The following is a 144,179-nucleotide window of genomic DNA, read 5'->3' on the forward strand; positions in this document are numbered from 1 at the left end:
ATAGAAAGAGGCAGAAGCCACAACGTTTTGCAGATGAACATTTTAATACTGTGTATGCCAATAAGGCGGTTTTTGAGCCAAAAAGCTACAATGATATTCAGAATTTACCAAAGCACCATGCTGAAAATTGGTATAAAGCTATGAACTCTGAGATAGCTTCTTTAAAAGAGCATAACACTTGGTCTCTTGTACCACAAACCCCAGATATGAGACTTATTGATTCAAAATGGGTTTATAGAGTTAAAATGAATGACAAAAATGAAGTTGTAAGGTACAAGGCGAGATTAGTTGCTAGGGGTTTTCAACAAATTCCAGGCGAAGATTATGATTTGTGCTATTCACCAAGTGTAAAATATGAAACAGTTAAGCTTTTGTTAAAAGATGCATCACAACGTGGACATTCTGTTTATCACCTAGATATAAAAACTGCATATTTGTTTGCAGATTTAAAAGAACAAATTTTTATGCGTGTCCCTGAAGGCATAGATGCTGCTGAAGGTTTGGTATGCAAATTAAATAAATCCCTTTATGGTCTGCACCAAAGTGGGAGGAATTGGCACCAAACTTTAGCAAAAGAATTGCTAGATATTGGTTTTTCACAAGGAAAGGCAGACAATTGTGTGTTTATAAAGGAAAGGGCAAACTCTGTAACAAAAATATGTGTGTATGTAGATGATGTGTTAATTTCTACAAAATCTAAACAGGAATAGGAACAGGTAGTTTCACAGTTACAGAAGAAATTTGATGTGGTGGAATTAGGTATAGCTAAAAATTACTTATCCATGCAAATTGAGAAAGGCAAAAATGGATCTTTTCTGGTTCATCAAACTGCAAAAATTGATGATCTAGTTGAAATGCTACGTTTAGAAAATGCAAATGGGAAGGAAACACCTATGGTGTGTGGTTTCACCTTTACAGGTGAAGATAAGCCATTTCCTAACAAAACTTTGTATCGTTCTGCTATAGGCAAGCTAAATTTCATTCAAAGAATCTCAAGACCAGATATAACTTATGCTTTTCACTTTCTGGCAAAATTTGTGGAAAAGCCCACTACGCAATGTTTCTCTGCCCTTAAGAGAGTGGTAATGTACCTTAAACATACCAAACATTATAGGTTGCAGTTTACATCAAGTATTGACAAAGGTTTTGAAATTTTCTGTGATGCATCTCATGCAGTAGAACAAAATAATTGCAGGGGTGTGTCTGGTATGGTGTTTTGTTACAACGGTTGTCCATTTGAATGGAAGTCCCAGACACAAACCATTATTTGTCTCTCCACAACAGAGAGTGAATTATGTGCATGCGTTCAGGCCACTCGTGATGTAGAATGGTATCTGCAAGTATTTGCAGACCTACAGATGCAAGTAACACTACCAGTAAAAGTTTACCTTGATTCCCAGAGTGGACTTGCTATCCTGTGTTCAGAGACCAATACGCAGCGCACTAGAGTCTTAAGATTACGTTTAGAATTTGAAAAGAAACTAATTGCTGATGAAATGGTTGTATTTAAATATGTTCCAGGTGACAATCAAATTGCGGACATTTTTACTAAAGCTCTTCCAAAGGTTACACATGAAAAACATGTACAAAGTATGCTTTATGTTTTTGTTCCACAATGATGAACCGCAGGGGAAATGTTGAATGGTTTCTTTAAATGTAAAGGTTCATCATTGTTCCACTCCATGTGTATGTCTTTAAGGGGCCGGAGCAAGGGCCAGAGCAAGATAACGAGACCCAGCTTTACAGCTGTGAAACATAGCAGGTGCTGCTGAGTTGTATTTGATTAAGGCGTGTCAGCATCTGGGTGTAGTATATAAGGAGCAGCACCTAGCTCTCCCATTACCCTGGGGGATGGGTTGGTGGTTGGGTCATGTTTGTTTGTTAATATATTTAGTGTAAATGGAGTTTTTGTTTTTCTTATTAAAACCTTCTTTAAGTTATTTTTTAGTCCTTTCTTTTTAATGCATGATCTCCCCAGCAAGCTCTCTGCAGCGTTACTATACTGCAAAAAGCCAACATAATGATGACTGACTCTAAGACAATTAAGCTCACAAGAAGTGTTGAGTACAATGCCAAGTGGGGGGAGAATGTGGGAATTTTCCAATGTTATCCTGATGACAGTGATGAGACTGAGGATAAGCAACAGCAAAAGCAGCCGCAACAACCCACACCCACTGATGAAGGTTCTGAGTCTGAAACTGAATCGGATGATTCAGAGGATTTCAAGAGTGCGAAAGCCTCTATGCGACCCTCTGAAAGCTCTGATCAAGAATTGGAAGAACCATTGTTCACAATAGGCCACTTTTCTCCTAAGAAGGAAGAGGAAAGTGTTGAGGACTTAAGGCTGATTCGTAGGTCACAAAGAGCCACAAAAGGCAGACCTCCAAAGAGATTTGCTGATGAATATGCTAAGACAGCAGTAGCAGCTGTTAAAAGCTCCAAGAAGGTATTTGAACCTTCAAGTTTCCAAGAAATCCAGCATTTGGATTCTAAGGAAGCTGAGCCATGGTTAAATGCCATGAAGGCTGAGCTTGATTCCTTAGAAAGGAACAAAACATGGGAGCTAGTACTGCTTGAGAGCAGTACATGTGAAAAGGATCTAGGAGTCTTGGTTGACCACAAACTTGACATGAGCCAACAGTGTGACGCGGCAGCTAAAAAAGCCAATGCAATTCTGGGCTGCATCAATCGGAGTATAGCATCTAGATCTTTTTTTTTTTTTTTATAAAATTTTTATTGGTTTTACAACATTTTTAAGAAAAACAAACAAACACAAAAAGTGACAGACATACATGAATAGTTTCAAACATATTTTCATAAACCTCTTTTCTTAAACTTCCCCATACCCCCCCTCTCTGCATCCCAATGTCCATAATTCAACTAGCAACTCCCAGTTGTTACTTTCTAATCTCTGTCATCTTAGTCCTCTTTTATAGTCTAGCCTTGTATCCCTGTACCCTTTTGCTTCTGAAAACCACAACACTTTAGCATTCATTAAGTTTATAGTAGTCCTTAAGATAGCTTTTAAATTTTCTCCATTCTTCTTCCACCGTCTCTTTTCGTTGATCACGGATTCTGCCTGTCATCTCGGCCAGTGTCATATAGTCCATCACTTTCATCTGCCATTCTTCCAAAGTGGGTAAATCTTGTGTCTTCCAATACTTTGCGATGAGTATTCTTGCTGCTGTTGTAGCATACATGAAGAAAGTTCTATCTTTCTTTGTCACCAATTGGCCGACAATGCCCAAGAGGAAGGCCTCTGGTTTTTTAGAAAAGGTACATTTAAGTACCTTTTTCATTTCATTATAGATCATTTCCCAGAAGGCCTTTATCTTCGGGCATGTCCACCAAAGGTGATAGAAAGTACCTTCAGTCTCTTTACACTTCCAACATTTATTGTCGGGCAAATGATAGATTTTTGCCAGTTTGACTGGGGTCATGTACCACCTGTAAACCATTTTCATAATGTTTTCCTTTAAGGCATTACATGCCGTAAATTTAATACCGGTGTTCCATAACCATTCCCAGTCAGCTGACATAATGTTATGTCCAACATCCTGAGCCCACTTAATCATAGCCGATTTAACTGTTTCATCCTGTGTGTTCCATTTCAACAACAAGTTATACATTCTAGATAAATTCTTAGTATCGGGTTCTAACAATTCGGTCTCTAGTTTTGATTTTTCCACCTGGAAACCAATTTTCCTATCCTGTTTAAAAAATTCCATTATTTGGCGATATTGGAACCAATTTTCTACTTTATGCTTCAATTTCTCCTGACTTTGTAGTTTGAATTTATCTCCATCCTGTTCTAAGATTTCCCAATACTTCGGCCATCCGACCTCCATATTGAGTTTCTTCACAGCTTTAGCCTCCACTGGTGACACCCATCTAGGGGTTTTATTTTCCAATAGATCTTTATATCTTATCCAAACATTAAATAATGCTTTTCTAACAATGTGATTTTTAAAGGCACTGTTAACTTTATCATACCAAAGATATGCATGCCAACCGAAAGCATTATTAAAACCTTCCAGATCCAAGATGTCCGTGTTCTCGAGGAGCATCCATTCTTTCAGCCAGCAAAAAGCTGCTGCCTCATAATACAATTTTAGGTCCGGCAGGGCAAAACCCCCTCTTTCTTTAGCGTCAGTCAATATTTTAAATTTAATTCGGGGCTTTTTGCCCTGCCAGACAAATTTCGAAATGTCTTTGTGCCACCTCTTAAAACATTCCATCTTGTCAAGAATCTGCAAGGTCTGAAACAAAAACAACATTCTAGGCAATACATTCATTTTAATTACTGCAATTCGGCCTAACATTGACAGTTTCAAATTTGACCATATTTCTAGATCTTTTTTAATTTCTGACCAACATTTTTCATAGTTGTCCTTATACAAATTCACATTCCTAGATGTTAAATAAACCCCTAGGTATTTCACCTTCTTGACCACAGTCAAACCTGTTTCCTCTTGAAATTTCTCCTTTTCCATATCTGTTAGGTTTTTCCCTAAAACTTTAGTTTTTTGCTTATTCAACTTAAATCCAGCTACCTGGCCAAATTGTTGTATTATTTCTAGGACCTTTTTCGTACTAGTGTTTGGCTCTTGCAAAGTCAATACTAGGTCATCTGCATACGCTCTTAACTTATACTGTTTAGCTCCGACCTGCACACCTTTGACCTGCTGGTCATTTCTTATCATGTTCAGCAACACCTCCAGAACTGAAATAAAAAGTGATGGGGAAATTGGACACCCCTGTCGTGTTCCTTTTTCTATCTTAAGTTCCTCAGTCACGACATTATTTACAATCAGTTTAGCTTTTTGTTCAGAATATATTGCAGCCATACCATTCTCAAAACCCTGACCTACCCCCATCCCATGAAGATTCTTCCTCATAAAACTCCAAGAAATATTATCGAAGGCTTTCTCCGCATCCACAAAGATCAATACTGCTTTAGTGTTTATATTCACCTCTAGCTTTTCCAAAATGTCTATTACATTCCTTACATTATCTGCTAGGTGTCTCTTAGGGAGAAAGCCTGCTTGGTCTCTATGAATCTTCTCCATCAAGACTCTTTTAAATCTTTTTGCCAAAATGTCTGCAAAAATTTTGTAATCCACATTAAGCAGTGATATTGGGCGGTAGTTCTTAAGTTGGGTCTTTTCAGTCTCTGACTTTGGTATGAGTGAAATATATGCCTCTTTCCACGATTCAGGTGCCCTTTTTCCCTCAAGGATCTCATTACAAACTTCTCTTAGTGGTTGAGTCAGCCATTCCTTCAGCGATTTGTAGTATCTGGAAGTCAGTCCATCTGGTCCCGGAGATTTGCCCAATTGCATATTCTGAATGGCAGCCTCTATCTCTTGTTCTGAGATTCTCTGGTTCAAATCCATCTTACTTTGATGAGAGATGTTTCGTAGTCCATATCTTCCAAGGAATTTATCTATATCTTCTTCATTTTGCGGGCCTTGAGTGTAAAGTTTTTTGAAATAACTTAAAAAGCAATTTCTTATTTCATTGGGTTTAGATATGTTCTTTCCATCCACCTCTAGGCTTGTAACTGTATTTAATTTCTGCCTTTTCTTCAGTTGCCATGCCAAAAGTTTGCCACATTTATTTGCTGATTCAAAAGTCTTTTGCTTCATTTGCTTTATCTTCCATTCAATCTCTTGGTTCATCAATTCCATATATTGTGTTTGATATAACTTGATCTCTCTTAAAATGTCCTGAGACTTTGGTTTTGTTCTTAATTTCCTCTCTCCTTCCTTTATCATTTCCAAAATCTTCTCTTTTTTCTCAGTTTGTTTTTTCCTCTTTATTGAATTTTGTTGAATCAGAAATCCTCTCATAACCGCTTTACTTGCATCCCAGATCACTCTTTTCTCCACGTCGGTCCTCAAATTTATTTCAAAATAGTCTTTCAGGGTCTTTTGGGCCTTCGTGAGAATCTCCTTATCTCGAAAGAGGGTGTCATTCATTCTCCATCTAAATTGACCAGTTATTGTGAGTTTCATCTCCATCTTCACGGCGTTATGGTCGGAGCAAGTTTTTGGGCAGATTTCCACTTTCTTAATCTTTGGAGCCAGTCCACTAGTAACCCAGATTTGGTCAATTCTGGTCCAGGTCATCATTGCCTGGGAGAAAAAGGTTCCCTCTCTCTCCAGAGGGTTCCTTGTTCTCCAAATGTCTATCAAGTCTTTGTGCCTTGTCCATATTAGTGGAGACCACGCCATTCATGTCTCCCATGATTATCATATTGTAATCCAGATAGTCCGTCAAAACTTCATGAAGTCTCTTAAAGAAGTCAGATTTGCCTTCATTTGGTGCATAAATTCCAACAACTAGAAATTTTTCTCCTTGTACTTGTATCTCCACAGCCAGATATCTCCCTTGTTCATCTTTGAATATCATTTTTGGAGCCCATTTCTCCTTCACATATATTACCACTCCTCTCTTCTTAACTTTGTCTGATGAAATAAATTCTTGTCCTAGCCTTTTATTTGTGAGTAATCTCCTGTGGGCTCTGGTTATGTGAGTTTCTTGTAAACATATCATAATCATGCAGTTGTTGGTCAGATTCACCTCCCCTCTGCCCTGCTTGCTAGAGGGGAGATCAAAGGTCTGAATGTCCGGTTTGTATGATCAAAGAGCAGGTTTAAACGGATGCAAGTTTAGAGTTCCGTTGCTTTCACTTTCATGCAGTCGGGGGGAGGCAGACTTCCTTTGCTTAAATCACCCCGTTTTTAGCCCAATTTCTAAAATTTAAAGGGTCCCGATTATTTTCCAGCTCTTACTCACGGGAATTCAGTCCAAATTTTCTTTTCAGGAAGGAATCGGCGCTCTCCGCTTATGGCGACGCGGCTTCACTTCGCAGGCTGGGTAGCGACTCTCAGCACCGCGCTCTCTCCCGATGTCGATCCGTAGCCTTTAAAAAGGCTCTTTCACGGTACCGGGGGGGCGCGAAGGTGCCCACCGAGTCTCCTTGCTCTCAGGCTTCAGCGCCTGGGATTTTAGGGGTCCCCCGCTCGCCGTAGCGGGTAAGACCCGAACTTGCGAAGCAGTCCTTCTCCGGAGCTCGGAGGTAGGACCGCCATTAAGCGCTGGCACCGACCGGAAGTCACCCGGAGTATAGCATCTAGATCAAGGGAAGTAATAGTGCCACTGTATTCTGCTCTGGTCAGACCACACCTGGAGTACTGTGTCCAGTTCTGGGCACCACAATTCAAGAAGGACACTGACAAACTGGAACGTGTCCAGAGGAGGGCAACCAAAATGGTCAAAGGCCTGGAAATGATGCCTTATGAGGAACGGCTAAGGGAGCTGGGCATGTTTAGCCTGGAGAAGAGGAGGTTAAGGGGTGATATGATAGCCATGTTCAAATATATAAAAGGATGTCACATAGAGGAGGGAGAAAGGTTGTTTTCTGCTGCTCCAGAGAAGCGGACACAGAGTAATGGATCCAAACTACAAGAAAGAAGATTCCACCTAAACATTAGGAAGAACTTCCTGACAGTAAGAGCTGTTCGACAGTGGAATTTGCTGCCAAGGAGTGTGGTGGAGTCTCCTACTTTGGAGGTCTTTAAGCAGAGGCTTGACAACCTTATGTCAGGAGTGCTCTGATGGTGTTTCCTGCTTGGCAGGGGGTTGGACTCGATGGCCCTTGTGGTCTCTTCCAACTCTATGATTCTATGATTCTATGATTCTAGTTCCAGGAATGAAACTGCTTGGAAGCAAATGGGTCTTCAAAGTGAAGACTGATCAAAATGGCAAGATAGTCAGACACAAAGCCAGATTGGTAGCCAGAGGTTTTGCACAGGTACCAGGTGAAGACTATCACCAGACCTACTCACCCACAGTGAGATATGAGAGCATTAGGCTTATGCTCAAGCTAGCTGCAGAGGAGAATCTACACGTTAGTCACCACGATGTGAATACAGCATTTTTGTACGGATCTCTAGGTGAATCACTTTATATGCTTCCACCTGATGGCGTACAGGTAAAACAGGGATTTGTTTGTGCTCTAAAGAAGTCCCTTTATGGTCTCAAACAAAGTGCACGGTGTTGGCACACAAAACTCACTGAGACATTGTTTTCTCTAGGTTTTCAGCAAGGGAAAGCTGATCCATGTGTATTTGTCAAAGAGGAGGGGCAAAAGAAGCTGTATTGTTTGTTTTATGTTGATGATATTTTATTCTTTTGGAAAGATGTCACAATGTACAATAACGCCCTAGCTCAACTGAAAGAGCACTTTGACATGAAAGATCTTGGTGAGGTAAACAACTACCTATCTCTGGAAATAGAGAGAGATCAAAGTGGTAACATTCTAGTACACCAGTCACGAAAAATTGCTGATGTGTTAAGCAAACTGAACCTGATGGATGCTAACCCTGTAGACACACCGATGACAACAGGTTATCAGGTAGAAGACACTGAAGAAGCATTTTCTGACACTACACTGTACAGAAGTGTGCTAGGCAAGCTAAACTTCATTGCCAGATGTTCAAGACCTGACATTGCTGTTAGCTGTAATTTGCTAAGCAGACAAGTTAACAATCCCACCGTTAAGGATTGGAAAGCTCTGAAACGCATAGCACGCTATTTGAAAGGCACTATGCATTACAGACTGAGATTTAACAATCAGAAGTCTGGTGGTCTTGAGATTTTTGCAGATGCAAGTTTGGGAAGTGACACAACAGACAGGAAAAGTACGTCTGGAGTTTGCTACATGTACAATCAGGGTCTATTTGATTGGTCATGCAAGAAGCAAACAACAATTAGCTTAAGTACTTGTGAAGCTGAACTGAATGCACTGTCTTATTCACTTAAGGATTGTGAATGGTTGTTACAATTGTGCAAAGACATGAGAATTCCTGTTAAATGTCCAATCCAGGTTTACCAGGACAACAAAGCATGTTTGGCTTTGCTGAATTCGGAAGGTTGTAAGCAAAGCACGAAGCACTTGCAATTGAAGTTGCAACATGCTAGGGAACATATTCAGAAGGGACTCGTAACGGTGTCCTATATGCCAGGTAATGAAATTCCTGCTGATGTATTGTCCAAGATTGTATCAAGGGATCAACACTGTACCTATGTACAGAAGTTGGGTTTGTACTGATATTGTACGAACACGCTGCCCAGTGATGTTCACAGAAAGGGGGAGGATGTTGGTTTCTGCTTTCTTCACTGTGCAGCGAAGTGCTAGTCACGGGACAATGTTTTGCATTCCACGGTCAGAGTACTGTTGGGTTTCCCACGGGAATGGGAGACTGGATGTGATGTACACTGGTTTCCTGTTTTTCACTGTTTCTCTCGGTGTTCTTTGTTCCGAGGAAAAGGATGATTGCATGTTTGTAATCTCTCAACATTGAAATGAAAATAAAGCAAAGTTAAGCATGTGGCACGTACTGCTCATCATTCCGCTGTGTACAGGACTCTGCAATTACAACACCGGAGTCCTCTACCGGACTACCCATTTTCATTGGGGGAAGGTGATGGCGCTCCCTCCCCCCCCCATTCATTTGCCTAACAATAACCCCTGCCAATGCCTAACCGCCAAAACCGAGAAGTTGTGACGTTTGCTATGAGGTAGGCGAAAAAACCAAAAGGCTGGAAGTGCACCAAGTTGGAAAAATTCCTACCAGGCCCCTTGCGGCGACCAACCGAAGTCCATAGCAAGGTCAAACCTACCTAAACCTAAAGGGTGGGTGGGATGGGAAAACCGGTCAGCTGAACGGGGCAAAAGAGGGCGGTCCCCGGACGTGCCTGGCCTTAAATGGGCTAGGCCACGCCCCCCGGCCCCGCCGATTGGCGGGCAGGGTTGCCGGCACGCCCGGGGATTCCCCTGCTCTCGCGGGGGCAGAAGGCCAGCCCCCGCGAGTGGAGTGTGTGGGAGGGGTTAGCCCGCAACCCCCTCTCCTCTCTAGCTTGGAAATGGCTTTGCGTGGCAAGTCCCCTCCCCCAATTGAAATAAAGACACGTGACACATTATTTAAGGTTAATGGGCATAAAAAGGCCACAACTGTATTGATTACAGAATTGGAAGGTATTGGCCTTAGGCATTGGCTCCTATCGACTACCCGGCATGGAGACCGGGAAGGGTTAACCACAAGCCGTGGGGGGGGGTCCTGTTGGAGTACGCCAACTAGGATCCCACGGGTGTCACCGCTCGGGGTCGTGCCGGAGGCCCTTACCTCCCTAGGTTTCGGACAAGGCAATGCCCCCCGGAGTCCTCTACCGGACTACCCATTTTCATTGGGGGAAGGTGATGGCGCTCCCTTCCCCCCCATTCATTTGCCTAACAATAACCCCTGCCAATGCCTAACCGCCACTCGAGCAAAGCTCGCCGCCAATACCTTCAGCTGAATGGGGCAAAAGAGGGCGGTCCCCGGATGTGCCTGGCCTTAAATGGGCTAGGCCATGCCCCCCCCAGCCCCGCCGATTGGCGGGCAGGGTTGCCGGCACGCCCGGGGATTCCCCTGCTCTCGTGGGGGCAGAAGGCCAGCCCCCGCGAGTGGAGTGTGTGGGAGGGGTTAGCCCGCAACCCCCTCTCCTCTCTAGCTCGGAAATGGCTTTCCAGAAGACTTGGGCCAAAGCTTGGATCTTCAGTGGGTGGGTCTGCGGCCACAGCTGACAGAAGGTGGCTCACAACAACTGTCCTGGGACCAGCTAAGAGGAGAGTCCACAAATTCATGTTTGAATGGAAGCTATACCACATCAATTTCTAAAAATGAGTTGGTAGTTTAAAAATATTCTTATAAAGAAATAAGCATGGGTTCCAGGTCTGAAAAAGTTTAAGGTGTTGTTTTCTGCATTTGAAGTTTGTGAGCTTGGGGAAAATGGATTGCAGATGGGTTTCATGTAAGGTCCAACATACAGTGGTGCCCCGCAAGACGAATGCCTCGCAAGACGAAAAACCCGCTAGACGAAAAGGTTTTCCGTTTTTCAATGCGCTTCGCAAGACGAATTTCCCTATGGGCTTGCTTCGCAAGACGAAAACGTCTTGCGAGTCTTGCAATTTTTTTCACTCCCCCCCCTTTTTCTAAGCCGCTAAGCCGCTAATAGCCTTTTAGCCGCTAAGCCGCTAAGCCTTTAATAGCCGCTAAACCGCTAATAGCGCTAATCCGCTAAGCCGCTAATAGGGTTGCTTCGCAAGACGAAAAAACCGCTAGACGAAGAGACTCGCAGAACGGATTATTTTCGTCTTGCGAGGCACCACTGTATTCCTCCATTATCTAGCTGACAATTTCATTTCCCAGAAGTTGGAAGAAGCAACAAGGGAATCATCTATCTTGGACCTGGTCCTCACCCACAGTGAGTGGCGGAGCAACCTGCTGCAGCCCCCAGACAGCATCAAAAGGAATGACAGTAAGAGCTGTTCAACAGTGGAATTTGCTGCCAAGGAGTGTGGTGGAGTCTCCTTCTTTGGAGGTCTTTAAGCAGAGGCTTGACAACCATATGTCAGGAGTGCTCTGATGGTGTTTCCTGCTTGGCAGGGGGTTGGACTCGATGGCCTTTGTGGTCTCTTCTAACTCTATGATTCTATGATTCTATGAATGGCCAGCTGAGATTTAGAACAAGAAGCACATTGGGAAACTATATCCCTTGCTTGGGCCAAGGGAATAGAAAACTGCTTTGCCAATGCTTTCGCAGGAAGGTGAAAGGTGTTATGACATAGTATAGGATCAGAAAAGAGAGAAAAGGCAGAAATGTCCCCCAAAGCCGCATCTGCTCTTGCATTGCCCTCTGCTAAATACCATGGGTGCGATGTGTCGGAGCGAAGATGTGCAACATAATAAGGGAACTCTCTGTGCTGAAGTAAGGCCTGCAGGGCAAGAAACAAGGAAAACAAGTCAGAATCCAAGGAAGGAGTTATATAAGATATTGGTAAAATAGCAAAAAGGTGATATACATACTGAGTATCCACAATAAGATTGAAAGGTTGAGTAGGAAAGGATTGAAATGCAAGAATCACAGCCGCTAGCTCAGCTTGCTGAGCAGAAGACTGTGGGGGGGGGGTAAATAAACATTTCCATTGTCCTCCCTCCTCCCATGTCACTACCCCCTCTACTTCTTGTTCCATCTGCGAAAAGGGTCAATGCAGAGGGGAGAGGTGTGAGAGACAAGGGGGTAGCCAAAACATAGGTGACCTGTGTCAGAAATGTCAAACCGTCATCCTTTGGAGCGTTAAAAATGATGACACCTATAGACTTCCGGGTTGTCGCCATCGCCGCATGGCGGACTCCCTCCGAGCTCCGGAGGGGGTCTGCTCGGCAGGGGCTGGGTCCTACCGCGCCGGCGACGCGGGGACCCTTAAAAACCACGGGCACGGAGCCCGTGGACATGGGTGACTCGGCTGGCACCGTTAGCGCCCTCCCGACTCGTGAAGGAGCCTTTTTAAAGGCTTCGGATCGGGTGCCGGGGAGCGGCGTGGTGCTTTGAGTCCTCTGCTTTCCCTGCCGAGCGAAGCCGCATGCCATTCGATGGAGAGCGCTGACTTCTTCCATTGGAAATTCGGACTATTAACAACAACCCGTGAGTAATTGGGAAACCGGGTTCAAAAGGAGAAAAAAAGAATTTTTTTTCGGATTCGGCACGAGCGGGGGTGATCTAAAAAGGAAGTCAGTCCCCCCCCCCTACTGTAAACATTCTAAAACAAGGACTGGGTAACCAAGGTCGAAAGAGAAGCATACTCTTGACAAAAATCATTAATTCCACGATGGGAAATTACAAGAACTGTGCTGGAGGAGAAGAGTGGAGGGTGAGAAGGAAAATGTAACCCCCCCTGGGAACCGGAGCGATTCGCAGAGCCTGGCGAAGAGAGACGGAGACTTTGACAGCTGTCAAAGTAGCTGTCAAAGTTGGAGAATATAAAGAGGACTTTGTTAGGAGGACTTTGCTGGTTAATTTTGTTACAATTTGATACAATATGGATATAAACTGTCGGAAAATAAGGAACAACAATTTGACTTTTGGATTAGAGGATACAAAGTTATTACAATTCCCCTAGAGGGGTTTCGGGACATTACAAGAACGGTCGTAAGTGGAAAAATACTCTTGGATTCGTACAGGACTTGTTATCTTCTGGGAAAGCTGCAAAACTGAAATAGTATTTTGTCTACAGAGGTGTTTACATTAAAGGAGACAATAGAATTTTCTATTGAAGAAAGGAAGGGACGCGCTAGCAATGATACAGATGCAGATTAAAGAGAAGACTTTGAGATTCAGAAATGTTCCAGAAGAGGAGAAGGAGGATATTTGGAAGAAGATGATTGAAACTTTAGCAAAGTGGCTACATTTACAGGAAAAAGACATAATAGAACAGACAGAGAAAATCTTCAGAGTGAACTCAAGAAAAGCAAAAATGAACAAATGGCCGGCAGACTGCATCATTGTATTCACATCGAATTTGATGAAAGATAAGATCCTCCAAGTAGAGAGTAAGAACAAATTAACCATAGATGGAAAGGAAATAATAATTTTACGAGAAGTCCCACCTAGGCTGATAAAAAAGAGACAGCAATTCCAATTTCTAACAAAAGCATTAAAGGCCAAAGCAATATCTTTCAGATGGGAATACCCAGTGGGGATTTCCTTCAACTTCAAAGGAAAAAGAAGACGATTTGAGACATTTGAGGAAGCAGATATGTTTTGGAGGAAGTATCGAGGAGAATTAGGAGGTGGGAAAAGTGAAGTAAGAAATGAGGAAGGGAGAAAGGGAGAGCTATCGGATGAGGCGGAAGAAGAAGAAAAAGCTCAGCAAAGGGTGGAAGGATAAAGAACTACGCCAGTGGTAAATAATCAGACCAATAACTATTACAAAACCCCTCTCCTTTACCACTGCAGATAACGTAAACTCTTTCCATTAACTTTAGAATTTTTTAACTAATAAATAATGAAATTTAAATTGTCATCATGGAACGTGAATGGTCTAAATAATAGGAGGAAGAGGCAGAAAATAGAACGTATCTTAGAGAGGCAGAAGTGGGACCTTGCTTGCTTACAAGAAACCCACATCAATACTAAGCATAAAAGACTATTGGTAAAACCAAAGTTAGGGGAAGAATTCATCGCATCTGATGTAAGAAAAAAGAGGGGGGTTGTAATGTATGTTAAAAGCAAATACGAACCGGAATTGATATATGAAGACAAAGAGGGGAGGATTATAATAGTCAAAATATCAATAGAGGGGGAACCAATTGTAGTAGCGGGAGTCTATGGACCAAATAGAAGAAAATCAGAATTCTATGTTAAAGTAAGATCATTATTAATGGAATATATAGATATGAGAATTATTGTGTTAGGGGATTTAAATGGAGTAATGGAACCAGAATTGGATAGATCACAGAAGAAGAGGGGGGAAATGAAGGGAAGCTGCCAAAAAGCTTTATGGAAATGGTAAAGATTTTTGATTTAGTGGATATATGGAGATATAAACATCCTGTTGAAAAGGAGTTCACATATTTCTCAGAACCAAAAAACTCGTATAGTCGAATCGACAGTATATGGATTACTAAGGGTATGACAATTGAAGCAGAGAATGCCGAAATATTGCCAAAAACACTTACAGATCACAATCCAGTATCATTAACTCTTAAAGGAAAAGAGGAGAAAGGGGAAAAAATGTGGAGAATGAATGTTTTCTTATTAAAAAACGAAAAAGTAATACAAGGAGCCAGGAAGTTGATGAAGGAATATTTTGAAAACAATTGGAGGAAAGGGACAAATGTTAAAACAGTGTGGGATGCTGGGAAGGTGGTTGTTAGGGGATATTTCATACAACCAAACTCAATAGCATATAAGAATAAAGAAAAAAAGAAAAGGGGGCTTTTAGAAGAAATTAAAAGGAAGGAAAAATTGGCCTATGCAAGCAAAAATAAAGAGACATTAAATCAAGAAATTAAATTACTGAGAGTAGAATATAATAAAATTATAGAACAGGAGGTAGAACAAGAAATCAAATTTTGGAAATATAAAAATTTTGAATGGGCAAATAAGCCAGGCAAGATCCTTGCCTGGCAGCTAAAGAAACAAAGAAATGAAAAATTAATAAATAAAATAAAAGTAGAAGAGAGGACAATAAGGGATATGACAGAAATTAAAAAAGAATTTGAAAAATATTACAAAAAATTATATCAAAAAGATGAAGTGCCAATAGAAGAAATAGAGGAATATATAAAGAAAAATAAATTAATAGAGATAGCAGAAGAAGACCATAAATTATTAAATGAACCAATATCAACCGTAGAAATTAAGGAATCAATTCAAAAATTAAAAACAGGGAAATCCCCAGGTCCAGATGGCATACCAGCAGAATATTACAAAGAAATGTTAAATGAATTAATTGACCCACTAAAAGAAGTAATAGAGGAAGCAGTAGAGAAGGGGAATATTCCAGACTCTTGGACTCAAGGGTATATAACGCTCCTGCCAAAACAAGGTACGGATTTGGAATCGGTCTCAAATTATAGACCCATTTCATTGTTAAATTCCGATTATAAAATTTACGCAGGATTATTGGCTAATAGGTTGAAAAAAATTATAGGAAAAATAGTACATAAAAATCAGGCTGGATTTGTGGAAGGTAGACAAATAAAGGATAATATCAGAAATATAATAGACATAATGGAATATCTACAAGTAAGAAGAGACAAACAAGCAGCCCTGATTTCAATCGATGCGGAGAAGTCTTTCGACAAAATCTCATGGGAATTTATGAAAAAACTATTAAAAGAATTGTGTCTAGGTGAAAAATTCCAAAAAGGTATAAATGCAATATATAACCAACAGAAAGCAAAAATTATTATTAATGGAGAGTTTGGAGAAGAAATCAACATCTTTAAAGGTACAAGACAAGGATGCCCCCTATCCCCAATGTTATTTATAATAGTATTAGAGGTTCTATTAAAGAAAATAAGGCAGGACAACCAAATAAGAGGAATAGCAGTTGGTGAAAAAAGATATAAGTTAAGAGCCTTTGCAGACGATGTTATGATCACAACAGAAAATCCCCTACAATGTACACCTAGAATATTGGAATGCATAAACGAATATGGCAGATTAGCAGGATTCAAATTAAACTATGGGAAAACCAAAATACTAGTGAAAAATATGGAAGAAAAGGATAAAGTGAAATTACAAGAAAGTACAGGATTGGAAATTAAAAAGAAAATAAGGTATCTTGGAATAAATTTAACAACAAATACTATAGACTTAAGTAATGAGAACTATGGGAAAACATGGAATGAAATAAAAAATGACTTGCAAGTATGGGGAAAATTAAATCTTTCCTTACTAGGGAAAATATCGGTAATGAAGATGAACATATTACCAAGGATGATGTTTTTATTTCAAAGTATCCCAATACTAGGAGGAGATAAATGTTTTAATAACTGGAAAAGAGATTTGGCTAAATTCATATGGTCAGGGAAAAAGCCAAGAATAAAACACAAAATAATGATAGATAAGAAGGAGAGAGGAGGATTTGGTCTCCCAGATATGGAGTTATATCACGATGCGGTGGGTCTGACCTGGCTAAAGGAATGGATCAAATTAGATGACTCGGATGTATTGGATTTAGAGGGAGTAGAGACAAGATTTGGATGGCATGCCTATTTAATAGATGGAAAAGTGAGAGTACATAAAGGCTTCCTAGGGCATATAATCAGAAAATCTATATATAAAATATGGGAGAAATGTAAGAGACTCTTAGAACCGAAAACTCCCTGGTGGGCATCGCCAGCAGAAATTGTCGCAGTGAAAAAATTAAATATGAAAGAAAATTGGGCTACCTATAAAACTGTATTAAAGGAAGAAAACGGAGAATTGGAATTAAAGGACTACACAGAGATTAAAGCTCATATTAGTGATTGGTTCCAATATATTCAAATTAAGTATAGATTAGCAAAAGACAAAAAGTTAGGATTTGAAAAAGAAATATCAAAATTCGATAAATATTTAATACAAGAAAAATCAAAAAATATATCTAAATTGTATAATCTGATTTTAGAGTGGGAAACAAAGGATGAATTGGTTAAAGCATCAATGATTAAATGGGCGCAAGATATTGGGAAAAATATTATGTTTGAACAATGGGAAAAATTGTGGAAAGAAGATATGAAATTCACCATGTGTTATATACTGAAAGAAAATTACCTTAAAATGCAACATAGATGGTATTTAACACCTGAAAGAATAGCAAAAATGAATAAAAACTATAGCGATATCTGCTGGCGATGTAACACGGGAAAAGGTACCATGATACATATATGGTGGAATTGTTTAAACATCAAACAATTTTGGGAAATAATATATAATGAAATGAAAAAAATGTTTAGATACTCATTTAGGAAAACGCCAGAAGGTTTTCTATTGGGAATTGTACCAGGAAGCCTAAGGGAAGAAGATAAGACCTTATATTTATACGCAACAGTAGCAGCAAGGCTATTGATTGCGAAAAACTGGAAAAGTGGTATAATACCGACAAAAACAGAGTGGCTTGCCAAATTATTGGAGTATTACAATATATCCAAAACAAAGGAAGAAACTGGAAGGATTTCAAAAGAAAAGATAGATAGGGACTGGAAGGTGTTTAAAAGATACTTGCAAAATCATATCGAAAAATCAGAACTCCTATTAGAATAAACAAGTTCCGTTTCAAATACTGATATATCAAATAAGATGGAAAACAATGTGTAATAGAAAAAGAAGTATGAAATTAGGGTAAAGGTGTGTGAAAGAAAGTAATAGAAGTGGAAAGAAATTGTAATTGAGTAGATTGGAAGTCAAACACAAAGGTGGGGTGAAGGGTTGGTGGATGGTGATGGGGAAAGGAACTATTTGTGGGATTGAGTGTAAGTATGTTTGAACATTTTTAAGGATTGTAAGAAATGTATGTTTGTATGCTTGTATATGTGTATTAATGATGAATTTAAATTTTTTAAAAAAAGGAAGGGACTGGACGTAAGTTTTTGTTCCTGAACAACAAACCTCTGTAGAGATACCCAGCGGCGTAGCGTGAGTTGTCAGCACCCGGGGCAACGCAAGTAATTTGCGCCCCCTAACCCGGGGCAAGGCAAGTAATTTGCGCCCCCCAACCCCTAACCTGCGAGTTGCCGCTGGCGCTGCCACGCAAACAACGCTGCTTGCCCGGAGGAGGATGGAGGCAGAAGCAGCCGCCGCCTGTGGCTGGGCCGAGGGGATGGCGGCGGCGGCAGGGTGCAGAGGCTGCCCGTGCCCGGCCAGGCGTCGGTGGCGGCGTCGGCGCTGCTGCAGCGGCTGCTCCTCCTGCGAGCAGTGAGCGGAGCGCAGCCACAGCGACGGCGGGGGGCGCGCGCGCTAGGGCGCAAGGCTGGCGGTGGCGGCAGGGAGCCCGGCGGAGGAAGGAACTTGTCCCTTCCCTCTGGACTCGCGCCCCCCCAGATGTTGCGCCCGGTGCGGTCGGCACCCCTGGCACCCCCCACGCTACGCCACTGGAGATACCAGATTTCCGAATTAGAACGTTTTCGCAGCTGAACAGGACAAGAAACCTGAGAAAGTGAGGAATAAAAAGAACAAAGGACTGATTACGACATGGAAAGAAAAAAGGGAGGAGCGGTAAAGACCAAGGAAATTAAAGGCCTTTTTTAGATTGGACGTTTGAAGTTAAACATTATTAAAATAAATAAATTAAAAGAAAACCGGCAAGGTGGAACTGGGGAGAAATCTGGCCATGGATTTGAGACCTCCAGGCTGACAACATACAGACTGATGGACATAGGGAATCTAAACCGGGGAAGGGGGGGGGGGAGATTTGGAATCCAAAGGCTGTGCAACTATTTTTTGAATCTTTTTATATCTTTTATCTTTTATATCTTTATATAACTCTTGTATATCATTTCATTTTGATTGGACATGTTTTTTTTAAAAAAAGGGAATTCGTGGAAGGAAACTGTTGATTTATTAGTGTGTGACCTGCTAATTGATTTACGGTCCAATTAGCTCTTTACAGCGGTCCGGCACGCTTCCCACTCAGCGGCGCAATCTGCTTCGTTCCGTCACGCCTAGCAGAGTAAAACACAGCGGCAAACTGTCACGTAGCTTCCGACAAATACACAGAGCACCAGATTGTCCATTTACAGCTCTTTATTGCATCGTTTCTCAGAAAACTCCAGGACTTCTCGCAGCCATGACAAACTGCGTCTTTCTCTCTCAAAGACCGAGAGGAACAGTCAGAAAACTCCTCCCAGCTTCCAAAGCTGACGTCAGAATGTTGAGGCATCATGGGAACAACTTAACCTCTTAAGTTCCGACTCCCATACCCCCTCTGCATCACATTCTGACAATACCTGTGGAACATCCACATACCTATCAGACTTACACTGTGCGAAACTTACCCACGCACCTGTGGCCTGATATCTTTCAGGTGGAATACCCTTCGTTGTGCGACTGGATCGCCTGGGCACAAATTCAGATGCTTCCCCTGACTCACCATCACCAGCAGGTGTGTCCTCAGCATCACGGGATTCCCCCTCTGACTTAACACGTTTTCGAATCCCCTCCATCACACTCACTGGAGAACTAGGCTCACTCCTGGCCTCTCTTTTAACAACTTGTGGAGATGCCCCACCCTGCTCCAGACCTTGGTCAGTGACCTGATCGTCATCAGCAGACTCAGCCTCTCCTTCCTCCCCCTCAGAACCTTCCTGCTCTGAATCAGAAAGACATTCTGATAGAACATCACGCTTGACAGGAGTCTTTAACCTTTCATCCTGTTCGTAGAACTCAGCGTGTTTGCTGATCAGCATTTTACTCTGATCACCTGATGGGAACGCAAACCTCCATGCACGCGCTGCTGGCTCATACCCACAGAAGATCATTTTCCGGAACTTGGATCCATCTGGCCCTTGCAAAGCTTTAGGCACTGGCACAGATGCGTCCGAACCAAACTTGCGCAGAAAATGAATCTGGGGTTTCCTGCCATGCAACAAACCAAAGGGTGTGTCACCTATCATTGAATTGTAGGTATGATTCCAGGTGAAGCTCACATACCTGATTGCCTCCAGCCAAAACTTTGGTGGCAACCCAGAATCTGCCAGCAACACCTTTGCAGCCTGGACCAGAGCCTCACATCGGAGCTCTGCCACCCCCCTCTGATTGGGTGAAGTCACTGTGTGACGTATCCCTTTCATGCGAAAGAACTTCTGCAAAGCAAATCCTGTAAACTCAGCACCTCTGTCACTTGTGACTGCTTGCACTTTGGTGGAGAACCTTAGTTCCACCTCCTCAATCCAACTTCTGATCAGCTGAGCTGCATCTTCCTTGGATTTGAGCCCAAGAGTCCAGGTATTCTGTGTAAAGCTATCCTGCATCGTCAGCAGAAACCTGGCCCCTCCCAGACTTGGCTCCTTTACGGGACCCAACAGATCTATGTGAACCAATTCAAAGGGTTTGGTGTGTACCCTCTCCACCTTTGGGTAACTGCACCCTTTTACCTTTGCCTGTCTGCATGCTTCACATTTTATCACACATCCACATTCTACGATGTGACAGCCTTTGGCGACCTCAGGCAGCGTCTGTAGTTCTTCTAAAGAACCATGAGCTGTCCTAGCATGCCAAACATGAGCACATGACACATGAGCGGGAACTGTAGCACACAGGGCTTGTGCTTTCTCAACCTTCCCCTCACCCTCCAGAGGCGTTTTAAGAATGAAGAGATCATTCTGCCCCTTTTTAACCTTGGCAAGTATCCTCCCTCCTTTGGAGATTGTGCAGACATCATCTTCGAAACAAACCTTAAACCCCTTTTTTAACAAATAAGGCACAGACAAAAGACAGTGGTGTATCCCTGGGACAATACAGCACTCCAACTGCTCCTGTAGAATAGACATAAAGACAGTTGCAACGTTAGTTACATTTCTTTTCTGTCCATTTGCAAAAAGTACAGTTTTTCCAGCAGAAATTGCTCTGCAATTCCACATCTCGACAGCAGGGGTCTCACTGGCTGTTATTTGATAAGTCTCCTCCTGGTGTTTGTCATGTCCACCTGCCTCAGTCCCACGCCTGGCTGCTCTCCCAGGCTGGTTGCCATGGAAACCCGACTGGTTCCCATGGGAGTTGACCTTGACAACATCCTGCCTTGCCTCCTTGCTCCGGTGGGGGCAATTACGCCGCAGATGTTCCGTAGAATTACACACGTAGCACCGACGAACAGAAAAACACTGGGGTGAGCTCTCAGCTAGCAAAGCTTCTGGGACACCAGCTCCGCCCCCTCTGAAACGGCACTTCCCCTCGGCATACACAGTGGAAACTTTTCCAAACTGGCTTTTGGGCTCCTCTGCCCCCCCAACACTTCCAACAGCACTCTGTAAGGCTGTAAAATCAGGGCTTCTGGCTGAACACTCGGCATCATCCTGCTCCTGGCCTCCTGCTGAGCTTTGACACAAACCCCTCAGCACATTCCAGGCTTCACAGGCCGACTCAATGCCTTCCAAATACGGCAACAGCTTAGCGTGTACGCTTGCTCTCAACATGCAGATCTCAGCTCTCTCAGCTTTCTCTCTCTGCATCTTCTCCTCCAGAAAAGCAGACTTCAGCTTTCCTGCATCTCTGTCCACCAGCCCCGCAATTTCAGCAGCAGCCGGTTCGCTTGGGGACGGCTGTTTCTTGCTTATGTCCCACAAGCCAGTTGCCCAAAACCAGGCTCTCACCCTTCTAACCCAGGTTTCCCACGACTGGGTGGTGAGCTCTTCAAGCTTCTCAAGCGGAACTTCAAACACCTCTAGGTCATCTGCCATCTTTCTCCCGTTCTCCCCAGGCGCCCCAAGCTGTACTCACAGATCACCAGCTCTTCCGGCTCCTGTCCGTGGAGAGACGATTCCTTGCTGCTCTTGGCACTGTTGCATTCAGCACAGGCAAACCTTTGCGTCTTTCAGCTAGCTGCTTGCCTCAGATACAGGCCTCCGCTTCCGGTCAGCTTCACTGCCTCCGAACGCAGACTTCAAACATTCCGGCAGCCTCCAGTGACAGCTTTACAAGCGGTAATTACGGCCCATAACCTGTTGATTTATTAGTGTGTGACCTGCTAATTGATTTACGGTCCAATTAGCTCTTTACAGCGGTCCGGCATGCTTCCCACTCAGCGGCGCAATCTGCTTCATTCCGGCACGCCTAGCAGAGTAAAACACAGCGGCAAACTGTCACGTAGCTTCCGACAAATACACAGAGCACCAGATTGTCCATTTACAGCTCTTTATTGCATCGTTTCTCAGAAAACTCCAGGACTTCTCGCAGCCATGACAAACTGCGTCTTTCTCTCTCAAAGACCGAGAGGAACAGTCAGAAAACTCCTCCCAGCTTCCAAAGCTGACGTCAGAATGTTGAGGCATCATGGGAACAACTTAACCTCTTTTTTAAAAAAAGGGAATTCGTGGAAGGAAACTGGGGTGGATCTGGGGGGAAAATCTTTTTTTTCTATTTTTGTAAATGATATGGGAGGGAGGTAAGATTGTGTAATTTAAATTGGATAGTGGGTTAAACAAATTAAGTTTTAAATGGGGAGTGAGAGATTGTAGAACTAAATTCATGAAAGGGGAATACAGCTGGGAGGGGGAAGGGGGAGTCCCAGAAAGTTGGTATTGAAAGTAAGGCTTTAAGTGTATTTTATCTTTGTATTTCTATATTTTTTGGAAACTTTAATAAATATGATTTTTTTGAAAAAATGATGACACCTATAAAATCAGCCAAGGCAATTTGCACGGCAGCATTTGTTATGAATAAATGCTGCTGTTCAGTCTGTGAGAAGGGCAGATATATTGATGCAACATCAGAACCGCTCAAAGCTATAGCACGTGAACGTCCTTTGATAACAATGTCTGATGTGGATTCAACAACGGAATAAATGTTTTTAGGTGGGGTGTGTGGTAAATGTAGCCATTCTATAATGCAGATTGTCTTCTTCTTTTCTGTCTGAGCATATAAATTCCTGTTGGCAACAATGGTGTAGCAAACACTGCCAGATGCAGCTTGTGTGCAGCACCTCTAGGTGGTGCATGCGGAAAGGTTTCAATGCTTCACCCACAAAATGTTGACAAAGTGTAGGGGAGTTCCGCATGCCTTGAGGCAGGACAACCCACTGATATCACTGGGTGGGCTGCGAATTGTTATATACTGGCAATGTAAAAGCAAACCGTTCCCTGTCTGCTGGAGCCAGTGGGATGAAGATGGTTCAATGTGGCCGAAAGTCAATTGTTCAGAAATAAGCTGTTCAGAAATAGCTGGTGCCGCTGCTGCTGATTTTTCTTTTGGTAGAGGCCACTGTTCTACCCCCACTGGGGTATCAGTGATCCTGGTTTGCCACACTGGAAACAAGTTGTATCGGTGGCTACAGGCTGGTTTTCATTTAGCGCTGCTGCCAGCAGATGAGCCTTGTGGGTGGCTGTACCAACAGACTGACAAATGCGAAGCATGGCTGCTGTGTCTGTGGCAGGATTGTGTATCATCGGTTGTAACGCAACCTTACAATCCTCATTGGCATTTTCAAAGGCCAATTGTTTGATAATTATTTGTTTGGCTTCAGGATTTTCAATTTGACGACTCACTGCTGTAAGCAGCCTGTCCATAAAGGAAGAATATGATTCTCTTGCCTCTTGCCTGATTGAACCCCACCTTGATTGAATACTGGTGGGTTCTGGGATTTTTCTCATTGCTTGTTTAGCAGCAAGAGCAGTGTCCCTCAATAAGATTTGCAGCAGTGTGGCTTGCACTGAAGCTTGAGTGAAAGGACCACGCCCCATCATGGCATCTATGACGTCTGCAAGGGTAATATTTGGATTATTTCCCCTGATTTGTTGAAACAAAGCTGGAGCATAAGCACGGCAGGCAATTTCCCATTCGTGGGCAAACAAAACACCTGCTGATGGGGGTAACACTGTACGTGCCAAAAGCTTGATGTCATCTGGAACCAAAAGCTGGGCTAATGTGGCTTCCAAAAGAGCCTGTGTAAATGGGGCTTGAAGTCCATTTGTCCTTACTGACAATTGCAGCTCTTTCAAGATTTTAAAGTCAAAAGGTTGGTGTGTCACTGAAAGTAGCTGGAGTGAGTGCCAAGCCAGGAATCATGCTTCTTTTCAAACCATGTTCTGAAGTTTGTTTCATGATCAGAACAATCCTCTCAAGTGATTGTTTTCACCCTGCTTTAAAAGCAACACTTCAAAGAACGGCTCAAAAAAATAAATACACAAAAAAAACCCTTAGCAAAACAGGATTCCCAATGAAATGGTCTGCCTCACAGCCAGAGGCTCTACTCCAAGGAAGCACTGAGGAGGACTGTGACAGTTTGGAGCTTTGCTGTGTGTTCTCTGATCTGGTGACACATGCTGTCTGTTGAAGTTGAATGGGGAGGGGCCCTTAGATGTCTGAAAGAGTTCTGGGACTTGCTGGTTAATGGGATTTTCTGCCGTCCTCAGCGGATGCTCAGCCCTTCTGTCTATTCCAGCTGTAGTGTTTCAGAAAGTTGCTTTGAGCCAAACACACTCCCCTTTGAAAGTTTCAAGATCTCAAGTCTCAAATGTTTGGTAGCCAAGAGCATGGCTTAATTAGAATTGGAAACACTATTGAAAAGGTTTACTTTTCAAATACATTTAAGTAGGAATTACTCAGCCTTGGAGAAGCCCCTTCCTTGGGTCTCTGTCACTCACCTGTCAGTCACTCATCCATTCTGAATGGGTAGAAAGAAGCACAGAGCTATGACATACAGAGAGGCGTCAGGCAACCTCACTGGAGGAGGACTGGTGATTCTGGCCATGTATCTGAGTCAGTAATCACAACGCAGAGAATTGCCAGAGTTAGAATTAATCATCCTAGCAGAGACTGCTTAGAAGTATGGAATTCAACAACAATCAATCATGCAGAGATGCAACGGAGAACATTTTCTGAAATTAGAAAAAGCTGCCCAGTGCTGGGGAATGACCCCAGTCATGTCCAGTGTGGGAGAGACATGGCAGGATTAACCACCCTGTGCTCTTTCAGCAACTTTCTCTGTGGTCAAGAGCTGTAGGTGCTCATCAAATGGAAGCCCTACTTCCATCTACTGCTCTGAAGTAGGGTCATCTCTGCCTCCAGGTTTTCAACTTTTATGTACATCTTCTGAAAATGCACAAACCTTTTCTCTTGTATGAATGATGCCAGGTTTTAGCTCACTGGTTCCTTTATTTTATCCAGTTTTCTGTTTGGAATCTTAATGGCTCCCCCTTTGTATTTTTTTTAAAATAATTTTTATTAACTGGCTAATCACATCAAATTAAATCACATCATATAAATTCCAAATTACAAAGCCAAATTTTTAAATTTTGTTGGGGGAACCCATACTTCAAGATCCAAAGGGGGATTCAGATCATCTTCTTTACTGCGTTAATGTCCAAATCAGTCCCAATCAGTCCAAACAAAGTTCATAATTCTATCCAGTCTTATCTTGGTGTTTCCACATCATATCTTATTCATATAATTTCTCTTTTTCCTTTACGATCTCTTCTGTTGGTCTCCTTAAGCCGATAGCAAGTATAATAATCCTGTGTGGATTTCCCGTTCCTCCACTAAGTCCAGATGGTTTCCATATATCTCCTTAGTAGATAACCTCGTTCTTTCCATCGTAAATTTTGGCATTTGTCGCTCTTAAGTCCCACCGAGGAGTTGATCCACGATATGTAAACAACTCTATTTCTCTCTTTCTCCTCCCAGACCCAAGAGCTCCAACAATGCCTCCCAAAATGGCGACGGCATTTTTAACTGCGTCATTCCAGAACTCTTAGCTTTCCAGCTTCATCTTGAAACATTGCTTTGGATCGAAAGTTTATCTCCACACAGCCTTAAATCCACAGCTTAAGTCCTTAGTTTCTGACTCATTAGGGGAGGGGATTCTTGTTAAATCACATAAAAAAAGGAAGGCAGGTTTTCTCCCCCCTCCCCCATTTGTCATACCATATCTTGACGTATCTTCTCATATTTTATTCTTGTCTTGTTATCAGAGATCTCTTCTGTCAGCAGTCTTTACTCCCCTTTTTCCTTGAAGCATGTGCAATTAATCTTGTCCAAATTGTTTCTTTTAAAGATCATTTGCAACTAGCGGCGCGAATCAGGAACGGCGTCCAGGAGAGCCGGAAATCCCACAGGAGGGCTTTGTGCCTAGTGCCCCCACCCCCATAAATTCGGGGGTGGTATAGGGCACAGCAGGCAAGGGCCGTCCCCCCCCCACAATCCTGGGGGGGGGGTTAGGGAGGCTAATTACCCCCATCATAGCCTCCAAATTACCTCGTGTGGGTCGGAGAGATGTTATTGTCAGCCATCTTCCGATGCGCCACCTAGTGGCCCCCAATGGCTCCCCCTTTGTAAAAGCCTTTCCTCAGGAAAGTGGATAAGGCAAAAGAGGAGACCCATATATTGTAGGTGCCTTGGAGGGGTCATGTTTGCCTCCACACAACCATGTGCAGAAGAGTCATGGTTGCTCCTGACAGGAGCAGCCTTTGACACCACCACCACCTCCCCAGGAGAACACAAAGCTAGCGTATTTAGTAATGAGAATATTTTGTCTCCCCAAATACCGGTAGTCTTGCCACTTGTAATGTTTTTATTGGGAGGAGGAATAAGGAATTGCACCTCCTCCCAATTGCTTAGCCCAGCCATACTGAATTCTGTCTGTTGATCACACTCAAACACAACAAGGGACTAGGGATGGAGGAGAAATGTGATTCAATTTGCATTTAAAGGCAAACCTACTTAATTTGCACTTCCCAAAACAAAATGAGTACTGAAGTGCAGCCATTGTTTGAAATCCACACTTGCTGAATTTTGCAAGGTTGTCCTCCAGTCAAGCCATGTGTCCAGAAATGCATGTATTAGGGAAATAACATACAGAAATGTATTACATTAATTTAAATTGTTTTACAAAAATACATTAGGCAAGTTATACATACAAACTATGTGCATGTTATGAGAAATTTGCACTAAAACTGCTGGTGATTTTTTCTTTTAATTGCAAACTGATGTGGGAATGTGGCAAAATATTTTTAAGGTGACATGGAAATGAGGAGAGCTAAACTTAAGACATGGGTATAGCCAAGGAGGGGCAGATCCAAAAATATTATTGAAAAGCATTGAAAGTACTCAATTATCTGAGGTTCTGCTCCCCCTCAGCAGAAGCCTGGCCCCCACAATGTCTTATTTATGGTGTATTTTTGCCTGTGACTTAAGAAACTGAAACTGAAAGATTCTACCGTCCTTACAAGGGAAGTAACCTAGGCACTATCTCTCATTCAGTTCTGTAGCTTGGGGGTTCCTTCTACTGGAACCTTCGCCAACCTGGGGCTGGAAGCTGCAGGAGGGGAGGAGAGGGCTCTTGAGCTTGGGTCCTGCTTATGGGTTTCCCTTTGGGGCATTCACTGTGGGAGCAGGATCCTGAATTAGATGGGTCATTGGCCTGACCCAGCAGGTTTTTCTTAGTTTCCTATGTTCACATGCTGGTTTAAGAATAATCAATGTAGGTGATGTATTTTGGAGAGGTTCTGGCCCTATCGGGTTCTTTATAAGGGTGCTTTGTATGCTGCCATTCTTTCTGAAGGCACCTTGGTATCTCTGGTCCCAACCCATGCCCTCATGCCATAGACCTGGCTGTTCCTTTCTCTCCTTGCAGGCTGAAGAGAAGCAGAAGGCCTCAGCTGCATTTGCTCAGCTCCACACTGCCATGGAGATCCTGGGAATTGTGGTGGAGGAGCAGAAGGCCATCTGGCGAGTTTTGGCCGCCATCTGCCACCTGGGTGCTGCAGGGGCTTGCAAAGGTAAGACTAACGGCTGGCAAAGGTGGCATTTTGGGCTGGGTGGTTCTACAAGGAGACTGCTGTGCTGGATCCATCTGCTGCAGCCTGAGAAAGGAGATGATGGAGATGTCCCTGCTTTGCAGGCTGCATGGTGCAGCATTTCAGAAAATCAAGCCATCTGCTTGGGCTCATTTGTCTGAATTCCCTGCCCCCTTTTAGCCTATCCTTCTAGGAGCATTACAGAAAGTCAATGGATCTCAGTTCAGCCTCTCTGCTTGAGAGGCTGCTGTTTTCATATAATGCTGGTCTTGCACAAGGCCTGCTCTTGGAGATCCCTGGAGTGGGAGGAGAGCCAGAGAAAGTGCAAGACCCTCCAATATGTGTTCTGTCTGAGCCAGCAAGCAGAGTGTGCCACCCACTGCAGAGTTGGCAAAATGTTAAGCCACTTGCTATCTTACATAGAACCATAGAATTGTAGAGGGCTGCCTCATGGAAACAAGCCTGTTTTTTGCTGCTCCAGAGAGTGGTACCCAAACCAACAGATTCAAATAACAAAAGAGGAGATTCTGATTAAACTGGGAAGAACGTTCTGAAGATAAGAGCCATTTAATGGTGGAACAGACTCCTTTGAGGCTATTAAGCAGAGGTTGGATGGCCATCTGGCATGGATACTTCAGTTGAGATTCCTGCATTGCAGGGGGTTGGACTAGATGACCCTTGGGGAGGCCCTTCCAACTTTACAATGCTATGATTTCCTCAACACCCCTCAGCCTCCCAGGCTGCTCACACGTCCTGATCTGAATATGCCTCCTAGTAGGAGTTGCCTTATTGTGGCGTTCCCTGGGCTTTGAAGAGTGGTTGCCTAGGAAAGCTGCAGAATGCAAATCCCTGGGGTGATAATTTTAGAATGAGAGAAGGGACTCTCACAGCCACCCCTTGGCTCCCTTAAAATTAAAATGTGGGCTAAATGTTCAGCACAACAGTAGTCCAAGAGGATAGCAAAATCATACAAGGATCATGAAAGTGTATTATCAGAGATGGCTACAAGCAATGCTTCTGTTCCAGAGTCATAGAATCATAGAATCATAGAATCATAGAGTTGTTATAGACCACAAGGGCCATCGAGTCCAACCCCCTGCCAAGCAGGAAACACCATCAGAGCACTCCTGACATATGGTTGTCAAGCCTCTGCTTAAAGACCTCCAAAGTAGGAGACTCCACCACACTCCCTGGCAGCAAATTCCACTGTCAAACAGCTCTTACTGTCAGGAAGTTCTTCCTAATGTTTAGGTGGAATCTTCTTTCTTGTAGTTTGGATCCATTGCTCCGTGTCCGCTTCTCTGGAGCAGCAGAAAACAACCTTTCTCCCTCCTCTATGTGACATCCTTTTATATATTTGAACATGGGTATCATATCACCCCTTAACCTCCTCTTCTCCAGGCTAAACATGCCCAGCTCCCTTAACCGTTCCTCATAAGGCATCGTTTCCAGGCCTTTGACCATTTTGGTTGCCCTCCTCTGGACACGTTCCAGTTTGTCAGTGTCCTTCTTGAACTGACATGTGCTGCCTATGCACTGGTGGAGGAAGAGGGGACGGGCGGAGCGCACCACCCCCGGCAGAGCAATCCCAGTGGGGTTCCATCGTGGTTGCCCCCCCCGCCCACACTGGGCGCCCCACCCCCACAGGCGGCATACCGCGCCCCCAGGACGCGTGCCAGCCCTGCCCCCGCCTGCTCTCTGCCCTCAGTGCCGGAGCATGAAGCTCTGCCACTGTGCCTATGCACTTGTTTATCCATCTGGCTCCATTTTGAATTTGCACCCTCAGCCTTCATTACCATTTTATTATGGTAATGAACAGAGTTGAGTCTGATACTGCTGGCTCCTCTATCAGCTCCTACCCATCAGTCTCCCAGGTGCCATCAACACTGCCTGGCTTTGCAACTGTATTTTATTTTCTTCTGATTATGATTTGGTGTTGCTGTGTCTGAATTATAGCAAGAAGAATCTTCATCTCTGTAGCATGTCACAGCACCATTAATCAACTATAATTATTTTAAAATTTGGAAAGTTCACTGCTTAGGATGATGTCCTTCACCTGCCAAATGCTTAATACCAGAGTTTCCTGTAGATAGTATGAAATATCCAGGAATTTTAGTGAGGCTCTGGGTTCAGTTCTGGAATCAAGCCTTTGATACCCTGTCTAAGGCAACATCCCTCCCTTTTGACAGCAGTGGCTTGTTGATTTCTAAACAGCGGATCACTTCATTGCCCTGTAATGCTTCATTCCAGATTTTTGAAGATTACTTGGGAATTGCAAAGAGTGTGATTGCATCCCCATGTTCCTGCTTTTTTATTGCTGCAATTGTCACATGATAGTTTGGTGATTATGGGTGACACACTGCATGGAGATTTCCCTTGCATTTTGAATAGTTGGAGCTTGGTTTCCAATAGTAAAATTACCACTAAAGTTCATGGGTTATTACTAAGGTGGTGGTTGCTACTGCGGCTTCTGCTTCTTCTCCAGCTCATTGCACACAGCTCTTTACAACAAAAGTCTTATCAGTGGCAACCTGCCCATTCTGTCCATGGCCAATGCTTAGGCCACATTCAAGTCATACCTTTAAAGCACTATGATACCTCTTTAAACAGTCATGTTTTCCCCAAAGGATTATGGGAGCTGTAGTCTGTTAAGGGTGCTGAGCATTGTTAGGAGCCCCCTATACCCCTCCCAGAACTACAGTTCTCAGAGTTTCCTGGGAAGAGGGATTGATTGTATAGCTACTCTGGGAACTGTAGCTCTGGGAGGGTAGGGGAGGAAGTTTCAGACATACGTAGGTGAGTTCATCTCTGTTATAATCTTTTCCAGCAAGGTCACATCAGGAAAAGTTTGGTTCTCACGAAAGTAGCTTGACTAGGCCAGATACTTCCTAGTTTATATCTTCACCATATTGCGGGCAACGGAAGGGTGTTGTCTCTGCAAACTAATGAAGTTCTGTGAGGGGGCTACGAATCTCCTGACAGCTCTCAGCATCCTCAACAAACTACAGCTCCCAGGAAGCCATGACTGTCTGGAGTGGTGTCATAGTGCTTTATAAGTGTATGCCGTGGGCACAGGAGCTGAGTAGACCTTTGCTCCCCAAAAGATTCCTTGTGATTGTGCCTTCTGGCAGCCAAGCAAGTACCTGTGTTGCAGCTCTGAGCTTCCCATCAGGGTCCACTGCCATCTCCTGAGGTCCGGAGAGGGAGCATCAGGGATCAAAAGAGGGCTCAGAATGTGGTCAGGGTGGTTTTCGGTGGTGGTAAGAACAGCCAAGGCGGTTCAGGTTGCCTTGTGGGGCTTCTGAAGGTTCTTCCAGGTCCTCATTTGTTCTCTGTGGGGTTTCTTGCCTCTTTCATATAGGAGGTCTCCATGAGATCTGGGCTAGGCAAAATTTTGGCCTGTTTGGAAGAACTGAATACCAGGCTGCTTCAAGACCAGCTATTTAGTGAGGCACATCCTGCTTCATTCAATCACTTTACAGGGCATCCACATGTCTGCACAAAATCTGACATTTTTCAGGGGTTTGGGAGTGGAAAAATAAATAGCTCTCCTTTCAGCAGCTCACCCTTTGCTCCAAAAATCGATTCTGTTGCCAAAGGGAATCAAAGGACTCACAGATTTAAAAATGGATCAAAGTAAAATAGAAGTGGACTAAGAGAGAAAAAGATGAATTAGTTCCTATAACTCCAGTCCTCTGCTCTTCCTGCATTCAGTGGTATTCTTGTCAGGGACTTTTTTTATTAATGTATTTGTTTGTTTGGTTGGTTTTTTTTTGTTTATTAAACTTCTATCCCAAAGTTGCCCAAGGCAGCAAACGTGATAAAATGATAAAAACCTCTTAAAAACATACCATTCCAGTAGAGATGCAGACTGGGAAATATTTAATCTTAAAAGGCTTGTTGGAAGAGGAAGGTCTTCAACTGGTACCAAAAAGAGGTGGCACCTCTCCAGTCATAGAATCACAAAATTGTAGAGTCGTCTAGTCCAAGCTCCTGCTAAATGTAATATTCAAGGGAAGGGCATTCCAAAGGCCAGGTGCCACAAAACTAAAGGTGCGACTCCTGTATTTTGCAGAACACACCTCTTAATAAGAGGGTATCTGCAGGAGGCCTTTTCCTGCAGAGCACAGTGATTGACAGTTGGGGGGGGGGTCTAAAACCCTAGGTGCCTAGGGTCAAAACGATCCCTTTGAGTAGTTGTCGAAGCCAGCCTTCGACAATCTTTGGGGTTGGCTAATTTGAGTAGCCAACCCCAAAGATCAAAGTCTGACAGTCCTTCATGTTGAATGTGAACAGCTGGCTTCGCAGATGGTGTAAACAGGAACGGTTTGGATTCTTAGATCACGGACTACAGTTTCTTGAAGATGGACTTCTGGCAAGCGATGGGCTGCACCTCACAACGGTTGGGAGAAATGTTTTTGCCAAAAATCTCAGAAACCTCATCAGGAGGGCTTTAAACTGACTAATGTGGGGGAGGGAGACAGTGCTCCTGAAGGCAGGAGCCTATCAATTGATGAAGATGATCATCCAAATGTCATAGACCAAATGGAGCAAACAGCACGCGGACCTAGTGGTGGGAGGAAAAAATCCTTAAATAAGAGATACGGGGGAATGATTAATGGACTTCAATGTCTGTACACTAATGCGCAAAGCATGGGAAATAAACAAGATGAGCTTGAGCTCTTGGTACAGCAAACTAAATATGACATAATAGGCATCACTGAAACCTGGTGGGATAAGTCCCACAATTGGAATGTAATAATGGGGGGATACAATCTATTTCAGAGAAACAGACCAGACAAGAAAGGAGGAGGAGTGGTGTTATATGTCAGGGATGTATATACCTGTGAAGAGATCCAAGATTTAGAACCTCAATGCCAAAGTGAGAGCATTTGGGTCAAAATTAAGGGAGAGAAGAATAACAGGGACCTCATTGTGGGAGTTTACTATAGATCCCCAAGCCAAACTGAGGACATAGATGATGCCTTCCTGGAACAGATGGCCAAGCATGCAAAAGGAAGGGAGATAGTAGTAATGGGGGACTTCAATTACCCGGATATTTGTTGGATGTCAAACTCAGCCAAGAGCATAAGGTCAAACAGATTCCTCACTGGCCTTGCAGACAACTTCATTGTCCAGAAAGTGGGAGAAGCAACAAGAGGAACAGCCATTTTAGATCTGGTCCTAACCAATGTTGATGATCTGGTTAGTGGGGTAGAAGTGGAAGGATCATTAGGCGCGAGTGATCATGCTCTTCTGAAGTTTACTATACAGCGGAAAGGAGCAGCCAAGCATACTAGGACTCAATTTCTTGACTTTAAGAAAGCCGACTTCATAAAACTTAGGGAAGTGCTGGGTGAGATCCCATGGACAGTAATACTAAAAGGAAAGGGAGTTCATGATGGCTGGGAGTTTGTTAAGAGGGAGATACTAAAAGCACAACGTCAGGCAATACCAATGAGACGGAAACATGGAAGGTGCCTAAAGAAGCCAGGGTGGCTATCTAAAGAACTTTTAACTGAGTTAAGATTAAAAAAGGATGTGTACAAAAAATGGAAAAGGGGGGAAACCACCAAAGAGGAATTCAAACAAATAGCCAGCACGTGTAGACACAAAGTCAGAAAAGCTAAAGCACAGAATGAACTCAGGCTTGCTAGAGAGGTTAAAAGCAACAAAAAAGGCTTTTATGGGTATGTTCGTAGCAAAAGGAAGAACAAAGAAACAGTGGGGTCACTCAGAGGAGAAGATGGTGAAATGCAAACAGGGGACACAGAAAGCGCTGAACTCCTCAATGCCTTCTTTGCCTCAGTCTTCTCCGATAAAGAAAACAATGCCCAACCTGAAGAATTTGAAGCAAATGATTCAGCAAAGGAAACACAGCCCAGAATAACTAAGGAGATAATACAAGAATACTTGGCTAGTTTAGATGTATTCAAGTCTCCAGGGCCAGATGAACTGCATCCAAGAGTATTAAAAGAACTGGCAGATGTGATCTCAGAACCACTGGCAGTCATCTTTGAGAATTCCTGGAGAACAGGCGAAGTCCCGGCAGACTGGAGGAGGGCAAATGTTGTCCCTATTTTCAAAAAGGGGAAAATAGAGGACCCAAATAATTACCGCCCAGTCAGTCTGACATCAATAGCAGGGAAGATTCTGGAGCAGATCATTAAGCAAACAGTCTGTGAGCACCTAGAAAGGAATGCTGTGATCACCAATAGTCAGCATGGATTTCTGAAAAACAAGTCATGTCAGACTAACCTGATCTCATTTTTTGACAGAATTACAAGCCTGGTAGATGAAGGGAACGCAGTGGATGTAGCCTACCTTGATTTCAGCAAGGCATTTGACAAGGTGCCCCATGATATTCTTGTAAAGAAACTGGTAAAATGCGGTGTGGACTATGCTACCACTCAGTGGATTTGTAACTGGCTGACTGACCGAACCCAAAGAGTGCTCATCAATGGTTCCTCTTCATCCTGGAGAAGAGTGACTAGTGGGGTGCCACAGGGTTCTGTCTTGGGCCCGGTCTTATTCAACATCTTTATTAATGACTTGGATGATGGACTCAAGGGCATCCTGATCAAATTTGCGGATGACACCAAACTGGGAGGGGTGGCTAACACCCCAGAGGACAGGGTCACACTTCAAAACGACCTTGACAGATTACAGAACTGGGCCAAAACAAACAAGATGAATTTTAACAGGGAGAAATGTAAAGTATTGCACTTGGGCAAAAAAAATGAGAGGCACAAATACAAGATGGGGGACACCTGGCTTGAGAGCAGTACATGTGAAAAGGATCTAGGAGTCTTGGTTGACCACAAACTTGACATGAGCCAACAGTGTGACGCGGCAGCTAAAAAAGCCAATGCAATTCTGGGCTGCATCAATAGGAGTATAGCATCTAGATCAAGGGAAGTATTAATGCCACTGTATTCTGCTCTGGTCAGACCTCACCTGGAGTACTGTGTCCAGTTCTGGGCACCACAATTCAAGAAGGACACTGACAAACTGGAACGTGTCCAGAGGAGGGCAACCAAAATGGTCAAAGGCCTGGAAACGATGCCTTATGAGGAACGGTTAAGGGAGCTGGGCATGTTTAGCCTGGAGAAGAGGAGGTTAAGGGGTGATATGATAGCCATGTTCAAATATATAAAAGGATGTCACATAGAGGAGGGAGAAAGGTTGTTTTCTGCTGCTCCAGAGAAGCGGACACGGAGCAATGGATCCAAACTACAAGAAAGAAGATTCCACTTAAACATTAGGAAGAACTTCCTGACAGTAAGAGCTTTTTGACAGTGGAATTTGCTGCCAAGGAGTGTGGTGGAGTCTCCTACTTTGGAGGTCTTTAAGCAGAGGCTTGACAACCATATGTCAGGAGTGCTCTGATGGTGTTTCCTGCTTGGCAGGGGGTTGGACTCGATGGCCCTTGTGGTCTCTTCCAACTCTATGATTCTATGATTCTATGATTCTATGATTCTAATGTCACTGAGCCTCCCTGCCAATTCGTGTATGTTATTTAAGTGTCCGGTGATGTTCAAGGATTGGTCAGTCACATATGTGCAACATTCGGCGCCTATCAAAGCACAGGTCCCCCCTTGACTTGACAAAAAAACGTCTGTAGCAATCCTCGTTTGTAACCTACCTCAGAGAAGTCAGATACCAAAGAGTATGTTATCTGAGTGGCTTCTTGCATGAACTTCAGGAGGATGTCGGTGAGTCTGAGAATGTTGACGTGGTTAGATCCAGCTCCGTAAGCAGGGAACAGTGCCCGACTCACAGTCTCTCCATTGGCAGCGATGTCAGAGAGATCTGACAGGTCCTTTTGTTCCCTTTCATTCCCCTGTCTCCCGGGTGGTAGATGTGGGGTGACCCTAATCCCAGGGACAATGTATCCGACAAAGCAAGACCCAGACATGTGTGGGCTTATCCAGGTGTATGCCCGGTGTCTGCACACCCAGAACAAGCCACTGAGGAACGATTCCATTCTGCCAGATGCAAAGGTCTGCAATAGCATAAGGTCTGAGTGTTGTGGCTTCCAAGTGGGTGGGTGGCCGACTGCGTTGGCCCAGGCGAGGGTGAGGTTTGGAAAGGTCTGGGAACGCGTCGGGTTGGTGACAGTCACTTGTCCTGTGGCTAGAATCTTATATAATAATAATAATAATAATAATAATAATAATAATAATAATAATAATAATAATAATAATAATAATAATAATAATAATAATAATTTATTATTTATACCCCGCCCATCTGGCTGAGTTTCCCCAGCCACTCTGGGCGGCTCACAATCAGTGTTAAAAACAGTACAGCGTTACATATTAAAAACTTCCCTGAACGCGGGACTTCCGGTTCCGGTCGCAACCAGTGAGGAAGCGCGGAGAATTCGCTCCCGGTTCTCTGGGCTCTGCGGAGGCTTGGGGGGAGACGCTAGGGCGTAGCGCACCCCAAAAACCTTAAGGGGGGTACCCTTAGGGGATAGGTCCCCAGCAGCGTGGAAGCGGCTGTGCCGTCTCTCGGAGCCGGCAGGGCGAGAAGACGAGAAGACGAAGGGCCGCCAGCGCGATTTGGGAAAGCACCGACTCCGCAGGGTGACGCCTCGAGCTTCAGCTGGGAAAAGCGACGGGCCTCCTTAAGACAAGAACAGGACCCTCAGCGTTTCCTTTTTTAACGTTTTTATAAAACGCATTTTTAAAAGTGCAAAGTTGGTGGTGAAGCTGGGAGGTGCCTGGCTGTTTTTGATTTGTGTTTGGGAGTTCACTCGGTGGCGGATTTATGACGGCGCAGAGGGAAAGTCGATGGCTTGAGGAAGTTCTGGAAAGTCTGCCTGAGTGAGTGCAACTCAGACCGAGGACTGAGAATAACGTGACTATAATGATTCAAGAATTTATATAACATTAGTGGATATTAAGGACTAATTGAAACTTGGTGAGTTTCATAGAGATTTTCCTGTTGTTGTTGTTTTTTTCCTTGTGTAGTCTATGTTGACCAAGCCGCAGCGGTCTCTACGCGGCTTAAGCAGCTCCACGTTTCTATGCTATACAGGCTACCCCTTGTTTTTTATAGTTTATAATTAAGACTTCTGGTGCCCCTCTGCCTCCTCCGGAGGGAGTGTGGAAGGTGTGTTGAGGTGGTGACCAAACTTGCAAAACTTGTAAAACTTGCAGCCAAGAAGAGAGAGAAAGGATTAAAGTGAGGGGACCCTAAAGACTTCTCCTTTGCCGCCCCTCCCTGCTCTTCTCCCGCTGTCCCTTTTCCTTCGTGAGAGGACTCCCCCGGTGGTTGGATTCGGACCAAGGGGAATTAAAGTAGACGAGGCTGCGTGGCTCTTTGATCAGCTCGACGCAGTTTAGAAAGAACTGTGCATACCACCACGACTTGGATCCTGACTGTAGTATGTAGAAAAGAAACCTCTAATTGGATTAAATTGGACTAAATTGGACAACACACTATTAAGGCCTGATTACGGGCAGCTAAATTTCTTTGCTCCTGGGACTCAAGATTGGCAGAGGTAACTGGTCCGGCGAGAGTGAAGTGAGAGAGAACGTCAAGATATTTGGTGGGGTTTTCCCACATCCCCGTGTTGGTACTTTATCTTGGATTTACCATAGAAACTTTCGTTTTGGGGTGTTTGGGGATTACGTTTGGATACCATTACGAAAGGAGTGGTTAAACCTGGTTGGAAACTCGCCCTTCTTTGCATATAATTGTTGATAATTGGGGGTTTTAAAGGGGAAGGAATTCTGTGGGGAAGGGAGCCTGGGAAGGGGAGAGATTTGAAGATGACGGGAAAGGATGGAAAGGACTGGAAGAAAGGGGGTGGGACGCCAGGGGAAAGGAAGCTGTCCCGTCAGGAGGAAATTAAAGACCTAGATAATTTATGGGCCAAAATAAAGGAGGAATTTAAGCAAAATGTATTATTTATGGAAAGTAAATTAGGGGAGGTGCAGGAGAGGATTGATAAAAAGATAGAAGGAGCAGTTGGAGAACTCTCAATTAAAATTCAAGATCTCTCTGTTAAGTCCAAATTGATTGAAGAATCCAACAAAAGGATGCAGAAAGAGATGAGGGAACAAAAAAAAGAGACAATGAAGGTAAAAGAAGAATTAAGAGAGCTAAGCAATTCACAAGATAGGATTTGGGACAATTTAGCCATGGCAGAAATGCGGCAAAAACAGCTGCATTTAAAATTTAGGGGAGTAGTAGAGGAAAAAAATGAAGATATAAGAGGGAAATTGATTAAAGAACTCTCCAATTGGCTTGGTTTAAAAGAGGAAGAGATGGCACTTACCATAGAAAATGTATTTAGGATGACAAGGCCCAAATATTTAAAATCTAATAAATTCCTGGGGGATTGCTTGGTAATCTTTAATTCTTTGGAAATGAAAAAATTAATTTTAAAAAAGAGCTACCATAATAGACTAAAAATTGATGGAAGACCTATTATTATATACAAAGAAATACCGGTCAGGTTATTACGTAAAAGAGAGGGATATAAACAAGTGGTGGCCGTTTTGAAGAGAAATGGGATTCAATTTAGATGGGAGTTCCCAGAAGGGATCGCCTTTTTTTACAAAGATAAAAAATTCAGATTGATGGACATACAAGAGGTGGAGAAGTTCTTGAGAAGATATGAAAAAGATTTAGGAAAGGCAGAGAACAGATACGGGACTAGAGAGGAGGGGGTGGAGGGGGAGGCAGGGAGCGGACGGGAGGGGGTGGGGGAGAAGGAGGAGAGGGTAGTAGAAACAGACGAGGAAGATGACGAGGCCGTAGTGGGAGCGGAGACGGCAGAGGAGGGGGAACTCTCAGGAAACAAAGGCGGTAGACTATAGTTTGGGACCCCGGTTAGAGGTACAGTAACTGATAAAGGAAAACAATAACACACGCATTAAAGTTTTTGTCATGGAATGTGAATGGGTTGAATGAGAAAGTGAAAAGGAATAAAATTGAGAAAGTTTTGAAAAATAAGAACTATGACGTAATCTGCTTTCAGGAAACCCACATTGCCAAGAAACATAAACATATCCTGGTGAATAAAAAACTGGGAGTAGAGTTTATTAATTCGGAGGTAAATAAAAAAAAAGGAGTAGTGATATATGTTAAAGAGAAGTGGGAGCCTGTACAGATATGTAAAGATGAGGAAGGAAGAATCCTAGGGGTTCAATTAAACTTCCGGGGGGAAAAAATTAATGTTGTGACCGTTTATGCACCGAATACAAACAGAGCAGAATTTTTCGAGAAACTTGAACGTATTTTATTAGAACTAGATGCTCAGAAATTAATCCTGCTCGGGGATATGAATGGAGTTCCAGTACCGGATCTGGACAGGAGTGAAAAGAAGGGGAAATTGAATAGGGGGAAATTGCCGAAATCTTTCAATGATATGGAGGAAAATTTAGATTTAATTGACATTTGGAGGCATAAACACCCCACTGTTAAGCAGTTTACTCATTATTCTGAACCCCACCAGAGTTGGGGCAGAATCGACCAGATCTGGATGACAAGAGTGCTTTCGTTGAGAGTAAAGAGATGTGAAATTCAACCTAGGACACTTTCCGATCACTGTGCCCTGGCTATGGAAATAAAAAATGAAGTAAGGGGACAGTACAGGTGGAGGATGAACGAGAGTCTACTCGAAAACGATGAGGTGAAAGAAAAAGTTAAAAATACTATGAAAGAATACTTGGATTTAAATCTGAATAAGGAAGCCACCATTGATATTGTGTGGGACGCCAGTAAGGCGGTCTTAAGGGGACTCTTAATACAACAAAACAATTATAGGAGGAAATTAAGGGAACAAAAAAAAGAGGACATCCTCACTAAATTGAGAGCCTGTGAGAGAAAACTGACTATAAATCCGACAGATGATGAGACCATTCGAGCCTCTAAAGTGCTGCAGTCTCAATATTCAGCGATTTTAAATCAAGATATAGAATGGACAATTAAATTTATGAAGCAGAGGTATTTCGAATCCGCGAATAAAATGGGGAAGCTACTTGCGTGGCAGTTAAGAAAAAGAAAGAAACAAAACGTGATAAATAAAATAATAGTGGAGGAGAACATCATTGAAGACCCAGATGAAATAGAAAAAAAGTTCATTCAATTTTTCGAAAAGCTGTATAAAAGAGGGGAGGAAGATAGCGTAGAAATTAAAAATTATTTGGATCATAGCGGAAGGAAATATATAACAGAAGAGGATAGAGTACAACTGAATAAGGAGGTTTCAGTAAATGAGGTTACAGAGGCTATTAGCAGGATGAAGAATGGAAAGGCCCCTGGGCCGGATGGTCTGCCCTCAAAATATTATAAAACGCTAGGGGAATATATAGCGCCGGTGCTTAGAGATGTCATAAATAACATCCTCCAGGGAGGGAAGATTCCTGGTTCCTGGAAAGAGGCATATATAACCTTGATTCCAAAAACAGAAACTGAAAAAACAGATATAAAAAATTATAGACCAATCTCATTGCTTAATAGTGATTATAAGATTTTCGCTGATATTATGGCTAGTAGACTTAAGAAGCTACTAATGAGATACATACATAAAGATCAAGCGGGGTTCCTTCCTAACAGACATCAGAAAGATAACGTTCGCCATATATTAAACATCATTGAATATCTAGATATGAGAATAGATATCCCAGCTACACTAATCTTTATAGACGCTGAAAAAGCTTTTGATAATGTTTCCTGGGAATTTTTATCACAATGTTTGGATAAGGCAGGTATAGAAGGCCCCTATATGAAAGGCATCAAGGCAATATATTCAGAACAACAGGCCAGGCTGATTATAAATAACAATCTGACCAAACCTTTTAAGATTATGAAAGGTACAAGGCAGGGCTGCCCACTGTCCCCCTTGTTATTTATAGTGGTATTAGAGGTGATCGCAAATAGAATAAGAGAGGCAGATGACGTGAGGGGAATAAGAATTGGGAAGAAAGAATTCAAGCTGAAGGCGTATGCCGATGATCTGGTCCTGTCCTTGGAGAATCCAGTGGAGAGTGCTGGTAGGGTGGTAGAATTACTGGAGGAATTTGGTAGATTGTCAGGATTTAGATTGAACAGGAAGAAAACAAAAATCTTAGTAAAGAATCTGGATGATCAGGAAAAAAACCAGTTGGAAACAAAGATCGGCATTAAAATTGTGAATAAAGTAAAATATCTGGGAATTTGGTTATCACCAAAAAATATAAATTTGGTTGAAGATAATTATAATAAGGTATGGCATGAAATAAAAAAAGATTTGGACACCTGGCATAGGCTGAAACTTTCATGGACGGGAAGGATGGCAGCAATTAAGATGTGCATTCTGCCGAGACTATTGTTCCTGTTCCAAAATATCCCGATAATAAAAGGCACCTCCTGTTTTAGGAACTGGCAAAAAACCCTGACCAAGTTTATCTGGCAGGGGAAGAGAGCCAGAATAAAATTTAAATACTTAACAGACTCAAGAGAGAGGGGCGGCTTTGCAGTCCCAAATATAAGGCTTTACTACGAGGCAGCTTGTATATGCTGGATAAAGGACTGGGCCACCCTTAGGAACACAGACCTATTAGATTTGGAGGGCTTTGATATAAGGTTTGGGTGGCATGCCTACCTATGGCAGGAGAAAAGGGAAGTTCATAGAGGTTTTACCAACCATATAGTCAGAGGCTCATTATTGGAAGTGTGGAATAGGTATAAAAAAGTGGTTGAAAAAGGTATCCCGTGGTGGCTCTCCCCAGTTGATATTATCAAAATAAAAAAAATAAATATGATAGGTGAAAGATGGACGTACGAGGATCTTTTAGTAAAGACAGAGGAAGGGTGGAAAGTAAAGCCCTACGAAGAGTTGAAAGGAAAAATAAAAGAATGGTTACACTTTCACCAGATTAATGCACTGTGGGGTGAACATAAGAAACTGGGGATGAATGAAAAAAAATCGAGATTCCAGTTGGAAATCTTAGAGAGTAATGACAAACTCCTCTCCAAAATGTATAAACAATTACTAGAATGGGATACTAAAGAGGATTTGGTGAAGGGAGTAATGATAAAATGGGATAGAGACCTCGGACATAATATTGAATATAATAAATGGCAGATACTCTGGAGGAAAGGTATGAAATTTACAGCGTGTGCAACTCTTCGTGAAAATCTAGAGAAAATGATGTACCGCTGGTACCTGACCCCAGCAAAGTTAGGAAAAATGTATAAATCTGTAGACAACAGCTGTTGGAGATGCAAAGACAAAGTTGGGACCTTTATCCATATCTGGTGGACCTGTGATGTAGTGAAGGACTTTTGGGGTCAAATTTATGAGGAATTGAAGAAAATTTTAAAGTATAATTTTCCCAAAACTCCTGAGTTGTTTCTTTTAGGGATGATTAGTGAGGAAATTAAAAAATTAGATCAAACTTTTGTACAATACGCTATGGCCGCAGCGAGGATTTTAATAGCGCAAAAATGGAAATCCCCTGACGTCCCCACGATTGGCGAGTGGCAACTGAGGTTATATCAATATATCGAGCTAGCTAGACTAACACAAAAAATAAGGCAAAATAATACAGTTAAACATAAAGATGAATGGATTAAATTTTTAAATTACTTTGAGAAAAACATGGGAATTAACAACTTATCAGTAGACAATAATTAAAGCCCTCGACGTACAATGTTTATGACAATATCACTGCAGAAGTAATGTAAGGATATGTATTCCAAGACCGAGATGAAAGGAAGTTTATTTTTTGTTAGTATTTCTGTGCTTTTCTTTTTTCTTTTTTATTGTTTTTGTTTGTTTGTTTGTTTTTCTTTTTTCTTTCGTTTTTTTTTCTTTTTTCTTTCCTGATGGATATATATGTATATGTATACGTATATGTATTTTAGATTGTAAACTGCATTTATCTCAAATAAAGAAATTTATTAAAAAAAAAAAAACTTCCCTGAACAAGGCTGCCTTAAGATGTCTTCTGAATCTCAGGTAATTATTTATCTCTTTGACATCTGATGGGAGGGTGTTCCACAGGGCGGGCGCCACTGCCGAGAAGGCCCTCTGTCTGGTTCCCTGTAGCCTCACTTCTCGCAATGAGGGAACCGCCAGAAGACCCTCGGCGCTGGATCTCAGTGTCTTGAGGTTGACATTGCAGGTGCTAGTTCCGATAGAGGTCCCTTCTCCGGTGAAGCGGCGACAGAGGGGTCCCTTGGTGGGACCTGTGAGGTACAGATATTTGTGGGTAAGGAGGCAACATCTCTTTTTTTTATAACATTTTTATTGGTTTTTCACAGTTTTTATAAACACAAACAATACACACTACAAACAAACAAGTACACAAACAAACATGTATAATTTCATATCCCTTTTTCTTAAACCTTACTTCGCCGACTTCCTCATACCTCCCCTTTCTGCATCCCAATTCCCAAACTTATTTCAGCAAATCCTAACTTTTAGTTTTGTCAAATTTTTCCCTTATTCTTTTCTTTTACTTAATCTTTTACAGCTGTAATCGCCTTTTTTTCTAGAACCTCGATATTTTAGCATTCATTAATTTTATAATATTTCTTAAGATAAATTTTAAATTTCTTCCAATCTTCATCCGCCGTCTCTTTCCCCTGATCACGGATTCTGCCGGTCATTTCAGCCAGTCCCATATAGTCTATCACCTTCATCTGCCATTCTTCCAGAGTGGGTAGATCTTGAGTCTTCCAATGCTTTGCGATGAGTACTCTTGCTGCTGTGGTCGCATACATAAAGAAAGTTCTGTCTTTCTTTGGCACCAATTGGCCGACAATGCCCAAGAGAAAGGCCTCTGGTTTCTTAGGGAAAGTACATTTAAGTACCTTTTTCAATTCATTATATATCATTTCCCAGAAAGCCTTAATCTTCGGGCACATCCACCAAAGGTGATAAAAAGTACCTTCAGTTTCTTTACATTTCCAACACTTATTATCAGGCAAATGGTAGATTTTTGCTAGCTTGACTGGGGTCATGTACCACCTATAGATCATTTTCATAATATTTTCCTTTAAGGCATTACATGCCGTAAATTTCAAACCGGTGGTCCACAACTGTTCCCAGTCAGCAAACATGATGTTATGACCAATGTCCTGTGCCCACTTAATCATAGCTGATTTAACTGTTTCATCTTGTGTATTCCATTTCAGCAACAAGTTATACATTCTTGACAAATTCTTAGCATTGGGTTCTAGCAATTCTGTTTCTAATTTTGATTTCTCCACCTGGAAGCCAATTTTCCTGTCCTGTTTATACACTTCCATTATTTGGTAATAATGGAGCCAATCTCGTACTTTGGTCTTCAATTTCTCATGGCTCTGAAGTTTCAGTTTGTCACCCTGTTGTTCCAAAATTTCCCAATATTTTGGCCATTTAGCCTCCATCTTGAGTTTTTTCACAGCTTTAGCCTCCATTGGCGACAGCCATCTTGGAGTTTTATTTTCCAACAAATCTTTATATCTAGTCCAGACATTATATAATGCTTTCCTATAAGGAGGCAACATCTCCGGAACGGTATTGTTCCAGTGTTATGGCTACTGGAACTAGTGGAAGACTTTGCTGGAGGTGGCTGGGTGCGTGGGCACAGATCCAACAGTTGAAGTAGGGACTTTCTTTAGCCACCTGGCTAAGAAGTTTGATGTAAGAGTTCTGCTCCCAGGACAAAAGGAGATCTTCTCCCGGGAAGGAGAGGTCTGTGCCAAGCTGCCGGGGCGCGATGCCAACTGGGTATAGTGGGTCAGTGGTATTCAGGAGCCGCCTGTCCTTAGCAATCCCGCCACATCTCAAAGGACCGGCGTTGTCCCACACAGGGGTGTGGGAGGGGTGTATAGGATGGTGCCAACCCTCCAGGTACTCTGCCCCTCTCCAGTCATGAGTGAGTCCAAGGCTCCATAGGCAACAGAATTGCCTTAGGCGGAGTCCTTGCAGTTAGGGTTTTCATGGCTCAGGGGTCATAAAAAGGCATTGGAAACCAAAGATCAAATTTTCGGAAGGGTGGTGTGAGTCTGTGTACACGTGTGTAGCCCCTCCGGCTTCGATTTCGGTCCAGTTCAGATTTCTAGAGATCTCTCCCTGGCCATAAAGTAGGTAAGTCCCATTGTTGCATCTCAGGCAGTAATAATAATAATAATAATAATAATAATAATAATAATAATAATAATAATAATAATAATAATAATAATAATATTTTTTATTTATACCCCACCCTCCCCAGCCAAGGCCAGGCTCAGGGCGGCTTACAAGCAATAATAAAAACAAGTTGAATTATTACAACTTAAAAACAAAATTAAAAATACAACAATAAAATATTGAAACATTAAAATATTAAAATGTAGTCTCCTCGCAGGAGGAGAAGGAAAAGAAAAAAGAAAGAGAGGGAGGGAATCAAATTGGCTCCAAGCCAATGGCCAGGTGGAACAACTCTGTCTTACAGGCCCTGCGGAAAGAAATCAGATCCTGCAGGGCCCTGGTCTCATGAGGCAGAGCGTTCCACCAGCCAGAGTTGAAAAGGCCCTGGCACTGGTTGAAGCCAATCTAACTTCCTTAGGGCCCAGGACCACTAGAGTGTTACTATTTATGGACCGTGGGGCATACCGGGAGAGGCGGTCCCATAGGTACGAGGGTCCTAGGCCGTGAAGGGCTTTAAAGGTCAAAAGCAGCACCTTAAATCTGACCCTGTATTCCACCGGGAGCCAGTGCAGCTTGAAAAGCACTGGGTGAATATGTCCCCATGGTACATATCAGTACCAATACTGATGGTTGAGAGTGAGGACGGCTGACCCTATACGTTGGAGATTTTGGTCTCGTATAAAGAGTTCCCAGTACTGGTTATTGGTAAGTCTGGGTACTAATGAATGGTGCAACAGAGTCAGTGACACAGAGAGACAGAAGTCCAAGTCCCCCATTCAGTCAGGGTTGGATTTCCCCCCAGATTCGATACTGTGAAAGTCCAAGAAATGGTAGTTTGTTTGTAATCCAGTGCAGTGGCTCGACGCGAAAGCGGAGATCCTGGTCAGGGAGGAGAGGATAAAAAGGGTGGGCAATATTCCATGTTCAGCAGCGGGGTGGTAAACAGGATGAACGGAGGGCTGGGTTGGCGCTCGGAAAAGAGGAGTTGGGCTATGAAGTGGTGAGCTGTCAGTGGAGCTGTCGGTTGAGCTGTCAAACGGAGCGCTGAAGGAAAGCGACGAAGCAATGAGCTGTCAGTGGAGCTGTCAGTTGAGCTGTCAAACATGTTTGAGGTGTAGTTTGATGGCGGTTGTGTCCAGGACAACTTCGGAGGTCCAGATGGGCTCAGAGGTGGTATCTGGTCCAGTCTGTTGGGCCCAATCCTGACTCTGATCTGGTCCGGTCTGTTGGGCCCGATCCTGACCCCGATCTGGTCCGGTCTGTTGGGCCTCGTCCTCGTTGATGTAGGAGGTTGCGGCAGGAGGCGGGGCATCAAAGGTGTAGTCCTCTCCCTGGCTCTCCTGGGGCAGTGGTGCTGCCTTGCACCTAGTGTGATGTAGTTCGGCGTTCTTTTCTCCCACCTTCACAGCAGTAGGCGAGGTTAGAAGTACTTGGTACGGGCCCTCCCAGGCAGGTTGAAGGGGCAGCTTCTGGTACACTTTAACCAGGATCCAGTCCCCCAGGTGGAAGGAGTGTGCTGGGACGTTGATTGGTAGATTCTGTCCCTCTATGGCAGCATACTTGTGGAGATGTTGTAGCTGTTTTTGGAGCTGAATGACATAATTAGTAAGTTCTGCTTCCCCCACCTCAAGTTCCAAGAGGGGAAATAAAGTGTTATAAACAGAGGGAGGGGGTCTCCCAAACAGAAGTTCAAAGGGGGACAGTTTTAACGGTCCAGTGGGGGCACTCCGAATATTATGGAGAACTAGTGGGAGTGCATTTACCCATTTTAGTCCGGTGGTACTACAAAGTTTCCCTAGCTGTACCTTTACCTCTTGATTCATGCTCTCTACTTGTCCTGATGAGGCTGGGTGGTAGGGTGTATGGAATTCCCACTTTATTCGAAGAGCTTGGGCCTCCTGTTGGACTGCCTCTGCAGTCACTGTCCAGTCGACGGGGTACTCCATACCGGGGAATGATATCTTGTAAAAGGGCCCTGGCGAGTACTGAAGTGGTTGCCTTCTTGCAAGGGAATTCCTCCACACAGGAGGAGAATTTGTCCACTATGATTAGGGCATGTTTGAACCCCTGACACTGGGGTAAGTCGATGAAATCCAGCTGTAAACTCTCATGTTATGCAATTCTTTGAGGCTGCTGTGGCTGCAGCCGCTATCCCTGGAGCATACCAGCACCTTTGGACATGGTCTATTAGTCTTCCCTTTCCCCAATGTGTCTGTTGGTGGAGGACCCTCACAAATTTTGGAGTCCAGGCTTTTGGCATGACGGTTCTGCCGTCTGGGAGGAGCCAGACGCCACCCGTTTTGTTGGCGCCCATGGATTCCCACATTGTTTTTTCCTCTTCAGTGGCCGATTGGTACATTTGTTTGAAGTCAATGTTGGCAGGGAGTTGTATACCTTGGAACTCAGTCTCGTCCTCTGGGGGATGTAGTGAGGCCATTTGGGCTGCCCTGTCGGCTTGCCTGTTACCTTTGGAGACTGAGTCCCTCCCCTTTGTATGTGCTTTGCAATGGACGATGGCTATTGCTTTGGGCATGTGGATGGCTGTTAGTAACCTTTCCACTAGGGCGGCGTGGGAGAGCTGAGAACCAGCTGCGGTCAGGAAGCCTCTTTGGAGCCATATCTGGCCAGTTGTGTGTACTAGTCCGAAGCAATATTTGCTGTCAGTGTTGTCCTTCTTCCTTCGCTAATCTCACAAGCCCTTATGAGGGCAATTAACTCTGCCGCCTGGGCACTATATTGAGGGTTTATAGGGTTGGCTTCTAAGACTTTGAAGTCAGAGACTACGGCATATCCAGTCTTCCTTTCCCCGTTTATGACTTTGGAACTGCCGTCTGTGTAGAGTATTAGATCAGGGTTTTCTAGAGGGAGGTGGTCTAAATCTTCTCGGGGTTTCTCAGCTTGTTGGACTATCTTTGTACAATCATGGTGCAGGGTGCCATCATCTGGGAGGGTGTAGGAGTGCAAATATCCAGAGATGTAGTGATCAGGTGGGATTGCTATGAGGAATTATAACAGATATAGGGTAAGCCATCTGTGTCAGCAATGAAAGCATTGCGTTGACTGGGTTTATGTTGGATTCTTAAGCCTTATCAGAGGGAAAACTGGCCACTCTCCAGGCACTCGGCTTAAGATCCTTGTTGACCTCCCCGTCTGCGTCTCCCGGCAGGATACAGGCTAGGTCACTATCGGCGATCCCACTCAGCGTGAGAGGGACACACCACTCCTCCCTCCTCCCTGCCTCCCTCAGGGAGGGGGAAAGAGACAGACAGAATTCTATTTACATCGCTTTATTTCTGTCTTTGCAGCAGTACAGAGAAACGCGTCTGCACTCATCAGACTCCAACAGTAGAGAGAAAAAACTCCACCCCTGTACTTCCAGTACAGGTCAGATGACACTCTGAGCTAACATCCGGTGCTCAGAACAGTGAATAGACTGCCCCTTCGTTCCCATGGTACAGTCCCAAACATCAACATCCTGTTTTGCTTTGCAGCCACCTGCAGCTCGCTCTCACATTGCTGCTTTTTTCCTGACATATCATATTTTGATATGATTCTTGATCAATCTACACCCCTGCATCCCTGTTCCATTCCTCTCTTCCTCACATGTCACGTACACAGCAGTTGCTTCACCAGGCAGGTATCATGGGCCATAAAGATAGTGGGCAAGTTTCTTTGAAGCAGTTTCTTATATATTAATCTTAGGATGTTAATCTTAGGGCCAGGAAACAGATCTCACATGAAGGTGATAATGATCCGCTGTCCTCCTGGTCATCCTTCTTATCATATGTACTGATTGTTTATTACCTCCGGGGTTGCCATATGCTCTTTGTAGTTCTGTTCTTTGTTTACCCCAGAAATATTTGTGCTTAATTAGTTTTAGTAGTTTAACTTGTCTCCACGTGGGTTTGTGGAAATGCTCAGAAGAAATCTGATTGGTTCTTACGAACACTCTGTAAAAAGTTCTTTTGTGAATAAAACGGCCTGGGCCAGGGGCTGCACATGGACAGGCACAGAGAGAGAGAGAGACGATTTATATGCACCCTTCCCAGAGTCTTGCTGGTTCAAGCCTCTGTGTGTATTCTTATTAATCAGAGTTCAATCCTTCCTTTACTTTGCGAACGCAACAGGAGGGGTAGTAGGGTTGCTGGGTTTAGGGAGTTGACCCGTTTAATAGTGACATTGTATGGAGTTAACAGGAGGGCTTCATAACGGTTTAGACGTGGGTTTGAGAAGTGGTGGCAGCCCCTTAGAGCTAGAAGGGTTGAGACTGCGTGGGGAACATGTATTGTGATCTTATGTCCCAACACTGTCTCTTGAGCCTTTTGAAGGAGGAGTGCAGTGGCAGCAATGGCTCTCAAGCAACTCACTGCTCCCTTTGCAGTATTGAGTTATAGACTGTAATATGCCACTGGCCTTTCTTGATCTCGGAAGGGCTGGGTAAGAACTCCTGAGGCTACCCCCATTTGTTCATGAATGAATAGGTTGAAAGGGATGCGATAGTCCAGGAGGCCCAAGGCGGGGGCAGATCGTAATTCCCTCTTAAGGCTTTCAAAGGTGTTATAGGCTTCCTCTCCCCAAACCAGTTCATCAGGATGATCTTGGCGGGTCATAGTGGACTGGGGTTTAGTTATTTCGCTGTAGCCGGCAATCCAAGCTTGGCAGAAGCCTGCCATACCAAGGAAGCCTGGCAATTGTCTCTTTGTTTTGGGGAGGGGGATTTTGGTGACTGCCTCTATTCTGTCAGTTGCTAGGCTTTGGGTGCCTATCCCCAGGATATGTCCGAGGTATTTTACTTCCTGCTTGCAGTATTGCAGCTTCTTAGGGGACACCTTGTGTCCTTTATATGCTAGCTCGAGAAAGAGGTGTTTTGTGTCTAATTTACACGCCTCCTCGCTGGTAGAACATATTAAAATGTTGTCTACATAGAGCAGATAGGTAGACCAGACAGATGTACATCCTGTAAATCCTGGTGTAATATTGCAGAAAATATAGCAGGTGATTCCGCATAACCCTGGGGTAGTCTGGTCCAGGTTAGTTAACTAGGTCCCCAGGTGAAGGCGAAGAGGAATTGACTCTCAGGGGCTAGAGGGAGACTGAAGAATGCAGAGCATAGATCTGCAGCGCTGTACCATGTAGTTCCTGCCAGGAAGGGAATTTAGAAGGGAATTTGGGTTGCCCACCACTGTCTCAGGTCCTGAACAAATTGTTCATTCACCCACAAATAGCAAAGCGAAGTGTAATAAGGCTAAACAAAGCAAAACAGGTTGTTTTGGGTTCCATCTACATAGAAAGAAGAATCCTCTGTGGGCCTGAGGTGTTTGAGATGGCCTGAGCATTGCTTGCACCTGAAGCAGCTTGCACCTGAAGCAGTCCAGGCAGCTCCGTGGGACACGATTCAAGAGAAGCTCCGCAACCACTACGCGCCAAAGCCATCCAAGATTGCTGCCCGCCATGCGTTTTACCACCGGTAAAGACTCCTGAGAGGCAACGCGATCCCTTACAGGTGGGAGTTTCCCCAAGGCCTATCCTTTAACTATAATGGAAAGAAAGTTAAAATTAAAACAATAGAAGACAACAAGAAGTTCCTGCACGACTACGGAGAGGACTTGCAGAAGGGAGCAGCAATTCCTTGGCCACCGTCACAGCCTGGTATAGTACCAACTCCCACACCCCCGGGTTGGGACGAAAAGAAGGACACCCCATAAAGAGAAACAACAGATTGATTCAGGATGTCTCTGCAGCTGTATAGTTGGAATATTCATGGAGCAAATTCCCCGGAAAAAAGAAGAAGGATCTTTCATATCTTGAAAAAAGAACACTTGGATATTATTTGTCTGCAGGAAACATATGTGACTAGACTCCACAGGAAAGTGTTAATCAACAAAAGACTAGGCCAAGAATTTATTTCATCAGATAGAGTTAAAAAGAGAGGCGTGGTGATCTATGCTAAGGAGAACTTGTCACCGAAATTTTTGTTTAAAGATGAACAAGGAAGAATTTTGGCAATTGAGATACAAACTCAAGGAGAAAAAGTTTTGATATTAGGAATTTATGCACCAAATGAGGGGAAATCGGAATTTTACAAGAAGCTACATGAGACATTGCTGGACTATCTGGATTATTCCAACATCATTATGATGGGAGATATGAACGGGGTGGTTTCTACCTATATGGATAAGTCACAAAACCAAAACTTAACCAAGGAAGGCAGACTACCAAAAACTTTTTTTGAACTAACCGACAATATGGATTTGATTGATATCTGGAGGACAAGAAACCCCTTAGGTAAAGAAGGAACCTTCTTTTCTGAGGCCCACCTGTCATGGACAAGAATCGACCAAATTTGGACAACTAGAGGGCTGGCTCCTAAGACTAGAAGAGTGGAAATCTGCCCAAAGACTTGCTCCGACCATAACGCTTTGAAAATGGAATTGAGACTTACTCCAGCCGGTTCCTTCAGATGGAAAATGAATGACAACCTACTAAGAGATCAAGAGATTGTAAAGAAGGCCCAAAAAACTTTAAAGGACTATTTTGAAATCAATTTGAACACCTCGGTGGAAAAGAGAACAATCGGGGACGCAAGTAAAGCTGTAATGAGAGGGTTTCTGATACAACAGAATACGATCAAGAAAAAACTCTGGAATGGAAAAAAGGATAAGATATTAGAGAAGATAAGAGACGGAGAGAAAAAATTGAGATTAAAACCAAAATCAAAAGAGATTCTAAGAGAAATTAAATTCCACCACCACCAGAAATTGACAAATCAAGAAGTGGAATGGAAAATTAAACAAATGAAACAAAGATCTTTTGAATCGGCAAATAAATGTGGGAAACTGCTAGCATGGCAGTTGAAAAAGAGACAAAAATTGAACTATGTTACCAATCTAGAGGTTGAAGGGAAAAACATTCAGAAACCAGATGAAATTAGAAAGTGTTTCCAGAAATATTTTAAAAAACTGTACACGCAAGGACCCGAGGAAGTGTTTGAGATGGATCAATTTTTAAAAGCAAATGGCCTACCAAAACTATCTCAGGAGAAGAGATCAATCTTGAACTATAGAATAACACAACAGGAAATTGAGGATGCCATTCAGAATATGCAGCTGGGCAAATCTCCAGGCCCAGATGGACTTACCTCCAAGTATTATAAGATATTAAAAAATTATTTGACACAACCACTAATGGAGGTTTGTAATCAGATCATGGAGGGAGGGAGGGCACCGGAAACGTGGAAAGAAGCTTTCATTACATTGATACCTAAAGTGGAAACTGAAAAGAATCAGCTTAAGAACTACCGTCCCATCTCACTCCTAAATGTGGATTACAAAATATTTGCAGACATTTTGGCGAGTAGATTTAAAAAGGTATTAAATGAAGTAATTCACAAGGACCAGGCAGGCTTTCTCCCAGGCAGACATTTGTTTGACAACACTAGGAATATTATTGACATTTTGGAACTTTTACAAACTAACATCAACACTAAAGCAGTGTTAATTTTTATTGATGCGGAGAAGGCCTTTGACAACATTTCCTGGAAGTTTATGAAGAAAAACTTGGAAGGGATGGGAGTGGGACGGGGGTTTGAAAATGGTTTAGAAGCAATTTATTCAGAACAAAAAGCTAAGTTAATAGTGAACAATGTGGTGACAGAAGAGTTCCAAATTGAAAAAGGAACACGGCAGGGGTGCCCTCTCTCCCCCCTATTATTTATTTCAGTCCTGGAGGTGCTCTTGAATATGATTAGGGAGGACTGGCTGGTACAAGGAGTACGGGTCGGAGCGAAACAATATAAACTGAAAGCTTTTGCAGATGATTTGGTTTTAACATTACAGGAGCCAGAATCTAGTACAAAAAGAGTTTTAGAACTGATTCAGGAGTTTGGTCGGGTGGCGGGATTTAAGTTGAATAAACAAAAAACCAAAGTTTTGGGAAAAAACTTGACATCTTCAGAAACAGATGGGTTTCAGAGGGAAACAGAGTTAAATGTGGTTAAAAAAGTGAAATACCTGGGGGTTAACTTGACTTCCAAAAATTTGAATTTATTTAAAGATAACTATGAAAAATGTTGGTCAGAAGTTAAAAAAGACCTAGAAACTTGGTCAAGACTGAAACTTTCCTTGTTGGGCCAAATCGCAGCTATAAAGATGAACGTATTGCCAAAGATGTTGTTTTTGTTTCAAACCCTACAGATCTTGGACAGAGTGGAATGTTTTGGAAAGTGGCAGAAGGATATCTCAAAGTTTGTTTGGCAGGGCAAAAAGCCCCGAATAAAATTTAAAATACTAACTGATGCAAAAGAAAGAGGGGGGTTTGCCCTGCCAGACTTAAGGTTATATTATGAAGCTGCAGCCTTCTGCTGGATGAAAGATTGGTTGCTTTTAGAGAACACTGATGTCCTAGATCTGGAAGGTTTTAATAACTCGTTAGGATGGCATGCGTATTTGTGGTATGACAAGGTAAAAACCCATAAAATGTTCAAAAACCATATTGTCAGAAAAGCAATATTTATGGTCTGGACAAAATATAAAGACTTACTAGAAAGTAAGACCCCGAGGTGGCTATCACCAGTGGAGGCTAAGGCCCGAAAAAAAACCCAATATGGAGGCCGGTTGGCTGAAATATTGGGAAATAGTAGAAAAAATTGGAGATAATTGGAGGTTGCAGAGCTATGAAAAACTAAAGAATAAGGTGCAAGATTGGTTCCATTATGCTCAAATTCAAGAGGTTTTTAAGTTGGATAAAAAAATAGGATTCCAGGTGGAGAAATCGAAACTAGAGACAGAACTGTTAGAACCAAGGACCAAGGTATTATCGAGAATGTATAACTTGCTGCTTAAATGGAACACTCAGGATGAGACAGTTAAATCAGCCATGATAAAATGGGCTCAAGACATTGGGTACAACATTATGTTTGAAGACTGGGAAAGGTTATGGACCACCGGTATGAAGTTTACGGCATGTAATGCCTTGAAAGAAAACATTATGAAAATGATATACAGGTGGTACATGACCCCAGTCAAGCTTGCTAAGATATACCATTTGTCTGATAATAAATGCTGGAAATGCAAGGAGGCTGAAGGGACATTTTTTCACCTTTGGTGGACTTGTCCAAAAGTGAAGGCCTTCTGGGAAATGATCTACAATGAGTTAAAAAAGGTGTTTAAGTACACCTTTCCTAAGAAACCAGAGGCCTTCCTCCTGGGCATTGTCGGCCAAAAGGTGTTAAAGAAGGATAGAACGTTTTTTATGTATGCAACCACAGCAGCAAGAATTCTTATCGCCAAATATTGGAAGACTCAAGATTTGCCCACACTGGAAGAGTGGCAAACGCAATTGATGGACTATATGGAGCTGGCTGAGATGACTGTCAGGATCCGAGATTTGGGAGAAGAAGCAATGGAGGAGGATTGGCAAAAATTTAAGGACTATCTGCAAAAACTTTATAAGTTATATGAATTATAAGATTTCGCATGATTTTGAAAGGCTAGCTCCAGCAACGAGATTGGACGGTTTATGAAACTAAATTATATTAATGAAAGGACTAATGTTTAAAATAACATTTGTTTTTAGAGTAAATTGATAATAAGGAATTTAAACACAAAAAGCAACTATCTGAAAGTACAAAAGGAACGCATGAAACAAGTTTATAATTTGCTGATATTTTTATTGTTAAGAATGCATGGTGAGGGAGATGTGGGGAAGTCCGGTAGAAGATTGAAAAAAGTTCTGAAATGACGAATTTTTCTTTTTTCTTTTCTCTTTGTTCTTGTTTCTTTGTATAGCTGACTGTGTCTTTATCTGGAAAAAATTGCAATAAAAAATATTATATAAAAAAATATAATAATTTACACGCCTCCTCGCTGGTAGAACATATTAAAATGTTGTCTACATAGAGCAGATAGGTAGACCAGACAGATGTACATCCTGTAAATCCTGGTGTAATATTGCAGAAAATATAGCGGGTGATTCCGCATAACCCTGGGGTAGTCTGGTCCAGGTTAGTTAACTAGGTCCCCAGGTGAAGGCGAAGAGGAATTGACTCTCAGGGGCTAGAGGGAGACTGAAGAATGCAGAGCATAGATCTGCAGCGCTGTACCATGTAGTTCCTGCCAGGAAGGGAATTTAGAAGGGAATTTGGGTTGCCCACAACTGTCTCAGGTCCTGAACAAATTGTTCATTCACCCACAAATAGCAAAGCGAAGTGTAATAAGGCTAAACAAAGCAAAACAGGTTGTTTTGGGTTCCATCTACATAGAAAGAAGAATCCTCTGTGGGCCTGAGGTGTTTGAGATGGCCTGAGCATTGCTTGCACCTGAAGCAGCTTGCACCTGAAGCAGTTCAGGCAGCTCCGTGGGACACGATTCAAGAGAAGCTCCGCAACCACTACGCGCCAAAGCCATCCAAGATTGCTGCCCGCCATGCGTTTTACCACCGGAACCAGGCAGCGGGGGAGTCAATCAACAACTACACCACCACCCTGCGACAGGCTGCAATGCACTGCAAGTTCTGAGACTTAGACGATGCCCTGATGGATCGATTCGCCTGCGGGGTCCGGGACATCTGTCTGCAACGGTGTCTCCTCGCCAAACCAGACCTCACGCTGCAGAAAGCCATTGAGGAGGCCGTGGCCTCGGAAGCTGCTGATCCTCAAGCCAGCAGCCCACGTCTTGCTAGGAAGCCAGTTCCAGTGCATCATGAAGAGGCCAGCAGTGATGAGTCATCCTCCAGTGAAGACGATGACGTGCACCAGATAAAGCGGGAGCGCAGGAAGTTCCAACAGAAGTCCAAAGGTCAATCGGAATATGCCGGCTGCGGAGGCAACCATTCCCGTGCCAAGTGTCGATTTAGAGATGCCATCTGTCGGAAGTGTTCCAGAAGGGGCCACATTGCTAAGGTCTGCCGATTGGCTCCGTCCGGCACCCCCCCTTCACTGCCTCACAAGTCCAAGTCTTCACTCCAGTCCGCCAAGGAAAGCTGTTTCGCTCTCACCAACTGCCACTGCCCGTCTGGAACCACTATTGGCCAAACCGACTCGCCTACGCGACACAAGCTAAACGTCACGGTGCTCATTGAAGGAGCTCCATGTGACATGGAGATTGACACTGGGTCTGCCCTGTCCATCGTGTCTTGGAGCACCATCAAAAGACTGGTACCCAGAGTGTCTAAAAGGCAACTCGACTCTCACCGTGTACACCTGAGAGACTACCAGGGAAACAACATTCCCGTGGTAGGCGTTGGCCGGTTCCAGATCACCTTCAAGGATTTTTCAGGCCTGCTCTGACTGGTGGTGGTCGAAGGTCAGCGGCCAAGCCTCCTAGGGCTAGACTGGTTTGATGGAAGTCACCAGCATCAACTGCATCTCTAACGCAGAGACTGAGGATCTGGTCAAAGACTTTGCTGAGGTTTTTGACGGCACTTGGGGCAATATACAGGTACGCCCATCTCCTTTAGCCTTGATCCACAAGTCGCCCCCATCAAGCTAAAGCCACGCCGGGTTCCCTTTGCTCTCAAGGCTAAGGTGGATGAACAATTGGACAAGCTGATCGCCCAAGGAGTTTTGGAGCCAGTTGACCACGCCAAGTGGGAAACCCCCATCATCACGCCTGTCAAGCTGGATGGGTTGGTGAGAATCTGCGCCGACTACAAGTGCACAATCAACAAGGCACTTCAGCAGCACGCTTACCCGGTTCCTGTTGTTCAACACCTGCTGCGTTCCTTGGATGAGGGTAAGGTCTTTGCTAAGCTGAACCTTGCCCAAGCCCATCAACAACTGCCTGTCGATGATGCCACCGCTGAAGCCCCGACAATCGTCACCCACCGAGGGGCATTCTGTTGCCGCCGTTTGTAGTTCGGAGTAAATGTGGCTCCTGGGATCTTCCAAAGACTTATGGAGCGTCTCCTGCAAGGGCTTCCGGGCATGGTACCATATTTTGATGATGTCTTGGTGTCCGCAGACTCACACCAGCAGCTGTTCGAGCGCCTCCACACCGTACTGACCAGGTTCCAGGAGGCCGCGCTCAAGGTAAAGAGGGAGAAGTGCCAGATCGCCGTTCGCAGGGCAGCAGTTGAAGAAAGAGCAAAAAGGGTTTTCTTGTGTGTGTGTGTGTGTTTCTTTGTGGCTGATTAGCTGTTCTCCCTGTGCAAAGGTCAGAGGGGGCAGGGTTTCTGTTGAGGCAGGTGATTAGCTGTGGGAAGAGCTTATCAGAGCTTGCAGGGCAGCAGCACGCGCAGTTTGATCCATCGTGTAGATTTAGGGGAGCTAGTCTCAAACGTTCGTTGGGGGAGACCTAGGGTTTTTTTGTGGGAGGAGTTATTTGTCCTGTCTTCACGCTTTTTATGATGGAGGACCGCTGTAGCCACCCCCAATGACACATTCTCAAGATGGAGGGGGAGGGAACAGCTGCAGTCGCCTGCGGTTCCTGCGCAATGTTTGCCATCTTGCCAAAGGTTGCAGGCAGCTTTACCTGTAGCAATTGCATGTTGATTGCCCTCTTAAAAGACAAAGTCCAGCAACTGGAAGAACGTGTAGCTACGCTCCAAAGAATTAGAGAGCTGGAGCTCTTCTTGGAAGCAACAGAGCACACCGTCTCCACCAAGGAGGAGACAGGGGACTCCCCTGAGAAGGAGGCTAGTTCACCAACACAGGAGCCAGATATATGGAGAAACGTGACTCAAAGAAGTAGGAGGCCCAGGGTTCACTCTGATTGTTTAGAAATACACAATCGCTTTGAGGTCCTCTCCCCTAGCATGGAAGACGAAGAGCAGACTCCATTTGAGGATCTCTCCCTCATTACAGTCGATCAGGTATATGAAGACGAGCAGCAAAGTCAGTCCTCAGGGAATGTGCAGGCGACCTTGGAACGGACAGCTCACGGAAGAACCCCGACCAAACCTAAGAGGAGGCGTGTAGTGGTGATAGGGGATTCCCTACTGAGGGGAACAGAAGCAGTGATCTGTGGGCCTGACAAGATGTCTCGGGAAGTGTGCTGACTCCCCGGGGCTAAGATCCAAGATGTAACTGAACGACTGCAAGGAATCATAAAACCCACTGACAAATACCCCTTCCTCTTGGTTCATGTGGGAACCAATGACACTGCAAGCAATAGCCTCCAGAAGATCAAAAGAGACTACGTGGCCCTCGGCAGGAAATTGAAGCAACTAAATGCACAAATTGTCATCTCATCTGTCCTCCCAGTTGAACGACGTGGCCCAGGGAGAGAGGGAAAAATAGTGGAAGTGAACAGCTGGCTTCGCAAATGGTGTAAACAGGAACGGTTTGGATTCTTAGATCACGGACTGCAGTTTCTTGAAGATGGACTTCTGGCAAGTGATGGGCTGCACCTCACAACGGTTGGGAGAAATGTTTTTGCCAAGAATCTCAGAAACCTCATCAGGAGGGCTTTAAACTGACTAATGTGGGGGAGGGAGACAGTGCTCCTGAAGGTAGGAGTCTATCAATTGATGAAGATGATCATCCAAATGTCATAGACCAATGGAGCAAACAGCACGCAGACCTAGTGGTGGGAGGAAAAAATCCTTAAATAAGAGACACGGGGGAATGATTAATGGACTTCAATGTCTGTACACTAATGCGCAAAGCATGGGAAATAAACAAGATGAGCTTGAGCTCTTGGTACAGCAAACTAAATATGACATAATAGGCATCACTGAAACCTGGTGGGATAAGTCCCACGATTGGAATGTAATAATGGGGGGATACAATCTATTTCAGAGAAACAGACCAGACAAGAAAGGAGGAGGAGTGGCGTTATATGTCAGGGATGTGTATACCTGTGAAGAGATCCAAGATTTAGAACCTCAAAGCCAAAGTGAGAGCATTTGGGTCAAAATTAAGGGAGAGAAGAATAACAGGGACCTCATTGTGGGAGTTTACTATAGATCCCCAAGCCAAACGGAGGACATAGATGATGCCTTCCTGGAACAGATGGCCAAGCATGCAAAAGGAAGGGAGATAGTAGTAATGGGGGACTTCAATTACCCACATATTTGTTGGATGTCAAACTCAGCCAAGAGCATACAGTCAAACAGATTCCTCACTGGCCTTGCAGACAACTTCATTGTCCAGAAAGTGGGAGAAGCAACAAGAGGAACAGCCATTTTAGATCTGGTGCTAACCAATATTGATGACCTGGTTAGTGGGGTAGAAGTGGAAGGATCATTAGGCGCGAGTGATCATGCTCTTCTGAAGTTTACTATACAGCGGAAAGGAGCAGCCAAGCATACTAGGACTCAATTTTTTGACTTTAAGAAAGCCGACTTCATAAAACTTCGGGAAGTGCTGGGTGAGATCCCATGGACAGTAATACTAAAAGGAAAGGGAGTTCATGGTGGCTGGGAGTTTGTTAAGAGGGAGATAGTAAAAGCACAACGTCAGGCAATACCAATGAGACGGAAACATGGAAGGTGCCTAAAGAAGCCAGGGTGGCTATCTAAAGAACTTTTAACTGAATTAAGATTAAAAAAGCATGTGTACAAAAAATGGAAAAGGGGGGAAACCACCAAAGAGGAATTCAAACAAATAGCCAGCACGTGTAGACACAAAGTCAGAAAAGCTAAAGCACAGAATGAACTCAGGCTTGCTAGAGAGGTTAAAAGCAACAAAAAAGGCTTTTATGGGTATGTTCGTAGCAAAAGGAAGAACAAAGAAACAGTGGGGTCACTCAGAGGAGAAGATGGTGAAATGCAAACAGGGGACACAGAAAGGGCTGAACTCCTCCATGCCTTCTTTGCCTCAGTCTTCTCTGATAAAGAAAACAATGCCCGACCTAAAGAATTTGGAGCAAATGATTCAGCAAAGGAAACACAGCCCAGAATAACTAAGGAGATAGTACAAGAATACTTGGCTAGTTGAGATGCATTCAAGTCTCCAGGGCCAGATGAACTGCATTCAAGAGTATTAAAAGAACTGGCAGATGTGATCTCAGAACCACTGGCAGTCATCTTTGAGAATTCCTGGAGAACAGGCGAAGTCCCGGCAGACTGGAGGAGGGCAAATGTTGTCCTTATTTTCAAAAAGGGGAAAAGAGAGGACCCAAATAATTACCGCCCAGTCAGTCTGACATCAATACCAGGGAAGATTCTGGAGCAGATCAGCATGGATTTCTGAAAAATAAGTCGTGTCAGACTAACCTGATCTCGTTTTTTGACAGAATTACAAGCCTGGTAGATGAAGGGAACTTATTTTTCAGACTTATTTTTCAAACTTATTTTTCAGACTTATTTTTCAGAAATCCATGCTGACTATTGGTGATCACAGCATTCCTTTCTAGGTGCTCACAGACTGTTTGCTTAATGATCTGCTCCAGAATCTTCCCTGGTATTGACCAGATCTAAAATGGCTGTTGATCTACTCCAGAATCTTCCCTGGTATTGACCAGATCTAAAATGGCTGTTCCTCTTGTTGCTTCTCCCACTTTCTGGACAATGAAGTTGTCTGCAAGGCCAGTGAGGAATCTGTTTGACCTTATGCTCTTGGCTGAGTTTGACATCCAACAAATATGTGGGTAATTGAAGTCCCCCATTACTACTATCTCCCTTCCTTTTGCATGCTTGGCCATCTGTTCCAGGAAGGCATCATCTATGTCCTCCGTTTGGCTTGGGGATCTATAGTAAACTCCCACAATCAGGTCACTGTTATTCTTCTCTCCCTTAATTTTGACCCAAATGCTCTCACTTTGGCATTGAGGTTCTAAATCTTGGATCTCTTCACAGGTATACACATCCCTGACATATAACGCCACTCCTCCTCCTTTCTTGTCTGGTCTGTTTCTCTGAAATAGATTGTATCCCCCCATTATTACATTCCAATCGTGGGACTTATCCCACCAGGTTTCAGTGATGCCTATTATGTCATATTTAGTTTGTTGTACCAAGAGCTCAAGCTCATCTTGTTTATTTCCCATGCTTTGCACATTAGTGTACAGACATTGAAGTCCATTAATCATTCCCCCGTGTCTCTTATTTAAGGATTTTTTCCTCCCACCACTAGGTCTGCGTGCTGTTTGCTCCATTTGGTCTATGACATTTGGATGATCATCTTCATCAATTGATGGACTCCTACCTTCAGGAGCACTGTCTCCCTCCCCCACATTAGTCAGTTTAAAGCCCTCCTGATGAGGTTTCTGAGATTCTTGGCAAAAACATTTCTCCCAACCGTTGTGAGGTGCAGCCCATCACTTGCCAGAAGTCCATCTTCAAGAAACTGCAGTCCGTGATCTAAGAATCCAAACCGTTCCTGTTTACACCATTTGCGAAGCCAGCTGTTCACTTCCACTATTTTTCCCTCTCTCCCTGGGCCACGTCGTTCAACTGGGAGGACAGATGAGATGACAATTTGTGCATTTAGTTGCTTCAATTTCCTGCCGAGGGCCTCGTAGTCTCTTTTGATCTTCTGGAGGCTATTGCTTGCAGTGTCATTGGTTCCCACATGAACCAAGAGGAAGGGGTATTTGTCAGTGGGTTTTATGATTCCTTGCAGTCGTTCAGTTACATCTTGGATCTTAGCCCCGGGGAGTCAGCACACTTCCCATGACATCTTGTCAGGCCCACAGATCACTGCTTCTGTTCCCCTCAGTAGGGAATCCCCTATCACCACTACACGCCTCCTTTTAGGTTTGGTCGGGGTTCTTCCGTGAGCTGTCCGTTCCAAGGTCGCCTGCACATTCCTTGAGGACTGACTTTGCTGCTCGTCTTCATATACCTGATCGACTGTAATGAGGGAGAGATCCTCAAATGGAGTCTGCTCTTCGTCTTCCATGCTAGGGGAGAGGACCTCAAAGCGATTGTGTATTTCTAAACAATCAGAGCGAACCCTGGGCCTCCTACTTCTTTGAGTCACGTTTCTCCATATATCTGGCTCCTGTGTTGGTGAACTAGCCTCCTTCTCAGGGGAGTCCCCTGTCTCCTCCTTGGTGGAGACGGTGTGCTCTGTTGCTTCCAAGAAGAGCTCCAGCTCTCTAATTCTTTGGAGCGTAGCTACACGTTCCTCCAGTTGCTGGACTTTGTCTTTTAAGAGGGCAATCAACATGCAATTGCTACAGGTAAAGCTGCCTGCAACCTTTGGCAAGATGGCAAACATTGCGCAGGAACCGCAGGCGACTGCAGCTGTTCCCTCACCCTCCATCTTGAGAATGTGTCATTGGGGATGGCTACAGCAGTCCTCCATCATAAAAAGCGTGAAGACAGGACAAATAACTCCTCCCACAAAAAAACCCTAGGTCTCCCCCAACAAACGTTTGAGACTAGCTCCCCTAAATCTACACGATGGATCAAACTGCGCGCGCTGCTGCCCTGCAAGCTCTGATAAGCTCTTCCCACAGCTAATCACCTGCCTCAACAGAAACCCTGCCCCCTCTGACCTTTGCATAGGGAGAACAGCTAATCAGCCACAAAGAAACACACACACACAAGAAAACCCTTTTTGCTCTTTCTTCAACTGCTGCCCTGCTAGGTCTGATAAGCTCCTCCCACAGCTAATCACCTTCCTCAACAGAAACCCTGCCCCCTCTGACCTTTGCACAGGGAGAACAGCTAATCAGCCACAAAGAAACACACACACACACAAGAAAACCTTTTTTGCTCCTTCTTCAACTGCTGCCCTGCTAGGTCTGATAAGCTCCTCCCACAGCTAATCCCCTGCCTCAACAGAAACCCTGCCCCCTCTGACCTTTGCAAAGGGAGAACAGCTAATCAGCCACAAAGAAACACACACACACACACACACACACACACACACACACACACACACACAAGAAAACCCTTTTTGCTCCTTCTTCAACTGCTGCCCTGCTCATTGATGTTTTGTAATGTGTTCCTAATGTTGTACACCACCCTGAAATCTTTTGCTAAAAGATTATAAAAAAATTGAATTATTAATATTAATAATAATATTTCACTCATGCACTTGCAAAGAGGTTGGATAAAGTTGGCTGGAAGTGCTGTAAAAATGATACATGGAGCAAGAGCAGCAAACAAATGAGAGAAAGGGGGTCAGCTTAGTTCCCATCTGGTTTATAGAAGAATAGAATAGTGGGAAAACATTCCTCTTACAGGATAAATAATACATTGAAAAAAGGCAGTTTAGAGCCTGGTTCTTACGCATTCTTATTGTGAAGTGAGTGAGTTCAGTGAGTCTTCTTCCCAAGAAAGTGGTTTTTGGCTTGTGGTGCTCATCTAGATTAGGAGGAGAGAGCTAAGAACCAGCATTTCTCTTAGAGGAAATTCTGTGTATGTGTTGTGGGCAAGAGGCACCCTCAACCTTGAGACTGATGTGAAGTGCCATAATTTCACCACCAGCAGACAAGACAAATAACATATTTGCTGGCAGGAGACAAACTGTAGCAGAACAGAAATGGTGCTGCATGCAACAAATAAGAGGTTAGGATAGAAAACGATACCTAAGCAGCCCAGTCTCACTCTCCCTTTCATACATTGAATCACCTGGGTATGGAGGGGGAAGGGATGCACAGAGCTCATAAACATAATCAATGTAGCCTACATTTATCAATTGAGAGCATAATGAATGTGGTTTGATGATAGGCATGTTAGAAGGTACATTAGTCATCCCAAGCTGACAAAATCCAAAACTGCGATCTAAATTGGATTTATTTATTTACTTACTTACGCAAAGCAAGTAACATGTAAACAAGTTACATAGACTGCCCTATAAATTCACTCTTTGGAAGGCTCTTCAATATACACTGGTAAAACACAATTGTCAGAGCTGCTTCAAGATCCTAGCTCACAGAGGATCACGCTAGCCAGCGGTCATTAAGTAAAAGTCTTTATTGAGTTACAGTTTCCATTCTCAAGCTGCTGCGTGCAACTCTACGTCTAATGGCTAGATCGGCGAAGCTCCGTCTGAGTCTCCGCCCCTTGTACACCAACTTAATATCCTAGCCCTGCTCCACCTTTTCCGCCTGACTGCTCTCCTCTGGGTCCCTCTGCCCCCTGGGGTCTCTTCCTTCCGGGATTCTTCTGACGCCGACCCCCCGGAACTCCCTGTCTCCTTGCGCCGGGCTTTAGGACCTGGCTCCCTTTCCCGGCTGACTACTGCGTCACTTTCCTGTGCATTTGAACTTGGCGCGCGCGCCCAACCTTCCACTTTCCGTCTGACCGTTTCTTCGCTCCCCGATGGAGGTGTGGCCACTCCTGACTCGTGCCCTCCCCCCTGTTGTGAGCTGCCAGCGCTTGATCCCTGGCGCTCTTCCTCTTCCCTGCTCTCTGGCAGTGACGCTGGTCCCGATTTCCAACTGCTCTCCTCTGAGTCCCCTCTGGCTCTATCTTCCTGGGGTGTCCCCCTAGGCTCCCCCCTTGCCCTGGCCACTGGTGCTCCTTTCTGTGAATCTTCTGATTCACTGGAAAGACTCGGAGATCTCGGGTCGTCGTCATCACTCATCTTTTCTTCTGCCTCCTCCCCCTCGCTCTCTGTTTCCTCCCTTGCCCTTGCCTCTGCTCCTGAACCCCTGACATCCATCCCCCCCTCGAAGCCCCCCGTTCCCCCCTCCCCTCCTTCCGGTGCGGGAGCTGGGTGCTGCTGTGTCAGAGGGACGAACGTCGGATACAGTTCGCTTCCCGTGGCGGGCCTCCATCTGAAGTCTCCCGGTTCTTCCTCCCTGCTCTCGTCGACGACGGTCACCTCCGCTTCCATCTCTGTGCCGCCGTGCTCGAAACCAGGGTCGTCCCCGAAAACGTCCATGTCCGTCTCTCCCTCACTTCCTCCTGGCGGCGTTGCTCGTCCTGGACCTTCCTGCCACTTCCTGCGCCACTGCTCCTTTGGTCTATCGTCCCACCAATACGAGGGTTCTGAGGCAGATCCCGAGGGTGACCCCTCCGGGGAACGGGCGTCTCGTATCGGGTCCTCGTCCGAGTCGAACCCCCGGAACGTGCTGGCAGAAAGCGTGGGCGTGAAAAGCCAGTCGTCGAAAAAGTCTGCTGGCATTGGTCTATGTGGGAAGAGGGCATGAAACTCGTCTTTGAGCAGAGGTTCGTCCAAGGCGTAGCCCGGCACCCAGCTGTTCGCACTGGCCGGGGTGCCCTCCTTGGCGAGAAGGTATTCTACACCTTCTTCCCCCCATCTGGAGTCTAAAATCTCCGTGACTTCGTTGATGCGTTCCTCCTGTGCCACTCCCGCGTGCCCGGTTCTTTCTCTGAGCGGACTCGGTGCCGTTCCGGGTTCCTGAAACCTGTGCGGTGCCTTGTAGGGAGTGAGCACCGATCTGTGGAACACCGGATGCATTCTGGAACCCTCCGGAAACGCCAGCCTGAAAGCCACCGGGTTGACCTGCTCTTCGACTTGGTAGGGCCCCAGTTGCTTATGCCCTAGTTTCTTCTTGGCCAACGACCTGGCCGGCACTGCGTGGGCTGCTAACCAGACCCAGTCTCCCACATGGATCTCTTCGCCAACCCTTCTGTGTTTGTCCGCTTGCACCTTGTATGCATGTTTGGCCAGCTCCAGGTGCCGCCGCAGCTGATCGTGGACCTCCTGCAACTCTGACGCGAACGCATCTGCTGTCTGCGGCTCCCCCTCCCCCATCCTTTCCAGTCCCGGGAAGGTTCTGGGATTCCTCCCATTGTTGGCGAAGAACGGCGTGACCCCCGTGGACACGTGCTTCGTGTTGTTGTAGGCGAACTCGGCGAGCGGCAGGTAATCCACCCACGTCGCAGGCTGTTGATTCGCATAACATCTCAGGTACTGCTGCATGATGGCATTGACCCGCTCCGCCTGCCCGTTGGTCTGCGGGTGTCTCGCCGACGCCAGGTTGATCTTGACGTTCAGGAAGCCCATCAGCTTCTGCCAGAAATTCGAGATGAACTGCCGCCCCCGGTCGGACAGAATAGACCGTGGCAGACCGTGAACCTTGAACACGTGGTCTATGAACAGTTTGGCGGTTTGCTCCGCCGTGGCCACCTTGGCACACGGAATGAAATGTGCCATCTTGGAGAACAAGTCCACCACCACCAGCACGGCCGTCTTGCCCCTCGAGCTGGGCAGATCCGTGACAAAGTCCAGGGCCACTCTCTCCCATGGTTCGACCGGAGTTTGCAGCGGTTCCAACAGTCCGGCCGGCGGTCTGTGCACCGGTTTGGCCCTCTGGCAGGTGTCACACCTCGCCACGTAGTCCGCGACCTCCCCTCTCATTCCGGGCCACCAGAAGTCCCTGGCGACTAATTCCACCGTCTTCTCCTTGCCAAAGTGCCCGGCAGTGGACGCGTCGTGCAGCTGCTGCAGTACCTTGGCGCGAAGTTCGTCTCCCGGCACGTAGATGGCCCCTTTACGAATGAGCAATCCATCTCTCAGCTGGAACCCGTCGGTCGCTGCCGTGCCCCTGTGCACCTCTGCCATCTTTGCTTGCGCGAAGGAGTCATCCTGCAACGCTCGTCGCACCGCCTCCAGGTCCACTGTTGCCGCAGCGCACGCCCACACTGTTGGTGCGAAGATGTGCATGGCGGCCGCTGGCTTGGCATCCTCCAGATATTGTGGCTTACGGGAGAGAGCGTCCGCCATGATGTTGGTGTCCCCCGGGACATACTCTATTCGGAAGTTGAAGTTCGCAAAGAACTCAGCCCAACGTATCTGCCTCTGGTTCAGGAATTGTGCCGTGCGCCAGTGCTCCAGATTCTTGTGGTCCGTGCAGACCTGCACCGTGTGCTTGGCGCCGATCAGGAAGTGCCTCCATGCTTTGAATGCTGCATGAATGGCCAGCAACTCCCTGTCCCAGATGGTGTAGTTCTGTTCGGACTTGCTGAGCTTCCTGGAGTAAAACGCTCCCGGCCGCCAAACCCCCTGCGGGTCTTTCTGCAGCAGGACTGCTCCCACGGCTCTGTCCGAGGCGTCTGTCTCCACCCTCATCGGCCTGCTGGGGTCGACATGCAGCAGCTGCTCTTCCGACGCGAAGAGACGCTTGAGTGCCTGAAAGGACTGCTCCGCCTGCTCTGTCCAGATGAACTTCTTTTTCTTGGAGCTAAGCGTGTCCGTGATGGCCGCTGTCTGCATAGCGAAGCCTCTGATAAACTTGCGATAGAAGTTCGCGAAGCCGACAAAACGTTGGACCTCCTTCCGGTTGCGTGGGCTTTTCCAGTCCAACACCGCTCGAACCTTGGCGCTGTCCATGGCGAGCCCCTTGTCAGACAACTTGTAGCCCAGAAAATCCACCTCCGTCACGTCGAATTGGCACTTCTCCAGCTTGGCGTAGAGCCTATGCTGCTGTAGCCTGCTTAGCACTTCTTTGACGTGTCTGTCGTGCTCCTGCTGCGATTCCGAAAAGATCAGGATGTCATCTAAGAAACAGACGCACGTCTTGTAGAGGAGCCCCGCCAACACGTGATGCATGAACGCTTGAAAAACGTGGGAGCCATTTTGCAACCCAAAAGGCATAACTCTATATTCGTAGGTGCCCAGAGGCGTGAACATGGCTGTCTTCCACTCATCTCCTTCCCGCATGCGAATGAGGTTGTACGCCCCTCGCAGGTCTAACTTGGTGAACACGCTGCCCTTCCGTACCTTTGCGAGGAGGTCGTCGATTCGGGGCATGGGGAAGTCCGATGGCTTGGTTACACTGTTCAAGATGCGATAGTCCACCACAAGTCTTTTTTGGGGCGTGTCCCGCTTCTTAACAAAGAATACAGGACTGCCCCCCGCTGCCTTGGACTCCCGGATGAAACCACGCTCCAAATTATGGTCTATGAACTCTTTGAGTTCCTGCAGTTCGTCCTCAGACATGGAATACAGCTTCCCTTTAGGCAGCGCCGCCCCCGGCAGCAGGTCAATTTTGCAGTCATATGGTCTGTGGGGGGGTAGCCTGTCTGCCTCCTTCTCGCAGAAAACCTCCAAAAATGCTGCGTACTTGTGGGGAATCGCTTGCAGCGTGCCTAGCAGCAGCTGTGACTCCTCTTCCTCTCCTTCCTGCCGGGGCACGATGCAGTGTTCAGCACAAAAGGAAGAGCCGAAGGTCAGCTGCCTCTGGTACCAAGCCAGCGTTGGGCTGTGCTTGTCCAGCCAACTCATGCCCAATACAATGGGCGTGTCCGATAGTTGAGTGACGTTGAAGCTGATGATTTCCCTGTGATTCCCAAGGCGCATCACCATTGGTGGCGTCTGCTTCACCACTTGCCCCCCTAGCAGCTCCCTGCCGTCCACCGTGACCACCTGCAGGGGCAGCGTGGCCGGCAGCAACTGTATAGCGTGCCGGTCGACAAAGTCCTGCCCTATAAAGTCCGCATTGCTTCCCGAGTCAATGGTGAGCGGCACGTCCATGGTGATTCCATTGGGCAGCTGGAGCGATGCGGTGAGCCTCACTACTGGTTTGGGCGGGAGGGGGTCCATGGGCTGTGAAATCTCCGGGGACTTCTTCACTGACACGTCTGGCTGGGCCCCAGTGCCTCTTCCTCCAGCCAGACATCGTCGTTTCCCTGCTGTGGTTCCCCTTGCTGCGTTGCTGCAGTTACCATTGCTGAGGCTGCAGTGTGCTTGTGGAGCCTCCGGGGACACTCTTTCGCCATATGCCCTGGATCCTCGCAGATGTAACACTTCCTGTTCCCTCTAGGAGGCTTCGCTTTCGCTGTTGTCGGTGCTAGGGCTCTGGCTGCTGACTGAGCCCTTGCACTTCCAACCTCCATAGGTTCCACCCCTCCTCCTGGCGGAGGCGTGGATTGCGCACGCGCTGCTTCTCTGGGAAGGAAGGAGGAGCCCCTGGCTGGTTCGCGCCCTCCACGCCCTTCGTCCCTGCTCCACGGACATTCTTCCAGCCGCACCCCCACCGCTAGCGCCCTCTGAACGATCTCCTGCGTGGTCCGGGGTCTCTCCCCCCTCGCAATGTCATCTTTCACAGAGCCGTGCAATCCCTCCCAAAACAGGTCTCTTACAGGAGCCGAATCCCTGTCCCATTCCAGAGCACTGACCAAAGCGAAAAAGCGGGCATGATACTGCCTTACGCTGGCCCTCCCTTGTTTCAGTCCATGTATCTGCTGCCGAGCAAGATCCACGTCAATGCTTGATAAAAAACACCCATCCATCGCTTTAATAAAGGCATCCGCATTTTGGAGCGCCGGATCCTTATCCCTCCACAAATTGCGCAGCCATGCTTTAGCTTCCCCATGCAAATGGGACATGATGAATCCCACTTTCTCTTGCTCATCTCTAAAGTCTTTTTTCAGCAGTTCCAGTGCGCACATTACATCTGCTTTAAAGTTGGGGTACTGCTGCAGGTTCCCATCGAAGTGAGAGACCAGACCGCCTGTTCGTCTCGCCAACCCAATTCCCTCCTGTTTGGGTGTCAGTTGCCCTTGCTTCGTAAGCATGTCCAACCTGACCTGGAGATCCCTGCAGGCGGCAGCTGCCTCCTCCTCTCTCTTCCTGGATGCGAGAGCCTCGGCATTCAGTTGTGACACTGCTTTTCTGAGTTCCTCTATCTGCTGCTCAGCCGTCATGTCGTCTGCCGTTCGTGAGCTAGCTAGTAGGCACCTGCTTCTCTCCTCACCTCGAGGCTGTAGATGCCCACAATTAAGAGACGGAGCTTACTGTCAGAGCTGCTTCAAGATCCTAGCTCACAGAGGATCACGCTAGCCAGCGGTCATTAAGTAAAAGTCTTTATTGAGTTACAGTTTCCATTCTCAAGCTGCTGCGTGCAACTCTACGTCTAATGGCTAGATCGGCGAAGCTCCGTCTGAGTCTCCGCCCCTTGTACACCAACTTAATATCCTAGCCCTGCTCCACCTTTTCCGCCTGACTGCTCTCCTCTGGGTCCCTCTGCCCCCCGGGGTCTCTTCCTTCCGGGATTCTTCTGACGCCGCCCCCCCGGAACTCCCTGTCTCCTTGCGCCGGGCTTTAGGACCTGGCTCCCTTTCCCGGCTGCCTACTGCGTCACTTTCCTGTGCATTTGAACTTGGCGCGCGCGCCCAACCTTCCACTTTCCGTCTGACCGTTTCTTCGCTCCCCGATGGAGGTGTGGCCACTCCTGACTCGTGCCCTCCCCCCTGTTGTGAGCTGCCAGCGCTTGATCCCTGGCGCTCTTCCTCTTCCCTGCTCTCTGGCAGTGACGCTGGTCCCGATTTCCAACTGCTCTCCTCTGAGTCCCCTCTGGCTCTATCTTCCTGGGGTGTCCCCCTAGGCTCCCCCCTTGCCCTGGCCACTGGTGCTCCTTTCTGTGAATCTTCTGATTCACTGGAAAGACTCGGAGATCTCGGGTCATCGTCATCACTCATCTTTTCTTCTGCCTCCTCCCCCTCGCTCTCTGTTTCCTCCCTTGCCCTTGCCTCTGCTCCTGAACCCCTGACAACAATATTAAAAACAGCTCTCTCATTTTGCATTTCATTCTCAGTGTAAATAGAATAGTAGCAAGGAAAATAAATATTTATGGAGCTTTGTAAAAAAAAAAAGGTAATACTTATAAAATTATAAAACTATTTCTTATATGAGCAAAAAGAGCATCTTAGCCTTCTTCCCAATAATCTTCTGTAACAGAAAGCGAATTAAGTGGTGGGGTGAGAAACACTTCACTAGTAATGCACACTGGAAGGAGGAAGGATAGAGAAAGGATTTTGCCAAGAACCAAGGCAGACCCCCTGTCTCACAAAGGAGGGCTATCTAGTCCCCCTCCCCAATTACCTGACCCTGGCATAGCCCAAACGTGTTCAAAGTTCATCAGAATCTCTCCCTCTGAAACAAGCTATTTACACCTGCTTCCTGACACTGTGTCACAATGGAATTATTTGGAGGTGGGTCTACCCAAAGGGGCAAGTCACCTCTGTGGCCTGTGAGTCCACCCTCACTCTTTGAGTAAACAAACTGGAGGTGTGCCATGAGAATAATCAGAGTGACGAATCCCAAGACTGAACTGTGGGGCTCTGGGTTTGTCGGTGGTGACCAGCTCCGCATTGTAGTCAGGGGGTCCTGGTGTATAGTTCTTGCTGGAGGAAGCAAACCTTTGGGAGATGCTGTAGGATGGCTGGTGGCACAGGTAAACATCTGGTTCAGGTATGGTATTCATTGCCGGGCCAGGCCCTCTCACCAGGTCTTTAGCATAGCCCCACACAGAGGCACTGGATGCCATTGAGAGGCAGGGAGCTGCAGGTTTGACAGGCAGCTTTGGACCCAGTGTCTGTGGAAGGGTGTATTGGTTGGGTGCTGGGTTTGGGCTGCTCACCCAGTAGTGCGTTCGAAGGCCCATAGTGTACGCTGGTGCATTCGACTCTTCAAGTGGGTGTATCTTCTCCACGTAGTACTCATTTGGGGCAGGCGTACAAGATATAACTGCAAGCCAAGAGCAGATAGGAGGTGACACCCCTCACTTGGTGCTCCCCACTGTCGAGCATGTGGATAAACCTGTGGATACTGTTGGGAATCAAGCCTTTATCAGGACAAACTGGCAACTCTCCAGGCACCTGGCTTGATCTCCTGATGACCTCCCTGTCTGCATTGCTAGGTCGCGATAGGCGATCCTTCTCAGCGTGAGAAGAACACACCCCTCTTTCCTGCCCCCCCCCCGGCAGGGGAAAGAGATAGACAGAAACGTATTTACATGCCTTTATTTCTGTCTTTGCAGCGTTACAGAAAAACACGACTGCTCTCTTCAAACTCCAACAGCCGAGAGACAAACTCCACCTGTACTTCCTGTACAGCTCATATTACACTCTCAGCTAATTCCGGCGCCCTCTGCACTGTGAATTGACTGTCCCTCTGTTTCCCATGGAACAGTCCCAACATCCCCATTATGTTTTGCTTTCAAGCTACCAGCTCGCGGCCGCATTGCTTCTATATCGTAACATACTCCCCCATATGAATCAATGTGCGCTGCGAGCAAAGCGTGATCCAGAGAAGAAAACAAACAGTTGTTATACATATAACACTCCCCTGTTGTTTCAGTTCCACCCTTGGAACTACCCGCCACTGGTTTCCCCAGTGTACCTCTCTGGTAGTCTGACTTCCAAGGAATGAGTGCATCTGCATTACCTTGGCTAGGGAATGTAGTGTTACACTTAGCAACTCCCTGTTGTGTCTTTGTCTCTGACTTAGACACAGCTTCAACCTGTCTTGACTTGTCAACAATAGTAACACATGCAACAGCTAAGTTAGCAAACTCTTTTGAATATCTCTTGGGTGGTACACCCTTTGTAACTCTCTCAGACCTACGTATGAGGTGCTGATCCTCTTTGCTCACTGGTTCAGTCTCAGGACTCTTTGGAGAACCAGTTCCAATAGTAAACAGTGGTTCATCCTTCATTTGTGAAGGTCTAGCCATTGTGTGAGATTTCCTCTCAATGACTGTGTCAACTGAGCTCTTTGAGCTATCACTGTCACTCTGAGTACCACTGTAATCAGTAAAATCATCATCAACATCTGAATTGTCCTCAGTGGGAAATGTGTGAACAATTACTCTCTCCTGTTCAGGAGCACTCTCTAGAAATTTTCTGAGAATCACCTGACCAGATTCAGACAAAATTACTCTGTAGAGACCCTTTTCATAACCCACAAAAATGCCTCTAGCATTCTTTACTCCACCTGGAGCTTCTGTCTTCACATGAGACCCAAAAACCTTAAAATGGGCAACACAAGGTTTTCTACGGAACAGCTTCTCAAAAGGAGAACTTCCCAAATCTTTTGAAACCTTTCTCAATCAAGACTAACAATAACACAATATCGACTCCGCCCAATACTCATGTGGCAAATGTGAACTCAGCAATTGTGCCTTCATGCCATTTTACAATTCTTTGTTCACTTGCACACAGACACTTCTGTTCCATGCTTCTGCAGAAACAGCAGTCTTGTGTCTTGTGCCTTATCCCTTTCTTATCCAGGAAATCCTGAAAATCCTGTAAAAGAAAAACTGGCTTTTCATCTGTGAAAAGACAATCAATGTTAGCATTATGAACATTCTTAACCTTGTCACAAAATTCTTTAAACCTTTCTAAGGCTTCTTGTGGTTTCTGCAATATATATACCCACACATAATGAGAGAAATAATCCACACACACAAGATAATATCTTGCATTGCCTCTAGATGGTGCTAGAGGACCAATCACATCAGCATACACTCGCTGAAAAGCTTTGATTACTTGCGTCGTCTTCTGGACGTTTTTTTTTTGGGGGGGGAGTTATTTGTCCTGTCTTCAAGCTTTTTATGATGGAGGACCTCTGTAGCCACCCCGAACGACACGATCTCAAGATGGAAGGGGAGGGAACAGCTGCAGTCGCCTGCAATTCCTGCGCAATGTTTGCCATCTTGCCAAAGGTTGCAGGCAGCTTTACCTGCAGTAATTGCATGTTGATTGCCCTTTTAAAAGACAAAGTCCAGCAACTGGAGGAACATGTAGCTACGCTCCAAAGAATTAGAGAGCTGGAGCTCTTCTTGGAAGCAACAGAGCACACCGTCTCCACCAAGGAGGAGACAGGGGACTCCCCTGAGAAGGAGGCTAGTTCACCAACACAGGAGCCAGATATATGGAGAAACGTGACTCAAAGAAGTAGGAGGCCCAGGGTTCACTCTGATTGTTTAGAAATACACAATCACTTTGAGGTCCTCTCCCCTAGCATGGAAGACGAAGAGCAGACTCCATTTGAGGATCTCTCCCTCATTACAGTCGATCAGGTATATGAAGACGAGGAGCAAAGTCAGTCCTCAGAGAATGTGCAGGATGTTAGGATATTTCCGTTCCACCTTAAAGGGAGCAGGCTTTGGGGAGTCACAGAGTCTGCGCATGTCCTGATCACAGGATGTTTTTGTTCAGATATTCCTTTCGTTTTTGTCAGATGGTCAGAGACGCTGACTGAGAATGGACGTGTTTTCTTTTGTTCTGTTCATGTTCTAAATAAAGTCTGTAAAAATGCTCTTCTGCTCTTCTGCGGTGCAAGCTTTTGACTGTGCTTTCTGCTGAAAGAGGGTGCACCAAGCCCTGGAATGTGGCTAGGAATTCCAAAGGCTTTGTGCCCCTAACTGTTGGATCCATTAGTGTCCATCATGAGCCCCCAAGCCGGAGTTCTGGACGTCCATCGGCCTCCCGTAGTCACGCAGATCCAACAGTTAGGGGCACAAAAGCCTTTGGAAATTCAGGCTGCATTCCTAGGCTGGTGCACCCTCTTTCAGCAGAAAGCACAGTCAAAAGCTTGCACCGCAGAAGAGCAGAAAAGCATAAAGTCTGTAAAAATGCTCTTCTGCTCTTCTGCGGTGCAAGCTTTTGACTGTGCTTTCTGCTGAAAGAGGGTGCACCAAGCCCTGGAATGTGGCTAGGAATTCCAAAGGCTTTGTGCCCCTAACTGTTGGATCTGCGTGACTACGGGAGGCCGATGGAATCTCCGAACTCCGGCTTGGGGGCCGTGATGGACGTTATCTCCCTGGCAGTTTCCCAACAACAAGGTTTCGGGCCCAGATTCATAGCACCTACAGGAGAGTAAAGCTGCAACAGACTGCGTTTGAGGTATGTTGGGGGAAAAGCGAAAGGAAAGGGACGCTTTTCTGTTTTACCTCGCAAGGAGCCTTTGATCTCCGGCAAGGCCTAATTGGCCTGCGAGCTGAGCCAAAAAGGCTTCGTGATTAATGGCTGCCAAGATAAGGAGTCTCTCGAGTTAAAATAGACTCACGGCTAATTGTAAAAGCTGGAATGGAGTTTTTCCACGCTTTTGAAGCTTCAGAGGCCACTCAGTGCCCAAAGGCAAATGCTGAATGCCCTAAGTTGGATGGGCAGAATTATGAAACCTGTGCAAAATGGTGTGAGAGTTTGCTGCGTCAGTTTGGGGTGTGGCATGTCGTTTCTGAGCCCCCTCCGGTTCCTCTGACAGAGAGATGGAAATCGCATGATTCGAAAGCGATAGACGTAATAGTCCTATCCGTATCTCTTGAGGAAATTAAGACGCTGGCTGGCAACACCACTGCACGTGGGATGTGGACTGCTTTGATGAAAGCTCACAAGCCAATAATCCCAGCCCAGAGTTTGACTGCATCGGAGGTCCTAGCTGTTTCCCAGAATGCGAATGAATGTAGGGATGCTGAGGGCACCGGTTGCAAGCTGCAGGGGGAGCTGACCGTCACGTCATCCCAGGCAGCATTCCAGCCTCCAGGGGGAGCCAAGGAGTCGGCAGCTGAGAGCTCTGGTTCTCGTGAGAACCAAGGCCATCGCCTTTGCAGAGGCCGGAAAGGCAAAGGTAAACACAGGCAGCCGCCTGCAGATGGCCAGGAGCAGAGGGAGGGTGAAGAGCCCGCGCAAGGGAAAAACAAAGCGTTGTTTGCTGGCTCAGCTTCACCAAAGGCTAAAGGCACGTCTGCTGACCAGAAGCAGGGGGGCAAGCTGCAAAAGCCCACACCAGTGGAAAACAAGGGTTTGTTTGCTGTAAGGACTGCTCCAACAGCCAAAGGCAGCTTTGTTGTTGATTCAGGCTGTACGCGCCACATTTCGAAGGATCGCCATCTCTTTATCTCCTTCAAGCCTCAGGAAGGTGAGATCCACCTGGCTGATGGAAGGACGTTGCAAATTGCAGGAGAAGGGACTGTGAAACTTGCAAGTCTGCACACTACCATCAGTAATGTACTTTTTGTTCCAGGAGCTGCAAGCAACTTGCTGAGCGTCCCACAGCTTACTGGGCGTGGTTTTCAGATTTCCTTCAAGAGGAGCATCTGTGTCATCAGTAAAGGAAAAGAGGACTATTTGCATGCAAAGTTTATGGATGGTTTGTTCCATATATCTTATGATGACACTGCTGTTGTATCTAAGGCTGATTCTTGTTGTGTTGCACAAACTAACAAAGTTCTTCATGCAGGTTGCATTCACGATGCGCATCGAAGATTTGGTCACCTCTCTTGGAAGGCACTGGCCAAGATGCCAGAGGTGGTTGAGGGTTTGAACATCAAACCCTGTAAATTTCACATGAAGTGTGTATCTTGTGCAGAGAACAAGGTGAAGGTTGCTCCAAAAGGCAAGGAGTCTAGCAGGCAGGCTTCCAAACCCTACCAGCTAGTACATGCGGACCTGGTTGGTCCACTTGCGCCCTCTTTAGGAGGAGCAAGGTACTTCATGATTCTGATTGATTCTTTTTCCAGGTACATTCATGTGTATTTGCTCGAACAGAAATCGCAAGCGTTTCCGAAGTTTAAGGCATTCTGTGCTTGGTTGGAGAATGTGCACGGTAAACGTATTTCTTCTTTGTTTACTGATCGGGGCGGGGAGTTCACTTCTCAGCAGTTTGAAGCTTTCCTGACTGAGAAGGGAATCCAGCATGACATGTCAACGCCCAGATCGCCATGGATGAATGGTCTTGCGGAGAGAGCAAATCAAACATTGCTGCAAGGAATAAAAACCTTGTTGCATGATGCCAATCTCCCTGATAAGTTTTGGGGGGAGGCTCTGGGGAATTTTGTTTACGCGTTTAATCGCAGATTGTCATCACCCATTGGTTGTACCCCCTATGAGAAGATGTTTGGCAAGAAACCCAACACCAAACACATGAAAATCTTTGGTTCGGACATGTGGGTACGCACACAACAAACCAACAAGCTTGGGAAGCGTGGGGCACATGGTTTGTTCATGGGGTACGAAAAAGGTGCATACAGGGTATGGATGACTGACTCTAAGTCCATTAAGTTCACAAGGAGTGTTGAGTACAATCCTAAGTGGGGGGAAAATGTGGGAATTTTCCAGAGTTACCCAGAGGAGGATGAAGGTGATGTCAAGCAAGCGGCTAAAGATGAGAAAGCTGTTGCTGCTGATGATGAGGATGAAGATGATGATGATGATGATGATCAGAGTTCGGATTCCAGTTCAGTGGGCGGCGCTGCTGCTGATGTCAGTGAAAGTGATGACACAGCAGACTACCAGAGCGCAAAGGCCTCAGTCAGACCATCTGATGCATCTGACAATGAACTGGAAGAACCACTGTTCACCATTGGTCACTTTTCTCCTAAGAAAGAGGAGATGAGTCCAGAAGACTTGCGTCTAGTACGTAGGTCTGAAAGGGCGACCAAGGGCAGACCTCCAAAGAGGTATGCTGATGAGTTTGCTAAGACAGCAACTGCTGTTCTTGGTAGCTCAGAGAAGGTATGGGAACCTTCAAGCTTCAAAGAGGTTCAGGAGTTAACCTCTAAAGATGCTGAGCCTTGGCTTAATGCCATGAAGGCTGAAGTTGATTCCTTGAACAGGAACCAAACTTGGGAACTGGTACCGGTAGTCCCAGGAATGAGACTGGTTGGCAGCAAATGGGTCTTCAAGGCCAAGACAGACCAGAATGGCAAGGTAGTCAGACACAAAGCCAGATTGGTTGCGAGAGGTTTTTCACAGGTACCAGGACAGGATTACCACGAGACCTACTCTCCCACAGTCAAATATGAGAGCATACGGCTAATGCTCAAGATCGCTGCGGAGGAGAAACTGCATGTTACCCATCATGACATTAATACAGCTTTTTTGTACGGGGTTTTGGGGGAGGAGCTGTACATGCTTCCACCTGATGGGATGGAGATACAGAAGGGAATGGTCTGTAAACTGCGGAAATCCTTATATGGTCTCATGCTTCCACCTGATGGGATGGAGATACAGAAGGGAATGGTCTGTAAACTGCGGAAATCCTTATATGGTCTCAAGCAGAGTGCCAGGTGTTGGAACACAAAACTCACTGAGACATTGCTTTCTCTAGGTTTTCACCAGGGCAAAGCTGATCCATGTGTGTTTGTCAAGGAGGAGGGGCAAAACAAACTGTATTGTTTATCTTTTGTTGATGATCTTCTGATGTTTTGGAAGAATCAGGCATTTTACCAAAGCACCCTAGCTCAACTGAAGGAGCACTTTGACATGAAGGATCTTGGTGAGGTACCCAACTATCTTTCTCTGCAGGTGGAGAAGGACCAAGCAGGTAATTTTCTGGTACACCAAACACAGAAAATTGCTGATGTATTAACCAGGTTGAATTTGGTTGATGCAAACCCAGCAGACACACCGATGGTGACAGGTTACCAGGTAGACAGTACTGCTGAAGCGTTTTCTGACACAACGCTATACAGATGCATTCTAGGCAAGCTAAATTTCATTGCCAGATGTTCAAGACCTGACATAGCTGTAAGCTGTAATCTGCTTAGCAGACATGCCAACAATCCTACGGTTCAGGATTGGAAAGCTCTGAAGCGCATAGCCCGCTATTTGAAAGGGACTATGCACTACAGGCTGAGGTTCACCAGTCAGAAGACTGGAGGTCTTGAAATCTTTGCAGATGCAAGTTTTGGAAGTGACACCACGGATGGTACAAGCACTTCTGGAGTATGCTACATGTACAACCACTGCCTGTTTGACTGGTTGTGCAGGAAGCAGACAACAGTGAGCCTAAGTTCCTGTGAAGCAGAACTCAATGCTCTGTCATTTTCACTCATGGATTGTGAATGGTTGATGCAACTGTTTAAGGACATCAGAGTGTCTGTGAAATGTCCTGTACAAGTGTATCAAGACAATAGATCTTGTTTGGCTTTGCTGAACTCGGAGAGTTGCAAGCAGAGAACCAAGTACTTGCAGATTAAGCTACATCGTGCAAGAGAGTGTATTCAGAAAGGACTGATTCGGGTGTCCTACATGGCAGGAAATGAAATTCCTGCTGATCTATTGTCTAAGGTTGTTAACAAAGAACAACTTAAGGTTTATGTACAAAGGTTGCAATTGGGTGAACCACAGGTACAACAGGTTACACGGAAAGGGGGAGGATGTTAGGATATTTCCGTTCCACCTTAAAGGGAGCAGGCTTTGGGGAGTCACAGAGTCTGCGCATGTCCTGATCACAGGATGTTTTTGTTCAGATATTCCTTTCGTTTTTGTCAGATGGTCAGAGACGCTGACTGAGAATGGACGTGTTTTCTTTTGTTCTGTTCATGTTCTAAATAAAGTCTGTAAAAATGCTCTTCTGCTCTTCTGCGGTGCAAGCTTTTGACTGTGCTTTCTGCTGAAAGAGGGTGCACCAAGCCCTGGAATGTGGCTAGGAATTCCAAAGGCTTTGTGCCCCTAACTGTTGGATCTGCGTGACTACGGGAGGCCGATGGAATCTCCGAACTCCGGCTTGGGGGCCGTGATGGACGTTATCTCCCTGGCAGTTTCCCAACACAGGCGACCTTGGAACGGACAGCTCACGGAAGAACCCCGACCAAACCCAAGAGGAGGCGTGTAGTGGTGATAGGGGATTCCCTACTGAGGGGAACAGAAGCAGTGATCTGTGGGCCTGACAAGATGTCTCGGGAAGTGTGCTGTCTCCCCGGGGCTAAGATCCAAGATGTAACTGAACGACTGCAAGGAATCATAAAACCCACTGACAAATACCCCTTCCTCTTGGTTCATGTGGGAACCAATGACACTGCAAGCAATAGCCTCCAGAAGATCAAAAGAGACTACGAGGCTCTCGGCAGGAAATTGAAGCAACTAAATGCACAAATTGTCATCTCATCTGTCCTCCCAGTTGAACGACGTGGCCCAGGGAGAGAGGGGAAAATAGTGGAAGTGAACAGCTGGCTTCGCAAATGGTGTAAACAGGAACGGTTTGGATTCTTAGATCACGGACTGCAGTTTCTTGAAGATGGACTTCTGGCAAGTGATGGGCTGCACCTCACAACGGTTGGGAGAAATGTTTTTGCCAAAAATCTCAGAAACCTCATCAGGAGGGCTTTAAACTGACTAATGTGGGGGAGGGAGACAGTGCTCCTGAAGGTAGGAGACTATCAATGAATGAAGATGATCATCCAAATGTCATAGACCAAATGGAGCAAACAGCACGCGGACCTAGTGGTGGGAGGAAAAAATCCTTAAATAAGAGACACGGGGGAATGATTAATGGACTTCAATGTCTGTACACTAATGCGCAAAGCATGGGAAATAAACAAGATGAGCTTGAGCTCTTGGTACAGCAAACTAAATATGACATAATAGGCATCACTGAAACCTGGTGGGATAAGTCCCACGATTGGAATGTAATAATGGGGGGATACAATCTATTTCAGAGAAACAGACCAGACAAGAAAGGAGGAGGAGTGGCGTTATATGTCAGGGATGTGTATACCTGTGAAGAGATCCAAGATTTAGATCCTCAAAGCCAAAGTGAGAGCATTTGGGTCAAAATTAAGGGAGAGAAGAATAACAGAGACCTCATTGTGGGAGTTTACTATAGATCCCCAAGCCAAACGGAGGACATAGATGATGCCTTCCTGGAACAGATGGCCAAGCATGCAAAAGGAAGGGAGATAGTAGTAATGGGGGACTTCAATTACCCGGATATTTGTTGGACGTCAAACTCAGCCAAGAGCATAAGGTCAAACAGATTCCTCACTGGCCTTGCAGACAACTTCATTGTCCAGAAAGTGGGAGAAGCAACAAGAGGAACAGCCATTTTAGATCTGGTCCTAACCAATGTTGATGACCTGGTTAGTGGGGTAGATGTGGATGGATCATTAGGCGCGAGTGATCATGCTCTTCTGAAGTTTACTATACAGCGGAAAGGAGCAGCCAAGCATACTAGGACTCAATTTCTTGACTTTAAGAAAGCCGACTTCATAAAACTTAGGGAAGTGCTGGGTGAGATCTCATGGACAGCAATACTAAAAGGAAAGGGAGTTCATGATGGCTGGGAGTTTGTTAAGAGGGAGATAGTAAAAGCACAACGTCAGGCAATACCAATGAGACGGAAACATGGAAGGTGCCTAAAGAAGCCAGGGTGGCTATCTAAAGAACTTTTAACTGAGTTAAGATTAAAAAAGGATGTGTACAAAAAATGGAAAAGGGGGGAAACCACGAAAGAGGAATTCAAACAAATAGCCAGCACGTGTAGACACAAAGTCAGAAAAGCTAAAGCACAGAATGAACTCAGGCTTGCTAGAGAGGTTAAAAGCAACAAAAAAGGCTTTTATGGGTATGTTCGTAGCAAAAGGAAGAACAAAGAAACAGTGGGGTCACTCAGAGGAGAAGATCGTGAAATGCAAACAGGGGACACAGAAAGGGCTGAACTCCTCAATGCCTTCTTTGCCTCAGTCTTCTCCGATAAAGAAAACAATGCCCGACCTGAAGAATTTGGAGCAAATGATTCAGCAAAGGAAACACAGCCCAGAATAACTAAGGAGATAGTACAAGAATACTTGGCTAGTTTAGATGTATTCAAGTCTCCAGGGCCAGATGAACTGCATCCAAGAGTATTAAAAGAACTAGCAGATGTGATCTCAGAACCACTGGCAGTCATCTTTGAGAATTCCTGGAGAACAGGCGAAGTCCCGGCAGACTGGAGGAGGGCAAATGTTGTCCCTATTTTCAAAAAGGGGAAAAGAGAGGACCCAAATAATTACCGCCCAGTCAGTCTGACATCAATAGCAGGGAAGATTCTGGAGCAGATCATTAAGCAAACAGTCTGTGAGCACCTAGAAAGGAATGCTGTGATCACCAATAGTCAGCATGGATTTCTGAAATATAAGTCATGTCAGACTAACCTGATCTCATTTTTTGACAGAATTACAAGCCTGGTAGATGAAGGGAACGCAGTGGATGTAGCCTACCTTGATTTCAGCAAGGCATTTGACAAGGTGCCCCATGATATTCTTGTAAAGAAGCTGGTAAAATGCGGTCTTGACTATGCTACCACTCAGTGGATATGTAACTGGCTGACTGACCGAACCCAAAGGGTGCTCATCAATGGTTCCTCTTCATCCTGGAGAAGAGTGACTAGTGGGGTGCCACAGGGTTCTGTCTTGGGCCCGGTCTTATTCAACATCTTTATCAACGACTTGGATGATGGACTCAAGGGCATCCTGATCAAATTTGCAGATGACACCAAACTGGGAGGGGTGGCTAACACCCCAGAGGACAGGATCACACTTCAAAACGACCTTGACAGATTAGAGAACTGGGCCAAAACAAACAAGATGAACTTTAACAGGGAGAAATGTAAAGTATTGCACTTGGGCAAAAAAAAAATGAGAGGCACAAATACAAGATGGGGGACACCTGGCTTGAGAGCAGTACATGTGAAAAGGATCTAGGAGTCTTGGTTGACCACAAACTTGACATGAGCCAACAGTGTGACGCGACAGCTAAAAAAGCCAATGCAATTCTGGGCTGCATCAATAGGAGTATAGCATCTAGATCAAGGGAAGTAATAGTGCCACTGTATTCTGCTCTGGTCAGACCTCACCTGGAGTACTGTGTCCAGTTCTGGGCACCACAGTTCAAGAAGGACACTGACAAACTGGAACGTGTCCAGAGGAGGGCAACCAAAATGGTCAAAGGCCTGGAAATGATGCCTTATGAGGAACGGCTAAGGGAGCTGGGCATGTTTAGCCTGGAGAAGAGGAGGTTAAGGGGTGATATGATAGCCATGTTCAAATATATAAAAGGATGTCACATAGAGGAGGGAGAAAGGTTGTTTTCTGCTGCTCCAGAGAAGCGGACACGGAGCAATGGATCCAAACTACAAGAAAGAAGATTCCACCTAAACATTAGGAAGAACTTCCTGACAGTAAGAGCTGTTCGACAGTGGAATTTGCTGCCAAGGAGTGTGGTGGAGTCTCCTACTTTGGAGGTCTTTAAGCAGAGGCTTGACAACCATATGTCAGGAGTGCTCTGATGGTGTTTCCTGCTTGGCAGGGGGTTGGACTCAATGGCCCTTGTGGTCTCTTCCAACTCTATGATTCTATGAAATTTTGGTAGCAATTTCTCCTTTGCATATATCACCAAGCCTCTCTTTTTAACTTTGTCATACAAAATAAATTCTTGTCCCAATCTCTTATTAATAAGCATTTTCCTGTGTAGCCTCATTACATGTGTTTCTTTTAAACAAATCAAGTCCAATTGTTCTTTCCTTAATACATGAAAAACAGATTTCCTCTTCCGAGGGGAATTCAGTCCATTACAATTCCAGGTTAAAAGTTGCAGAGCCATGGTAAGTTACTTAGCTTTCCCTCCAACTGCACCGAGTTGTTGTTGTTCTTCTGTCGGTGGTGTGTCTTTCCCTGGGCCCGGGAATCCAAATGACAAGTTTGCTATGTCTAGAATTCCTTTTCCTGATGCAGTCAGCTCCTCTCCTGATTCCACTTCCTTCTGTAAGTCCTCCTCGTGATCTTTCAGAAACTTGTCTGTATCATTCACTGTCCTTATTCTTATTTTCCTTCCTTTGTATTTAAAAGATAAACCTTGGGGAAATTCCCACCTGAAGAGTATTTTATTTCTTCTAAGTAGGCCGACAAGATCTTTATAATAAGCCCTTATATCCAAAATGTGTTTAGGTATATCCTTGAAGGACTCAACAAATGAGTCTTCAATTTCCAAGGTTCTTTGGTAGTGCAGATTCAAGATTTTATCTCTTTCTTCTTTTGTTCTTAAGGTGATCAAACAATCTCTTGCTCTGTTCTTTCCTTGTCTTTTGCTGAGTCTAAATGCACTCACCATTTGAATTCATCTTTCCCCAGGTCTTGTTGCCAAAAGTCTGTGAATTCCTTTGTAAGGAAGTCTATCAAGTTGTCTTTCTCACTTTCAGGTACTGCTCTAATTCTTAGGTTTCTCTCCTTTCTTTGTAATTCAATCATAGAGAGTGTCAGGTCGTGATCCTCTAATTTCTTATATACCGGTGGTATCTTCTCTTGAACAGCAGTTGCAATATCCTTAGCTTCCTCTGCAATCTGTCGAGTCGAGGCCGATTCCTCTAATAGTTTTTCAATGGACTGTGTATTGGAGTTCACCTTGTTCCCCAGTTCATTAATACTTGGAGTGTTCAAATCTATTTTTGCTGAGGCCCCAGCTACTTGTTTATTTGTCTCTGCAACCTGTTTGGCTAATTTTTCCAAAGATGCATCAATTTTGCCAAGTGCCTGAGCCAATAGCTCTTCAGATGACATAGCTTTTGATTTTACTTGCGAAGCAGCAGCTCCTACTGTGCCTGCCGCTCCGGATGTTGAGGCCCTTCTCTGAAAAGTAATATCAGTCTTGTATTGTCTGCCGGATCTGGTAGTTTTATCCTGTATGCCACTCACCAGCTCTATCTTCCCTTTCCCATCTGCCATAACAAGCCCAAGGTCAGTCACACGCTTGGTGAGTTTGTTTTGCAAAGTAATTTTCCAGAGCTTGGTAACTTGATGACAAAATAGTTGTTACAACGTAGTCTCCTCTAGGGGGACACCCTTCCAACTTCACTATGCAACTGTTAAAAACAAGTATAGTTCTTAAAAGTTCCAATATCCCTCAAAAGCCAGAGTTTCAATGCTTTTAGAAAAGTTTCAGTGTCTCTAAAAAGTTACTTTATAGTCAAAGGCAGATCTATAAACACTGTATCTTTCTCAAAGTGTCAATATTCTTTACCCTTAACATGCAGACAATTCTTCCCACTGGTCGACCTTCCCTGTCATAGGCAGTCCGTTCCCAGATTTCCGAGACAGCAGAAATATATTTACACCCTCTTTTCTTGCAGGTAAAATAATGCTCGGTTCTCCCCCCTCCACTCCTGCAAACCGGAGGGGAGTCGTCTTTTTTGGTGCTGGATTTGACCTTTAAAAGTCGTCTTTCAGGGATACAGCTTTACAGTCTCTTTACTTTAATCTATTTACAAGTCGGAAGAGGCAGACTTCCTGTTTGTGCCTTTCCCGTTTCGGTGCCAAATTAACTAAATTTTTCTTCCAATTACTTGCTTACTCCTACTCACGGGTAGTTGCTTTAGCTTCCAATTGTCCAGAAAGAAATCAGCGCTCTCCGCGCCACACCCCCCCTTTCCGTTCCGGAGCCTTTAAAAAGGGGGGCGCAAACGGAGCCCGCCGAGTCTCCAAGTTCTCAGGCTTCCCCGCCTGAGATTTCTTCGGGTCCCGCTTCGCCGCAGCGGTCAGACCCTGTCCCCGTGGAGCCGATTCCCTCCGGAGCTCAGAGGGAATCCGCCATTTGTCGCTGGTGCTGACCGGAAGTCTTTTGCAGGTTTCACCTGGGACTTGGTACGACTTTTGCCTGACGCTTCAGGGGAGAGAATTGCACCCTGAGGCACTCCACACACCAAGGAGTGGCGCGATGACAATTCCCCCCCAAGCGCCACCCTCTGTCCCCGACCAGAGAGAAACGAGCGCAGCCATTGAAGGACTGTGCCCTGGATCCCCACGTCGGCAAGGCGGTGGTCCAGGAGTTCGTGATCGACCATGTCAAAGGCTGCTGACAGATCTAGAAGAATCAGCAGCCCCGACCCGCCTCGATCCAGCTGCCTGCGGAGATCATCTGTTAGGGCGACCAGAGCCGTCTTGGTCCCATGACCAGCGCGGAAGCCGGACTGGAATGGATCCAAAGCAGATGTTTCATCCAGAAACCTACCAAGCTGTTCAGCAACCGCTCTCTCAATCACCTTACCCAGGAATGGAAGATTCGAGACCGGGCGGTAATTGGATAGATTTGAGGGATCTAATGATGTTTTCTTTAAGAGCGGACGCACCACCGCCTCCTTCAGTTCCCCTGGGAATATCCCGGTGCCAAGGGACAAATTGATGATATCCCCCAGGGGGGCCCGCACCTCGTCTGGACACGCTCTAATCAGCCATGACGGGCACGGGTCAAGAGGACAGGTGGTGGGCTTTCCAGCTTGGAGGAATCTGTCCACATCGGCTGGAGATATCCGGTCAAAGTGGTCCAATACTGGACCCGAGGACAGTCGAGGGGCCTCCAGTTCCTTTATTGTATCCAAATTGGCAGGGAGGTCATGGCGGAGCAACAGGACCTTCTCCGCAAAAAAGCTCGCAAATGCCTCACAGCTGTGTGTCAGATTGTTATTTAAATTTGGCTGTCCTTCAAGGGATGTTAAAGACCGAATTATACTAAATAATTGCGCCGGGCGAGAGCTAGCGGATGCAATGCAAGCCGAGAAGTAAGACATCTTAGCGGCCTTCACTGCCATCTCATAGGTTTTCATAAAAACCCTATAAGATGTTCTTGAGGCTCCGTCACGGGCACCCCGCCATACTCGCTCTAGCCGTCTGAGGTCCCGCTTCATTTTCCGAAGCTCCTCGGTAAACCAGGGAGCCCGGTTTCTGCGGGGTCGTAGAGGGCGCTTAGGTGCAATCTCATCGATGGCTGCCAGGAGCTGGGTATTCCAGCCCTCAACAAGCTCAGTCAATGAGTCGCCAGGGGGAGAAAGGTCCCGCAAGGCTTGACGGAATCTATCAGGGTCCATCAGCCTCTGCGGGCGAGCCCAAATCGGCTCGCCACCTAAGCAGGGTGGGGGTGGAACATCAATCCTGGCTTTCAGAGCATAGTGATCAGACCATGGCACCTTCATCGAAGGAGACATGATCACATCTATACCGGCGCCAAAGATCAAATCCAGCGTGTGGCCTGCTTGATGTGTGGGGCCCGAAACAAACTGGGAGAGCCCTAGTGTCGCCATGGAAGACACCAGGTCCAGAGCCTGTGAGGAGGGAGTGGCATCAGCGTGGAAGTTGAAGTCTCCCAATACCAATAGGTTAGGGAACTCCAAGGCCCAGCCGGCCACCGCCTCCAACAGGCCTGACAGGGTGGCTGCTGGTACGCTAGGTGGCCGGTACACCAGCCAGACAGCCAAGCTCTCCTCGGAGCCCCACACTAGGCCAACACATTCAATGCCGGGGATCAATGGCGATGGTAGAGCCCTGAAAGAACAATCTTCCCGGATTAATACTGCCACCCCTCCCCCCCGGCCCACAGTCCGTGACTGGTGGAGGACGGAGAAACCCGGGGGCGCCATCTCTCGTAAGGTAACAGTTACCCCTTCGCGCACCCAGGTCTCCATCACACAAGCCAGGTCAACCCCCTGCGAGGTAAAGAAATCTCGCAGGGTAGCGGTTTTGTTGCCTATAGACCTGGCATTGCACAACACCAGTGAAGGAGGTGAGTAATCCTTGCTCACCCTACCCTCGTCCCTCGGGATGGGGCGCAGATTGGAAGGGGTACGAGCATATCCGTATCTCAATCCCCTTCGCCTATAACATCTGCCCCCACCTCCATACCTCCCTCGCCCCTCCACGGTAGCAATCCCAAGCCTCATACTAACCTCCATTTACAAATTAGAAAACAAAACAACCAAAACAATTATGCCCAAACAAAACCAATCCCCACCCCACTCGATGTCCAACCCCAAAAACAAAACAAGACGGAACAAACAAAAATACATAGATAAAAACCACCATTCACGGTGGTACAACAAAGTAAACAATAAAAACACCTTTAAAACACCTTGAAATATATATAAACATCTTCAACATTTGCTGCAGCAGCACCAGTGTCCTTAAAGCTATTACGGGGGTGAGCCTGGGCCCCGCCCCCTAGGCCGGATGGAGTGAGCCTGAGGAGGGAGAGGCCTTCTCCAACACTCACGATGCAGCAGCAGGGATGTCCCAGACCCCAATGAGGCCTCTTAACGCTGTGGCGAAGGTGAGCCTGGGCCCTGCCCCCTAGGCCGGATGGGAATGAGCCTGAGGAGGGAGAGGCCTTCTCCGACACTCCGATGCAGCAGCAGCGATGTCCCAGACCCCAATGAGGCCTCTTAAAGCTGCGGCGAAGGTGAGCCTGGGCCCCGCCCCCTAGGCCGGATGGAGTGAGCCTGAGGAGGGAGACGCCTTCTCCGACACTCCGATGCAGCAGCAGCGATGTCCCAGACCCCAATGAGGCCTCTTAAAGCTGTGGCGAAGGTGAGCCTGGGCCCCGCCCCCTAGGCCGGATGGAGTGAGCCTGAGGAGGGAGAGGCCTTCTCCGACACTCCGATGCAGCAGCAGCGATGCCCCAGACCCCAATGAGGCCTCTTAAGGCTGTGGCGAAGGTGAGCCTGGGCCCCGCCCCCTAGGCCGGATGGAGTGAGCCTGAGGAGGGAGAGGCCTTCTCCGACACTCACGATGCAGCAGCAGCGATGTCCCAGGCCTCAATGAGGCCTCTTAAGGCTGTGGCGAAGGTGAGCCTGGGCCCCGCCCCTTAGGCTGGATGGAGTGAGCCTGAGGAGGGAGAGGCCTTCTCCGACACTCCGATGCAGCAGCAGCGATGTCCCAGACCCCAATGAGGCCTCTTAAAGCTGTGGCGAAGGTGAGCCTGGGCCCCGCCCCCTAGGCCGGATGGAGTGAGCCTGAGGAGGGAGAGGCCTTCTCCGACACTCCGATGCAGCAGGAGCGATGTCCCAGACCCCAATGAGGCCTCTTAAAGCTGTGGCGAAGGTGAGCCTGGGCCCCGCCCCCAGGCCGGATGGAGTGAGCCTGAGGAGGGAGAGGCCTTCTTCGACACTCTGATGCAGCAGCAGCGATGTCCCAGACCCCAATGAGGCCTCTTAAAGCTGTGGCGAAGGTGAGCCTGGGCCCCGCCCCCTAGGCCGGATGGAGTGAGCCTGAGGAGGGAGAGGCCTTCTCCGACACTTACGATGCAGCAGCAGCGATGTCCCAGGCCTCAATGAGGCCTCTTAAGGCTGTGGCGAAGGTCAGCCTGGGCCCCGCCCCCTAGGCCGGATGGAGTGAGCCTGAGGAGGGAGAGGCCTTCTCCGACACTCCGATGCAGCAGCAGTGATGTCCCAGACCCCAATGAGGCCTCTTAAAGCTGTGGCGAAGGTGAGCCTGGGCCCCGCCCCCTAGGCCGGATGGAGTGAGCCTGAGGAGGGAGAGGCCTTGTCCGACACTCACGATGCAGCAGCAGCGATGTCCCAGGCCTCAATGAGGCCTCTTAAGGCTGTGGCGAAGGTGAGCCTGGGCCCCGCCCCCTAGGCCGGATGGAGTGAGCCTGAGGAGGGAGAGGCCTTCTCCGACACTCCGATGCAGCAGCAGCGATGTCCCAGACCCCAATGAGGCCTCTTAAAGCTGTGGCGAAGGTGAGCCTGGGCCCCGCCCCCTAGGCCGGATGGAGTGAGCCTGAGGAGGGAGAGGCCTTCTCCGACACTCACGATGCAGCAGCAGCGATGTCCCAGGCCTCAATGAGGCCTCTTAAGGCTGTGGCGAAGGTGAGCCTGGGCCCCGCCCCCTAGGCCGGATGGAGTGAGCCTGAGGAGGGAGAGGCCTTCTCCGACACTCCGATGCAGCAGCAGCGATGTCCCAGGCCTCAATGAGGCCTCTTAAAGCTGTGGCGAAGGTGAGCCTGGGCCCCGCCCCCTAGGCCGGATGGAGTGAGCCTGAGGAGGGAGAGGCCTTCTCCGACACTCCGATGCAGCAGCAGCGATGTCCCAGGCCTCAATGAGGCCTCTTAAAGCTGTGGCGAAGGTGAGCCTGGGCCCCGCCCCCTAGGCGGGATGGAGTGAGCCTGAGGAGGGAGAGGCCTTCTCCGACACTCACGATGCAGCAGCAGCGATGTCCCAGGCCTCAATGAGGCCTCTTAAGGCTGTGGCGAAGGTGAGCCTGGGCCCCGCCCCCTAGGCCGGATGGAGTGAGCCTGAGGAGGGAGAGGCCTTCTCCGACACTCCGATGCAGCAGCAGCGATGTCCCAGACCCCAATGAGGCCTCTTAAAGCTGTGGCGAAGGTGAGCCTGGGCCCCGCCCCCTAGGCCGGATGGAGTGAGCCTGAGGAGGGAGAGGCCTTCTCCGACACTCCGATGCAGCAGCAGCGATGTCCCAGACCCCAATGAGGCCTCTTAAAGCTGTGGCGAAGGTGAGCCTGGGCCCCGCCCCCTAGGCCGGATGGAGTGAGCCTGAGGAGGGAGAGGCCTTCTCCGACACTCCGATGCAGCAGCAGCGATGTCCCAGACCCCAATGAGGCCTCTTAAAGCTGTGGCGAAGGTGAGCCTGGGCCCCGCCCCCAGGCCGGATGGAGTGAGCCTGAGGAGGGAGAGGCCTTCTTCGACACTCTGATGCAGCAGCAGCGATGTCCCAGACCCCAATGAGGCTTCTTAAAGCTGTGGCGAAGGTGAGCCTGGGCCCCGCCCCCTAGGCCGGATGGAGTGAGCCTGAGGAGGGAGAGGCCTTCTCCGACACTCACGATGCAGCAGCAGCGATGTCCCAGGCCTCAATGAGGCCTCTTAAGGCTGTGGCGAAGGTGAGCCTGGGCCCCGCCCCCTAGGCCGGATGGAGTGAGCCTGAGGAGGGAGAGGCCTTCTCCGACACTCCGATGCAGCAGCAGCGATGTCCCAGACCCCAATGAGGCCTCTTAAAGCTGTGGCGAAGGTGAGCCTGGGCCCCGCCCCCTAGGCCGGATGGAGTGAGCCTGAGGAGGGAGAGGCCTTCTCCGACACTCACGATGCAGCAGCAGCGATGTCCCAGGCCTCAATGAGGCCTCTTAAGGCTGTGGCGAAGGTGAGCCTGGGCCCCGCCCCCTAGGCCGGATGGAGTGAGCCTGAGGAGGGAGAGGCCTTCTCCGACACTCCGATGCAGCAGCAGCGATGTCCCAGACCCCAATGAGGCCTCTTAAAGCTGTGGCGAAGGTGAGCCTGGGCCCCGCCCCCTAGGCCGGATGGAGTGAGCCTGAGGAGGGAGAGGCCTTCTCCGACACTCCGATGCAGCAGCAGCGATGTCCCAGACCCCAATGAGGCCTCTTAAAGCTGTGGCGAAGGTGAGCCTGGGCCCCGCCCCCTAGGCCGGATGGAGTGAGCCTGAGGAGGGAGAGGCCTTCTCCGACACTCCGATGCAGCAGGAGCGATGTCCCAGACCCCAATGAGGCCTCTTAAAGCTGTGGCGAAGGTGAGCCTGGGCCCCGCCCCCAGGCCGGATGGAGTGAGCCTGAGGAGGGAGAGGCCTTCTTCGACACTCTGATGCAGCAGCAGCGATGTCCCAGACCCCAATGAGGCCTCTTAAAGCTGTGGCGAAGGTGAGCCTGGGCCCCGCCCCCTAGGCCGGATGGAGTGAGCCTGAGGAGGGAGAGGCCTTCTCCGACACTCATGATGCAGCAGCAGCGATGTCCCAGGCCTCAATGAGGCCTCTTAAGGCTGTGGCGAAGGTGAGCCTGGGCCCCGCCCCCTAGGCCGGATGGAGTGAGCCTGAGGAGGGAGAGGCCTTCTCCGACACTCCGATGCAGCAGCAGCGATGTCCCAGACCCCAATGAGGCCTCTTAAAGCTGTGGCGAAGGTGAGCCTGGGCCCCGCCCCCTAGGCCGGATGGAGTGAGCCTGAGGAGGGAGAGGCCTTCTCCGACACTCCGATGCAGCAGCAGCGATGTCCCAGGCCTCAATGAGGCCTCTTAAAGCTGTGGCGAAGGTGAGCCTGGGCCCCGCCCCCTAGGCGGGATGGAGTGAGCCTGAGGAGGGAGAGGCCTTCTCCGACACTCACGATGCAGCAGCAGCGATGTCCCAGGCCTCAATGAGGCCTCTTAAGGCTGTGGCGAAGGTGAGCCTGGGCCCCGCCCCCTAGGCCGGATGGAGTGAGCCTGAGGAGGGAGAGGCCTTCTCCGACACTCCGATGCAGCAGCAGCGATGTCCCAGGCCTCAATGAGGCCTCTTAAAGCTGTGGCGAAGGTGAGCCTGGGCCCCGCCCCCTAGGCCGGATGGAGTGAGCCTGAGGAGGGAGAGGCCTTCTCCGACACTCCGATGCAGCAGCAGCGATGTCCCAGACCCCAATGAGGCCTCTTAAAGCTGTGGCGAAGGTGAGCCTGGGCCCCGCCCCCTAGGCCGGATGGAGTGAGCCTGAGGAGGGAGAGGCCTTCTCCGACACTCCGATGCAGCAGCAGCGATGTCCCAGACCCCAATGAGGCCTCTTAAAGCTGTGGCGAAGGTGAGCCTGGGCCCCGCCCCCTAGGCCGGATGGAGTGAGCCTGAGGAGGGAGAGGCCTTCTCCAGCACTCACGATGCAGCAGCAGCGATGTCCCAGGCCTCAATGAGGCCTCTTAAGGCTGTGGCGAAGGTGAGCCTGGGCCCCGCCCCCTAGGCCGGATGGAATGAGCCTGAGGAGGGAGAGGCCTTCTCCGACACTCACGATGCAGCAGCATAAGTCCGATTAAGGCTGTTAATAATCATGAAGCAGAATATGTCTTCCTGTAGAGGGAAATTGCATTCCGCCATCTGCTGGCGTAAGAATTTCATCTCTGTCAGATGCGCTTGTACATCTCCATCTGGCACTAGCCTTAGATTGGTCAGCTTTTCAAAATGCAGCAACGCTGAAGAACCAGCATCTCTTTGATGTATTCTACGCAGCTGTCAGAGCCGCTTCCAGGTCCCAGCTCACAGAGGACCACGCTAGCCGGCAGTATTGTACAAACTTCTTTATTGAGCTACAGTTTCCATTTTCAAGCCGCAGCGCGCAGCTCTACGTCTTAGAAGCTAGACCGGCGAAGCTCCGTCTGAGTCTCCGCCTCCTGTACACCAACTTAATACTCTAGCCTTACTCCACCTCTTCCGTCTTTCCTTTCTCCTCTGGGTCCCTCTACCCCCCGTGGTCTCTTCCTTCCTGGACTCTTCTGACGCTGACCCCCCCCCGACTCTTCTCCCTCCTTGCGGCGGGCTTTAGGACCTGGCTCCCTATCCGGGCTGCTTACTGTGCCGCCTTCCTGTGCATTTGAACTTGGCGCGCGTGCGCAGCCTTCAACCTTCCTCTTGACCGTTTCCTCGCTCCCCGATGGAGGTGTGGCCAATCCTAACTCCTGCCCTCCCGCTTGCGGCGAGCCGCCAGATCCTGATACCTGGGACCCCTCCCCCCTACTGCGCTCTGGTGGGGAAGCTGGTCCCGATTTCCAACTGCTGCTCTCTGAGTCCCCTCTGGTCCCTTCTACCTGGGGTGTCCCCCTAGGCGCCCCCCTTGCTCTGACCACTGGCGCCCCTTTTTGTGAATCTTCCGACTCACTGTAAAGACTCGGAGATCTCGGGCCGCTGTCATCGCTCATATTACCTCCGGATTCCTCCCCCTCTCTCTCTGTTTCCTCCCTTTCCTGTGCCTCTGCTCCTGAACCCCTGACAGCAGCGTTTGCCAAATCTCACGCACGCATTGCAAATTCTGAATATGCATGAGTTGATCATCTGAGATACACAGAATTATGGCCGTCCTGGCTCTCACATTCTGTGAATTCCAACCTGGCGTTGGTGCAGCAGGGATGGGGTTTTCAATCACCCCAAAAATCCTCTGATTCTGAAGCAGGGCTTTCATCTTTACAGACCATGAGGAATAATTGTCATTAGTCAGTGGAGGTGGGTAAGGTAAGCCTCCTCCCTTCTTGGCATCCATTTTGAATCCAAGCCTCAGCTCTCACTCTCGAGCCTGTAAAATTCCAAGAGTCTATTGGCTGTTTACTGCCTCACTTGGCAGTTAAACACAGGCTGTTTTGAAAGTCCTTTCAAGAGCAGTGAGATATTAGACAAAACAAACGCTGTTTACCAGCCTCTCACAGTCCCAGCCCCTCTTCCGTTGTTGGCCGGTAACTTTCCACTTTACTGACGTTTCGTTGCTTAGCAACTGGACATTCCAGGCTTATCAAGACTCAGGTATGCGAAATATGTGGCTCTCTTTCAGTGCTGGTTTCATCCAAAAGCAGACACTCAGTGAACCGAAGAATGTCTCAATTCGCGTTCACTCTCACAGCCATAAAATTAGCATACCTTAGGGGTTCCGTTGCTCAGCAAAAACACCTCCTCCGGTGCTTCCATCCGCACGCTACCATATCTTCCTTATCTCCTTGCAGAGGATGAAGTACGCTCCATCAACCTCTCTTGTTGCTTTCATGGATCAAAACCATCCTCTGCTACCAGATGTTGGGAATCAAGCCTTTATTAGGAGAAACTGGCAACTCTCTAGGCACCCGGCTTGATCTCCTGATGACCTCCCTGTCTGCATTTCCCAGCAGGATACAGGCTAGGTCGTGATAGGCGATCCTTCTCAGCGTGAGAAGAACACCCCCCCCTCTTTCCTGCCCCCCCCAGGCAGGGGAAAGAGATAGACAGAAACGTATTTACATGCCTTTATTTCTGTCTTTGCAGCGTTACAGAAAAACACGACTGCTCTCTTCAAACTCCAACAGCCGAGAGACAAACTCCACCTGTACTTCCTGTACAGCTCATATTACGCTCTCAGCTAATTCCGGTGCTCTCTGCACTGTTAATTGACTGTCCCTCTGTTTCCCACGGAACAGTCCCAACATTCCCATTATGTTTTGCTTTCAAGCTACCAGCTCGCGGCCGCATTGCTTCTATATCGTAACAGATACATCATATCCTACAGGAGCACAGGAGGAGGCAGGAATGATGGATGTAAAATCTGACAGGTGAGAAACATTGAGGCTTAAAGAGAAGGAGCAATCTGCCATGCAGGGTTTGTTTGTTTTTTAAGTTGCTGTTTTACTTGCTAATGTTAGGAGTAAAAAACCCCCACTTATTGATCTATTAGTAGATCCCAAACTTCCATTGATGTTTCTCAAACGAAAGGGAAAAGCATTCCCCATGTATTTGCTACAATACTCTGCTCCTCCTTGTAGATGACAAGCCTTGCATATTCTCTCTCTCTTTCTCTCTCTAAATTTGAGAATTCTATTTGTTCTTAAGCTGAATCATTTGTAAACTGTTGTGCTTTTGAGGATGTTGGAGGAAGAGGCACTATCCTCCTTGCCTTGACTGAAAATCCCCCCCACTTTTAAAAATCATGGCATTGTCCTCCAATCTCCTCTTCTAGCAGCCTTTCCAACTAAGTTCATCACCTGTGGAGTTAAGAGTGCACTGCTATTAATCTCTTCCATGACATCTTCCCTTGCAATTCACTGTCATTTACTGTTAATTCCATAGGTACCCTCCAGACTACTTCCTAGATTATGACTCTAAAGCAACATGACCCTCTTGTTTTCCCTTATGCTGTTTTTGGTGGCTCTCCTTTCTGTCCGTTCATCAGCCACATGCTCAACATCTTATGGTCCCTTGGCATCAGGAAGATGAGACTTCCAGCGTGATTGACCAGAATGCTGCAACATGATTGCTGGCAGGAGTGAGACCTTGTCAGCATATAACACCTGTGCTCAAAGATCTGCACTGGCTACTGATTTGCTACCAGGCCAGGTTCAAGGTGTTACTATTGATATATATAGCACATGGAAGAACCCTTTGGCTAGAGGACTGCCCTCTGTAAAGTAGGACACTTAGACACCCTAATGGTAAAAAGTGTTTTTCAACCCAGTTGACTTGGTGGAACACCAATCAGGAAAACTATATTTCCCCCAGTTCCTTGAATGCCCCTTTATCCAGAGCAGCCCCACTCGGTCAAGGCCAATAGCTGGAAAGCAATAGGGATCACACACACACATGGAATGAATGGAGGGATGGATGGGCGTCACAGACACTTTTAAACTACACTTTGATATCACCCCAGACAATCTCCCACATCAAACAGCCCACTTAGGTAAGGTCTCTGTACATAGCTGGTTTTCCTGTCTGGTTCTTGACACCCCCTACTCAGAAATATTTTTTTTATCAAAGAGTGAATAAACTTTTACAGCCTATGGACAACACTCCCATGCAGTCAACCTTCCAGGGCCTGCAAACCAGTGGGGCTGGGACAAACAGTGAGTGTGGCTGATAAAAAAAGAGGGTGAGGCCACCTGTCTCTTTTTCATATGCTTCTCTCTGTAGTGCCAGATCTAGGGCAGTGCAGGCTGTTCCCCTGCTCAGGGTGCTGAGCCAAGGGGGCATAAAATAATAATAATAGTAATAATAATATTGGTAGTAGCAATAATAATAGTAATAATAATAATAATAATAATAAATTTTATTTATATCCCGCCCTCCCCAGCCGAAGCCGGGCTCAGGGCGGCTAACAACAATAAAACAGTACAAAAGTACAACATAAACAACATTCTAAAATCATTCATTATAAAAATTAATTAATTCAAGCCACTGGCAACCATTGGGCCAGAGCTCTGCGAAGATTGCCGAGGGAGGGAGTCAGGCTGTGCCCTAGCCAAAGGCCTGGTGGAACAGCTCTGTCTTGCAGGCCCTGCGGAAAGATGTCAAGTCCCGCAAGGCCCTGGTCTCTTGTGACAGAGCGTTCCACCAGATCGGAGCCACAGCCGAAAAAGCCCTGGCTCTAGTTGAGGCCAGCCTAACCTCTCTGAGGCCTGGGACCTTCAAGATGTTTTTATTTGAAGACCGTAGGTTTCTCTGTGGGGCATACCAGGAGAGGCGGTCCCGTAGGTACGAGGGTCCTAGGCCGTATAGGGCTTTAAAGGTTAAAACCAGCACCTTAAACCTGATCCTGTACTCCACCGGGAGCCAGTGCAGCTGGTATAGCACCGGGTGAATGTGATCTCGCAGCGAGGACCCTGTAAGGAGTCTCGCTGCAGCATTCTGCACCCGCTGGAGTTTCTGGGTCAGTCTCAAGGGCAGCCCCACGTAGAGCGAGTTACAATAATCCAGTCTGGAGGTGACCGTCGCGTGGATCACAGTGGCTAGGTCAGGGCGAGAGAGGTAAGGAGCCAACTGCTTAGCTTGGCGGAGATGGAAAAATGCCGCCTTTGTTATAGCTGCAATCTGCGCCTCCATGGAAAGGGAGGTGTCGAAGATTACACCCAAACTCTTAACGGACGGTGCTGGCACTAATTGCACCCCCGCAAGAGATGGGAGTTGCCCCCCCAATCCCATATCGCCCCGTCCCAGCCACAGGACCTCTGTCTTCGAAGGATTTAGCTTCAACCGGCTCCCACGTAACCATCCAGCCACAGCTTCCAAACATCTGGTCAGTGTGTCTGGGGCCGAGTCAGGATGGCCATCCATCAACAGATAGAGTTGGGTGTCATCGGCATACTGATGACAACCCAGCCCAAAACTCCGAACAAGCTGGGCGAGGGGGCGCATAAAGATGTTGAAAAGCATCGGGGAGAGTATCGCACCCTGAGGTACTCCACACACCAAGGAGTGGTGCGATGACAATTCCCCCCCAAGCGCCACCCTCTGTCCCCGACCAGAGAGAAACGAGCGCAGCCATTGAAGGACTGTGCCCTGGATCCCCACGTCGGCAAGGCGGTGGTCCAGAAGTTCGTGATCGACCATGTCGAAAGCTGCTGATAGATCTAGAAGAATCAGCAGCCCCGACCCGCCTCGATCCAGCTGTCTACGAAGGTCATCTGTTAGGGCGACCAGAGCCGTCTCGGTCCCATGACCAGCGCGGAAGCCGGACTGGAATGGATCCAGAGCCGATGTTTCATCCAGAAACCCACCAAGCTGTTCAGCAACCGCTCTCTCAATCACCTTACCCAGGAACGGAAGATTCGAAACCGGGCGGTAATTGGATAGATCTAAAGGATCTAATGATGTTTTCTTTAAGAGCGGGCGCACCACTGCCTCCTTCAGTTCCCCTGGGAATGTCCCCGTGCCAAGGGACAAATTGATGATATCCCCCAGGAGGGCCCGCACCTCGTCTGGACACGCTCTAATCAGCCAAGACGGGCACGGGTCGAGAGGACAGGTGGTGGGCTTTCCAGCTCGGAGGAGTCTGTCCACATCGGCTGGGGATATCTGGTCGAAGTGGTCCAATACTGGACCCGAGGACAGTCGAGGGGCCTCCAGTTCCTTTATTGTATCCAAATTGGCAGGGAGGTCATGGCGGAGCGACAAGACCTTCTCCGCAAAAAAGCTCGCAAATGCCTCACAGCCGTGTGTCAATTTGTTATTTAAATTTGGCTGTCCCTCAAGGGACGTTAAAGACCTGATTATACTAAATAATTGCGCTGGGCGAGAGCTAGCGGATGCAATGGAGGCCGAGAAGTATGACTTCTTAGCAGCCTTCACCGCCATCTCGTAGGTTTTCATAAAAGCCCTATAAGATGTTCTTGAGGCTCCGTCACGGGCACCCCGCCATACTCGCTCTAGCCGTCTGAGGTCCCGCTTCATTTTCCGGAGCTCCTCGGTAAACCAGGGAGCCCGGTTTCTGCGGGGTCGCAGAGGGCGCTTAGGTGCGATCTCATCGATGGCTGCCAGGAGCTGGGCATTCCAGCCCTCAACAAGCTCAGTCAATGAGTCGCCAGGGGGAGCAAGGTCCCGCAAGGCTTGGCGGAATCTCTCAGGGTCCATCAGCCTCTGCGGGCGAGCCCAAATTGGCTCGCCACCTAAGCAGGGTGGGGGTGGAAAGTCAATCCTGGCTTTCAGAGCGTAGTGATCAGACCATGGCACCTTAATCGAAGGTTTAATAATAATAATAATTAATACTTATATTCATGTGGGTACCTACTGAGAAACCCCATTAAAAAGCAACTGTACCAAAAGGAATTACTGTGGAAATAAAATATATTGGGGGAAGTGCCAAATTTTGTCCTCACTTAGAAAACCGTATTACCAAAGTCTACCCCTGCTCTCTGTCATTCATACACAAATCCACATGCATGCAGGTAAAAGGTAAATGTAAGGTAAAGGACCTTACATACATAGTCAAAGGCGTCTATGCAGTGTGGCGCTCATCTCACTTCAGGCTGAAGGAGCAGACAGCTTTCTGGGTCATGTGGCCAGCATTCTGGTGCACCGGGACACTGTGATAGAAGCCAGAGTGCATGGAAACGCCGTTTACCTCCCCCCTGGAGCAGTACCTATTTATCCACTTGCACAGGTATGCTTTCAAGCTGCGAGATTGGCAGAAGCTGGAACAGAGCAACAGGAGCTCACCCTGTCTCAGGGATTCGAACCACCAACCTTCTGCTCAGCAAGCCCAAGAGACTCAGTGGTTTAAGACCACAGCTCCACACATAATGCTCCCACACATCCATTTTCATGCATAACACACCTGCTCATTCACTCACACTCATTCTTTTTCATTCCCTCTCTTTCATGTTCAGGGATTGACCAACAAGCCTTCTTTGCACAAGGTGAGAAAGAAACATTTTCATCACAAAATTGCACAGATGCCACTCCAGCCCCATCTTGACCATCATAGTATCTCTCATCTTTCAACTTACATGCCCGCTTTCTCTCTTGCACCATGCGGAATGAAACTGGTCTCCATATCCCTAGACGGGAAATGCTTGGGTCCACATAGTAGCAGGGCCCAGGACTCTCCGTGATCGAGATCACTTGCAAAGGAAAGAAGAATTGTCTGCATGAGGCATGGTGTGGATTCTGAGCTATTTAGCTTGGTTGCAATGACTGACTTCCTATCCGATATCAATTAAAGGCACCCACTAGCTAGATAGCAGTGAATATGTTAAGCTCCGCCCCCCTGCACCTCCATTCCTGTTATCCTTCAACATGGCTTAAGTGTAGATCATCCTCTTCCCACTAAGGTCCACAGCTGTACAACTGAGAACCCTGATTTTTGTGCAACCATAATAATCAGCAGTATAAGACCCTCCAGCCCTTGCTGGACTACAACTCCTATCATTCTTGACCATGCTGACTGGGGCTGATGGGAGTTGTAGTCAAGAAACAACTACATTAGCCCCCTACATGCAGTGCCATTGATCCAGTTGGAATGGAAACTTTGGAAAGCCACCCAGCTCTTGATCATGGATCACCCAGGTCCCATCAACTGTGGCCCCGATAATTAGAGAGTCCCAAAAACACAGGTTGTCAATCTCTGTTCAAATGTTTTGCCAGCAAATTTAACAGTTGTTTAGCCAGCTTCACCCTGTGGGTCAGTTAATGCTGTTGGGAAAACCCAAATAACACAGAACCTAACTTGTCAGCATCTTACATCTTTCACTGGATTTCACACGCATTGTGTAGGCTGGCTCAGCATACTTGGTGAAGTCATGGTCCTTAATGCCAGTGAGAGGCTACCTACCATACTTCCCAGGTCCTGGCCCTGCAAGAGAACCACAAGGGGGGGAGGAATAAAATAATGGGAAGACAACCCGGAACCATTAGCATTTGCAGATTATGAGCTGCCACACTGGGTAAAAGGGCAAAATGGAATAATATATTGTGTTGAATAATATATTGAATAATATATTGGGTTTTGGAGCTACAGCTCTCTAGGTGTTGTTGTTGTTGTTTAGTAGTTTAGTCGTGTCCGACTCTTCGTGACCCCATAGACCAGAGCATGCTGGGCACTCCTGTCTTCCACTGCCTCCCGCAGTTTGATCAGACTCATGTTTGTAGCTTTGAGAACACTGTCCAACCATCTCATCCTCCGTCGTCCCCTTCTCCTTGTGCCCTCCATCTTTCCCAACATCAGGGTCTTTTCCAGGGAGTCTTCTCATGAGGTGGCCAAAGTATTGGAGCCTCAGCTTCACAATCTGTCCTTCCAGTGAGCACTCAGGGCTAATTTCCTTAAGAATGGATGTGTTTGATCTCCAGGTGTTGCTGCACTGCAACTCCCATCATCTCTGACCATTGAACCAGACTGGCTGGGGCTGATGGAAGTCCCACAACATACTTTTCTTCTCCCTCTGGTAAAATCTCGCTAGCCTTGGGCCAGGATATTTGCATTGCAATAGGAAGTGAGCATTACAAGGCACCTGAATTCTTCTGTGGCTCGGACTATAATTCAAGCCAGAGAAGATTTCCCATTTTACTCAACCACCTATGCTCTGCCTGTACTTTCCCAACCCCCTTCCTTCATCCCCTTTAAACAAGCGTTACCCTGGTAGGACAACAGCAGTGGTGACATACCAGCCACAGGAAAAGGAAAACAAAAGAAAAAAAATATTATTAGCCTGACTCCCTCCTTTGGCAATCTTCACAGAACTCTAGCCCAATGGTTGCCATCAATTTGATTTGAATAAATTTTATAATGAAATGATTTTAGAATGTTGTATTATTTTATTGTTGTTAGCTGCCCTGAGCCCAGCTTCGGCTGGGGAGGGCGGGATATAAATAAAATTTATTATTTATTATTATTTATTAACAAGGAAATATGCACTGTCTCGCATGCTAGCAGTACTCTTGGAAGAAAGTTCTGATGGTGACTGAGAAATGTAGATCAGTTTCCTTCTTTGGTTTCCACAAGAACAAAAAAGGAACCCTGATGGATCAAGCCAGCCAGCCACCGAGTCCAGCATCCTGTTCTCACAGGGGCTAACCAGATGCCAGAGGGTCTTTCAACAATGCTGTTGAACACATCCAGACTGGCAAAGATATGGGTACCTCTGTATTCCTGATCTCCTTCTCTCTCTTGCCCCATCTATTCCCACAGCTCACCTTTATACTTGGCACTGATGGACGCATACTGCTTCTTGATGGCCGGCACTCTGGCTGGATGCTTAGAGATACCAGAAAGACAACTAACAGGCTGAGCTGCACCTTTGGCTCTGGAAGTCGGCATTGGAGTGTGCCCACTGCAGTGGGGAGTCGTATGTGTCACCAGTGCTCTGGGGAATGAAAGTAAATGAATGAATGCAAGTCCAACCTGCAATAAAATGTTGCACCATGGAGTGTTGCAGCTCAGGGTTCCAGCTACTCCGTTCTACCCCACCCCAAACAGTATTCAATTTCCACTAAGTATGCTAAGTTCACATTGGGCTATTTGGGGAGGGGGGAGTGTTCTCCTCTGAGGGATCTTATCCTATCCTATCCTATCCTATCCTATCCTATCCTATCCTATCCTATCCTATCCTATCTTCAAACCTTGCCGTTTTCTCCAGGCTTGCTGAGCCCTCCGTCTTGCACAGATGGTGCTGTTTTGGCCACATAAGGACCATAAGTGCTAAAAGAATGGAGATTGCTGCTTGTTTATGTGATTTAACGGCATGTACCTAGGCCAGGGTAGCCAACATCCCAAGAGCTTGTTGGACTCCAACTCCCATCAGCCCCAGTCACCATGGGATGATGGGAGTTTTAGTCCAACAACAGACAGAGAAGAGCCCCTTTGCAGCCCCTGCACTGTAAGGGCTAAGGGAATGAGGGTGAATCCAGAGGTCTGTGTGCCTTTGTTTATTTAAACCAGGAATGGGAGGCTCAGCCCAGGAGCCACATGCCACCAACCAGACCTCTCTCTCTCTGACCATTAGCACTCTCTCCAGGTCACAAGCCTCCCTGCCCCTGCTTTGTGCCCTCTTCAAGTGCTTTTGCCTGGCTGGAATGTGAGAGCAAAGCCTCTTGCTTTCCTGGATGAAGATGGGGGCAGGGGTAGGTATAGAAACTTGGAGGGTATGTGGAGCTGGATTATAGCCTAATGCACAAAGAGTCCCTCCTGTTGCTCCACCCAGTTTTTGTATCTAACCCCATTCAACACTGGTACATGGCCCTCAGATGGTTATCAAATATGGCCCTTGCACTAAAAAAAAAAAGCTTATCGACCCCTGATTTTACTGCCCCCCCCCAGCCTGCCTTTCAACAACAAGGTCCCCAAGGCAGCTCAGAACAATTTAAAATGAACAACATGGAATGAAATTGCAACCATAAAATATAATTGCAAGCAGCTCAAGCAACAGTACCACGATCCCAAACAGCAGAAGGAAAACAATAGAAATGATTAATAGCAAAATAGCCATGTAGAAAACACACCAAAAGAAACATGCAAGGGGAACCAGCAGGCAGGAGTTGGGGAAATAGTTTCATGTGTGTTGATAGCATTAAGCAAAGCCCCAATAAACAGCGCTTAGTTTAACTATGGAACTCCCTCCCACAGGAGGCAGTGCTGACCACCAACATGGATGGCTTTTAAAGAGGACTGGATAAATTCACAGAGGAGGATAAAGCTATCAATGACAACTAGTCAGGACAACAGTGGAATTTGCTGCCAAGGAGTGTGGTGGAGTCTCCTTCTTTGGAGGTCTTTAAGCAGAGGCTTGACAACCATATGTCAGGAGTGCTCTGATGGTGTTTCCTGCTTGGCAGGGGGTTGGACTCGATGGCCCTTGTGGTCTCTTCCAACTCTATGATTCTATGATTCTATGATTCTATGACTATGTCCTGCTTCTGAATACCAGCTGCTGGAAACATGGGAGGAGAGTGCTTGGATCCTGCTTGCAGGTTTCCCACAGGCATCTGGTTGGTCACTGTGAGAACAGAATGCTGAACTAGATGCCCTTTGGCCAGATCCAACAGATTCTTATGTTCTTACGTTCTTATTTGTTCGCAGCAAAGCACACTCACCATTGATGTGTGGAATTTGCTGCCACAAGACTTGTTGAACCTAGGATAACTCAGTTGGTGCAGCATGGGACTCTTAATCTCAGGGTCATGGGTTCGAGCACCATGTTGGGTAAAAGATTCTTGCATGGCAGGGGGTTGGACTAGATGACACTCATGGGCCTTCCCAACTCTACGGTTCTGTGATTCAATGATGGACGAAAGGCTAGATAGGGATCTCCATCCTTTTCAGTAACATGCATTTGGGGACCCATTTCTTCATCATTGACCATATATTTGCATGGTGGAAGTATTGGTGGAAGTCCTGACCCACCAGCTGAAGACCTAGATGGCATTGAAGGGGGAGTATTTATTTAGCTAGTTGTTTTCTTACATTTATATCCTGCTTATATTTGGCATGAGTAAGCTGTCGCCTGCCCTTTTCCAGGTACCAAAATACTGATTCCAGACATTCCAAGCATAAGTCTGACCCTTCCCCCCGGAAAACCACAACTGTGTCCACCCTAATCCCAGAGCCCTTCAGGACAGAGGAGCAGAATGAAGGGAGCACCACCTCCAGAGCATGAGACCAGGCCTGATCCCTCACCCTGAGCACTTTGGAGGGGGTGGGGAATAAAACTTAAATACAGGGCACAAAAACAATGCCTTTTGTCATCTCCTTGTAGTGGCATGGTCTGTGGGGCAGCATTTGGAGAATACAAACAATTTCTTCTGTGTCTTTCTAATTCTCTGGAGTTTCTAAGAGAGGTGGCAACTGGCCTTTGCATTGCTATGCTCCCTAACCCTAATCATGCTAATACACAGCAAACAAAGGTCTTAGGATTTCAGTTACCAATCAAAGTAGCAATTGGTTGTGTCAGTCAGCCATACCGCTGATGCTGCTTCTCTGGATGGAATGGAAATCTGGATGTAGATTTCAATAAGGAGTGGGGATGTTACTCAGCTTTCCAATTCCTCCTCTACCCCCTCCTTTTTGGAACATAAACAATGCCTCATGTCGCAATTCGCTCCCAGGTTGCCCAGGCGATGCTGATGCAAGTGTGGAACCAGACTTGTTTATTTCCATATTACCATGGTTCTGGCAGAATACTCTCCCTCTCCCTCCCTCCCTCCCTCTCTCCCCCCCCTCTCTCTCTCTCTTTGTGTGCTGCTAATACAAGTCCTCCTTCCTTGCAAGTTACCAGCCCGGGGGGGGGGGAGCCACAAGCCCAAAATACCACATTTTGTTTCATAAGACCCATGGGCATAGCTAAGGGGGGGGGGGGGACAGAGGGCAGCTGCTCCCTATCAAATAAAACAATAGAAATACTTAACTGACCAATCATGTCATTTCTGCCCCGCTAACAAAAGTCCTCGCTATGCCCATGCTAAGACCATGTTCCCCATTCCTTTGCCTTCATATGATATAGTATTCATTGATTTTTTTGGTTCCATTTTTTCGTTTTATTTGCAGCATTTGTATTCTAACCTTCCCCCATTCCCAGGAGCTCAGAGAGGGGTGTTTGCACAGGCTGCCTGGGCAACAATGACCACATCCCAGTTAAAATGAAACAAAAAGTCCAGAAAGCATAAAAAAATGAACCTCAAAGCAAAAGAGAATGTTTCTCAATATGAACAGAGGGATGGAGAGGAAATTCAGTTCCCTTAACATGAAACTGACCCAATTCACCCTTCCTTAAACAAGAGGCACACTGAAACGCAGCTTTCTTTTGAAATTTGCACTTCTTGGAATTTTGCCACATGGTTCTCCAACAAAAAACAATGTGGACATACTGTCAGGGAACTGACATCGGAGCAGAGGGGAGAGGCGAGGCTCCCGGACTCTGCAGGAGAGGGGACAAGTAAGGGAAGAGAGAGAACGTCATCTGGGGAAGGAAGTCCAGGTGACACCAGGAAGAAGGGAGAGGCAGAGAGCAGCTCGGACGTGAGGCTCCGAGACTCTTCCAGTGAAGTCAGTGAGGAGGGTGGAGGACCACCACTCGGCATGCCCACTCTGCGCAGAAGGCTTCCGCGCAGAGAGGCGAGGCGAAGGTTGTCCGTTAAGGAATTCTTATGCTGGAGGAAATTTAGGAGACACTCACTCACGGATTCTGCTAGCGACTGAGCAGCAGCGCAAAGGGCTGCTCAGTCAGAAAAAGACACAACCACACCTAAGCAGTTTGGAACGGCTGGAGATTTACACACAAGCAACCCCATTTCCCGTGACACATACGTTAGGGAAAAGTGTGCATCGAAAATACATATATTTGTGGCAATAACAAACAGAAATGTAGTAGATAGGTAGCCGTGTTGGTCTGCCATAGTCAAAATAAAAAAATTCCTTCCAGTAGCACCTTAAAGACCAACTAAGTTAGTTCTTGGTATGAGCTTTCGTGTGCATGCACACTTCTTCAGAAATGTGTTATTTTGGGGAAAATTGCTTGGAAAGAAATTAGGGGAAATGAGAACTAAAATTGTGTGTGTGTGTGTGTGTGTGTGTGTTTATTGGCTTATATAAACAAGAATAACATTATACAAGTTTTCTCATGTCATTAGTATGTCACAAAAATAGCATAATAATTGTGGGAAAATATCTGCAACATATGTTTCATTATTAGTGATCAGTGTATAAGTTCTTGGTTTATGAACTGGTTTAAACAATTAGGAAGAAGAAGAAGAAGAAAAAGACAAAAGAGGGAGAGGGGTGGGGTCGGGTGGTTATGCTTCTCTTATTCTACTTACCGCATTTTTCGCTCTATAAGACACACTTTTCCCTTCCTAAAAAGTAAGGGGAAATGTGTGTGCGTCTTATGGAGCGAATGCAGGCGGGAGGCTCTGCTCAGTGCTCCCTTTTATTAGCCGTGTGGAGCTTGTGTGCGGCTCTTGGCTTTTCCCCAGAGAAAGAGCGCTTCACAGGCTCTTTAAAGGGAGCACAGGTCTTGGGGGAGCCTTAGCCATGCGCAAGTTCTCCCGGGCAACAGAAGCCTTCATCCCGCTGCCGGGGGCTGCGTGTGGCTATCCCAGAAGCCAGGACAGCAAGCGGGATCACTGCGATCTCGCTTGCTGTCCTGGCTTCTGGGATTCAGAATATTTTTTTTCTTGTTTCCTCCTCCAAAAACTAGGTGCGTTTTATGGTCTGGTGCGTCTTATAGAGCAAAAAATATGGTAGTGTGTGTGAGGGGTTGTGTCAGCATTACTTGTATGAGTTCTTTTACTATTCACTTGTATGGGGAATTATACTTAAAATTATATAGAACACAATAACTATACAGTGGTACCTCGGGTTACATACGCTTCAGGTTACAGACTCTGTTAACCCGGAAGTAGTACCTCGGGTTAAGAACTTTGCTTCAGGATGAGAACAGAAATTGCACGGCGGCAGTGGGAGGCCCCTTTAGCTAAAGTGGTGCCTCAGGTTAAGAACAGTTTCCGGTTAAGAATGGACCTCCGGAATGAATTAAGTTCTTAACCCGAGGTACCACTGTATATGAAAATGAAAAATGGATATGTAGGTCAACATTTAATTACCCTAGAATCATTTTATCCAATTCATCCAAGCAGAAGCAACAACCACTGGACAGATGATCTTAGGATTCAACATGCTAATTTCCAGCAGTGTTCTCAAACTTGCAATTGCCAGTAGTGTGGCACCTCTGTTTTTGGTTCAATATAACAATTTAAACATTGTATATTTGTCTACTAAGGGTTTTTCCCCAAAGCTAAGTACAACAAAATAAAATACAGATACAGAAGTATGCAAAGGAACACAAATGAAACACAAAAATTTCCTTTGCTGGGGGCAGCATGGAAGAAAAAGAAAAATTGATGTCCTCAGAAGGCATGTAAAAGGTGAGTTCAGGTAAGTGCATCAATTAGACAAGCCATAGGTTCTGAAAAACCATGGGTACAATTTAAAAAACCTACTTTTTTCTTACAACAGTCTTCCAAGGTAGGCCAGTATCACTTTCCTAACATAGCAGTGAGGTGACTGAGACTGAGAGGGAAGTTTCTTGCATCAAGTTACAAAATACATAAGAAGCTGCCTCGATACTCGCTCAGAATATCTGAATGGAATTAAATCTATCTATTCCGAACAATTCGCTAGATTAATAATGACCGCTCCCCGCTTAAAATGGGGGGCGCCCTTTGCGTGGACGCGTGCAGCCCCTAGATCTGGAGCGGCTCCAACAGCATAGGCTTGGCTTTGCCTTCCCTCAGGTGGGATACCTGGAGGTCTCCACCTACCTCAGTCAGTTGTCCAATCCCACCTGGGGGAAGCGTTGCCAAGGAGACCAGGCCAGGTAGGGGAGGGATTACCTGCCCACACAATAGAGGGAGGATCTTACCTAGGAATCCACACTTGGCTCCAGAGCTTCTCCAGGAAGGACGTCGCTGGACTTCCTCGCTCCAAAAGGTAAGCCTGGGGCCTTTGCCCCCCCCCCCCACTAGAGGGATCCCAAGGGATAACGGGGGTAATGGACTTCAGGATACCCCTTCAAAAGGGGATCCTTTTCCTTAGGTGGGCCCTGATGCCCTGGGGTGTTGGGTGGTGGCACGGGGGCCCCTCTAGCTGCCCCCCCATGCCTGCGGGGGCGTGTGGGCCGCGGGGGGGAGGCAACGCCACGCGCAGCCCCTTCCCTTCCCCCGCCAGGCCTGGCGGCCCTGGGGTGCGGCGGGTGGTGGAGGGGGGTCCCCGGTCACCTCCCAGGGCCTTGGTGGCCCCCAGATGGCCTTTTCTAGGCCGCAGGGAGGCCCGCGGCGTTTCGTGAGGCCTTACTAGGCCTCGGGGGGGCTCCTCCGTGTCCCCCAGCCCTGGAGCCTCCCCCGGGCGGCGGGGGCCTTCCCGCCGCCCCCGTGATCGCCGGGGGGGGGCCGCGGGCCCCGCCACGCGGCCTCCCCCGTCTCCGGAGGGCTGCCTGGGCCGCAGGGAGGCCTGGCTGGGCCTCGGCGAGGCCTTGCCGCATTTTGCAGCCTAGCCGGGCCTCTGGCGGCCCTGGAGCTTCTCCTGGGCGGCGGGGGCCTTCCCGCCACACGCACAATCGCTGGGGTGGGGGTGCAGGCTGCGGCCCGTGCCCTCCCCGGCTCCGGGAGGCATAACCGGGCCTCGGAAAGGCTCTGCTGAATAGTGCGGCCTAGCTGGGCCTACAGCGGCTTTGGAGCCTCCCCTGGGCGGCGGGGGCCTTCCTGCCACCCCCCCATTCCGTGGGGGGGCCGCGGGCCACACCGCATGGCCTTCCCCCACCTTTGGTCAGCCTTTAAGGCTGCAGGGAGGCCCTGCCGCCTCATATGGCCTACACCAGGCCTCTGGCGACCCTGGAACCTCCCCTGGGCGGCGGCGGGGGGGACCTCTGCAGCTGGTGGGCATACCCGCCTCCCCCCCCAGATGGCCCCGGGGGACAGTGTGTGCCTCTGCTTGCCCCACCCCCCCATAAACCGTGGTGGGGCCTGCTTTAGTGGTGGCCCCAAGTCTGCAGCCATTTCAATGGCGATCGCATGGCAGCAGCCATTGCGCCGGTGGCTACATGGCGGCGGCCATCCTGGATCTGGCTGCAGGGGCGGTCATGCTTCGGTGGTCCTTAGGCGCACCTATGGCCTCATCAGGTAAGTATTGGTTTTGCATCTCACTATCATAGCTTGCCAGCAGGTGCAGTGGACAGCAGGCATCGCGCTCATTATCGACGAGGGGAGACTGCCCATGGACCTCAACTGAAATCTGTGCAGTGATTTTCTAAACTATTGCTTGTTTTATTTTGCAGCCTTTAGTAGCGATCCCTGCTGCGACTCAGTCCTTGCCTTATCTCCTCCCCTCCCATTATTTGAACCCTTACCTTTATCACTAGTGTGTGTTTGCAAATTGATAGCGGGCATTTTCTACCAATCATTGCCCCCCCCCTTGTTCTACGGATTCCCTAGCATACCCTACTCTATTAGCCCCACACCATGCCACCAAAGCGTCAGGCTGCTTCTCCGCCCCGCATTAGAAGGGGCACTGTAAGGGGCGCGTCCACCAAGCCTGCCCAGATACAGGCCACTGAACAGCGTAAGGCGCGTGCGACCAGGGAGGAGCAGCCCAAGAAGACCGCGCCCAAGAGGGCAGCAGCACCTAGAGGGTCTTTTGGGTCCATAAGCCCACTAGCCATGGCGAGTCGCGCCGGCAAGGGCTCGGCTGCCAAGATGTACAGAGAGCTCCTCCTCTACCCGCTCCTGCCTTAGTAGCAGTCCCTCGCACCCGGTGCGTGGAGACAGTAAGGATAGGACCATTGCCCGGCTGAGGCGCCGCCTGGAGCAGCGGGATTCGCGCACAGGGCGCTCTGGGTCACCTCACAGCCGCAGGCAAGGGCGCAGTAGCAGCTCCGCTGACCGCCGTGTCCAGGAAGGCGCATCACGCTCATCATCCCTAAGTCGCACAGATCGCGTCATCGTGGGAGGAAACACCGCAAATCCAGGAGGAGAGCCACAAGTCCAAGAGGGACTCTTCTGGATCATCTAGTTCCTCAGGTAGGTCCAGCTCCACTGATAGTACACGGGGGGGAGCATCAAAGGCTATTGGGTTACAGGCCCCCACGCTCCAGGGCTGCCGCACTGGGTCTGGCGGTGCCGCAACCGGAGGCACAGGCGTGAACATGGTGCTATTGCGCTGTGTGGTGAGGAGGGCATTGACTCCAGAGGTAGCATTAGGAAATCCAACTTCAAAAGAACTGACCAGCCCCCAGGCCTTCGCCTGCGCGAGAAGTTGCGGGAACGCATCCTTAATGGGGAGTTTGTGGATTTGTTTGATCTGCTATCCCCTGCCTCTTCGACATGCCTAAAATCTAAATCCGCCAAGCAGAGGAAAAAAGATAAAAAAGTGAGTGTTGAGCGTACCTTTCGTAATTGGCTCACTGCATACACCACTTACATGGGTATTATAGTCGCTAGTTACCCTGACAGGGGTTGGCACCTGACCAACTACCTACTTATCATCCTAAAGGCTGAAGCCATGTATGGGGGGGGAGGCGGCACTTGCCTATGACCAGGCATTCAGGGAGCGGGCGGCAGGGGACGACACAGCTAGATGGGATATCGAAGATGATGACGTGTGGTCTGAGTTGGTTGCCCCATTCTTCAAGAAAGGGTCTGACAATGTGAAACAGTCCAAATACCAATCCAAGGCCCCCAAGAGATCTTGCTGGGAGTATAACAACGGTTCCTGCTTCAGAGAAAAATGCCGATTTGCTCATAAATGCGAGCGCTGTAGTGGATCTCACCCCACCACAAAATGTTTTTGGGGGTAGAAGTTTTTTCAAGGCTCCCGCGGATCAGGCGCAGGCACATCTCAAGACAAAAGAGAGGCCGGAGCCTCTACAGGCTCCTCTGGCACACTGCAAAGCAAAAACAATGCCCGCAAATAGTGTTCTCCTTTCCCTAGCCCCCTCACCCGTATCTATATCAGCAATGCTGCCTTTTTACTCCAGTACCCCAATAAAGAGGCAGCAAAATACATTTAGGAGGGCTCTAGGGAAGGTTTCCACATCCCAGTGGTAGTCACCCCTTCATGCACCAATCCCCCCAACCAAAAGTCTGTCTGAGATATGCCACACATTGCTGAGAAGAAGATCACCAAAGAACGTTTGCTGGGGCGAGTGGCAGGTCCCTTCTCAGAACCTCCATTTCCCACCCTCATAGTGTCTCCACCAGGTATCGTGCCTAAGAAGGCCACAGGCGAGTTTCGATTAATACACAACCTTTCTTACCCAAAGGGTGGGTCAGTAAATGATGCCAATCCTCAAGAACAATGCTCAGTCAAATATGCATCTCTTGATCAGGCAATCAGGCTGGTTAGGGAGTGCGGCTCGGGCGCGCTCATGGCAAAATGTGACATCGAATCGGCCTTCCGTTTGTTACCAGTCCACCCCAGGGACTTCTGGTTGCTAGGTTTCAAATCATATCTGGGTATTGAACTGGATTCTGTCAGCCAAACCTCTTGCCTGCCCCTGGCCGAACTCGCCACGTTGAGGGAATTGGTTACCACCACGATGGCCCAGAAAACGACTACGTTGCGTCAGGTCCAGACACTCTTAGGACACCTCTATTTTGAAGGCAGGGTTATCTCGCCCGGTCGCGCCTTTTGCGCACGCCTAGCCCGTCTCATGGTTGGCGGTGTTGCCCCCCACCACCACATCAGGGTCACTCATACCATAAGGGAGGACCTCAAAATGTGGCTGACCTTCCTGAAAAGTTACAATGGGGTATCCTTTTGGCGAGATTGGCTGCTGCTTAAGGAGCAGCTACAGGTGCACTCTGACGCCTCTGGTCGCTCTGGCTTCGGTGTCTACCTCAGGGGTCACTGGCGTGCGCAGCCTTGGCCGACATCTTGGCACGCGGAGGGCATTACACGCGATTTAACTTTTCTTGAGTTCTTTCCAATCCTAGTAGCTCTCCGGGTTTGGGGGACCTTCTCAAGGACACCAAGGTGTGCTTCTGGTCAGACAACCAGGCAGTGGTAAGAATCATGGCGAAGCAATCTGCAAAATCCAACAGGGTAATTCGCGTGCTCCGTCTCTTCGTGCTGGAATGTCTGAAAGGTAACATCACCTTTTCCGCGCGGTTCATCCCGGGCCTCAATAACGACATTGCAGATGCCCTGTCTCGCTTTCAGATGGAGCGTTTTGGTGACCTAGCACCCGAGGCCGATCAACTCCCAGAAGCCTTTCCGGAGGACCTTGGGAACTCGGTCGAGAGAAGTGACAGCAGGGGTACTGAGCCCCCTTGCACCATCAACATTGCAATCCTACACCGGAGCATGGTCCGAATTCGAGGGGTTCAGAGATAAGTTTGGTTTACGACGCAGACGTGCAGCTAAGGAGTATGATGTTCTAATAGTTCACCTAAAGCGTAGAGGCATGGCCCCTTAAGACAATCAGCCTGCACAAGGCTGCTTTCTCATACTTCAGCAACTGTTTTTGGCTCCCAGACCCCTGTAACAATTTCCACGTAAGGAAGCTTTGCAGGGTGGCGTCACTCCCACCCGCCCATTCCAGATAAGAGGAGGACAGTAATCATTGAGATCCTCCGGCTGATATTGGATGTGCTCCCCAGTATCTGCTGGTCCAGCTATGAGATTAGGCTATTCAGGGCGGCCTTCTCCCTGGCCTTCCTTGGTGCGCTCCGTATCGGAGAGTGCGTTGGGGGCACATTGTCATCTCATCGCAGGGGCTTGTCTGTGGCTGATATCAACCCTGACAGGCGCATGCTACAAGTCAAAATCCGAGCCTCCAAAACCGATCAACTAGGTAGGGGTACCACGCTAAGTCTAGCCCCCTCCCCACACACTGGACCATGCCTGGTCGCGGACACACGCAAATTCTTGAAGGTATGTCCTCCAGGACCAGGCCCTCCCATTCATGCATCAGGCCGCCCCATGACCCGTTGCCAATTTGTTTCAATATTGCGTAAGGCCATCCATGCTTGTGTAGGTGACCCGGCACAATTTTCTGGGCATTCCTTTTGTATCGGTGCAGCAACCACGGCAGCTGCAAGCGGCCTCCCGGCAGAACACATAAAAGCAATGGGGCGGTGGCGTTCAGCTGCCTTCAAAGGCTACATTAGATACAACCAGCAGACACTGACAGATCCTTTCTTTCAGGCTCAACCCCCAAACTTCGGCCACAGCATAGTGCATTGGGCGGCCATCCATGCCACCACTGGTCCAGGCGGAGAACATCTGGGTCTGCAGCCAAAGATCTCCATTGCCTGGTTCGGACAACGGGGAAGGCGTTGGGATCCCCTGCTCCCTCGGTTGTGTCACGAACTTGCGTTCCACGGTGGGATGCCCAGCTCCCTCGGTTGCGTCACGAACTTGCGTTCCACGGTGGGATGCCCTGCTCCCTCGGTTGCGTCACGAACTTGCGTTCCACGGTGGGATGCCCTGCTCCCTCGGTTGCGTCACGAACTTGCGTTCCACGGTGGGATGCCCTGCTCCCTCGGTTGCGTCACGAACTTGTGTTCCGCCACCCGGCAAGCGCGGTTGTGCTCCACCTCTGCGAAAATGACTTGGTCGTGCGCAAAAGCATAATTTTGATCAAAACAGCGATCGCAGACCTGGAAAGCGTGCACGCCACTCACCCCAATATCACGATTTTCTGGTACGAACCTCTACCACGCTTGCATTGGCGTGGCAACATCAAACCCACTAGACTTAATTACACTGTGGAAAAAATCAATAGGGCAGTGCGCTCTGCAACCACTCGCATGGGAGGTCAGGTCATGAAACACCCCAACATTAAAGTTTACATGCAGGAGCTATTTCAGCCCGATGGCGTGCACCTATCGGACCTGGGTAACGAGCGTTGGCTGAGCGACATCAGGCATGGCCTGATTGATTGGTGGAGGATGGCAAAGGCGTCTTTCAGATGTTGGTAGTCTTGGCGGCGAGACCGCAATTGCGGTCTCGGGTGGCGGTATCAGGCCTTGGGCGGAATCCTTTTGTCCATCTTCCTCTTGCGGCGGCGATACCAGGGTTCCCCGTTAAAGGGGTTTTCTGGAGGGAGGCTTTGGCCGTACACCGAAAGGTCGTCATTGCTCCCTCCTGCGGCGGCGGCGTTACGGGGGCGGCCATCTCTGCTTGAACATATGTTCTCCAGAGCCGGCCCACCCCCCCCCCACACTGGATAACCCTGATGCTCCCTAGGTCCCCGGCTGGGGACCGGGGAGGGAGAACGCCCAATGCCTGAGCCAAGGTCTACCCACATTTGAAATTTAATAAAGTTGTGGCCAATTTAATCCCATAGCACGTTGTCTTGAGTCGTTATTCACATGATGGGGGGACCGTGCAGGATCTGGGGACTCCGCCTGTCCACGCAATGACCGCTCCCCGCTTAAAATGGGGGGCGCCCTTTGCGTGGACGCGTGCAGCCCCTAGATCTGGAGCGGCTCCAACAGCATAGGCTTGGCTTTGCCTTCCCTCAGGTGGGATACCTGGAGGTCTCCACCTACCTCAGTCAGTTGTCCAATCCCACCTGGGGGAAGCGTTGCCAAGGAGACCAGGCCAGGTAGGGGAGGGATTACCTGCCCACACAATAGAGGGAGGATCTTACCTAGGAATCCACACTTGGCTCCAGAGCTTCTCCCACCCTACCCACCCTCAGTTAAGGTCTTATTTTGCAGGTTAACTTTTCTTCACAGGTTTTGCAGGTTAACTTTTCTTCACAGGTATGCGGGCGCTGCTACGTTAAGGTCGCTGTTAAAGGGCCGGAAAGGAATTTCCCTGCATTGGCAGGTTTCGCCTTTCCCGTAGCAAAACGTCACAACTTTGGCGGTATCAGGCCTTGGGCGGAATCCTTTTGTCCATCTTCCTCTTGCGGCGGCGATACCAGGGTTCCCCGTTAAAGGGGTTTTCTGGAGGGAGGCTTTGGCCGTACACCGAAAGGTCGTCATTGCTCCCTCCTGCGGCGGCGGCGTTACGGGGGCGGCCATCTCTGCTTGAACATATGTTCTCCAGAGCCGGCCCATCCCCCCCCCACACTGGATAACCCTGATGCTCCCTAGGTCCCCGGCTGGGGACCGGGGAGGGAGAACGCCCAATGCCTGAGCCAAGGTCTACCCACATTTGAAATTTAATAAAGTTGTGGCCAATTTAATCCCATAGCACGTTGTCTTGAGTCGTTATTCACATGACGGGGGGACCGTGCAGGATCTGGGGACTCCGCCTGTCCACGCAATTAACAATACTTTAACGGAAAGAATTGAGATAACGAAGGGGACAAGGCAGGGCTGCCTGCTATTGCCATTATTATTCATAACAACACTAGATGTTCTGCTGAAAAAAATAACTGAAACAAAAAGAGTAAAAGGTATAGAAATTGGTTTAAAAGAATACAAATATAAAGCTTTTGCAGATGATGTAGTGTTGACGTTGGAACAACTAATAAATAGTTCAATTGAGGCAATGGAAAAAATAGAAGAATATTGTCATCTTGCTGGATTTAAATTTAATAAGAGCAAAACAAAACTACTAACAGAAAACATGGATAGTAAAGAAATAGAAGAGTTACAAATGAAAACAGGACTAACAATTGCAAAAAAAAGTAAAATACTTGGGGGTATGGCTAATGACAAAAAACATCAACTTATATAAAGATAATTACGAAAAGGTGTGGACAGAGATTAAACAAGACCTGGAAATTTGGACCAGAATGAAATTATCGTTGATGGACAGAATTGCTGGTATTAAAATGAACATGCTTCCGAAACTGTTAATCTTATTCCAGACCATTCCTATTATATGTGGAACAAAACAATTTGACATCTGACGAAAACTTATTTCTAAATATATCTGGCTGGGAAAGAAACCTAGGATCAAATATAAAATCCTGACTGATGCAAAAGAAAGAGGTGGATTCTCCCAGCCAGATCTAAAAATTTATTATGAAGCATCTTGTTTTTGTTGGTTGCGTGATTGGATAGCATTAGACAATGAGGAGGTACAAGATTTAGAGGGATTCGATAATAGATACGGGTGGCACGCCTACCTGTGGTATGGAAAGACAAAAGTTCACAGAGGGTTTCTGCACCACATCATTAGAAAATCCTTGTATGAGGTATGGACTAGACATAAAAATCTCTTAGAACGTAAAACTCCGTGAGGTCTGGCCAGAGCAGAATACAGTAGCACTATTACTTCCCTTGATCTAGATGCTATACTCCTATTGATGCAGCCCAGAATTGCATTGGCTTTTTTAGCTGCCGCGTCACACTGTTGGCTCATGTCAAGTTTGTGGTCAACCAAGACTCCTAGATCCTTTTCACATGTACTGCTCTCAAGCCAGGTGTCACCCATCTTGTATTTGTGCCTCTCATTTTTTTTGCCCAAGTGCAATACTTTACATTTCTCCCTGTTAAAATTCATCTTGTTTGTTTTTGCCCAGTTCTCTAATCTGTCAAGGTCGTTTTGAAGTGTGATCCTGTCCTCTGGGGTGTTAGCCACCCCTCCCAGTTTGGTGTCATCTGCAAATTTGATCAGGATGCCCTTGAGTCCATCATCCAAGTCGTTGATAAAGATGTTGAATAAGACCGGGCCCAAGACAGAACCCTGTGGCACCCCACTAGTCACTCTTCTCCAGGATGAAGAGGAACCATTGATGAGCACCCTTTGGGTTCGGTCAGTCAGCCAGTTACAAATCCACTGAGTGGTAGCAGAGTCAAGACCGCATTTTACCAGCTTCTTTAAAAGAATATCATGGGGCACCTTGTCAAATGCCTTGCTGAAATCAAGGTAGGCTACATCCACTGCATTCCCTTCATCTACCAGGCTTGTAATTCTGTCAAAAAAGGAGATCAGGTTAGTCTGACATGACTTATTTTTGAGAAATCCATGCTGACTATTGGTGATCACAGCATTCCTTTCTAGGTGCTCATAGACTGTTTGCTTAATGATCTGCTCCAGAATCTTCCCTGCTATTGATGTCAGACTGACTGGGCGGTAATTATTTGGGTCCTCTCTTTTCCCCTTTTTGAAAATAGGGACAACATTTGCCCTCCTCCAGTCTGCCGGGACTTCGCCTGTTCTCCAGGAATTCTCAAAGATGACTGCCAGTGGTTCTGAGATCACATCTGCCAGTTCTTTTAATACTCTTGGATGCAGTTCATCTGGCCCTGGAGACTTGAATACATCTAAACTAGCCAAGTATTCTTGTACTATCTCCTTAGTTATTCTGGGCTGTGTTTCCTTTGCTGAATCATTTGCTCCAAATTCTTCAGGTCGGGCATTGTTTTCTTTATCAGAGAAGACTGAGGCAAAGAAGGCATTGAGGAGTTCAGCCCTTTCTGTGTCCCCTGTTTGCATTTCACCATCTTCTCCTCTGAGTGACCCCACTGTTTCTTTGTTCTTCCTTTTGCTACGAACATACCCATAAAAGCCTTTTTTGTTGCTTTTAACCTCTCTAGCAAGCCTGAGTTCATTCTGTGCTTTAGCTTTTCTGACTTTGTGTCTACACGTGCTGGCTATTTGTTTGAATTCCTCTTTGGTGGTTCCCCCCCTTTTCCATTTTTTGTACACATCCATTTTAATCTTAATTCAGTTAAAAGTTCTTTAGATAGCCACCCTGGCTTCTTTAGGCACCTTCCATGTTTCCGTCTCATTGGTATTGCCTGACGTTGTGCTTTTACTATCTCACTCTTAACAAACTCCCAGCCATCATGAACTCCCTTTCCTTTTAGTATTGCTGTCCATGGGATCTCACCCAGCACTTCCCTAAGTTTTATGAAGTCGGCTTTCTTAAAGTCAAGAAATTGAGTCCTAGTATGCTTGGCTGCTCCTTTCCGCTGTATAGTAAACTTCAGAAGAGCATGATCACTCGCGCCTAATGATCCTTCCACATCTACCCCACTAACCAGGTCATCAACATTGGTTAGGACCAGATCTAAAATGGCTGTTCCTCTTGTTGCTTCTCCCACTTTCTGGACAATGAAGTTGTCTGCAAGGCCAGTGAGGAATCTGTTTGACCTTATACTCTTGGCTGAGTTTGACGTCCAACAAATATCCGGGTAATTGAAGTCCCCCATTACTACTATCTCCCTTCCTTTTGCATGCTTGGCCATCTGTTCCAGTAAGGCATCATCTATGTCCTCCGTTTGGCTTGGGGATCTATAGTAAACTCCCACAATGAGGTCTCTGTTATTCTTCTCTCCCTTAATTTTGACCCAAATGCTCTCACTTGGCTTTGAGGTTCTAAATCTTGGATCTCTTCACAGGTATACACATCCCTGACATATAACGCCACTCCTCCTCCTTTCTTGTCTGGTCTGTTTCTCTCAAATAGATTGTATCCCCCCATTATTACATTCCAATCGTGGGACTTATCCCACCAGGTTTCAGTGATGCCTATTATGTCATATTTAGTTTGCTGTACCAAGAGCTCAAGCTCATCTTGTTTATTTCCCATGCTTTGCGCATTAGTGTACAGACATTGAAGTCCATTAATCATTCCCCCGTGTCTCTTATTTAAGGATTTTTTCCTCCCACCACTAGATCCGCATGCTGTTTGCTCCATTTGGTCTATGACATTTGGATGATCATCTTCATTAATTGATAGACTCCTACCTTCAGGAGCACTGTCTCCCTCCCCCACATTAGTCAGTTTAAAGCCCTCCTGATGAGGTTTCTGAGATTTTTGGCAAAAACATTTCTCCCAACCGTTGTGAGGTGCAGCCCATCACTTGCCAGAAGTCCATCTTCAAGAAACTGCAGTCCGTGATCTAAGAATCCAAACCGTTCCTGTTTACACCATTTGCGAAGCCAGCTGTTCACTTCCACTATTTCCCCCTCTCTCCCTGGGCCACGTCGTTCAACTGGGAGGACAGACGAGATGACAATTTGTGCATTTAGTTGCTTCAATTTCCTGCCGAGAGCCTCGTAGTCTCTTTTGATCTTCTGGAGGCTATTGCTTGCAGTGTCATTGGTTCCCACATGAACCAAGAGGAAGGGGTATTTGTCAGTGGGTTTTATGATTCCTTGCAGTCGTTCAGTTACATCTTGGATCTTAGCCCCGGGGAGACAGCACACTTCCCGAGACATCTTGTCAGGCCCACAGATCACTGCTTGTGTTCCCCTCAGTAGGGAATCCCCTATCACCACTACACGCCTCCTCTTGGGTTTGGTCGGGGTTCTTCCGTGAGCTGTCCGTTCTAAGGTTGCCTGCACATTCCCTGAGGACTGACTTTGCTACTAGTCTTCATATACCTGATCGACTGTAATGAGGGAGAGATTCTCAAATGGAGTCTGCTCTTCGTCTTCCATGCTAGGGGAGAGGACCTCAAAGCGATTGTGTGTTTCTAAACAATCAGAGTGAACCCTGGGCCTCCTACTTCTTTGAGTCACGTTTCTCCATATATCTGGCTCCTGTGTTGGTGAACTAGCCTCCTTCTCAGGGGAGTCCCCTGTCTCCTCCTTGGTGGGGACGGTGTGCTCTGTTGCTTCCAAGAAGAGCTCCAGCTCTCTAATTCTTTGGAGCGTAGCTACACGTTCCTCCAGTTGCTGGACTTTGTCTTTTAAAAGGGCAATCAAAATGTAATTGCTGCAGGTAAAGCTGCCTGCAACCTTTGGCAAGATGGCAAACATTGCGCAGGAATCGCAGGCGACTTACATCGCAACCATGCCCCAAATTGTTTGTTCAGAAATTCTCCGCCCCTATCTGTTTGCAACTGCACAACAGGTTGAGCGAAGAGCTTTTCAGCTTGGGCAACCCATTCTCTGAATGTGGGGAAACACTCTGATTTCTGCTTTAACAACAGCAACCAACTAAAACGTGATTTATCATCTATTACCAGAAAAGCATATATGGTGCCCCCTTCAGTCTTCTGTGGGAAAGGACCTATCATGTCACAATGGACAAGTTCTAAAACTTCTTTAGATACTCTGTCACTTTTAGAAGCCACAGGCTTCCTCTTAGATTTGGCCATTTTACATACATTGCAATCTAGGAAACAGTTACAGCTAATTACTTTTAGGTTCTTACACCTTTTGCATCTTTGAAAGCACACAAAAATTTGCATGACCCACTTTCCTATGTAATTCACGTACACACCCCTTATGAACTGGCAAATTATCCTGAACCACCTAGGCTGCTTTAACAGGCTTGTCCTGCATTACATATAACCCATTTTCGATCTTTGCATGGCCACATACCTGTGTTCCATTCTTTATCAGACAACCATCCTGCGTGAACTTAACACTATTTGTTGTTGTTGTTGTTTAGTCTAGTCGTGTCCGACTCTTTGTGACCCCATGGACCAGAGCACGCCAGGCACGCCTGTCTTCCACTGCCTCCCGCAGTTTGGTCAAACGCATGCTGGTAGCTTCGAGAACACTGTCCAACCATCTCGTCCTCTGTCGTCCCCTTCTCCTTGGGCCCTCCATCTTTCCCAACATCAGGGTATTTTCCAGGGAGTCTTCTCTTCTCATGAGGTGGCCAAAGTATTGGAGTCTCAGCTTCAGGATCTGTCCTGCATATATACCCTGCATTAATCAAACAGCTTACAGAGAGTAAACAATCGTCCAAACTGCTGACAAACAGAATCTCTGGTAGAGTAGTGTTCAAGCACTGCAGGAAACATATTCCCTGGCCATCAATCTTGCTCCTACGACCATCAGCAAGATAGATCGAGTCTTTTCTGTCGACTGGCTTCTCGAGGGTCCTAAAGTCCTCCTTATTGTTGCAGATAACCCTGCTGCTGCCAGAGTGCAGCAACCACATTCCTTGAGGTATCCTCTGCTCTCGAGAAAATGCAGACCCAAGCTGAGCAGAACGCGTGTTCTTCTTCCCTGAAGAGAACCCCTTCTGCTTACATTTCTGTGTCGATTGCTGTCTCTGCTCCATGTCGTCTCCTGGAAGTCTTGCCCTGCATTGACGCTGGAGATGCCCAAGTTGGTGGCATCTATAGCACCTCTTCAATGCCATGGCCAAGTCCAAACCTTGGCGTTGCTCCATTGGCAGATTCTGCTGCTGGCCCCCTTGGCTGTAACTCCTTCGCTCTTGGAGTTCAGCCTGTCTATCTGGCCTCCTTTCTGCTTCTTTGGTCAATCTTCCAACCACATACTCAAGGGTCAGATCTCAGGGACGCATACTCTCCATGCTGTTAATCACGGGCAACCAGCTTTCAGGCAAACTTGAAAGGATAATGTACGTTTGGTCAGTCTCATCATAACGCTTACCTCTTTGCTGCAGTTGAAGAAACAGATTTCAGCATTTGAAGAGTTACAATCCCCACAGATCTCTTTTACCAGGCATCTATAGAACTCCAGTTCCCGGCACAAATGCAACAGTGCGCTGTCCTCAGTAGAGGACAGCGCAATGAGACTTTGCTTCCAGGACTTCCACCTAATAAGAGATTCCCCAACCTTTATTACCATCCCAGATACGGACTTCCCGTCATCCAGATTCGCCCAGTTGCTGTCTGTCCAGCACGTGAGCTTCGTCTCACCAGCAGCTGACAGTTTGAGACTGAAGTCCTTGGTATCCTGCTGGTACCACAGTACCTGCTTGATACCATTCCAGGGACTTACACTGGGCTTCGTAGCTTCCCTACTGAGCAGATTGGTAGCAAACGCAATGTCTGGTCTGCTCCATTGGGACAGATACAACAGACTACCCAGAGCTGACTGAAAGAGCTCAGCGTTCTCGAACTCAGCATGTTCTGCTAGCTGACTGTCTTTCACGTAGCTTGTCTCCATGGGTGTCCTGAGTCCTGCACAATGAGACATTCTGAACTTCTCAAGCAACTGCTCAATCTTGCCTTTCTGACTGAGCAAGAAGCTACCATTTTCAGTTCTAACTATTTGCACACCTAGGTAGATCTTTACTGCACCTAGGTTCTTGAGCTGAAAACGTTTACCAAGCTCTTTGGCAAATTTCTGCACCCGTTTGTTTGCCCCTGAGAAGTGAATGATGTCATCAACAAAGACCAAAACCATTTCCTGTGACACTCCTGACCCTTTAAGGTACAGGCAGCTGTCAGCAAGACTCTTCCTGAAACCTAGCTTCTCTAAGGCTTCATTCAGACACAAGTTCCAATTCCTGGCTGATTGTCTTAGCCCATAAATTGATTCGTGCAATCTCCACACAATGCCTTGCCTCTCGCCCTCAAACCCTGTAGGAGGGAGCATGTACAACTCCTCCTGGAGGTCTGAGTTCAAATAGGCTACATCCACATCAAAGTGATGCACCTGCAAACCTCTTTGTGCAGCAGTGGCTAAGAGCATGTGCTGTGATGGCCTGGGAATCCGATTCAGAGGCTGAACCGGAGGAATCCCAGCCTGCACAGGAGTCCCCACTTCCAGGGCCGGCTGAACTGGGGCAGGGCCTTGATTCTGAAGTGCCTGCACCTGTGCCGGATCCTCAGGAGCAGGCACCAGGTGAATCCACTCTGGCTCCGGAGGTGGTTGAGGACTCAGTGCCTACAGGTGAGTCTCCCCCTGGGTCCAGTAACCCTTCAGCCTCTCCTGAACTGCAGAGGCTCAGGGCAGAGAGGCGAAGGGAACTGGTTTCTCCCAGGAGGAGTGCTCGCCTTAAGGCCAGGAGAGGCGGGTCTCCTGGGGGCCGGGGCCGCCCCTGGCCTCAGAGAAGATAAAGGCCAGTCAGCCCGGTCCCAGGTTGCGGGAGCAACGTCGTTGATGAGCTGTTTCAGCCAGTATCCAGTCCTGTTCCCCCAGAGTTCCTGTCCTTGCCCGGCTTTTTGCTGTGGACCCTGCTTTGCCCGAGGAGGACTGTCTGGCGACCCTCAACTCAAGTCCTGGACCTCGCCCCACGGTAACCTCCCCCCTGGACCAGCACAGTTTGCTCCCGCCACACCCGCACTCCCCCTTCGTTGGGGTGCGTTCGGGAAAAGCCAGAAGCCATGGCCGACCAGGCAGCTGCGCTGGTGGCATTGGCCCAGGAGAACCAGGCCTTGACTCACACCGTGCAGCAGCTCAGCGATGCGGTTACGGCACTTCAGCAGCAGTTGGACACCCTACCGGCTCCTGTGGCCGACGCCCCAGCTCCAGGCAAGTACCCAGTGGCCTTGCCAGAGAAATTTGATGGGGCCCCGGCCAGCTTTCCCATGTTCCTCGCCCAGGCCAAGTTGTATATTCAGGGGCGAGCCCGGAGCTTCCCTGACGACCGCACCAAGGTGCACTTTTTGATCAGTTTGTTAAAGGACCAGGCGGCCAAGTGGGCATTGCCACTGCTCAGGCAAGACTCCCCCTTGCTGACAGACTATATGGGGTTTTGCAACCATTTGGAGGCTGCATTCGGCAACCCCCAGAAGGAGAGTCAAGCCAACCGGGCAATTAGGCGTTTGAAACAGGGCAAGTCCACTGCGGCCGCCTACACCATGGAATTTCGGCTGTTGGCGCAAGACTTGTCTTGGAATGACTCTGCACTTCAGGACCAGTATCTTGAGGGACTGTCGGATGAGATACTGGACCAGTTGGCCATGATGGATCGTCCCACCACGCTGGACGCCCTTATTCAGCGGAGCCTGCAGATAGACGATCGGTTGGAGGACCGTCGCCAGACCTGGAACCGCCAGCACCCCCGGCTCCTGGCTCCAGTCCTTCCCAGCAGGTCCACGCCCACAGCCGAGTTGCCGGACGAGCTTGGGGCTGCGCGACCTCGCCTCTCCCCCTCGGAGAAGACGCGGAGTCGGGAGGGGAACCTGTGTCTATACTGCGGTGGGAGTGGACATTACGCCCGATCCTGTCCTAAGAAGAAATGTGGGGAGCTTCGCCTTTGCCATGATTACCGGGACCTGAACAAAATTACCATCCCTGACCGGTACCCCTTGCCCCTTATTTCGGAGTTGCTGGAGCGGGTGCAAGGGGTGCAGGTGTTCACCAAGCTAGACCTCCGGGGGGCCTACAATTTAATTCGGATCCGAGCCGGGGATGAGTGGAAGACAGGCAGTTCGAATACCTGGTTATGCCCTTCGGATTGTGCAACGTGCCCGCTGTGTTCCAATGGTACATCAACCACGTGTTCCAGGACTTGCTAGACAAGTACGTGGTGGTGTACTTGGATGACATTCTGGTTTTCTCCCGTGACCCGGCTCTCCACGAGGGTCATGTCCGGACCGTGCTGCAGCGCTTGCGGGAGCACCGCCTGTATGCGAAGCTCAGCAAGTGCGAGTTCCATCAGCGGTCAGTGGACTTCCTTGGTCACCGACTCTGTCCAGATGGGGTGCAGATGGATCCTGGGAAGGTGGCAGCAGTTCGGGAATGGGCGGCACCTCGGAACCGCAAGGACCTACAGCGATTCCTGGGGTTCGCCAACTGTTACCAGACCTTCATTGCAGATTATTCTCATCGCACCACCCCGTTGACCCGGCTACTGCGCCCCAAGACGCCGTTTTCCTGGGACAAGGAGGCAGAGGAGGCGTTTCAGGGGTTGAAAGCCTGTTTCCAGAGAGCGCCGATCTTGCAACATCCTGATCCCTCTTGACCCTTTGTGGTAGAGACCGACGCCTCCAGTACGGCTCTCGGTGCCGTCTTGTCTCAGCAGTACGGACCCGATGCGCCACTCTTACCCTGCGCCTTCTATTCCCGCCAGCTCCTCCCAGCGGAGCGTAACTATACCGTGTGAGAGCGGGAACTACTGGCCATCAAGGTGGCCTTTGAAGTCTGGCGCCACCATCTTGAGGGGGCACGACACCCGGTGGAGGTGAGAACCGACCACCGGAACCTGGAGTACCTCCAGACCACCCGCAAGCTGAACCAAAGGCAGATCCGGTGGACGTTGTTCTTTTCCCGGTTCCAGTTCCAGATCCGCTACCTCCCTAGCTCCCAAAACCAGAAGGCGGATGCCCTGTCCCGGAAACCTGAAGACAACGCAGACACGGTACAGCAAGCAGTACCCACCACGATCCTACCACTGGCTGCATTCCTGGCCACCCAGGAGGCTGAGCCACTGCAGGCTCGGGTGCGGGAAAAGCAGCGGGTCAACGCTTGGGCCCAGGAACGACTCCGGGAACTGGCCGAAGGGTCATGCCCTCAGTATCTGGGGCTGGTCTTGCATCAGGGCCTTCTGCTGCACCACGGTCGCCTGTATATCCCGCCAGGGCCACTGCGGGCTGAGGTTCTCCGGATGACCCATGATGCCCCAGCAGCGGGACACTTTGGGCAGTATCGGACCACCCATCTGGTAAGCTTTGAGTTTTGGTGGCCCCGCCTGAAGGCTGACGTGGCTCGCTACGTTGCTGGTTGTGATGTCTGCCGGCGGGCCAAGGGCCCTACCGGGTGACCCCCCGGCCTACTTCAGCCGTTGCCAGTCCCACCACGTCCTTGGCACACGGTTTTGCTGGACTTTGTAGTGGACTTACCCCCGTCTCGTGGCTGTACCTGCCTTCTTGTTTTCTCCGACCATTTCACTAAGATGGTGCACTGTGCCCCCTGCCCATCCGTACCCACAGCTAAGGAAACCGCTCAGCTGTACCTTCAGCAAGTCTTCCGCCTGCATGGCCTACCTGAGCGTGTGGTGTCCGACCGGGGCGTTCAGTTCACATCCCGGTTCTGGCGAGCATTGCACCAGACCCTCGGGACAGAGGTCTGTCTCTCATCAGCCTACCACCCACAGACCGATGGCCAGAAGGAACGGGCGAACGCGGTGCTGGAGCAGTACCTTCGGTGTTACTGCAGCTACCAGCAGGATGACTGGGTCGACCACCTAGCATTGGCGGAGTTCGCCTACAACAACGCGGTGAATGCGTCCACCCAGCAGACCCCGTTCCAGGCCAGTTACGGTTATCATCCACGGCTGTTTCCGGATGTGCTGCCGGGATCCGCGGTCCCTGCGGTGACGGAGTGGCTTCAGGAGCTCCAGTCCCAGCAACAGCTATTGATGGAGCAACTGCGCCAGGCCAAGGAGGCGTACAAGGCCCAGGCCGACCGCCACCGCCAGGTGGGGCCGGAACTCCACGTCGGTGACCTGGTATGGGTCTCCACTCACCACCTCCACCCCTCTCGACCTTCGAGGAAACTGGACGCCCGTTTCACTGGCCCATTTCCTATCGTGGACCAGGTCTCGCCTGTGGCATTCCGTCTCCAGTTGCCTGCAACCCTGAAGGTTCACCCGGTATTCCACAGGTCCCTTCTGAGTCTGGTGGCCCCACCCGACGAGTTCCACCCGAACCGTCCCCGACCGCAGCCAGTTTTGGTTCAGGGGGAGCATGAGTATGAGGTGGAACGCATTCTGGACTCCCGATACCGCAGGGGAAAGCTGCAGTATCTCATAGACTGGAAGGGGTATGGACCGGAGGACCGTTCCTGGGAACCAGCAGCCAACGTCCACGCACCTGCCTGCCTCCGAGATTTCCATGCGGCGTACCCCAGCAAGCTGGGTCCAGACCCTCGATTGAGGGGGGGCTGGGAGGGGGGATGGTGTGATGGCCTGGGAATCCGATTTAGAGGCAGAACCGGAGGAATCCCAGCCTGCACAGGAGTCCCCGCCTCCAGGGCTGGCTGAACTGGGGCAGGGCCTTGATTCTGAAGTGCCTGCACCTGCTCTCAGGAGCAGGCACCAGGTGAATCCACTCTGGCTCCGGAGGTGGTTGAGGACTCAGTGCCTACAGGTGAGTCTCCCCCTGGGTCCAGTAACCCTTCAGCCTCTCCTGAACTGCAGAGGCTCAGGGCAGAGAGGCGAAGGGAACTGGTTTCTCCCAGGAGGAGTGCTCGCCTTAAGGCCAGGAGAGGCGGGTCTCCTGGGGGCCGGGACCGCCCCTGGCCTCAGAGAAGATAAAGGCCAGTCACCCCGGTCCCAGGTTGCGGGAGCAACGTCGTTGATGAGCTGTTTCAGCCAGCATCAAGTCCTGTTCCCCCAGAGTTCCTGTCCTTGCCCGGCTTCTCGCTGTGGACCCTGCTTTGCCTGAGGAGGACTGTCTGGCGACCCTCAACTCAAGTCCTGGACCTCGCCCCATGGTAACCTCCCCCCTGGACCAGCGCAATGTGCAGAGTTTCACTTCTGGAAGTAGGAGCATATACTTCAGTATAATGCAGTCCCTTCCGCTGCGTGAACCCTCTGGCTACTAGCCTAGCCTTGTACTGCGGTTCTCCAGTTGCTGTGGGTTTAAGACAGTAAACCCAGCGGCTACTCACAGCCTGTTTGCCAGCCGGCAACGTTGTGAGGGAGAACAGACCTAGAAACTCCATTGAGGTCATTTCCTTCTGCATTGTCTCATGCCATTTCCTGGCTTCTTCCTGAGGCAGTTTCTGAACATCCTCAAAACACTCAGGTTCACACTGTGCCATACCAACCCACACACTTGAGACTGTAAACCTGTCAGGAGGTTGACCTTTTGTTGTCTGAGTTGAAAGTCTCAACTCAACTTCAGGTAGACCCTCTGAGTCACTAGGGCCAGCTAGAACGTCCTTGGCATCAGAGAGCTCCCCCTCTGACTTACGGCACCGTCTAGACTTCTCAGCTGAACCTGTGGGAGAGGAAGGAGCACTCCTCTGTTCAAGCTTCACCGCTTTAGGAGACGTTCTCCCCTCTACCTAGAATCATGGAGTTGGAATAGACCACAAGGGCCATCGAGTCCAACCCCCTGCCAAGCAGGAAACACCATCAGAGCACTCCTGACATATGGTTGTCAAGCCTCTGCTTAAAGACCTCCAAAGAAGGAGACTCCACCACACTCCTTGGCAGCAAATTCCATTGTCGAACAGCTCTTACTGTCAGGAAGTTCTTCCTAATGTTTAGGTGGAATCTTCTTTCTTGTAGTTTGGATCCATTGCTTCATGTCCGCTTCTCTGGAGGAGCAGAAAACAACCTTTCTCCCTCCTCTATATGACATCCTTTTATATATTTGAACATGGCTATCATATCACCCCTTAACCTCCTCTTCTCCAGGCTAAACATGCCCAACTCCCTTAGCCGTTCCTCATAAGGCATCGTTTCCAGACCTTTGACCATTTTCGTTGTCCTCCTCTGGACACGTTCCAGTTTGTCAGTGTCCTTCTTGAACTGTGGTGCCCAAAACTGGACACAGTACTCCAGGTGAGGTCTGACCAGAGCAGAATACAGTGGCACTATTACTTCCCTTGATCTAGATGCTATACTCCTATTGATGCAGCCCAGAATTGCATTGGCTTTTTTAGCTGCCGCGTCACACTGTTGGCTCATGTCAAGTTTGTGGTCAACCAAGACTCCTAGGTCCTTTTCACATGTACTGCTCTCAAGCCAGGTGTCACCCATCTTGTATTTGTGCCTCTCATTTGTTTTGCCCAAGTGCAATACTTTACATTTCTCCCTGTTAAAGTTCATCTTGTTTGTTTTGGCCCAGTTCTCTAATCTGTCAAGGTCGTTTTGAAGTGTGATCCTGTCCTCTGGGGTGTTAGCCACCCCTCCCAGTTTGGTGTCATCTGCAAATTTGATCAGGATGCCCTTGATTCCATCATCCAAGTCGTTGATAAAGATGTTGAATAAGACCGGGCCCAAGACAGAACCCTGTGGCACCCCACTAGTCACTCTTCTCCAGGATGAAGAGGAACCATTGATGAGCACCCTTTGGGTTCGGTCAGTCAGCCAGTTACAAATCCACTGAGTGGTAGCATAGTCAAGACCGCATTTTACCAGCTTCTTTACAAGAATATCATGGGGCACCTTGTCAAATGCCTTGCTGAAATCAAGGTAGGCTACATCCACTGCGTTCCCGTCATCTACCAGGCTTGTAATTCTGTCAAAAAACGAGATCAGGTTAGTCTGACATGACTTATTTTTCAGAAATCCATGCTGACTATTGGTGATCACAGCATTCCTTTCTAGGTACTCACAGACTGTTTGCTTAATGATCTGCTCCAGAATCTTCCCTGGTATTGATGTCAGGCTGACTGGGCGATAATTATTTGGGTCCTCTCTTTTCCCCTTTTTGAAAATAGGGACAGCATTTTCCCTCCTCCAGTCTGCCGGGACTTCGCCTGTTCTCCAGGAATTCTCAAAGATGACTGCCAGTGGTTCTGAGATCACATCTGCCAGTTCTTTTAATACTCTTGGATGCAGTTCGTCTGGCCCTGGAGACTTGAATACATCTAAACTAGCCAAGTATTCTTGTACTATCTCCTTAGTTATTCTGGGCTGTTTTTCCTCTGCTGAATCATTTGCTCCAAATTCTTCAGGTCGGGCATTGTTTTCTTTATCGGAGACGACTGAGGCAAAGAAGGCATTGAGGAGTTCAGCCCTTTCGGTGTCCCCTGTTTGCATTTCACCATCTTCTCCTCTGAGTGACCCCACTGTTTCTTTGTTTTTCCTTTTGCTACGGACATACCCATAAAAGCCTTTTTTTGTTGCTTTTAACCTCTCTAGCAAGCCTGAGTTCATTCTGTGCTTTAGCTTTTCTGACTCTGTGTCTACACGTGCTGGCTATTTGTTTGAATTACTCTTTCGTGGTTTCCCCCCTTTTCAATTTTTTGTACGCATCCTTTTTTAATCTTAACTCAGTTAAAAGTTCTTTAGATAGCCACCTTGGCTTCTTTAGGCACCTTCCATGTTTCCGTCTCATTGGTATTGCCTGACGTTGTGCTTTTACTATCTCCCTCTTAACAAACTCCCAGCCATCATGAACTCCCTTTCCTTTTAGTATTGCTGTCCATGGGATCTCACCCAGCACTTCCCTAAGTTTTATGAAGTCGGCTTTCTTAAAGTCAAGAAATTGAGTCCTAGTATGCTTGGCTGCTCCTTTCCGCTGTATAGTAAACTTCAGAAGAGCATGATCACTCGCGCCTAATGATCCTTCCACTTCTACCCCACTAACCAGGTCATCAACATTGGTTTGGACCAGATCTAAAATGGCTGTTCCTCTTGTTGCTTCTCCCACTTTCTGGACAATGAAGTTGTCTGCAAGGCCAGTGAGGAATCTGTTTGACCTTCTGCTCTTGGCTGAGTTTGACATCCAACAAATATCCGGGTAATTGAAGTCCCCCATTACTACTATCTCCCTTCCTTTTGCATGCTTGGCCATCTGTTCCAGGAAGGCATCATCTATGTCCTCCGTTTGGCTTGGGGATCTATAGTAAACTCCCACAATGAGGTCTCTGTTATTCTTCTCTCCCTTAATTTTGATCCAAATGCTCTCACTTTGGCTTTGAGGATCTAAATCTTGGATCTCTTCACAGGTATACACATCCCTGACATATAACGCCACTCCTCCTCTTTTCTTGTCTGGTCTGTTTCTCTCAAATAGATTGTATCCCCCCCATTATAACATTCCAATCATGGGACTTCTCCCACCAGGTTTCAGTGATGCCTATTATGTCATATTTAGTTTGCTGTACCAAGAGCTCAAGCTCGTCTTGTTTATTTCCCAAGCTTTGCGAATTAGTGTACAGACATTGAAGTCCATTAATCATTCCCCCGTGTCTCTTATTTAAGGATTTTTTCTGAGAGTTTTGGCAAAAACATTCCTCCCAACCGTTGTGAGGTGCAGCCCATCGCTTGCCAGAAGTCCATCTTCAAGAAACTGCAGTTCGTGATCTAAGAATCCAAACTGTTCCTGTTTACACCATTTGCGAAGCCAGCTGTTCACTTCCACTATTTTTCCCTCTCTCCCTGGGCCACGTCGTTCAACTGGGAGGACAGATGAGATGACAATTTGTGCATTTAATTGCTTCAATTTCCTGCCCAGAGCCTCGTAGTCTCTTTTGATCTTCTGGAGGCTATTGCTTGCAGTGTCATTGGTTCCCACATGAACCAAGAGGAAGGGGTATTTGTCAGTTGGTTTTATGATTCCTTGCAGTCGTTCAGTTACATCTTGGATCTTAGCCCCGGGGAGACAGCACACCTCCCGAGACCTCTTGTCAGGCCCACAGATCACTGCTTCTGTTCCCCTCAGTAGGGAATCCCCTATCACCACTACACGCCTCCCCTTAGGTTTGGTCGGGGTTCTTCCGTGAGCTGTCCGTTCCAAGGTCACCTGCACATTCCCTGAGGACCGACTTTGCTGCTCGTCTTGAGGGAGAGATCCTCAAATGGAGTCTGTTCTTCGTCTTCTATGCTAGGGGAGAGGACTTCAAAGCGATTGTGTATTTCTAAACAATCAGAGCGAACCCTGGGCCTCCTACTTCTTTGAGTCACGTTTCTCCATATATCTGGCACCTGTGTTGGTAAACTAACCTCCTTCTCAGGGGTGTCCCCTGTCTCCTCCTTGGTGGAGACGGTGTTCTCTGTTGCTTCCAAGAAGAGCTCCAGCTCTCTAATTCTTTGGAGCGTAGCTACACGTTCCTCCAGTTGCTGGACTTTGTCTTCTAAGAGGGCAATCAACATACAATTGCTGCAGGTAAAGCTGCCTGCAACCTTTGGCAAGATGGCAAACATTGTGCAGGAACCGCAGGCGACTGCAGCTGGTCCCTCACTCTCCATCTTGAAAATGTGTCGTTGGGGTGGCTACAGTGGTCCTCCATCTTAAAAAACGTGAAGAGAGGACAAATAACCCCCCAAAAAAACCTAGGTCTCCCCCAACAAACGTTTGAGACTAGCTCCCCTAAATCTAAAAGATGGATCAAGCTGCCCTGGAAGCTCTGATAAGCTCCTCCCACAGCTAATCAACTGACTCAACAGAAACCCTGCCCCCTCTGACCTTTGCACAGGGAGAGCAGCTAATCAGCCACAAAGAAACGCACACACAAGAAAACCTGTTCTGGGTCAGGACTCTGTTCCTCAGCAGCAGGTTCAACCTCTTCCTCTTCTTTATCAGCAGAGTCAAGCAGACTCTTTGAAAGAACATCAGGGTTCCCATGTATGCGTGTCCACCCACTCTGCTCACAGAATTCAGCACTGTTGCTGAGCAGAATCCTGGACTGGTTGCCTGTTGGATAGGCAAATCTCCACCCCTTGGTCCCTGGCTCATACCCACAGAAAATAATCTTTTGAGACCTAGGGCCACCCTTTCTGCGTTTGGCAAGCCTCGCAGCCAAAAACACGGAAGAAATGCACCTTCGGCTTCTTGCCGTGCAGCAGAAAATAGGGTGTGTCCCCTACAACAGAGTTAAAACAACCTGTTCAAAGTGAAGTTGGCCGTCTTCCAAAATTCCCCTCAAAAGCGCTGGGGAAGCCCGGCATCAAACAGCAATGCTGCAAACATTTCCTGCAGTGTTCTGTTCCGGCATTCTGCAACGCCATTCTGTTGGGGACTGTATGGTACTGTCAACCTGTGTTGTATTCCCTTCTGGTGGAAGAAACTTTGCAGAGCAGACCCGGTGAATTCCCCACCATGGTCACTCTGAAAGTTCTACACACGCATGGAGAACTGCAGTTCCACTGCCGCAATCCAGTTTCTGATCAGTTGCGCAGCCTCACTCTTATGTTTAAGCATGAACACCCAGGAATTTATTGAGAAATCATCTATCAGCATGAGCACATACTTGGCCCCGCCCAGACTGGCTACTGACATAGGGCCACACAAATTTGCATGCACCAGCTGAAAAGGTCTAGTGGTCACCCTTTCAGACCTTGGGTAGGTGCACATTTTCACCTTTGCGGGCTTACATGCTCTGCACTCAAGAAAATTAGCATATGACTTCATTTTGCACCCCTCAGTGCACTCTGGGATCTTCTTCATGTAACCCCATGACACGTGAGCCATTTATCTGTGCCAAAGATGTGCACATGCATCATGTACTGGAATGTTGGCACATTGTGCTTGAGCTGTTTCCGTGGTACCTGGACCTGCAAGAGAATCATAGAATCATAGAATCATAGAATCATAGAATCATAGAATCATAGAATCATAGAGTTGGAAGAGACCACAAGGGCCATCGAGTCCAACCCCCTGCCAAGCAGGAAACACCATCAGAGCACTCCTGACATATGGTTGTCAAGCCTCTGCTTCTAGCACAAACAGCCTGTCTTTACATTCCACACTGACTAGTTGTTGCTCATCCCTGGAAATAGAGCACGTTATTCTCAAAACAGACTCTATAATTATCAGCAATAAGAGCGGCGACGGATAGCAGCCCGCAGGACAGTCCAGGAACGACAAATGCCTGTATCGAGTCCTGTAAGAAAAAGCAAAACAGTGAGCCAGACTGTGTCAGAGCACGTTTAGTCCCATTTGCAAGACAGACGGATTTTCCAGAGACTACAGAGGTGCAGTTCTGCAAAAAACCACCAGAGGGCATAAGGTGGTGTGAAACTCCTGAGTCAATCACGAAGGTCAGCACAGTGTCCTGTTTACAGCTCTTGACTGTTGCCATGGAAGCTGCCAAGTGTTTATGTTCAGAGTCATTCCTGCCAGTTGCTTTTGGCTTCAGTTTCCCATGTCTCACAGCTGTGGAAGAGCCTCTAATCTGGTTGCCACAGGAGACGACCTTGGGCCCTTCCTGTGCCTCTACAGGGCAGTCTCTCACGAGATGGGAGGGGGAGCCACATTTGTAGCAGCGTCTCAAAGCAAATGCTCTGTTCGGGTCTGGTACGTTTCCACAGCTCCAGAATTCCCGGACTTGTAGCAGAGCGGCACAGCGAGTGCTTCTTGTGTGAGTGAAGAAAGAGTCCACACTGTTGTTCAGCTTTATTTACATCAGGCAGATAAAATAAACAGACCATCAGAGACAGCCGACATGGCTCCTCCGTCTCTCGGCAGAAAAGTGAAAGTAACTCACAGACAAAGAATTCAGCTTCCCGGATGTAGGGATAGCTCCTCCCCAGATGCAGGACACACAGAGATGTTAACCCTGTAAACTCCAAACCTCACACCCCCTCTTGCCCTGCACTGGGGAGTGTAAGTGTAACCACTTACCCCAAACACAGACCTTCACAGAACTCCCCATGATGCTGGAAGGTCAGCGGTTTCGTGAACCCATCTGCCAGGTTCTTCGAACTGGGACAGTATTTCAGTTCCACTAATCCCAACCGAACACTCTGACACACATTCTGGAAATGGATGTCTAGGTGTTTGGTTCTGGCCTGAAACTGCCCAGACTCTGCTAACTTCAGACAGGGTTGATTGTCCTCCCAAACCGTAATGGGAAAGCAACACTCTCCACAGATCTCTTGAACCAAGCACGCATAGAACTCCATTTCCCTACAAATCTCAGACAGCTCACTGAACTCAGCCTCAGTAGAGGAGAGCGCTATGAGACTTTACTTTCGGGACTTCCACCCAACCAAAGAGTCCCCAAGCTTCACTACCATACCAGAAACAGACTTCCTGTCTTACAAATTCACCCAATCGCTGTCTGCCCAGCACGTCAACTTGACATCGCCCTTGGCTGACAGCTTGAGACAGAAGTCTGGTATCTTGCAGGTAACACAGCACCCGCTTGACACCATTCCAGGCTTTTACACTTGGGTTTGTAGCTTCCTGGCTGAGCAGATTGGTAGCAAAAGCTATGTCAGGTCTGCTCCACAGGGACAGATACAACAGACTACCCAGGGCTGACTGAAAGAGCTCAGCATTTTCAAACTCAACGCGCTCTACTTGCTGACTGTCTTTCACGTAGCTTGTCTCCATGGGTGTCCTGACCCCTGCACATTCAGACATCCTGAACTTCTCAAGCAACTGCTCAATCTTGCCTCTGACAGAGCAGGAAACTTCCATCTTCAGTCCTAATTATCTGCACGCCTAGGTAGATCTTTACTGCACCTACGTTCTTGAGTATAAAACGTTTACCAAGCTCTTTGGCAAACTTCTCCACCTATTTGCCTTTGAGACAAAGACTATGTCATCAACAAAAACTAAAACCATTTCCTGTGATTCTCCTGACCTTTTAAGGTACAGGCAGCTGTCAGCAAGACTCTTCCTGAAACCTAGCTTCTCTAAGGCTTCATTCAGACACAAGTTCCAATTCCTGGCTGATTGTCTTAGCCCATAAATCGATTTGTGCAATCTCCACACAATGCCTTGCCCCTCGCCCTCAAACCCTGTAGGAGGGAGCATGTACAACTGCTCCTGGAGGTCTGAGTTCCAATAGGCTACATCCACATCAAAGTGATGCACCTGCAAACCTCTTTGTGCAGCAATGGCTAAGAGCATGTGCAGAGTTTCACTTCTGGAAGTAGAAGCATATACTTCAGTATAATGCAGCCCCTTCCGCTGCGTGAACCCTCTGGCTACTAGCCTAGCCTTGTACTGCGGTTCTCCAGTTGCTGTGGGTTTAAGGCGATAAACCCACCTGCTGCTCACAGCCTGTTTGCCAGCCGGCAACGTTGTGAGGGAGAACAGACCTAGAGACCCCATTGAGCTCATCTCCTTCTGCATAGCCTCTTGCCATTTGCTGACTTCTTCCTGAGGCAGTTTCTGAGCATCCTCAAAACTTTCAGGTTCACACTGAGCCACCCCAACCCATACACTTGTGGCCTCAAACCTGTCAGGAGGTTTACCTTTAGTGGCCTGAGTTGACCGTCTTAGCGTGAGCTCTGGTACCCCCTCTGACCCACTAGGGCCAGCTAGACCATCCTTGATGTCAGAGAGCTCCCCCTTTGACTTGCTGCACCCTTTGAACCTCTCAGCTGGACCTGTGGGTGAGGATGGTTCACTTTTTGGCTCTGACTTGACAGCTTTAGGAGAGGTTTTAGGCTGCTCCTGCTCTGGACTCTGTTCCTCAGCAGCAGGATCAGTCTCCACCTCTTCCTCATCAGCTGAGTCAAGCAAACTCTCTGAAAGTACATCTGGGTTACCATGTATGCGTGTCCATGCACTTTGCTCACAGAACTCAGCACTTTTGCTGACTATAAGTCTGGACTGATAGCCTTTTGGATAGGCAAATCTCCACCCCTTGGTCCCTGGTTCATACCCACAGAAGATCATCTTCCTGGACCTTGGTCCACCCTTTCTGCGTTTGGCCTTTGGCACAAGAACCCAAGCCTCACAACCAAAAACATGGAAGAAATGCACCTTGGGCTTCTTGCCGTGCAGCAGAAAATAGGGTGTGTCCCCTACAACAGAACAATAGGAGCGATTCTGAGAAAATGAAGCACACTGCCAGGCTTCGGCCCAAAAGCGTTGTGGGAGCCCAGAATCAAAGAGCATAGCTGCAACAGCCTCTTGTAGCGTTCTGTTCTTGCGTTCAGCAACGCTATTCTCTTGAGGACTGTGTGGGACTGTCAACCTGTGGCGTATTCCCTTTTGGCGGAAGAATTTCTGCAGCGCAGACCCGGTGAACTCTGCACCACGATCAGACTGAAAGCTCCGGACCTTTGAAGAGAATTGCAATTCTACAGCAGAGATCCAGCAAACAGATTCACGGGCGACGCTGGGAGCATCGCGCTGGCGTCGGGAGAAGAAGAGGGGTAAAGTACCCGCTGCAGCAACCTTCCGCTCCTTCCTCCCCCTGCGTGTTGTTGGCTTGCCTCCAGTCGTTCTTTTCCCCGCGTCCCACTCCGATTCCCCGGCTCGCTCCCTGCTACTGTTTGCTTGCCTCCCGGCGGTCTTTTACCCGCGTCCCACTCCGATTCCCCGGCTCCCTCCCTGCTACCGCTGGGGCTGCAGCTCCAGATCGTTGGCCCCGTCCTGCCCTTCTCCGTCCTGAACCCCCCCCCCCAGTTGCTACCCTTTCACGTCGGGGGCCGGGCTCTTGTCCTCACTTTTTCCCCTCTTGGCGTTGCTTTGTTCAGCTGGGATTGTTTTGTCGGGTTGCTGCGGACACACCAGCCGTCCGCCTTCCCAGGCGCGTGTTTTGAGGTCACGGCCGCCATTTTTGTTGAGGGATTTGTTAAGGGCAGGGGATAAGCGCCATCTTTGAGGGCACTCGAGGCGGTGGCGCGAGCGGCCATTTCAGCCTAGGTGAAGGGAAAAGGCTTATCGCGGCCGCCATCTTAGTAAGGTCCCCATGGTGAAGCCACGGCGGCCATTTTAGGTGTGGAGCGTGGGGAGAGAAATACGTTTTAAACACAGCTGAATTCCCAAATCGGAGACAGCTGGGCTCTTGTCCTCATTTTTTCCCCTCTTGCGTTGCTTTGTTTAACTGGGATTGTTTTGTCGGGTTGCCGCGGGCACAGCAGCCGTCCGCCTTCCCAGGCGCGTGTTTTGAGGTCATGGCCGCCATTTTTGTTGAGGGATTTGTTAAGGGCAGGGGATAAGCGCCATCTTTGAGGGCACTCGAGGCGGTGGCGCGAGCGGCCATTTCAGCCCAGGTGAAGGGAAAAGGCTTATAGCGGCTGCCATCTTAGTAAGGTCCACGTGGTGAAGCCACGGCGGCCATTTTAGGTGTGGAGCGTGGGGAGAAAAATACGTTTTAAACACAGCTGAATTCCCAAATCGGAGACAGCCCCGCAGGCAAGCGGCGAATAAGCAAGCAAGGGTCTTTTATAGTATCTCTGCTCCGGCAATTTACTTCCGCCTTATAACTCAGGCAGGTCTTTTGTGAGTTCATCTTGGCTGCAGGGCAGAACGTGGTGGGACTTCATTGCTTGTGATTTGTCTGTCTCATTTAACGGTCGGCTAAGTGTGGTGCGCCTGATGTCCTAATTTTACTCAGACTGCCTGCCAACTGCTGGGGGAATAAATAAATACTGTGTATGTATGTGTGTGTATATATATATATATATATATATATATATATATATATATATATATATAACAAAAACCAAAAAACAATAAATAAATAAATAAATAAATAAAACCAACAACAACAAAAAATTACAACTAAATAAATAAATAAATAAATAAAAAATTCCGACAACAACGACAACAAATACAAATAATACGCCTACAAATAATAAATAAATAAATAATAATTAAGGAGTAAATAAATTAAAGATAGATCCTTTTTCCTAGGTTGTGAAGAAGTGTAGTGTAGACAATATTGAACTAGGGTGCGCCTTCAAGCGGTTAAATCAATACTGAACAAGCACCGTGCTCAGCTTTTTATGGCTTCCGGCGGTGATCAACAGCCATCCACCTCTGGCAATCAGTTGGCACCTACTGCAAGTAACGGTAGCGCCCATATGGCGGCCATGCCCTGCGACCCTCAAGCCTTTGCCCAGTTCTTCAGGGCGTTCGAAACATTTTATAGGCAGTGTAGGCCTGAGCCTTTGGCGCTGCCAGAACCATCGCAGGACGTAATACCTGATACCCCGCCTTTGAATCTGGGGCAGTCGAGTACCTCAACCGCAGCAGCGGGCAGTGCCCAGTCTAGTTCCACAACAGGGGGCCGCCCCAATACCCGGGCCCAGTCCGCCCTATCCAGGAAGGCAGCCCAAGGTGCCAGTAAAGGCAAGGCGCCAGCTAAGAGTAGCAGCAAGGGAAAGGCACCCGGAAAAGGGGGCAGCAACAACACCATCTCACAAGCTGTAGGTATTCCGAGTGCCTTTCAGGAGCAGCAGACTACGCACAGCTCTACTGACGACAGCGCAGGTTCCAACTCCGAAGAAGAGCGAGAGGAAATTAAATCTGCTCAGCCAGCGGCCAGCGCCACTAACGACGTGGCGCAAGGGGGTAAGAGGAAATCCAAGAAAAAACACACCTCGGCCAAGAAGAAGAGGAGCAGGCAGTCAGAGACCGAAGAGGAATCAGGTACGTCCTCTTCAGAGTCGGATACTGAGGGACCCATGGATGGCTATTGGGGCATTGAGGAAAATAATCATGGTATCCCGCTCTGGGCACATGAAAGGAGGGCCAATTCCCACTGAAAAACCTTCAACGGGGTGTTGGAGTGGAAGGACGGAGCATTGGTGGAGGACGTAAAGGTCGCTACCAATCAGCCCACAGATTTCATTCTGGGGAACCACTTGTCCCAAAGAAAGAGGAACAAGATCCTCAACGGGGATTACGTAGATATGTTTACCCTCCTTCCCCCAGCCAAATTAACAGGGAAAGGCGAAAAGAGACGCTCTTACAGTAAGAGGAGGTATAGAACGCCCAGGGCGGAGTGCACCTTTGAGAACTGGTTGGATGGCTACCAGGTTTTCATGGGGGTAGCTTGTGCAGCTTATCCTTGGCGTTCCATGGATTTAGTTGCCTATCTGGCTCATGTGAGGCGTGCTCGCGCCCTTGCAGGGGAAAATTCCGCATTAACATATAATGAGAATTTCCGCAGAAATGCCTCCCTACTTCCTTCTACCCGATGGGACCTGACAGACCCTAACTACTGGGGCGAGGATGTAAATCCCTACATTGAAAAGAAAAGTCAGGACTCAGCAAAAGTGGGTAAGACTGAGACAAAATGTCGGCGCCAGTGCTGGGAGTTCAACAGGGGGGTATGCTCATGCCCCTTTTGTAAGTATCTTCACGAATGTGAGCGGTGTTGGGGTAACCACCCCGCCTCCTCGTGCTTTAAGAACAAGCCGCAGCCCTTTCGGGGGGGGCAGGGGGTACTTCCACAATAATACCAGAGGTGCCCCCGGAGCATCCCACCAAGGACCCAGTAACCGGCAGTAACGTTGATCTTGGTCTGGCCTTTTCTCTCATCCGCCTACAGCCCCTCAAAGCTTTGTTAGAACAATACCCTGTAAAAAAAGTGCGACAAAATACCTTTGGGAAGGGTTCTCTAAGGGATCTAGAATCCCAGTAGCTGTTCCTCCCAACTCTGGGGATCCACAAAACCAGAAATCGGTTAGGGACAGGCCAGACATAGTCAGAAAAAAAGTTGGAAAAAGAAATCAGGGCTGGCAGAGTGGCGGGGCCCTTCGCCGAACCGCCCTTCAAGGGCCTTCACTTATCCCCGCTGGGTATTGTGCCAAAAAAGGCTCCGGGCGAATTCCGCATGATTCATAACCTCTCTTACCCAAGGGGAGGCTCGGTCAACGACGGAATCCCCCAGGAACTTTGTACGGTGAAATACGCGTCCTTTGATCAGGCAGTCAAAATGATTCGTAGATTCAGACAAGGGGCATTCTTGGCAAAATGCGACATTGAATCGGCCTTTCGCCTGCTTCCAGTTCACCCGGATGACTTCAGATGGTTGGGCTTCAAATTTGAGGGCGCGTATTTCGTTGACAAAGCAATGCCCATGGGCTGCTCCGTAGCTTGCGCAGCTTTTGAATCCTTTAGCACATTCCTGGATTGGGCACTACGTTTCAGAACAGGGTCCCTGGGCATGTCACATTACCTCGATGATTTTATTTTGGCGGCGGATAGCAAACCACGCTGCTCCGCCCTGCTGGAGGCGTTTACAGCCCTAGCTGGCGAGTTAGAGGTACCCTTGGCCGCAGACAAAACGGAGGGTCCAGCCACCTCCATCGTCTATTTAGGTATTGAGCTAGACACCGTGGCCCAGACTTCGAGGTTACCGGGAGAAAAACTGGCGGTGCTCAAGGCGCTGATCCAGCAACTGCTGCCTCTAAAGAAAATTACCCTGAGACAAATTCAATCCTTGCTGGGCCACCTAAATTTCGCTTGCAGGGTCGTTGCCCCGGGTTGGCCATTTTGCGGCCGCCTTGCCAGAATGTCGGCGGGGCTGAAAGCTCCACAGCATAGGGTGCGCCTCTCCAAGGAAGTCAAAGCCGACCTGGGTGTTTGGTTACAATTCTTAGAGAAGTACAATGGTATATCCTTATGGCAGGATTCCGTGGCGCTCAATGCCGACTTCCAAGTCCAATCGGACGCGTCCGGAGCGCTGGGTTTTGGGGTGTACTTCCGGGGACAGTGGTGTGCCAAACAGTGGCCCCCTGAGTGGCGGGGTCAGCCCATTACCCGGGACCTTACATTTTTGGAGTTCTTTCCTATAGTTGTGGCAGTGCATCTATGGGCTGAACAATTCCGCAATCACAGGGTGTGTTTTAACACTGACAACCAAGCAGTTGTGTCGGTTGTCGCCAGGCAGTCCGCAAGGTCCACCAGAGTGGGAAACCTGTTACGGTCCTTTGTCCTTCTGTGTCTGGAACGGAATATATACTTCTCGGCCAAATTTGTACCTGGCATTAATAATGATATCGCGGATGCTCTATCTCGTTTTCAGATGGAGCGCTTCCGCTCATTAGCGCCAGAGGCGGAGCAATCATCGATGCCTTTCCCGGAGCATCTCTGGAATCTTGGGAGAGAGAAGTAATGAAGGGAGTATTTGGTGCAGTGGCCCCGTCCACGATGAGGTCATACAAGAAGGCGTGGGCTGATTTCTTAAGGTTTCGCATGGGCATGCCTGGCTCGAGGTACCGCAACATGCCTTCAACTAGGGAGGTCCTGTGCTACTTGGCGCATCTGAAGGAGTTAGGCAGGGCACCCAAGATGCTCAATATCCAGTCGGCAGGGATCTCGTATTTTTGTAAAGCCTTCTTCGCAACCGACCGGTGTGCAGCATTCATCGTGCACAAAACATTAGAGGGGTGGCGCAGACAGCATCCTCCCAGCTCAGATAGAAGGCGGCCCATAATATATGATATCTTGTCCCAGATACACAAAGCTTTGCGATCAATTTGCTGGTCAAAGTATGAAGCGTGCCTATTCTCGGCCGCGTATTCCATAGCCTTCTTTGGCGCCCTGCGGGTGCGCGAGGTGGTCTGTGAAGGAGGGGTCACACACTCCCAGAGGGGCATCTTAATGAGTGACCTGACTCTGTCCGGAACCGACCTCATCGTCCAGGTCCGGAGCTCAAAGACTGACCAGCAGGGCAAAAGGGCCCTGCTCCGGCTACCAGCAGCACATAAAAAAGGACCCTGTCCGGTTAGGGACACTAGGCGTTTCCTTTACTTAAGACCTACCGGGCCCGGTCCGCTTCTGATCCACGCGGATGGATCACGCTTGACTAGACATCAATTCACAAGGGTAATGCGCTTGGCTCTGTCGGAAAGTGGTCTGCCGGCGTCGGAGTTTGCGGCACACTCATTCCGTATAGGGGCGGCCACCATGGCGGTGCACCTAGGGCTCTCCACTGACAGGATAAAGGAATTGGGGAGGTGGAAATCTAATGCATATAAAGCTTATGTTAGAGACAATTTATGACGTGGTGATTCACCCCTGACGTTGGCTCCCCTGTCTATTTGCCTTTCAGGATCCAAGAGGGTGCGCATTTGGTTGGTGGGCCACAGCATCGTTCATTGGGCCAAGTATCGTGCCATGGGCATTGGACCGGGGGCCAACCTGGGATTACCATCTAACGTGGAGCTGGCTTGGATAGCGCGTAGAGGGATGCGCTGGAGTGAATTCAAACCAGCAGTGATGGCAAGGGCTGTGGCCGAAGGGCCACCCGATGCCCTGGTGATTTAATTGGGGGAAAATGATCTTGCATATCGCAAAGCCATTGATCTAAGATGGAACATTTTTGACGATCTGTCCGAGCTGGTGACGGTGTACCCACACATCACGATATTATGGTCCTCGTTGCTTGAGAGGAGGACATGGAGGGATTGTGTGAGCCCGGTGGGAGTCAATAAGGCAAGGAAGGTTTTAGAGTGGGCAGTCGAACGTAGAGTGGCGGCTCTGGGCGGGTTCGTCATAGGACACCCAAGCATCCAGTTCAGCAACGAGGCCCTCTACAGAAGGGATGGCGTACATCTGTCTGATGCGGGGAACGACATATGGCTGGAGGACATCATAGCAGGGATTAGGGGTTGGTTACAGGTTTGAAGGTATTGGTGGCGAGCTTTGCTCGAGTGGCGGTTAGGCATTGGCTGGGGTTCAAGTGGTATGAAAATGGTGGGGGGGAAGGAACGCCATCACCTTCCCCCAAGGTAAGGGGTAGTCCGGTAGAGGACTCTGGGGGGCGTTGTCTTGTCCGAAACCTGGGAAGGTAAGGGCCTCCGGCACGCCCCCGAGCAGTGACACCCGTGGGATCCTAGTTGGCGTACTTCAACAGGACCCCCCACGGTTTGCGTTAACCCTTCCCGGTCACCATGCCGGGTAGTTGATAGGAGCCAATGCCTAAGGCCAATACCTTCAATTCTTTAATCAATAAAGTTGTGGCCTTTTCATGCCCATTAAACTTAAACAATGTGTCCGGTGTCTTTATTTCATATGGGGGAGGGGCATTGACACGCAAAGCTTTATTAGAACAGAAAACACCATTGTGACTTTCCACATTAGAAGCAATATCTTTGGATAAAGTAAATATGAGAATAAATTGGCCGACATATAGAGAGCTGTTAACAGAAATTGACAACCAATTAAAATTAACAGACTTTGAAGAAGTAAGAGAAAAGGTAATAGGTGGGTTACAATATTTCCAACTAAAACTTTTAAAAATGACAAAAATAATTTAGATATGAAGTGTAAGATTTCAGAGAGAAATAATAATAACAACAATAATAACAATTTTTTATTTATACCCCGCCCTTCCCGGTTCAGGAAACCGGGCTCAGGGCGGCTAACAACAATTTTAAAACAATTGATGCTACGAAAAACAACAACAGCATAAAATACAGTATAAAGTGTAAATAACAATAAAATCAAAAATCAATTTAGAGGGAAAATCCATCCAATAAACATTAGATGATCACCAGGGCTAGCTGGCTAAATTAGTCCCACTTGGGCCAGCGAGGAGAGCAGGGGAGAACCAGCTGTGGGATCCCAGAGCGGGCAATCTTCACAAAAAGGGGAGGCGGAGGGAAGGAAGGGGAACAAAAGATCAGGCTGAGTTCAAATGGAAAGCCAGGCGGAATAGCTCTGTCTTATAGGTCCTGCGGAAGGAAGTTAAATCCTGCAGGGCCCTGGCCTCATGGGACAGAGCATTCCACCAGGTTGGAGCCATCACTGGCCCTGGTGGAGGATAGTCTGACTTGCTTAGGGCTCGGGACCTCTAAACTATGATTATTCATGGACCTTAACAATAGTAGAAGGTAGTACAACACTGCTGTCAAAAATGAACAATCTGCTTTTGGAATGGGACACTGAAGAGGAACAGGTCAAATGTATTATGATAAAATGGGCAAAGGATGTGGGACATAATATATTAATGATGGATTGGGAAAGGCTTAGATTTGACATTTTCTGCATGTAAATTACTGAAAGAGAACTGCATGAAAATGATGGTATAGGTGGTATTTAAGCCCGGTTAAATTAGCAAAAATGTACTTCTCACTCACCTTGTCGTGGTGAGTGGGCTTCCACGTTCCTATGACCCTTGGGAGTGAAGCCATCGGGAATCTCGTACACCCAGCAGGGTCACCTAAGTACTTAATTCGTTCCGGATGTCCGTACTTAACCTGAAACTGTTATTAACCTGAAGCACCACTTTAGCTAATGGGGCCTCCTGCTGCTGCCGTGCCGCCAGAGCACAATTTCTGTTCTCATCCTGAAGCAAAGTTCTTAACCTGAAGCTCTATTTCTGGGTTATCGGAGTCTGTAACCTGAAGCGTATGTAACCTGAGGTACCACTGTACTTTACTAATTAGTACTTTACTAATAATAGTGGAAGTGATGCAGAGAGTGACTCTCTCCTTAAGCTCCGTACCAGTAGTATACAAGGAATCTTTACAACCCCAAGTAGCTGATTCCCAAAAGAATCTGCCCTGCAAGCGAAAGAAACCTCTGACAAGCACAGAAGAAGCCCAACCTGGAGATATATCCTCATGTGCTTCCCCATCTCAGAAGCCCCTCCTGGCCCTGAGGGAACCTGATTCACAGGAGAAACAGTTCCCCTCCTCTCCTTGGACAAGTTAAAGGATGTCTCCCCTGTTAGGATTTTTATCTCACCAGCTGCGCAGCGAGCAGCACAATGGTTGTTTACATCATGTGAGTGTCTGAGAGCGTGAGACAGGAAGTCTCTGCTCAGTCTCAGTACTGTAAGAATACAAAATACCTCTCTTAGATTTTTTTGGGATCTCTTTATCTAAAATACTTAATAGAAATGCCTCGGTTTTTTTGGTAAAAGTTATCCCCATCATCTTTTTTAATTCATCGTATATTTTCCCCCAAATAATCTTAATCTTTCCACACGTCCATCACATGTGGATCATGTCACCGTTATTTTCTCCACATCTCCTACAAGCATTCACCAAATTATTATACATTCTTGATAATCTGGAAGGAGTGAGGTACCACCTATGAGCCATTTTCATCATGTTCTCTCTTATATTATAGCTGGCTGTAAATTTCAAATTTACCTTCCATAAGTTTTCCCAATC

General features: G+C 47.7%; 1 pseudogene across 1 annotated transcript; it reads right to left on the reverse strand.

The window, feature by feature from the left end:
• Positions 1 to 70,733: 70,733 nt before the first annotated feature.
• On the reverse strand, positions 70,734 to 103,750 carry LOC308577883 (protein CIMAP1C-like; annotated as a pseudogene). Its single transcript has 5 exons — positions 103,639 to 103,750; positions 100,876 to 101,045; positions 99,428 to 99,538; positions 98,694 to 98,807; positions 70,734 to 71,218 (listed from the first exon to the last, which is right to left on the reverse strand). The product of its transcript is annotated as a protein CIMAP1C-like (transcript).
• Between the last annotated feature and the right edge of the window lie 40,429 nt (positions 103,751 to 144,179).

Source organism: Podarcis bocagei, assembly GCF_964188305.1.
Source record: "Podarcis bocagei genome assembly, chromosome: W".
NCBI lineage: Eukaryota > Metazoa > Chordata > Lepidosauria > Squamata > Lacertidae > Podarcis > Podarcis bocagei.